Here is a 121,896-nt window from a genome sequence, read left to right on the forward strand (position 1 = left end):
GGTTGACATAGCATCTTGTTGTTATGTCATCTTAAATTGCTCATGTGATTGGTTTACCGTGACTACTTTATTCTTCCTCAGCCAATCAGCAACGCTCTTGCGATTGTGAACTTGTCTGCAACAGATCACTACCATATGATCGGCTGATAAGATATTTGCATTAACGCTCAGTTGAACAGGTGTACCTAATGAAGAGGCCAGTGAGTGTATATCAGGTTGAGTTATATTTGTAATTTATAGTTCATTTAAAATATTTTCTAGAACTAGTGTTTATCAGAAGCATTTTGTGCAGAATTTCGTGTTTATTTAAAATAAATATCTAATACCACAGCTTTGATTTTGCATTAATGGGCCTGCCTGTGCTATAAGAGACCACTTGATGGTAAAAGACTAAAAGTGAAACGTTGGCTCTCAGTTAGCAAAAGCAGGTAGATTATTGGCAGGAGCCTCAAAGACGTGTTGTGGAGACTTTATAAAGGTCTTTCAAATCTTTTTTTTGAGTCATTTTCTGACTTACCTTGCCAAAGGACTAAGAATGCAAATGAGTAGTTTTGCAACAATCTGGGATGTTTGCATCATTTTTTTCCTCGTTATTTCCATTAATATGCAGTGTTCCTATTAAATAAATGAATAAAAATTACAAAGGCATTTAAACTTAGTCAGCTCTTAAATTCAAGCTACATATGCAAAGAATCTCATGCACTAATAGCTGCTTCTATTAAAAAAAAATAAACCATAACGTCATTCAATCAGTATTAAAATATATTTAATTTTAAATGTCAGCTCACGGGAGAAATAAAAAAAACAACACGAGACTGAAAATGCATAAGAGATAGTTAGAGCTCACCCACACGGTTACCACCCATATCATTTACAACCAGCAGAGAAAAAGATGAGAGAAGGAGAGAGGGAGAGACAGCGGGAGAGAATAAGTGACAGATGAATGAATGACGCTGTAAAGCCCTCTGTGTTGCTTTAATTGGATTTGAATGGGCTGTCATTGTGTGGAAAAATACTGTCGAGTGAAGGGACTGTTGCACATGAGCGTGCATACATATAAACCAACACACACACATGTACGACCACAATCAAATCCCACAGCAAAATGTGTAATTTCACAAGATTAATATGGACCATGAACAGGTGTTAATACAACTCATTCACTGCAAAACAAGCTGCTCTTTCTTGTTTTGTGTAGCAGAAGCCTGCAATATAAAGAAATATTCCTGAAACAGATGAGGCTTGAGTCCAATTACTCTCAAAGCTTACATATGAAATAAGAACAAACCTTACTTTATATGCCTTACGGACACATTTTTTATCATACAATCTTTTAGGTGACAGCTATAATCCATCCATGATTTCCACTATAAAACGTGGTTCATTCTATGGGAAAAAAGTAATTAGAAGTCACAAGCCATTTTATAATTCATATCTCCCAAGGCAACTGGTGGCAGTTCCTCTTGGGCTTCAGTCCATCATTTTCGACTGTCAAGTGACACGTTGGCATTTACATCAATTTGATATGCACTTGCCTATTTTTGTGCCATGAATGCCTGGCATGGCACAAAGGTGGGAGTGAACGCAGCAAGATGCAAAGCAATGACTTGCATGTAAATGAGGTATCGCAAGGCAAGGTATTTATTTGTGAATTAAGTCAAAATGGCCCCAAAAGGCTGCACTGATTCTCGCATGAAAAAACAGGACCAACAGTGTCTGGGCTAAAAAATTGAACCAAAAACAATGAAAAGCAATTAAAACAAACTTGTATATAAAAATATGTGCTTAGCCAATTTTGAAATCTCAAGTTTGGGATTGTGGTAGCTACATCTTCTTCTTTTTTTCTACTGTTTTTTTATGCTGGATGTGTCCATATTTGGTTGAAATGTAGACCTGAGGATGCTAGCAAAATACAAAAGCAGGGTTACTGCAGTTAGCACAGATCAAAACCATTTTTAGATTACATCATATTAGGTGTTTTAAGTTCACAACTCGGCAGCACGGTGGCATGGTGGTTAGCACTGTTGCCGCACAGCAAGAAGGTCCTGAGTTCAATTCCACCATCAGGCTGGGGTCTTTCTGTGTGGAGTTTGCATGTTCTCCCCGTGTTTGTGTGGGTTCCCTCCGGGTACTCCGGCTTCCTCCCACCGTCCAAAGACATGCAGCTTGTGGGGATAGGTTAATTGGATAATCCAAATTGCCACTAGGTGTGAATGTGAGTGCGAATGGTTGTCTGTCCCTGTGTGTTGGCCCTGCGACAGACTGGCGACCTGTCCAGGGTGTACCCCGCCTCTCGCCCTATGACAGCTGGGATAGGCTCCAGCACCCCCCGCGACCCTGAAAAAGGAGAAGCGGAAGTGGATGGATGGATGGATGGATGGATGGAAGTTCACAACTGCTTTACTTTTTTCTTAGATTATTATTTTGTACTAAATAGGTAAATACTACACTGTATGGACACAATGAACAACTATCAGGGTAGAAGTTTCAGAATCATAATCCACCCAAAGATATTGGATGCCATCCATCCATCCATGGAAGCTATTCAAGACCACTCCAAGCGCAAAGTGTGCTGTAATATTGGAAGTAATAAACTCCATGTGATAAACTCCAAGTCCACATGGGAGTACAGCCACTGCTCTCTAAAACCAGCCACGACAGATGGCTGATCTCCTGGCTCTGCCAAAGTTTCTTCCTGCTATAAGGGAGTTCTTTCTTCCCACTGTCACCAAGTGCTTGCTCATAGGAGGTCATCTGATTGTTGGCCTTTTCTCTCTATTATTGTAGAGTTGTTACCTTGCAATTTAAAGCACCTTGAGGCAACTGTAATGATTTGTAAAGCTGAACTGGACTGAAATCAAACAAATCTGCAATTCACGGGCATCTGAAGTTTACGGACATCTTGCATACAGAGGGTTATCCAGAAAGACAACAACTCACAGTAACACCATGTATAACATTACCAAGAATAAGCTTTTAGTATAAATGGTAGCATGTGCATCATTGTGTGTATTGCATCCTTACAGCTAAATAAAACTAGGAAGATCGCTCAATCTGCCCTCATCCATGAGACAAAGCTCAGGATCATGTGAGACAAAAAAGCATAAGTCTTTAAAGCAGACTGTGTGACAGGCAAAGGGTAAAGAACAAGTGCATGAGAAGAAAAAAATAAATCACAGACAGAAAAGAGCAAAAGTGATCCAGGAAGGTACGGAGGCAGGCACTGATGGAGATACAGGTGATCTATACAGCCGATAAGAGTAAGAGATCAAAGGAGAGAGAGGCAGTATGACAGAGTTAAAGGAATGAGCTAGAGTTGTCTTCCGGATGAAGCATTTTTCTCCCGACACAATGTTCCAGTGGCTGTTAAGCATCATGGGAAAGAGCTGACAGAGTAATGGATCACCACTAGGAAGAAAAATATTGCATGTGCATTCACACATATGTTAAAGTACACGTGTTACGCACACACAGATATATTCTTGCACACAGCAAAATTAGAAAGGGTTAATTAATAAAAAACAACAACAACACACATATTCAGTCTCCATCCTACAGGCTTTAGCCTGGACTCATTTGTGCCTCTCAAACTCTGCTCACAGGAGTGTTTGTGAGTAATCACGTTGCACTTATGAGGCAAATTACTCCTAATGATTGCAGGCTGGATTTCATATTCCAGCATCTGTTGAATTGGATGGATAAGCTAGAGAATTAAATACACTAACACATGCACCCACGAGTGCTCGCTGGTGCATGCGAGTGCATAAACTGTGTGTTAAAAGTTATTTCAGTTGGAGCTGTGTTCTGTTTGACGTCTGTGTTGTTGTTGGCTAGCCTCAAGCAGAGCTGTCCTTACCTATAGGCTGAGTTCTGCTTGAGGAGTCATCCAGATTATAGGATTTTTAGTTCTTTGCATTGTTGTCTTAGTGGTTGCTCTACAGGGTTCAGCCTCCTGGTTCATCTTAAGACAGGTTTATTGTATAGGTAAAGCTTTACTGGGTTAACTGTCTTTAAGGTGTTTCACAATATATGTTTTCTTAAGATATGTTTATTTATCTAAATTAGTCTGAGAGCACCTTAAACAATGGCGTCAGACACCCGATGTACACCCTGAGGAGTACCAGTCAGTGCAGACATGTAGCCTCTTGCTGTGCTGATGTAATATAAGTTGTCTTTAAAGAAGGGATTATGTGTACCCTGGCACAATGTCTTCATGGTTAATTGGCTGTGAACAAGATTTGAATCTTAGTCTTGCTTTCTTTAATGAGGTTTCACCTTCTTCTTGTGTTTGTGAACTGAAGATACAAAATTGGCCTTAGGTTTGAATATGAGTACTTATTTATTTATTTTTGTTATGTTTATGCATTAGCCTGCAGAGCACAAGCAACCTGTCCAAGATGTTTTCCTGACTTCCTTAGAGCAGCTCAAACACCCCAGTGACCCTGACAATGAGTAAGTGGGTATGAAAAATGAATTAATTCTCCCTTATTTTGATACTGCACCTTCTCAATGAGCTGCTCTGAGTTATTATTGTTTCTATGCTGTGCTGCAGTACTCAAATATTTTTGACCCACATACACAACATGTAACTTTACAAACAACACCATGAGCTCAGGACATATTTTTTGTTTCCACATTTAAATGTAAGCTCAGTTTCTCTCAGTGAATACTGGAGCTTGTTGGTCTTTTTTTCTCTAATCAGGTTCCTTAACATTGCTATCAAGGAAATTGGGAAGTGTAACAGTCCCGAAGCATGAAGTGCTTACCCAAACCATTTACCTGACTCCGTCAAGCTTGTCTGCTTCGCCTGAACATTCACCTAGCCTACCCACCTGCCTGCTCACCTCCTCACCTGTGGAAAAACAAACCAGTGGTCTTTCCCTCAACAAAGCCACTGTATGCTCACACACACTCACTAACTGGACTTTCAGTTCAATTCAACTCAGTTTTATTTACATATTGTCAAATCTCAACAGCAGCCGACCTCAATGCACACGATTATGCAGAAAAACAAACAAACAATCAAAACAACACCCTATGAGCACGCACTTGGACAGTGGAAAGGAAAAACGTCCTTTTAACAGGATGAAACCACCTGCAGAGTTCTTTCTCTCAACTGTTGCCAAGTGTTTGCTCGTAGGAGGTCAGGGGACTATTTTATTGTTGAATTCTATGTGTGTGCACTTAAATCTATTTGTTCGTCTGCATGACTCTGTACAGGTTTTGCATCTTATTTTCAATTCAACTTTGGAATTTAATAAACTGTCAGTTTCCACATTTTCTAATTTAGGATAGGAGTGCCTTATCATGGTGGTACAGTAGTTATCTATGAGGGGCTGTTAAGGCATGAGAGTGTTTCTGTGTGGAGTTTGCATCTTCTCCTCATGTCTGAGTGGAACTTTTCCAACAGTCAAAAGATGAGCATGGAGTTAGTTTAACCAGTGACTGTAAAATTTACTGTGAGTGTGAATAGTTGTCTGTCTCTAAATGTTAGTCCTACACTAGTAGATTTGAAACCTGTTCAGGGTGTACCCTGCTTCTCGCCCTGTGACAGCTGGGATAGATTCCCTGGTGGTCAGCGTGGTCATCCATGATGGATAACAGTTTGTTCGGTGACCTCCTCTCCACCCCAATTTCAAAAGTGTCCAGTTTGCAGCCAATCACAGAGCTAGCCTTCCTAATCAGTTTATTCAATCTGTTGGTGTCACCAGCTCCAATGCTTCCCCAGCAGACAAAGGACACTGAGCTTGTCACAACTGAGCTATAAAATCTCCATCATTTTGCTGCACATGTTGATTGAAGGCTCTCAGCCCGCTTAGGAGACACAGTCTGCTCATCTTCTTGTATACAGCTTAAGTCAACCAGTGTTTTTTTTAAAGCCATGGGTGGAAATAAATACATGAATGAATATTTTGTGATGAATCAAGTACATAAAAATAATGGAATATTTTTTTTCTGTCATGAAGAGTACAGAAATGTGTGATAAATGTTGGTGCAGGTGTGTCTAGCACTCTCTCCAGCCTTAGGAAACTCCCTTCTGTACAGCTATAAGATCAGAGTACTTAAGTCCAGAGAGGAGAGGTCCAGTGTTATAGTCTTTGTGTGTGTGTGTGTGTGTGTGTGTGTGTGTGTGTGTGTGTGTGTGTGTGTGTGTGTGTGTGTGTGTGTGTGTGTGTGTGTGTGTGTACTGTGGCTGCTTACTCCTGCTCTGTGGGCAGAACGGTGTTGGTGGTGATTTAACCTTTCCAGGTTACTCTCTTGTTTAGCGACCAGCTTCTGGGTTTTGTTGTGTTTCCTTGTCAGTCTCTTTCAGTTTTAATTATTAACACAACCCTTTTCTTTACTGACAGTTTTGTCTCCTTGTCACATTTTTTCCCAACCCAGACACTTTTTGTTACTTCATTACATCCCCCACTGGCCTTTAAGAGGAACATAACAGTTATGAAAGGTGATGCATTTTTAAAATGTCCAACTATTTCATGATGAACATGAAGGGCATCTTTCACAATACACCAAAAATGTCACCAACTTAGCAGCTGCGGTGTTGGAGTTAGTCACTTCAGCAACTTTATTTTGAAAATGTTAAACTTGTTGACTTTTGGAAAGACATCAGCTAAACTTCCTTGAGTAGAGTTACTTCTACAGGCTGGTGAATCCGTTTCCCCTCACTGTGGCTGCAGGCTGACAGCTGCGTTTGCTGAGTGGGAGAGAACAGCAACAACAATCAACCGGATAGCAGCCAGACGGAGATTGGTAAGAGATTGCACAGTACCTGTGGCTGTATGTGGAAAATATGTTTACTTTTCGCGGTCACTCGGTGTTCCACTCGCTGGCTAAAGCAGAGCTCCCAAACCTGGATTTTCCTCTGCTTTTTAAGCTTTTAGCCACTCTGCTGTTTAAATCAACTTTGTAATCAGCAATGTCAGGGACACAAATTTACATTACTAATACATTTTGTCTAAATTGCATATCTTTATATAATGTTAACAGATTAGTAACATGAATCTCGATACTTTCAATAAAGTGCTTCTTTCTGTTTCATGATGTTAACTGTTAATGAATCACAACAGGGCATCTACTTAAAAAATCTAACAGAGAGCCAGTGATGCATGTTTTAAAAATGCTGCTCTTACATCTTGAACCACAAACGAACTACAAACTGCGTTTATGTACACTCGGCTGTTTGTTGTCAATATATATCTTTTTATTAAGAATATATAACGTGTCCATATTCTGTGAATGCAAAAAACTAAAATTCCTGAGTTGTCCTGTTTCATCTAATTTTTAGATAAATAAAACTAATATAATATTTTATAGATTTTTTAGGCACCCATACATCCAACCATATTAGGCATTCAGCAAGTAATGACCTGCTTTCTGCACAGCAACTACTGACAAAATAAAAATGCTTTATTGACGTTCTGCAAATTATGATGCTTTCTTATACGGGGTTGCAAAAAACACATTTCGGTACCGCTCGTGCCCACAGACACACAAGCAGATGAACAGATTGATGGCAGACAATCAGGCGGATGGACTATCTGGTAAATTAAAAGGAAGATTTATGGCTAGGAAGAGAAAGACAGGAAAACGAACAGGAAAGAGAGGACAAAGAGAGACTGGCATGGGCAGACAGACAGATGGACAGACAGTTTGAACAGACAGACAGATGGTGATTCTATTAGGAAATAGCGGGCTTTGATGAGATGGACAAACAGGCTATCAGACTAGCGGACGGACATACCAACAGACAGGAACTCTACTGGGACGCAATAAATGGACGGACAAAAAAAATGAACAGGCTTGACATTCTGATACAGAAATGGGGCTGGGATGTCTGGGGCCAGGCGAAGAGAGGACGCTGTATCTCTGTAGACCATCAACATGAGGAAGGACTCAGCTTTAAAGCGTGTATGCAGATGTGTGTGTGTGCGTTTGTGAATGTGTGTATTTAATACCCCACCCTGGCCATTACTGAGGTACTAGATAAAAGTAGTGAACATGCTGCCAAAACAAGGTGCTAAAAGACTAAAGATACAAATGGCAAAGGGTTCGTACACTCGCACACACTCCACTCGCACGGCACAAACACAGCAAGCACACAAATGCTTATACGTGCAGGCACGCACACACACACACACACAGGACAGAAGGACAACCGGGACATCTGGTCAACAGTTCTATCTCCTTTCTAGCAGAGAATGTTATAAAAGCACACAGTGATGCATGAAAACAGCAAAATCATTGCAATATAATGTTGAACGCGAAAAAAATGTCACATCCCACTCCCCAAAGCCTACTTTGAATGACAGATTTCACTCATTTTGTTAATCAGAGTCTCACATGAATACAGTATGAAGTAGTTAAGGTAAGAAATATGAAACGTGTTAGGGAGGTGAAATGTATTTCTGCTCAGCACAAACTTTTGTTTGTTTTTTTTCAACTCTGCAGAATTTTGAAGTCTGTTCCTGTTAAGCAAAAGCATAAACATCCACTGAAGGCTTAATAGAGAGATGTGAAAATGCTGCTTGTGGGGTGCCCGTCTTTGTGTGTGCCCGAGAACTGTATGTGTGTACCGAGTCCCCCACAGGCCCTTAAGTGGTGTGTATTTATAGAGAGTGTGTCTCTCTGAAGCCCAGAGGCTGGTTATATGAGCCCCTTCTAATGGTTAGGAGGAGAGGAAACATTCCCAGTCATGTACCCACAAAACAGACACATATGGATTGACGTACACAAGCATACACACACACTTACTCAGGCATTTGATAAGGCAGTTAGAAATGTTGTTGTCCTGTCCTCTGTTGGATAAACTCAGGCCTTTGAGGCCACAGCTATGACCTTTTTTACATTGGAAAAAGGATTCCGGACAGGATGAGTCTATTAAAAAATGCATCTGCAGCTCAGTGTAGCACTGATAAGATTCAAAATTTTATTTCATCTCATAATTTAATTGTGTCTATTTCTACAGTCAGTGGTAGAGCAAAGGTGGCTCTGGCAGCACCTCTCTGTTCTTCAGTTTCACAGCCTGCAGAGATAGGTGTTGCTGGTTCCTCTGGTCTCTCATCTGCACCAGGGTTACATGGAGTAAATGAGGAAAGAGGAGGCCCATATGGCTTTGTTTGGATCTGTACACAGGCAGCCAGAAAATGCACGTGTGAATGCATGTGTGTGTGTGTGTGAGAGAGTGTTTGATCTGTACGCAGGCCATGCAGTGCTGAAACAGCAGCAATTTAACTGATGCTCCCACCATATGGTAAGAGTGATAGCATTAGAGAACCTGCATTGAACCTGAAAAGGAGTGAGGGAGAAAGAGGGGGCAGGGTGGACCAGAGCTTGAGGCGAGGATTTGTAGAGTAGCCCCATTATGGTACACTAGTATGCAAATCACACAACAAGGAGACACACACACACAGGAGTGCATGTGAACACACAGGCTGCATAAAGTGTGCGGGCATGTGAATGCAAATGAACGTGTGTGATCCTCATAGTGGCCAAAATGTGCTAGTAGGAAAATACAAACTCGTGCAAAAGTGTGTGCGTGTGTGTGTATGTGAGTGTATGTGCGGAGGTGCATGTGCATGCAAACGCACTCATGGATGCATAAACACAAGTGCAGAGATATCCTGTGTGTTTCAGCAATCTGGGTGATTTATGCCTTGAATACTGCAGTGTTTTAGGTGGGATCTCAGGGAATACACAGCCATATGTCCCAATTTTCTGAGGCTTTCTACACACACACACTCAAGCACGCACACACACACTTTCACTTTTAAATACATACTCATATCACACACTGTATGCACACACACACTCATACATATATATATTTTCCCACACTATTTTCAGCTTAAAGGGCAAGGGCAAAAGACGAGTGTGTTCAGGTTTGAGAGTGTGAGGTTGCAGGGGGATGAGGGCTATAAGGCAGACAGTCGGAATTTTCTGCTCCAGTTAAAGGGAAATTTTTTGCTCCTGCTTTGGGAGTCAATGGACAAGTGGGATGAAAGGACGAAAGAGGACAAGATGATAGCTTGATGGCGTAAATAGGAGATTTTTGTTTTTATTATTTTTTTAAAAACCAGTAAAACAACTGAAAATAAGTGAATTGTTTTTATTATTGTGAAACAACTGGTAACACTGTGGGAATTTAAATGGGTGGCCCAAAGCTAAATGCTGTGGGTGGGGGTGGGGTAGGTAAAATAATTTGCTGCGAAAAGGTCAAGGTCAAGTTTATTTAAAAGAAAGTTTAAATAAATTTCAACAGCGGCTCCTGCCTCCAGATTGTCTCAAAAAAGCAGAAAAAGTTTCTTGTCCATATCAAACAAATCTACAAAAAGAATGTTTGAAGTTTAAATTATTTATATATTTTCCAAAATTTCAATTTTGGTGTAAAGCAGCAAGTACAGTATTTACTAGGGGTGCAACGATACAGAAAATTCACGGTTCGGTTCGGTTCGATACTTTGGTGTCACGGTTCGATATTTTTTCGATACAAAAAAAAAAGTTCATGCCTTTTTAATTTGTCATTTATTAAATTTTCACGGCACATTCTGCACCACCTCTCTGTGCGTTCATCATTTGTTTGAAGCCAGCTCACCTCCTGCAACCACTTTTCCGAGAATACGCGCTTCTTTTGTGGTTCGGACTCCTTCTGACATTTCTTTGGAGGTGGAGGAACATCACAGTAATTGCTTAAAGGAGCTTCTTCGACATCTTTAAGAGTTCTAAACAAATGTCTGTCCTCCTCCTGAAAATCTTATGTACGCAAACACGCGTTGCAACTTCTTATCTTGTGTAAAGCTGCACTTTCTTTTTGCCTTATAGTCTGATTTGTCATAACTTTTCCGTTTTGTAGTAAGCTTTTCTTTGGCTGTCACTTCTTCACCCTGACCTGTCTTATTTGGCTCAGCAGAACTAAAATATATATCCTGCTGCTTTTACACACGCACTCACATAACGCTCAGCGATTCTCTGCGCGATCAACCTCTCACATGTTTAAGCTGCGGGAGATTTCACTTGTCATGTTTGCATAGTAAGCTAACGATTGATAAGATGATGTCAGAGGAATTGGTGCGCAAATTATCGTCACTCACCAATCAGTGCTGTCGCTCTCTATACACAGTTGCGCGATTGCAAAGTGAAAGTAAAAAACAAGCGCAAATTCAAACGCGATTTCAATATGTCACATATTGACAGTGGCTCACCGATGCCAATGACATAATTACCCAGCTACATTTCCGAAAGAATGCAAAAGGATTGACATAGATTTTTCCTTCCTACGATAGCCCGACAGGCAGGGCAGAGATAGATTTTGGTAGCCCGACTGGAAAAATCGCTAGCGATTTTGCGAGCCCTGTATCTGATTGAGGAATCACTCATCTTTGGAAAAGAGAGTTTATTACAGAGAAATGTCTCTTTCCAAAATAAAAGCTATACTATATGCTTCTTCTGGGCTATATTCTCAGCAGCATATTAAACATATCAGGTCCCCATAAGGAGAATCATGTGCTAAATGACTCGGGTAAAGTTTGTAGCATGCGTGCTTGTTGTTTTTCTCTGCTTCCACTTGTCTTTGCACTAGGATGCTGTTGGAGTAAATGTGCAGTCATATTTGTTGTGTTCCCACTAGTGTTGTCAGCGTTAATCTTGTTGAAATTACGTTAACGCCACAACACGGCAAATCTCCGTTAACGAGCTACCGCGGATCGCCCCGTGCGTGGGGCTGGACAGCCAACACGTTAACGAGCTAACTGCGCTAACACACTAGTTCCCACCCATGTAATTGAGCATTGCGTGGCACATCCAACATACTGTTTTACTTTAGTCCATGACGCGCTTACCTTCAGGGTCATACTTCACATGAAAACCAAAATAGTTCCAAACGCCACATCTGAATGAGGGTGGGGGAGGTTCAATTTGCCATGTTGCAAGGAGAGCTTAACTTCTGTCTCGCTAGCTTGCCCTGCGCCCAGTGAATCTGTGTTCGACTACTCCGCCTAGGCTGCACTGTCGAGCGCAGATCCACTGAGCGCTCAACACAGACAGCACCGTCAGAAGGAAAGTTGATAAAATAAATAAAAAATTTTGTATTCTTCGATACATATGCGTACCGAACCGAAAGCACTGTATCGAACGGTTCAATATCGATACGAGTATCGTTGCACCCCTAGTATTTACCTTCTTTTAATTCACCTGTTCTCCCTCAATCTTCCTTCTTTAGCTATTCAGGCCAGTCTGTCAGACATGACTCACAGCAGAATGTGCCTCCAGCTGATTGAGTCATTTTAAACAAGGACCAAATGTACATACATTACAGAACAGCAGTAATTTATAACATTGTACATTTTTTGGTGTTCAGACTATTTTAAAACATTCATTTTCAATCACAATAGGAGATTTCACCTGCTTTCAAAGTGAACTGCCCATGAAATTGATTACATATGGCCAGCAGGTGCTATCCTTCACCTCCATTTAGGTTTGGTAGCCTGTTGCCATATCTTATATTAAAATCCAGATATGGAGGTGGTGTGGGTAGTGGTGTCAGTAGTCATTGGCTGTTCTGTCTTTAACCCAGGGAGACCTGGTTTCATCACCTCTCAGGGACCAGCCACTTAAATTTCAGAATTTTTTTTTTTTAGTTATTTTTTGGTTAGGTATAAGAACCAGTCATTGCTCAGGTTTAAATTTTTTCAGACGTAGTGCCAATTTTTGCATGATCTGACTAGGTATCCTAGTGGACCAGCGAATCTATTACATGCACCATTGGACATTTCACTTCCAATTAAAGCAAGAGACAACCTGTAAAAATGTAGTATCTAGCTACCAAAGATTTAAATGGATCCAAATAGTAGGTAGAATCTGTTTGATTGGCTCAAATGTTGGCGTGATAACGAATAACAGGCATTTAATCTGCTTTTAACACTCAAAGTGCTTGATGAAAGTATCAGCTGTCCGATTTAGTATTTTTACATCAGTAGTGAAAGAACTTAATGGCGAATATAAAACTGTTAGTGCAAAGTAAACAAATCCAAAGGACCAAAAAAGTCATTTGAAAAAATAACTATTCAAGATATAAATGCAATATAAAATATGAGTAGATGGAGAAAACCTGCAGTCAAGATTACATCAGGATACAGTCATGACTGAAAAGTTAAGGACACTGTTACTGCTTCTATAGGAATTATGACGGTATGTAGCATCCAGGTTCTGCTCATCAAATGAACGTGATTAACTGATCATCAGCAAGTTTGAGCACCTCTATAAAGCAGGTGTGTGTTAAAACGATGTTACAATCTGCCCAGGAATGAACATGCTAGTAAATTCACCCAAAGGTCAGACCCCACAAAAGCTATATCTCAGAATCTACAGGCCTCTCCTCTCTAAAAAAAACCCATCGCAGCTTGTCTTAAGTTTGCACTGTTGCATCGAAACAAACCACAAGACTTCAGAAAGACTTCAGGCCTTGAGACAGATGAGAAAACAGGGAAATGAAACACAAAACTTCACCATAAACACGCCACACCAGCTGTCAAACTATGATCAAAAAACGGGTCATTCAGCTGAACAATGATCTCAAGCACAGAAGCAAATCTATAACAGAATAGCTGAAAAAAGAAAGAATGAAGGTGCTGCAATGGCTCAAAGTCCAGAATTCAGCCTGTTTGAAGTGTTGTGGCAGGACTTAAGAGAGAGCTGTGCATGAACCATGAACTGAAGCAACTTTGTAAAGAACAGCAGGCTAAAATTCCTCCACAATGTTTTGACAGACTGATAAAGTTGTACAGCAAACAGTTACTTCACGTTATCGCCGACAAAAGTGGTTCCACAAGCGACCGAATTATGGGGCATACTGAAACGTATGGAACAAAATTCTAGGTGTGATGAAAACAGTCAACTTCTATCAAAATGATAGAGTGGGGAGAAAACAAACCACATACCACCACATTTGTCAAAATAACAGTTCTGTTATGACTAAACGACTAAAGACTGAGCAGTGGCATTTACTGATAATTTCTCTGATAAAAGAAACAATCAATATTTCCCAATTCAGCAAAACATTAATTTTAAACATATGGCAAAAGCAACGAAAGAGCATTTCATGTTGAACTGGTGAGTTACCCTGGACTGGCTGAGAAAGCATATCCTCCTCACTGAGGTTATTTACCAGCAAAATATGCTATATTTATTTTTATATTGACCGCGTATTCTAAAGACACAAACATGCAAACATTGGCAGTCTTGGTTGTTCGGTATACATCACATTACAAAATCCTGATTAAAAAGTGTAATCAGCTGTCACCGTATCCTCTGACAATCCGTCTTCAAGTTCAACTTCAAATTTAAACCTGATGGATAAGAAGGCTCGTGCTACAAATGTTTGGACAGTTGGATTTTATTTTCCTGTGTGTGATAAATACATGCATAGTTATTTCCTTAACCGTGAATAGGATGTCAAAATTTATTTAACTAATTTAACTGAAAAAAGACCTGAAGTTACCTTTATGCAAAAAAAAAACCCCAAACCACTCCACGATGTGGAGTCCTGTTTAGCAGAAATAACTTGAGGTAACTGTCATTATTGGGTGTCATTAAGTTGGCTATGGTCTCCTCTATATATCAAAATATTCTCTATCAGTGTTAAACACTGTTGTGGAGGAATTTTGTCCCACTCTTCTTTCAATCAGGTTGAGGTCTGGGCCACTGCAGCACCTTGCTGCTTGGGATCATTATTCTGTTGCATCAGAGGCTGTAGCTGAAACCTAAGCTGTGCTGTCATATTCCTTGTAAAGAGAAGAGGCTTTTTCCTGGAAACCCTTCCAAACAAGCCAGATGTGTTTGTTCTTTTTTCTAATTATATTATCATGAACTTTAACATTTAATATGCTAACTGCAGCTTGTGGAGTGTGAGATGCAGCTCTTGTGTTTTTTGCAGTTTCTCTGAGCATTGCACGCTCTGACCTTAGCATGGATTTACCGGGACGTACACTCCTGGGAAAACTTTGGCGTTCTGTTAAGACACACCTGAATGCTCCAGACCAACAATCTGCCAAAACCTCTGCTTTTACAGAGGTGTTTACACTTACTCGTGATTAATTAATAAAGTGCATTTGACTATCATTGGCTGGCTGGTGCTTAATTTCTATGGAAGCAGTAAAGCTGTACTTGGTTTGTCAAGTTTTAAGCCGATGTGCCATCTATTTTGGTTTGTCACTTTCTCAACTACACACTTTAAAGTGGTCTCAGCTTTCTGTTACATTAGTGTCAGAGTGTCCCTGCAGATGAGTTGTGTAACACATCTGGCCCATGGAAAATAGAGACTACTGAACAGAACTGGAAACTGGGTTGAAACATGCATGAAAAGAAGCGCTATGTCATACAGTGATGGAGCGAGTTCATTATGTGTTTAGCCTGTTTTAGGTGGTGTAAGTCACCTTGAACGCGAGTGCACAAAGATAAGCAACAGCTTTTATAGAATTTTCAAAGTTGTCTTCATCTGAATTTCCAAGTGTTTTAGAAGCTACACAATGGCAGATTATGTTGTTTGTGTGTGTCCTCAGAGGAGTAAGATGGATTAGACCCCAGTTTAGCCCATCCCGACGAAAACACAACCTGACAGCACTGCTCCCCAAGAGGAAGGAAGAGAAGAAGCAAGCTGGGGTTGAGCTGCATTATTGAAATCATATCTCATCTTAATATTGAAATTGTATCTACATTCTGAAAGCCATCATCTTCCATCTCTTCCCTCTTTGTCTCCTTCCCCCCTTTTCACCTTTTGGTTTCCCCAAAAACAGACTCAACAGACGAGCTAGAGCAGACGGTAAAGCATTTAGCGTTATGGTGGACGAGTCAAAGAAGTTAAGATGGAATGTAGAGAAAAAACTAGAGGGGGGTGGAAGTGAAAATAAAATGAAATGAAGACCGAAATATGAAGAGCGAGGAGGAAAATCGCGCAAGTCTTTCTGCTCATCAGTCTCTGTGTATTCCACTCCTCGCCGCCCTCACGCCTCCCTCTTCGGTCCCTTTATTCTTCCCTTCCTTCTGAAGTGAGAAATCTCTAAGGAAGCTTGCTCATAAGGCCTAATTTATTTACCACTGCCACCCTAGCTCCATCACTTTGTCATTAATTTACCAGAGTCATATTTATGTGAGCAGTTGGACACCAGTCCATGCCATGCTGCAGCTACACAGAGCATACAGCACATGCAGAAAACCTCATCCATAAACATGCACTGTATTATTACTATTCCCTGCAGAGTTAAGGCACTTGGAATGAACCACTAATGAGCCCCGATCTGACCTATATATTTAAATCATTGATGTACTTCTACTATCAGCCATTTTAATGAATCTGTCTTGTTTTGCTTTTACACCCCTGCATGGGACAAATATTTTTTTCCCCCCCATTTGTTCAGCAGCTAACTAAGAACACTTTCCAGGGAATTTAAAAAACTAAAAATATAATCCTTGATGTGCTAGACTTGTTACAGTTTAAGTTTGCATTCTAAAAATGTACACAACTGCGAAGACCGGATTCAATCGCAGCGACCTCTGTGTCCTTAAAGTTATGTATGGAGACTGTGACAGCAACTGTGAGTGTAGGAGAGAGGGAAATGGAAAATGGGTATTTGAGAGGGTGGTTTTTAAATCTTCACAGCTCACGTTCCTGCTCAATATTCAGACTAGTATTACATTGATTTTGCATCACTTGAATATAGAAGTAAATTCTAATTAATTAAGCTACATCAAACACACAGATTTATGGTGAAAAAATGTATTAAAAACGTGATGGAAATGTTTCAATAATACAATGGCATAATGAAGCAATAGTTTTAAAGTCAGAAGGGCCCTCTACAGAATGTCAGAAGAACTTAATTTATTAATCAATAACCATGCAAAATTCATTCCTGGCTCCTTGCCTTGTTTTTGTCGAAGCAGAGGAGGAACACTCTGCCTGATTCTTAAAGAGGATTATGGAAGGGAGGAAAGTCACAGGGAAAAAGAACACAAAATGTGGCCGTGTAAGCGTAGTCAACAGGGATTAATGAGGTGAAACTGAAATAGCTTGTTGGCCCATTTCTGATGTAATAAGATATGCCTTGTGGACATTTGATATCTTAAAGTTGGACATGCATTTGATCTGCAGAAGTCAGTTTATGTTGTCTTATCAGGCTTGGTGAGCTCATATGGTCTACTGATTATTTATTTTATCTATTTTTTATTTACATGCTGTACGTACTTGTAACATATTTATTAGACTGCTACCCAGTGTAAGGTTTATGCGACAGCTGCCCTAAATGAACAATACTGGTAATTACCAAAATCTTTTTTTAATGTTTCTGTAATGGTTAACACACCAGTATGCAAGTTGTTTCATTTAAAGTATAATTTTAATGCTTCTATATAATTATTGTTATTATCCATGCATTTTAAAATGTACTGTTTTACAAGAAGTAGAAAAAACAGTAAAGCACCTTATTATTTTGTGAGTAGTAGTCACTGACTTGCATTTCTGAACCGAAGAAATAGTTTTAGTTGCAGAATTCAGTTTTTTTCATTTTAATATTTCTGTTTCTTGGTTTTCTGACAGCTGTTCAAATAAATTTGTTTAGGCTGTTTCTTTTTGTGCTTTTTACTTTTCTTTAAAAAAAAGTCTCATTGGTTGGTTGGTACAGATGCCCTCTCTCTCTCTCTATATATATATATATATATATACTGTGTATTGTGTATTTTGTTGTACAGTTATTTTATTTTCAACTTTAATTTTTATATTTTATCTTATTCTTTCCCAGTTAAATTTACCCTTCATTCTAATTTGTGTTGTACAGTTATTTCATTTTTAACTTTAATTTTTATATTTTATTTTATTTTATTCCTTCCTAGTTAAATTTACCCTTTTTAATTTTCATATTTATTTCCTATCTTATTCATAGGTCACGAGCAGTTGTCTAAGCATTTCACTGCATATCGTACTGTGTATGACTGTGTATGTGACAAATAAAATTTGAATTTGAATTTGATTTAAGCTTGGCTCCTCTGCAGAGGCTTGTTAGCTGGTCCCAGGACTGCACTCATCTGGAGAGAGGTCTTGGATTAGCTTCTATTAATACTCAGTCCACATCTGTTCTGGTTGCCAGCTGCTGGTATTTGTCAGTCTTCTTTTGCTCCTTCTGTCTGATTTCACTGTCAGCTCTGATTGCCACATCTATTGCAACTGCCATCTTCTGCTCCTTGTCAACCAGCATTGTGTCTGATAGGTTAGCCAGAAGCTGTCTGTCTGTGCGCATCTTCAAGTCCCACAGTGTTTTATCCTGTTTGTTCTCAACAATTTTCAGTGATCTACCATCAGGACTTCTAATCCATACATAGTACAGTTCCTGTATTCCTTTCAGTGTATAGCGCCCCAACTTCTTATATCTATGTACCATGCAGTGGACTGTCTCAGGGGCACCTTTGTACAGCCTGTACCTTGGATCCTGTCTTCTGTGGTAGACTCCTGACTTTATGAATCTTAGGTGCTTTGTGCCACCATGATCAGAACATCTGTGCTGTTCTTCAGGGGGAGGAATACTTGATATCTCCTCTGCCAGCTGATGACACATCCTATAGAGGGGCTTGGTCTTCCACAATACTTCCTTCTCTACACCATCTGTTTAAAACTGCCTAAGGCATGAAACAGTTGATCCCTGGTGTCCATTTCACTGATGTATTCATGGATCCTCCTTGTTTCCTGGATGTTTCTGTTGCTCATAGAGTTTCAGGATGCTAGACTATGGGTCAAACCTTTAATGCCATCTATCTACTCCTAAACCACCAGGGTATATGAGCACTGTCAGGTTAACCATTTTGATGGTTTAGTACTTATTCCTACCTCTGGCTTCTCAGCACCTGTCTTATGATCTATGGCAACATACGGCCAGACTTATCAAGTCTGAACAACTTTCAGATGGCCTGTGCAGAAAAGTAGTGGCACAGTCCATCACCTTGGCATTTGCTGCACTTGATGGTAACTAGTGTGGAGACCTTGAAATTGGCTTCCAGTGTCGTTTCCCATTGCTGGACCGAGTTCTTGTTGCAGGTAACCATTGCATTGTTAGCCCTGTACAGTGTCAGGAAACCCAGTATTCTTGTGTAGTGAAATGAAAGCCTTAAAACTTTGGTCATTGACCCTAGAGGCTAAGTCATCAGACGATAGATCAATGGAGTGTCACCTAATTAAGTTTGACATTATAAGCCAAATCCTCCTTAAGTTCTTGGGGGGGAAAACAAGTATGCAAACCAGAGCATGGTTAATGTTACTTCATTGTAAGGTTACAATGAAGTGCAGCATCCAGGCACCGAAGTCAAAGACGATTAGTAACCTAGCTAGCTGGCATCTGAAAACAATTTGCAATGCTATGACTAAAGTAGCACAAAAAAGATGAAATGAAGATAAAATTGAAACTGAAAAAGGTTTAACCCTGTAAAGCCTGGAACATGAAAAATAATATTTTTATAATATAGTGTTTATTGAACCTTCTTACAAATTAAAAATAAATATATTAGATATATGTGTCTTTTAATTTATATCAAATATGCTACATCTAACACTTAAAGGGCCCTTCTGACTACATCTATTATTTTCTGTGCCTACAGTCTTTCAGGGAAGATCACAGCGATGATGTACAAGTCCCATAAATTAATGTGTCATACATGACACACACAGGGTTAACATACTCAGATCAGTTGATGAGGGATGCCACTCTGCATGACATCACATCTCTTTTTAGTTTTAGATCAACTGATACTTGTCAGTTCGCGACGCCCTTGGAGGTCCAAGTTAACTATTCAGTTACCGGTAGCTTTGTGCATAGCAGCAATCACAGTAACAAGCACGACTGAGGACACTGATTTTGGAATACTTGAGCTTATGCAAGGTAGACTTTAGGAAATACCCCTTGTGTCATTCGTGAGCTGCATGAATGGAAATGTGTTGAAGATATTCTTCACTAACAGTCAATGACCCCACTGTCCTAGTGTGGCGAGTTTGTCAATCCACTTGTCTCTAATGCTTTGTACACGCCACAATCTAAGACACATATTTTTACACCTTTATAAGTGTGGATACATTTTTTGGTGAACATACTTTGGGTGTGTGGTTGTAATTATGCAAATTATGATGTTTTAAAGTATGTTGTTAAAGAGTGAATGTGTAGTGTATAGATGTATTACTTTATAGGAATGCCTTCACCGGCTTTACTCTTGGAAATGTAAAGGTAACAGGGCTTATGATGCAATTTAGCTTATAATGTGGTCATAGCATGTCTGAGTGGAAGCACAACGACATTTAATCGACATGCAAATGCTCTCTTCTTTTCGTCTTTTTTTGTTGCTGTCTGGCAGCTCATGCTGGGATGGTGATCCTGTTGTCAGTATTTATTTCTCAGTGTGTTATGTCTTAAAAATATATAAAAATTAAAGTAAATTTTGTGTATATATATATATATATATATATATATATATATGTATATATATATATATATATATATGTGTGTGTATGTATATATGTGTGTGTGTGTGTGTGTGTGTGTGTGTGTGTGTGTGTGTGTGTGTGTATAAAGGTGAGGTATCACTTTGATATTCCATTACAAAATTACTTGGATTATTGCATTTTCTTCACTTTAATGAGCTCACAACTGGGACCAGTGGAATTTATGAAGTAATAGCTGTGCAGCTTATTACATTAAAACAGAAAAGTGGCTTAGAGCGGACTTAGATGTTTAGTGGGTGCTTTTTAAAGAAAGGGGAAGAAAATGTGCTTTTGAGAGCAAGATGGGAGGGGTTAAATATTTCATTATTCTTACTATCCCCTGCAGTGAAGACCCTCTATTATGCATTACACTAGACGTTTGCAGTTTGTGCATGTTCATGTGTGAGGGTGGTATAAAGAAATATACCTGCTTATATTTTTTGCACTTGATTCTTGTATTAAATAAGCCAAAAAAATAAAAATACACACTCTGTTTTGTGTAGAGTGCCTAAAGGTATTTGATGTGTGAGGACAAAAAAACCTCTCTTTGCTTTCCTGGATATCCTCATGCATGCCACACCTTTTAAGACTCCGTGCTAGTGTAGTCTAAGACTAATTAGACCACTGCAAAGGCACAGGTTTCATTCAGATGCCTGCGTGTTACTTGGATAGTCACAAATACAGTATGACAGTTTATTTGAAAGTTTATGCGCCTTTATTCCCAAGTGTATTAGAGGTCGCAAATGTTTTTGTGCTACAGTGGTTCTGTATTAAAAGCTCAACTGTAAAGTGAATGCTATCACTTCAGCCTGTTGTATTCACATCGTTTCGTATGCCTGTGGTGGTTCTCCTTGTCTTCGAGAACACTTTTTTTCCTGTTTTTTTTTTTTTTTTCTTTCTGTCTAATCTCAGGACAGTTCCCTTTCATTTGCCACTGTTAATTAATTCATCGTATCACTGTCCAAAGTAGACATTATAAATTGCCAGAGAGAATTTCCTGAAATACAACCCACTCAACTGCCTCAGGCTTTCCAAGTAAGACACCAGTCAATACAGCTGAGCGAGTGTTTGTGTGTCACTGAGGTGAAAATCTACATTTATACCAGAGAACAGTTTTTAAGTGATGGTGAAGAAATGCCAAAAGCATTAACGCTGACAGTACACATGTATAAACAGAGAGCAAGTTTAAGCGCGCACACAACAAAACACGTTTTATATTAAAATGATGCATTAAATTCGACCGGCAAATTCTTGCTTTCACCTTAGTAAAGTGTACACAGTGTTACTTAAGCTGGTTTAGTGTGAGTAATGCAGTGTGCCTGCTGACTTTTTTTGTTTGTGTATGTGTGTCTGTATATGTGTGGGCACCGATGTCACAGCAGCAGGCGGGGAGGTGTTGATAACTTATTTGGCATTTTGACAGCGATAAAGGACATTTGTTGCCCTTAGCAATGCAGAAAAAACACACACAGACATGCAAATACACATTCATGGCTAAATTTATGGCAGCCAGTTTTTAGAAAAAGTAGAGTAATACAAAAATATGTGAATAGTAACAAAAAGACAGTTTCTACCTCGCCCACGTCTCCGTGGTATATAATTTCAATGGACACATAGCTCCATGACAGGCAGCAGCTACAGTTTGGACAATGAAGTAAAAACCCCCAAAAGCAACATTTTTTTCTCAGACTTGACTTTTTGGACTACAATAGCTTTTCTCTCTTCTTAGACGGGCTCATTTTGTACAAATACACCCATCCCCACAAATATTGACATGCACAAAGATAACCACTTAGGCATGTTGTAGCATGCATTATTACATCCTCGAGCCAACGCAACGATTAGACAGAAGGAAACGCTTCATAGATCACAGTTGTTCCTGTAGGGCTAAAAGATGGATGCAAATGAAGCTTTCCGGCATTGGGACGACATTTGTGTACATATTTGGGTGTCACTGTGAGCAAAAAGAAGGAATTAAAGTCTGTAGCTTCAAAGCATTAGGCGGCATGAAAAGCTGCACACCCAGATGAAAGTGACATTGGTGACAATTGCACCACGGGGCACACAAATACACTATCTCACAGCCCACACAAAAACTGTACGTGTAACCTGGCACATGTAATAAGAGATTTTCATAGGCGGGGAGGAAATGTCTAAAACGCAAAGGAAATGTGGGACTGAGTATTAAAGGAAAGGTAAATGTTAAATGCCACTCAAGAGCATGCAAAGAAATAGATATCAAAAGCAGTGGGAGTATTAAAACACCAGTCCCAAAATATTTACCCTCATCTCGGCGTTGGCCTGTTCCAGCAAAAACTGGTTCATTTCATTCTTGTTTGTTTTTATCGGGGTGAGCATTTCTCATTTCAGGCATTTCGGTGGGTTTGCTGTCCCACTTGTAGAGAATTATCACAGAGGGGGGACTGCTTAGTCAGATGCACACACACGAAGGCTCATTTTGTCCTTATCTGAAATGTCATACACAGGGTAAGCCCCCTCACGTTGAGTGTATTTTAGAAAAAGTCAAACGAATTATTCACTTACCATACGACAAGCAACATCAGCTTTGTTTTTTGTTTGGTTTTTGTCGCAGTCCTTGTGCACACATTTTTCGTGTTCTTGTTTTTTTGTCTATTTCTTCTCCATCTTGCTTTTGATGGTTGGCTGTGAGCACGGTCCCTTATCCACACCCCTGTTGATTCTGATCTAAGATGAACCTTTATCCAATTGGATCTTTCTTGCTCCCAGGGGGAGGGTCTGGAAATAGGCTTATCCTCTGATTGGATCGTTAGCCCTGAGGCAAGGGTACAAGAGAGGTCAAAAAGGAGGCATGTTATCTTTTGGCTAGGCCACACAGGGGCTCTGCATTAATGCACACACTTTCTTACACACACATTAAACACTTCAAATGTCCAGGAAGATTACTGTGACATTTGGTGACCCCAAAGAGAGTATTGGAAAGACATAAGAGTGTAGCCCTCCACAGACACACCAAACCCGTTGACCTCAACATGCTACCAGAAAAAAGTAACTAGCCAGGACTTATGAAGATCACTGAGCACCGTTCTGTATCAGAGACACTAAAGAAAGATACAGGACCTGTGACCCAGTATATGTTTTTTTGTTTGGTTTTATTTTGGTCACTTACACTTTCTAGGATTTTGCTTTTTTTTTCTCTCAAAAGCAGCAACAGTGATGTTAAACCTAGTTTCATGGTCATGTTAGGAACTGGGGATCACATAAATGGCCAGATGTGTACATTTTGTTATCAGGTTTTAGTTTAATCCTTCATGTAACCCTGTTCACATTCAGCTGTGGCTGGATGCTCTGGATTTCCCCACAATGCCTTGACTATATGTCGTTGTGGACAACGACAGCCTAAGATCTGACAACCTGTTTTACTTCTTTAAACTCATCTTGAACTCTGGAGAGATTTCCCAGTTGATGCATTGTAATGTAAATTCTGTGGACAAAATGTTTGTCACTGTCACTAGTGGACAGTTTAAATGGGAAATTACAGTTAAGCAGGGGTAGTGTGTAGGCAGTCCATGGGCAGCTTTGGACCACTCATCTTTCTGCAGAGATCATCTGTTGTCAGATGGGGGCAGTGTCAAAAATATGTGCTGAATCCGGCCTGTTGGCTACTGTTGCTGGTACTATTGTTGTGCTTCTCATGCTGTAGTTCTGATGTTTGATTGAGCTTTTTTTCCTCACCCATTCCTGGTGAACTCCGCTGTTGCTTTCTTTCCTGTTCCGGCACACTTGGCAACCAATCATCATTTGACTGACGGTATCATTCATGTTCAGCACTATGCAGTTGGGATTGGAGGACTGCCTGGGAGCATGTTTGCAGTGGTTGAAAATGCCTCCCCATAGGCCTCTGCACACAGACACAACCACAGTAGCATTAATTATGCATAATTGACACATAATGGCCGTGGACGACTGGGAAGTTTCTACTATTGTTAATGAAAAAAACAAAACATATTTCCTCCCTATATTTTAATGAATTTGAATCATATCAACACGTGGCAAGAAATAACAAATAAGGACCTGTCAATTAAATATTTTAAGATATTTTGCCTTTTTTACCTCAGCTGTTGTGTGAAAGGAGTTCAATGTGGCTTGATGAGTCAGTGAAGCTCACTTCAGGTGAGTTGTTGAGAATATCCTGAACTAAGGTGTTAGCTGCTGTTTGCTGGTGTTACTGAAATTGGATCTAACATCGTTAGAGTTGGCAATTAGCGAATTAACTCTCTTACAGCGTGATAATGTGATCAAACGTCCTCAGAGGGAAAGTGTAATATGTAGGACACTTGGTCCTAAAATTATTTGGCAACATTAGCATACAAATACGTATAGAGAGAGAGCAAGACAAAGAGAGAGAGAGTAGGTCATCTATTAATTAGAAGATGTCTGATTCCATCCATGGCTCCTCCAACCTGCATGTTAAAGTATCCTTGGCTAAGAACACTGAGTTGCATCCATCAGTGTGTGACCGTTAGACTCAAGGCCTTTACACACCAAGCGCGTTGCTTCGTCCTCAAGAAACACACAGTGAAAGCACTCAAGTTGGCATGAAGTGACAATGAGCTAGTGCTGATGTTTCTAAACAAGAAAAGGAACAAACAGAGAAAAAGCAGCAGCAGAGAGAATTTCATGGTTTGATCCAGGACTTGAAGCTGTATCATGACTACTTTCGTACATATTTCAGGAAGTCAGTGGAGCAGTGTGAGTTCCTCTTGGCAAAACATCTGAGGAGGCAGAGAAACATTTTCAGACAGTTGATTGACCTGGAGCCGGTGAATGTTTTGAGCTACGACCACACTGGTAGATAAATGCAGCGGTATGATTGGTCGATCTGATCTAAAAAAAAAACAAACAAAAAAAATGCTTGATCTGAAAACTTATACGGGGTTAATGGACAAGCAGATTTCAGTCCACAAAAACAATATATTCTAATTTCAGTTCTATATACTGAACATGAAAGATGCTGGTAATAGGGAACATCTGATGTAAGAGCAATCAATCTTAAATAACATTTTTTAAAAAAAACCCCACAAACTTCTGTGATAATTTTCGTTTTTTCATGATAACCTTTTACAATATACTGAACACAGTCACTTGGTACATTAAAATAAAGATTAAAGCATCTCTAAAGCAGCAGGGCTGTATAATATAAGTCTTGGAAATTGCTCATTTGATAATAAGAGAGTAATGGTTGCTTTTGCTATAATAAAATATACTTACAGACTCGCTGGTAAGAAAACAAAAGTAGCAGGCTGGGGAATACATGCAGACACGATGCGCTTCCAGCAGCTCAGATGGATACTTGTTAAAGCCATAGGTCAGTCTTCCTCCAACTAAGTATAGTTCTCACAATCATTAACAACAGGTCGCAAAAATACCTGAGGAACTTTATCTGCAGGACTCATGAATATTGGAGAGGAGCTGCAATTGCTGACCCCTCTCTTGCCCACACTGAAGGCCAGTATGGATAAACACGATGGGCTACTCTGGAGCTAAACTCTAGGGAAAAAACACAAGCCTTCTGAGTATCAAAGGGTTATATAATCATAGTCTTAAATAATCTTAAATAGTTATTAAGTAGGGTTTTTTCCTAATTTACATCTGATGGTGTCAGATGTGTCAGTTGTATGCATTGTTTTTTATCTTGTGGCTTCATCTTCATATCAAAAATCTAAAATTAAACGAAATCTAAAATTTCAGTAAATTTTATAGAAACTAGCAATTCCTAACAGTCAGCTCAAGCCAGTGTAATGTGAAATGTTGGGCTATGTTAATTTGAACACTGTTGGTCAAGTTTAGACTAACCAGCTGTTGAGCACCAGCACATCTGCACAAATATCTCTTTTTTTTTCCACACACATGTACAACTGGTGTATATGTAACACATGTTCACGAGGGGATAGAAATAGATCAAGCCATGGCTTGTCATAGTGGCAGTTATTCTTAATGATAAGAGGTGTTAGAGCTGGAAGAGACAGCAGGTGTAGAAGAGAGGCGAATACAGGAGAGGTATAAAAAACGCATAAGGGTTGTGACAGAGCACGTGGGAGGAACACGTTAAAAGATAAAGTCAAGAAACTCGGAGAAGAACTCGTTTGGCTCTGAGCGGGAAAATGAACTGAAGAACAGACAGCACTGAGCAGGAGAGAATTAATGTATATGATATATTTTTGTACGGCTTGAAAAGTGATAGATAATTGGTAGTTAAAATAAAATAAAATAAATTAATAAACAGATCATGCACATGCATGCATATTTGGAAAGGGTTTATATTTATTTGTTGGTTTGTTTCTCATTTATAATGATAGCGGAGTACCTGCAGAGGTTGGACTGAATCTATGGACCCATCTATCTAGAGCAGGGGTGGGTAATTCATTTTCCCAATGGGGCCACATGAGACACTGGGACTGTTGTGGAGGACCGCAGCAGTAAGTTGAACTCAATTCTGCTCTATATTAATTTTACCTCTTTATAAGCTTGTGGCCCCTTGGGAAAATTAGCTGCCCACTACAATCTACAGAGATAGACAGACAGTGTAGCTGCTGATGCTTCAGACCAGTGCTGGATTCAGATGTTCTGGTTTGGTGGCAGTTTATAGATATGTTCTGCTAATTAAGACTGGAGTTAAAGTGCTAAAACTAGCATGAGTGCCCTAATCCTAAGTTATGTTACCGCCGCCACGCAAGTCATATAATTAAAATGAAGGAACACCTGGGCATGTAGAACATAACCTGACACATCTTCTTCCAAGGTTTCTTTTAAATGCAAGAAAGAAAAAAATGGCATGCATGCTTGTTAGCTAGTAAAGCTAGTAGTATTTTTTTAATGATTTAGATTTTTTAAAAAACAGTGAATTTATTGCCACAGAGCTTTAAGTTTTAACCCAATTTTTTTAAATGAAAAAACTTCATCCCCAAACCCAGTAGACAACTTTTCAAGCTGATTTGCCTAGTCAGTTTGTTTACTTTGGGCTTTCTGTTCTCTTGCAAAATGTCTGCAGAGGATGTGTCAAGAAAGCCCCGGGCAGGCTGCCAGCTTACCTGCAGAAACTGTCTTCTTTTCCATAGAAATAAAAATAAATAGCCACCATGTCCACGTAAATGCATTGGTTTTGTGATGGATATCTCCCCCAGCTCCACTCTGTCGACCTTCGCACTTAACCTTAGCTTCTTCTGCTTTTTAGCAGCCCAGCAAGAAAACTCATGCCAAGCTCAGCCATGCATATCAGCAACATTACAAACACACAGGCAAGGTGAACACACATGCACACTGTGGAAGCGCACGGGCATAAGACACACAGGAAACAAAGGTAGCCAAGCATGACAGATGCGCGACGACGGGTCTGACTTGATTTCTCTCTCTTGGACATGAAGCACTATATGGCACTGAAAAAAGAAACAGATACATGAATGTATTTAATAAGTTACACAGCCTTGTCTGACAACATCACGGCTGAAGGGAGGCAAAGAGGAACCACAACTGTTAAATATTTCACAAAGTAAAGTGTAAAAGTCAAAAAAGATAAAGACACGCCCAGCGAAGATTGGCATGACAGCAGAGTCTTGTATTTTTGAAATCGGTTAACTAAGCAAAATAGGGAGAGCAAATGAAAGACAGAGGGATGGGAGGCAGAGGGAGAGAGAGCTAGCACACGCTATTTGCTAACTTGGTGAAACAAAAGTCCACTTTTCAGGCCGATGACAGGAAATCGAAGAGGAGAACAGGAGAAAATATGATAACATGACAGAACACAAGAGAGCACATACTGAGGCTGGACACAGAGGTAATGAAATATACACACACACACACAAACACTTACATGGACACACAAACAGGCGCAGGTACACACAAACACAGATTTTAAAGGTCATCAGCAAGTCTGACTACCCAGAAGACAGCTGACAATCAATAAAAGAAAAAAAGACAATGAAGCAATAAGCAAGAAGGCTGTTATTTGAATTTTTTTCCCCTTTTTTTGGAGTATTTTGTTCCCTTAGAGACGAGAAAACTTGGTGGTTTCAGCTGACCTTCAAATGGCATCGACAGTACAAGTAAAATTGGATTGGAGGACATTTCATTACACTTTTTTCATCTTTTGGTGCAAGCATGAAAGGATTGTCACAATGACATTAAAAGTATAAACTATCAGCACGGGAATCATCATTTTTTGCTTTGGTTTTTACAATTTTGCACACTCCCCCCCCAGATAAAGTCAAAATCTTGTAAAAATTGCATTTGGCATTATCTCCCGCTTCCCGTCGTCTGATCTAAGATTTTATCCCGAGTCCTGCAGCTGTGCTGACTTCTGAAGAACATTTAAATCTATTTGTCCTGAAGAAGATGTATCTCTCTCCACCGACGCTACTGTCAGCCTGAGAAATACCCTGAGTGTTTGTGCACGTGTGTGCTACTCTCCATGTTAAAGAGGCATTCATATCAAGTCTGGCAGCGCTCCGTGAAATGAGAGCTCTCATCCATTCTGAGTGATACTTAATGAAAGTAAAATGGGTTTACACAAGTGTGTGTTTTCCCATGAAAGTGTCTCTGTATGGGATTATGTACATGCGGGGATCAGCTGCTGTCACTAAACCCTAAACAGTGTATGTTCCCGTCGAATTAATGGGGTTTGCAGTTTGTAGTGTTTTGATGTGGTAATTTTGCTGGGCTGAACACACCTTTAATGCTTCCAAGATACAAAAAGGCAAAGAGGTATCCTGGGGAGTCTCTCAAGGACGCATCTCAAGGAAGCAGCACAGAAATATTATTAGTATGTAGCTGATATTTCACCCTGAGCGGCGAGGATAATGTAGGTATCTCCGAGGGATTAGAACCTTCTGCTACAGCTGGTGGCAAAATCTTTTCTACCTCAGGGCGAGAGGAAGACGACTGTGCAGGTGCCGGCAACGTCTTGTGCGTTTGGGGAATAAACGTGGCGAATGCTCGAAAGCGTGGTTTTATCTAATTGTATTCACACAGTTTACACAAACGCATACGCGTGTGTACGCGTAAAGAAAATAATAAATGAGTGTGCTTAACCTCTGCATCTCTGGGAACACATCCTCAGCCTCCTCATCGAGGGTAGGCAACACAAACGATGGTGGCTCTAGTAGTCAAGCAGAAAATCACGCCGTTACTGTGGTGTCATAGTTACGTGCACGCACACACACACGCAGAGGAAGCAGGCTTTCTCTAGGGACAGTCACGTCTCTCGGCTTGTTAATCTATCTCCATTAGCCACAAGTGATAGGTTCTGATTAATAGGGCCACAGTCTATAAACGCACACACAAACAAACACTTGGAAATACTGACATAAAGTCTTATTAGCTCAGCGATGCCATCAACATTACAATCACGATGATGTATTATTGTTCTGTGACAAACTAAAATACTGTGTGTACAATATAGGTATGCGCTCATTATTATCATTACTACCTTTTTATCCCTGCAGTCGCGTTTCGGTTGAGTGAGAAGAAAAGTGAATTTACTGTAATTTTTTAAGGCATTTTATTCATTTTTTAATTTCTTTAATAATTACATTCATTTTCCTGGAGCATTAAATAAATACAATTTATAAGTGGTGTGTAGATGCTTTTTGTGATTTTTTTAAACATTTTTTACTTTTACTGAGCTCGTGTCTTACTGTTGCAGTCGATATACTATCATGAGCCCTTTTTTTTTTATAACAAATAAGTAAATAAAAGTAAATGAATGACCAGGTGTGTAACACTATGTGATGGAACTCTATGAGACAGCAATTTTAAGGTTGTTTACAACCCACAGGATTGCTTGAAAAGAAACTCAAAACCCCTGATTGACTGCAAAAGACCTTCAGGAAGATATATCAGACTCTGAAGAGACGGTGTGCTGTTCTTCTGTGCTGCAGCACTTGCACAAGCATAACCTTCAGGGGAGAATCATTAGAAGAAAACTTCACTGTGTCCTCAACACAAAATTCAGCCTTAGAGCAAATGAACATCTAAAATCACCCAATGCAACACAGAAACAAGCTCTGTGAATGGATTAAAAGAAAACTAAAGTAAAAGAAAAACAAACTTTTGGTTTTTTGGTCACATTTAGCAAAGGCACAGTAGGTTTGGAGTAAAAAAAAAGGGTGCAGATTTTAATAAAAGAACACTTGTCCATCTGTTAAGCATGGGGGTGGATCGACCGTGGCTCGGACTTGCTTTGCAGCCAACGGCTCAGAGAACATTGCAGTGGTGGAGGAAATATTTAATTCAGTTAAATAGCACCAGATTTTTCAAGCAAACATCATGTCAAAGATAAAAAAAATAAATAAAAGAAGAAGAAGCGGAGAGGCTTCTTCAGCAGGATAAAGATCCAAAACACAAGAATCTCAGAGAACTAGAAACCTTGTGGAGGAGGAAAAATTGGTGAAAATCACCCAAATGAGAACTCAAAGACTCTTAGATGGCTACAAAAAATGTTTACAAGCTGTGATAGCTGTCAAATGCAGCGCTGACTTTTTTTTTGCTGAGAGCACTTTCCTGTCTTTTTTTTATTATTATTTTGAAACTGTAAAAGATGTACATTTTTAAAAAAGGAGTCTTGCTTAAAATATTAAAGCAATGTGTCATCTTTAACATTTTGCCTTTTGGAAATCAGGTCATCTGTTACACGCTTACCTATTCAGATTTTTCCATCTGGGACACCGTTGTGTACAGTGCGTGCATTTAAAAAAAGTCACTTATAAATAATTACAAATCTTCTACATCAGGTTATGAGTTATGTTGACATAAGCAGGCCATGTGCTGTGACTGATACAATACTTGCTAACCTAAAGGAAAAGCACTGAAAAGTGGGGATTTTTATCAAACTGTAGTACAAATAATTTGGTATTATTTGATTGGCATTATCAGTGATCTATCTATCTATCTATCTATCTATCTATCTATTTTCCCCATCTCTCTCTTGCCCATATACTCAACAGCAGATCCAGCTAAGCCTGTCTCAGTCCACCTTTCATTATACAACCAGAAATAGATTTGAGTCAAGAGGTTTTCACTCAGAGAGCCCACAAACCGAGCTTCTCCACTCACTGTGACACAGCCTCAAGAAACAGCAATTTCCTTTCTGCTCATGTCCAGTTCCATTTAATCCACATTTGTTCCCCCAGTTGACTTGCATGTGCTTTCCTATATGTGGCATGTGTTCGCACACGCGCTCAAGGACACAGATGGATGCGCAGGGACAAGCGCACCTACATGAGACATCAGCGTATCATTTCCCTCATGATTTTGAATGGCAGGGTTGAGTAGGAACATTGAACCAGATGCTCTTTAATCCTGTAATGAGAAAACCAGCCAACCACACATGCAGCAGGCATACACACGCACGCGCAGAGTCAATAATCTGTTAGACACAATGCTGCTCTTTTAATCCCGATCCCTCTTTCCCGCATAACGATGATACCGAGACTCCCTCTCCTCTGTTGCATCTAATCATTTATCTGTTTATCTGACTACGCACACTGAGAAACACAGATTGCTTTGTGTAGCCGTCTGTTCGTTCTAACAGGCCGAGAGCAGCACTGACAGGCTGGCGAGCAGAGAGACAGACAGATGTGCAGAAAGATGGAAGCGCACCAATCGGTGAGTCCAGTCATACTTAGCAGACAGGATTAAGTTTGGTTGAGGACAAGGGGCGTATTTTACATTATGTGCATGTTTTTTTTTAATTAAAAAAAATAAAACACATGTACATCCTTACATGTATGGGTGTGTCTGCAACTGTAACCAAGAAAACTGCAACCTGACAAACAAACAGACTCTGGTAACCAGGCAACTGATTCCCTTCTAAATCTTTTAAAACCTCAGACACCATTGTCGTTGTTTTAGAAAGTGCACACACACAAACACACACACACACACACACGTGTGGATGCACACTGACACACACACACACACACACACACACATACAAAGTGTGCGGTATACTTAGAATATAAACACACGTTTTCTGAGCCGCACAAACTTTGAAACGTATTCTTCCGAGATGTGCTGGCATCCAGAAATAGATGACAGCGAGAGCACATCACACGCTTTGTTTAGGCCTAACGATTGAGACGGGTGAGGCAGTGGAAGGATAGATAGATGGATAGACAGATACCGTGTATATTCTAAGCAAATGGGGGACAGGGGGACAGAGGAAGGGGGTGAGAAAAGGGAGGTAATCACAGTTCCACCCAAACAGATCTTTTCTGTAGCTATGCCTCGGCTAAAAATCGATAGCTCTTCTGCTTCTCTCTCGCTCTCTGTCACCAGAGCTGCCCAGAACAAACTTCAACACGCATATACTTGCAAATTGTTGACAGAGACGGATAAGGCACACACACACATGCGTACACTGTCTGCAGATGATGCACAGATCACATTAACATGCTCACAGACAGTCATGCCTGTGGGCCAGCCAACTGCCACCAGATAATATTAATAATAATAGTGTTTAAACCCACCACACACTATCTTCTGGTTTCTTTTTTGTTTCCCCATCTTTTCCCCATCCTAAACACACACACATAAACATTTATCATACATGTCTAAGGCTCACACATGCTTAGTTGGCCCATTTGCACATGAATGCTTCACATCCAGAGGCAGTGGAGGGAGCCACTATGAAAATGAGTCATTTTGTTTTATGTTTCCCTTAACATCCATTTTTTTTATACACGTTTATCAAAAAGCAAACAAAAAAATGCACCTCTGTCTGTCTCTAGCTATTCCTTTGGACATACTCCAATGTGTATGTGTTGTGTATATGCGACAGGATAATGGCTTGTTTGTTTATTTGCCGTTTGACACCGGTCCGCCCTCTCCTATTGATTAGTGCTCCTGCCTCTCTCTTTAGATCTCCTCCCAGTTGGCTGGTTATGAAAACACTATTGTTGGAGAGACAAGTACTTTGCCTAAAGGCTTCAGATGCTCTGTGCTGTGATTTCACAGGTGGACATAGCAAGGCATATCCTATATCCACGGGTGGAATCGACCACTAAGCACCAATTGTGCCTCCGCTGAACCAGTGGTTAATGCCTCTTTTTCGCTAACATTAGCGAGCACTTTTTTAGTCTTTTATTGACGTGTCCGTTTCATTTTTATTCCCTTTATGTACGCATTCCCATGTACATCCTGACAACCACTCAGAGAGATGTGGTGTTAAGTCTGATGTCTGTAGCCTGGTTGAGTAAGTGATATATTGCAACTTGTCTCATGAGTCTAAAACAAAGTACCCCCAGCGCTGCCAATAAATCTATGGAAACCATTAGCTGGTGGCTTGGGACTCAACCTCATCATTTTGAGACGTGCATACACTCTCTTTCTTCACGCGCTTTCTCCACACGCACACACACAAACACACACTTTCAACCCTGTACCGATTCCAGATTCTTCCATTGTACCTTATGTTACTCAAAGCCCTTGCTTTCAGCAATAGATTCTGGCTAATCTCTTTACAGCCTTAACTCTTTTTATCTGTGCCCACCATATAAACCCAGGTATTCACACAGTGGAGCAGGTGAATCACAAATTTGGGAGATATTTATCCACCTTGTGTGTTACTTATTACTTCTATCTAGATGAAGATTTAAATGTAAATCTAATGAGAAATGCTGGATAAACAAGTCTTTACTTTCCTGTTTCATCCATTCACTCCTCCTTAATTCTATTTGCCCTCCACCCAAGCCTCTTCCAGTCTATAGCTGTTCTTGTTCTCTCACTCCTATCAGACATCCTTCCATCTATTTCCTCACAGCCCTTACCTCTCTAGTCCTGCTGCCTCCCTTCATCCCTTGAGGAGAAAGATCCTATCTGTTCACCTCACCCCACCCCCTGCATCCCTGTCCTCTTGACCCACGTGAAGGACAAAGCAGGCCAAGCCAGCAAACTTGGCTAAGGCCTAAACGCTTAAAAATAATCCCCTTTTGTTCTTTGTCCTTCCTTGAAACATGCCTGCACTAGACATTTTTTCCTGTCGCCTAAACTCTTTGTGCACCTCTGGGGTCTCATTTTTGCGAGTCATTAACATGTATTACTGTCTCCTTTGCCTCTAGCTTCTAGTCAAACTCATCTCCTGAACTCTATATCTATCTATCACAGCTCCATAAAAAAAAAAAAAACAGCATCGTCAAACACTCTGCAGAGGGTCACTTTAACATAAAATGAGAGGGCAAAAATAAGTCCAAAGCTCACTAATTTTTGTGAGAGGAATAGGAAAAGGGATGAGGTAATGGGTGGAACAAGAGCAGTCATGACTGCAATTGGTGGAAACCAGCACTGATTGCATAGCTGGTAATGTTTTTACCTTGTGAATCTGTCTGTCTGTGTCACTGTGGAAAAATGTGTTGCACAAATCTACTATAGTTAGAAGTGCAGCAAAGGCAGTTTTGAGTAGTTTGGCACAAATGTATCTATCTGTCATTGTCTGGATGGATTTTGCCAAGAGAACTGCATGACCACCGTGCAAGATTACAGTAATCATGTAGACCATTAAAAAGGCTAAATTCAAACATGCATGTGGCTAAATCAAGTGGAAATCCTTGGGGCTGAAAAATTGAGCTAATGAGCAAGTTTCAAAAACTGCAGTTCCTCAAGTGGCCACTTGAGGCTGGCTCTAAAAGCGACCAAGTCCCCACAGAAACCCCATGCAGAGCAGAAATGAACAGCTTATCAAGCCGGGACAAAATGTGTTTCGGTCTCTGTGGTAAATGGTTTCCTTTGCAACAACTGTACAGAGGTTTAAACTTTTTAGATCTAAATTATTTAGATTTCAAGACTTCTTAACATCTGCATCAGTGTGTGGTTGCCAGGTGAGTACAACTAGGCCAGTGGTTATCTGGGCACCTCAACTAATTCAAGTCAGTGAAGCAGAACTCTTGACTTAGTTTTGGAAGTTTGTGCAGTTTAATGAAATTATCTGATGAAAAATTTGGCTCGCATTGAGGTTAATTGTAATCATAAATGAAACAATAGGTTTGTGCTCCATTTTTGTTTTTATTATTTGAATCTAAAGTACTGCAAAAAGTCTTGAGCCATGCGTCATGTTTTATTTCTGAGCTATCAGATAGTCTTGTAAATGTTTAAAATGATCTTAAGCAATACTTCTCCAGGATTTTTGGAGATTTCTTTGGGCACTGGCTGCTTTTTCACTCTTTCTACTGTACTTGAGCATTTACAGAGGAAACTTTTGTGTTTGTTTGTAAAGCCACTGATTTATGAATCATTCAAGCATAAAAAAGGCAGATAACTCAAGGGATGAACCAATGTTGTGTCAACACATAACAAACAACGCAGCAAATAAACAGTTTTGTCTTTAGGCACTTTGTTCTTTAGTTGGATCTAAAAAGTTTTTTTTTCCATTAACAAGGCTCTGAAACCTTGGCACACACCAGTGTGGTGTCCAGAATGTGCTTAGAAAAATGGCATTAAACTGGAAAAATGGAGGAGAAAGGAAGCTTTCTACCGCAGTTTAATGAGGAGAAATTACTTGGAAGAATTTGAATATGATTTATTGAGGTGGACAAATTTATGTATTTAGAGATTAGATGGCAGAATCCCAGAGGTGAATGAATTTAGGGCAGGACCCCCTTGAGTCTAGACACTGGTAGTGGTGAAGATGAAGACTGAGGTTTGGATGGAGCTCTGACTGAGGTGTCTTTGAGGTGGAGATGCAGAGGAGGTGGGGAGTCTGAAAGGGAGAATGATGTGGAGGCTTATTGGCCCAAAGAAAGCAGGCAATAAGATGACTGGACTAGAGTAATGTTGACAGTATTGAGATTGACAGCGTGGGAAAGAGGTAGTGATGTAGAGAACAGAAAAGCAGACTAGCACTCAAGAAAGCAGGCAGATGAGTGATTACAGAGCTCCCTTACTGAACTTGCGCATAAGCTTGATATGAACAGTATCTGAAAGCTCTGATACAGGACCCGAGAGATGCATCTAGCCCTTCAGTTTATCCATGTGTTGCTCACTGAAGTTGCATCAGAAATGGGTGGCTGTCAAGAAGCCATTTTTAAGGAAGGGAAACAGTGAGAAAGGGCTGATTATTCCAAATTACTCAAGAACTGGACTGAAAATAAGTGGCAACAGGTCTGATGGAATGAAGAATCCAAATTTGAACATTTTTGGTTCAAATTGTTGTCAGTATATCATGAGAGGATGGCTTCCGGTTGACGGCATGTCGGAATAGTCGCTCTTCGCAGGGCTCCTACTTTTATCACAACTACTTAATAATTGTCTCACTACCCGCTACAAAGTGGGGACTTATATTGGTGGTATTGTTTGTCTGGTGTCATAATCTGCCAAGATGATCAGTAGAAACACCAGGAACCAGGAGCAAAAAAAGAGGAGATGAGCTCGGTGCGGCTAATGAGGCTATCATGGCTATGCTAAATAGTGATGGGATTTCCGGCTCTTTTTAGAGATCCGGCTCTTTCAGTTCGGCTCACTAAAAAGAGCCGGCTCTTTCGGCTCCGAACCGGCTCTTCAGGTTGTTTTGTTGCTTTAATTAATTTATTATTAACAATAATATAAAATTATGCACAAAAGGAATTAGTAACGTAAAAAAAATGGTTTTATTTATATATGTTTATATATAAATATATGCGGTGGCCCCTAGAGACAAAATACGTACAAACTCCAAAACACATTTCTAGCATGAACTGAACTTCAAAACAGAGTTACCTAGATCACTTAAATTACACAATTGAAAACATGTGTGTATTGTTCGTGTATTTATACACAGACACTCATATATATTCAAATAATTTAAAAAAAAGTTCATTTACCTGTTACTACCACACACCAAATCTGGTCGTTGGTACTTGCTGGCTTGTGTAGCCACTAGGTAACAAAAGCTCAACACTGCGCCTAGCATCCTGGAGCACTCCTGTTGTCTTTTGTACGTGTTTTGAGTTTTTATGTGCTTCTGAGTTTTTACGTGCTTCAGAGTTTTTACGCGTTTTTACGTGTTTTGGAGTTTGTACGTGTTTTGGAGTTTGTACGTGCTTCAGAGTTCGTAAGTGATTTGAAGTTTGTACATGCTTTGTCTTTAGGGGCCACCGTAAATATACTTTTATTTATTCACTCCACATAAAATGTAATAAATAAATCATATAATACAAAAATCAACTATTCACATTTCAACTTTTAACTATTTAAATTTTCAGCTTTTTCCTTTTACAAATTTAAAGTGAAACAACACAAAACACTGCAAACCACAACACAATTAAATATAAATTAAAATATGAAAACAAAAAGAAGATGCATATTCTCTGTCATATGGACCTGCATGAATAAACTTTCTGAATCCTTTATCATCTGCAACTGAAAATAGTTGTGGATGATTACTATACCTTTCTAATGTGACGTTGTTGTCCCTGGCTCTCTTTCTCTCTCTCTCCCTCTGGCTCTGTTCCTGTGCTACTACTGAGTGTAACTACCGCCCCTCCCCCCTCTGCCCAGCGTAAAGCACAAGGCTCGCGTGCAGAGTGTAGCGGAAAAAAAGTGCGAAAGAGAGGCTGAGAGAAAGAAAAAAAAAACCAAACAAACACGTGACGGCTCGCGATAAGGAGCTGGCTCGCGTCGTTCACGTCAAAGACCCGGCTCTAAGAGCCATTTCGTTCGCGAACGACCCATCACTAATGCTAAAGACCACGCTGGATGAGCACAAAGCCTCGCTTTCGGCAGAATTCAAGACATCCGTTCAGCGACTTGAAAACAGCATCCAAACGACTCTCAACAGCCATGACCAACGGATTACGGCTTTGGAAACCACGGCCACAGCTACATATGCGGAGCTCCAGGACGTGGTGGCTAAGTTAGCGGTAGTGGTAGAGGATAACGATAAGCTGAGAGCTAGGCTAATCGACATTGAAAGCAGAAGCCGCCGCAACAACATTCAACAACTTGGGGGTCCCTGAAAATATTGAGTGGCCCAGGCCAACTGTGTTCTTTTCTCAGATGCTTTCGGACATATTTGGAGTGGACGTTTTGAAAACGGCCCCAGAGTTGGATCAAGCCCACCAGGCGCTGGTAGCAAGACCAGGCCCCAACGCGAAACCCCGAGCGGTTGTTGACTATTTCCATAGCTACCAGACCCGTGAGCTCGTTGTGCGCAAAGCTCGGGAAATGCGGGGTAAACTGAAATATAAGGACACCCCCATCCATATTGTCGAGGACTATTGCCCTGAGGTGCTGGAACAACGGAGTTATGAAGGAGTTGTATGATCTTGGACTCAAGCCTCAGCTTTGCTACCCGGCCAAAATGTTCATTATGACTGACGAAGGGAACCGGAAGCGACTGGCGTCACCAGGCGACGCTCGGAGCTACATTGCCTCACACCGTCCCCTGAGTTCTAACATTCTGGAGACCTGATCTGAAAACATGGTCATGGTTGGGTCCTGCCACTTCCGTAGAAGGGCTCATGACATTTTAGTTTGATGTTTGGTATCTAGAAGACAGCATGGTATGAGTAATTCTAACCTCATTGTTTTTCACTGTTCTTCTCTCATTTTCGTTTACAATACCCCTGTTTATACTATTGTTCTAATGCCACTGTTGGCATGCTCACTAGTCTGCTACGTACACATATATGTATATACTGTTTTACTTTATATAAACATATATTCTTTTATTATTATTACCTCTCCTACAGTTTGATTCCTGCCATGTACAAATGGAGGACAACAATACCTCAGCCTGCCCTTTTTTGTGCTTTTCTTCTGTCCATTTTTGTATAGTAAGATACATCCTAGTTCCTCAATTTTTCTAGCAGAATATAGACAAGGTATATTTTCATAGTGAGACCTTGTCGCCAAAGGGAAGCCATTTGATAGAGTTGTGATGGCGAAGTCTTCGCAGGGGAATGTTTATACCCTGCTGTGCAATGGACACTTGCAAGTTTTGTTTTCAGGAGTTTCCAGGTCCAATTTATGTCGTTTGACGTGTATGTATGTATTGTCCTGTTTTATGTTTTTTCTGTTTTTTTTTTTTTTTCCCCCTTTCCTGTTCACAGTCTATTACCTCAAGTACAGACACCAGTCTTCCCCTGGCCACTGTCAACTTGTCAAATCAAAGACCTGTCTGAATACAGTAAGGTATGTCGAACACAATCAATGGTCTTAGAATTGTCTCCTGGAATGTGAGAGGTGTGAGGAATGCAACCAAAATTAACCAAGTTATGGCGCATTTACAGCAGCTTAAAAGAGATGTGTTTTTTCTTTAAGAGACGCATCTCTGCAACAAAGAAGTGAGGCGACTCAAGAGAAACTGGATCGGCAATATATATCATTCCAAATTTAACGCCAAGGCTAGAGGGACAGCCATACTTATTCATAATAATATTCTGTTTGAGCAACATAAAGTTATTGCTGATCCAGATGGCCGTTTCACATTTGTGTCAGGAAACTTGCAGGGCTCACTTGTGATACTGGCTAGCGTGTACGGGCCGAACTGGTACGATGACTCTTTTATAGCTACACTTTTCTCTTCACTTCCAAATTTGGAAAACTATCATCTTATTATTGGAGGTGACTTTAACTTGGTTCAGGACACTCTGCTGGATAGATTGTCAACTAAGGCCTGTTCCTTGAGTAAATCTGCTAAAACCCTAGAATTTTTCAAAACTCAGCTGGGGATTGTGGCTTCATGGCGACATGCGAATCCTACTACTAAGGCATTTTCCTTTTTCTCTCATCCCCACCATACATATACACATATAGACTTTTTTCTTATCGATATTAGGTTTCTGTAAAATTAGCCATTGTGAGTATCATGATATCGCCATTTCAGATCACTCACCAGTTTCTTTTGATGTGGTATGAGCGACCACATCTCGACCCATTAAACATTGGAGATTTAACTCTAGCCTGTTGATAATGGATGACTACACAAAATTTTTGGGATCACAGTTCTCACTTTTCCTTGAATTGAATGACTCTACTGAAGTGTCAAGAGGTGTACTATGGGAAACGTCGAACGCCTACATGAGAGGCCAGCTTATAGGCTTTGTGTCAAATTTAAAGAAGGAAGAGCTATCTTACACGACCAGTTTATTGAATAAGATCAAAGATCTAGATGGCAGATATGCATCAAACCCAGATAACCTCTATACAGAACGTGTGAAAGTTCAAGCAAGTCTCAATTAACCACCACCGCAACAGCTATGGTTCAATTAATTGAGACAAAGCAATGCTTTTTTGAATCCGGTGATAAGGCAGGGAAACTTCTGGCCTATCAAGCCCGTGCCGGAGCAACCTCCAAACTAATTCCAAAGGTCAAGTCTGCCGCTGGTGACATAATATCGGACCCAGAGGGAATTAATGAAGTATTTGTTCGTTTCTATTCCAATCTGTACACTTCAAGTTCTCCCCCTCTATCAGAAGAAACTCTCCAAAATATACATTTTCCAAGAATAGATAGAGATCTGACGAAGGGATTAGGGGGACCAATTACTGTAGTAGAGGTACAAGAAGCCATTAAATCCTTAAACACAGGTAAATCGCCGGGCCCTGGCGGTTACTCTGCAGAATACTATAAAGCCAATTCTGATCTTATGGCACCATTGTTGAAAGATATGTATAATGAAGCCTTTTCAAAATGTCAATTACCCAAGACTTTGTCCGAAGCTACTATTTGTTTAATCTTGAAAAAAGACAAGGATTCTCTGTTCTGCAGCAGTTACAGACCAATTTCTCTTTTAAATATTGATTTTAAAATACTATCTAAAATTCTCGCACTTAGGCTACAACGTGTTCTGCGACAAATTATTGCTTCTGATCTGACAGGGTGTTAATGGCTGGCAGGCACTCATATGACAATTCAAGAGGCCTCTTGAATATTATCCACACATCGTGCAACTCAATTCCAGAGGTTGTGGTATCTCTTGACGCGGAGAAAGCCTTCGACCGTGTCGAGTGGAGCTTCCTCTATGAGGTGATGGATAGTTTTGGCTTAGGGGTTGACTTTATTCTCTGGGTTAAGCTACTATCTTCTTCGCCATCCACCTGTATTCGTCCTAACAACAACTTGTCTTCGCCTTTTCCACTTGAGAGGGGCACTAGGCAAGGGCATCCTCTCTCACCCCTCCTATTTGCCATTGCTATCGAGCCTCTTGCAATATGGCTGCGTTCAGAGGATAGATTTAAAGGCATTACAAGGTTCGGTGTGACCCACAAACTCTCCCTTTATGCAGACGACTCCTGTACATTTCTGACCCTCTAAACTCATTCCCGGTGCTTTTTAACATACTGGACCAATATGGTACACTGTCAGGATATAAGCTCAATTATCAAAAAAGCGAGTTGCAACCCCTCAACTCCCTGGCGAGAGCTCTTTCCCACTCAGTAGTGCCCTTTAAGTGGACAGAAACTGGATTTAGATATCTGGGGGTTTTTATTTCCTCTTCTATACCTAAAATGATGAGGGAGAATTTTCTTTTTTTTTGACAACTTTATTTATAATTTTCCAATATGACAAAAGTACAGAAAAATATAACTTGAATTGCGATTACAAACACTGCCATTGTGAAACTGGTTACGCCACGCAGTGGCAAACCAGTTGGATGCAGAAAAATGTGTAATCTATGGGCACATACAAAAAAAAGTACTATCACGTGAACAAGGCAAAAAACAAACAAACAAACAAACAAATAGAAAAAAAACAAAAAACAAAACCCACCAAAGAAAACAAAACAAACAAAAATAGAATAAAATAAATACATAAATAAAAGGGGGGGCTGCATTGTGCGCAGTTCTTTTTGGCTTGCTACAGATAGTAGGTGGCTTTAAAGAAAGAAAGAGAAAAAAAACCCAAACACAGATCAAAGCAGTATTACATCATACTTCAGTAAATGACAACTTCTCCACATATTCAACAAAGAATGACCAGGTTTTGTAGTATTTACTTTGAGACCCTCTCAAACTGTATCTCAAATGCTCTATCTGCAAACACCTCATCACCTCTCTCACCCACTGAACAAACACTGGCGGACCTGAATCCTTCCATTTAAGAAGAATTAGCCTGCGTGCCAGGAGAGATGAGAAAGCCACTGCATTCATTTGATAAGAAGTTATCCCGTGTTGGTTTGGGAGTACACCAAAGACTGCTGTCATCGGATTAGGATCAATTGTTTTCCCACACACATATGAAAGAGCTTTAAAAACTAATTCCCAGAACCGGTTCAAATCAGAGCAGGTCCAGAACATATGGCTCATAGTGGCGGGTGATTGCTTGCACCTTGGACATCTATCATCAGAGGTACTGTATATTTTGGCTAGTTTAGCTTTGGTTAGGTACGCCCGGTGAAGAATTTTAAACTGTATTATACAATGCCGTATACAGATTGAGGATTCATGGATCCTGCTAACACTAAGGTCCCATAGGTCGTCTGGGATCTGGAGGTTTAAGTCCAGCTCCCAGGCATTTCTAGCTTTGGACACAGAGTCTGCCTTTATATGCTGCAATGTGCTATATATTTGAGAGTTGTGGCCTCTAGCCATAGATCGAAATTGCAGACAGTCCTCAAGTGGACAGTCATTAGGTAGACTTGGATAAGAAGTAAAGTGTTTAACTGCAAAGCTACGCGCTTGTAAGTATCTAAAGAAGTGGTTCTTCGGGATTCCAAAATCTTTAGATAATGTTTCAAAGGATAAAAATGACCCTTTAACAAACAGATCAGAGAAGCAGATAATTCCTCTGCTGTACCAAACCTTGAACCCTGCATCGCTCTGAGCTGGTAAAAAAAAGATGATTTGACGCAATAGAGGAGCAGACAAGTGACCGCCTCAGCCCGAAATGTCGTCGACACTGAAACCAGACATTGAGAGAGTTTAACCGCAGGATTTTTAAAATTAACATTGCGACTGACTGGTAGACCTGAACACATTATTGCAACAGGAGATATGGTGAGATTACCGTCTAGCTCCATAGTGGAGAGGGAGAATTTTCTATCCCTACTAGACAATGTTGGGAAAGATTGTGACCGTTGGACTTCACTACCATTGTCAGTGGCAGGGAGAGTTAACCTGATAAAGATGAGTGTCCTCCCCAAATTCTTGTATCTTTTTCAACATGTCCCAATTCTTCTTACTAAGGCATTCTTCGACAAGTTAGAAAAGATTGTCACATTTTATATGGGGAGGGAAACAAGCTAGAATTCACAAGTCTATTCTTCAGTCCTCTAAAACTGACGGTGGTCTTGGTCTGCCCAATTTTAGACATTACTATTGGGCAGCTAACATACAAAAACTCTTACATTAGGTTCACAACAACCCCCCTGTACCAGCCTGGGTACAAATGGAAACTAGCAAGTTTACAAAGCTCAAGGATTCGAGGCAGAGGTTCACTGACGTGTCTAGCATAATCATCCAGCGGTGAGGCTGTCTGCGTCCCGGCCTTAAGAGTACAACCTGTAATCAGAGCCTGATGAGATGCAGGTGTGCGCCAAGGGTGGGAGCCTGCAGTGAGCTCCGCCCTGGCGAGGAGGAGAGAGGAGAATGTACACCAAACACATGTGGCCTTATGGAGCTGGCCGGGCAGACACGGGGACTATGACAGTGGGATTCTGCTTTGAAATTGATTCACTCGTCCTCAATTTGTGCCCATCATGCTTTGATTCAGTGCAAGGTGGTCTATAAAGTACATTATACAAACGCAAAATTACCTAAAATCGATCCAACCATTAGTGATGCCTGTAGCAGATGCGGACTATCACCTGTGAACCATGTCCACATGTTTTGGTCTTGTTCGAAACTGAGTGCATTTTGGAGGGATATATTCGACACACTTAGCCAAGCATATGGCCAGACTGTCCCTCCTAACCCACTCTCCGCAATTTTTGGCATTCCTCCCAACTTGAACTTATCTGCCCCCCTCAAACAGGCCCTAGCCTTTACCACTTTACTAGCTCGGAGGCTTATTCTGTTGAAGTGGAAGCTTCCCCACCCCCCAACTCATGATCATTGGGTGAAAGATGTACTCTTTAACTTAAAGTTGGAAAAACTTAGATTCTCTCTAAAAGGTTCTATTAGGAAATTTAACATAATCTGGAAATCATTTCTCTTACTGGTGGAGTCTGAAGTGAACTGAGTGAAGCTACAATATAAAGTTTGGATTTTTTTTAATTTTATTTTATCTTATTTTTACTTTATTTATTTGTTTTTCCTTTGGTTTTGTTTGGTCCCTTTTTTGTTTTTGTTTCTGTTTCTGTTTTTTGTTTTATTTTGTTTTTTGTTGGGGGGGGGGGGGGGGGGGGTTTGTTGTTGTTTTTTTGGGTTGTGCTTGTTATGTGTATGGGTCTTGAGATGTTTTTTTTGTGTGTGTGGGCAGAGACTGGCTCTCTGCAGTGTCTTGTCTAGTGTGGACCTGGTAGGGGGAGAATTCGGGATGGGGGGGTTGGGGGGGTTGGAGGGTACAATGGACCATACAACTGTTCTGAAATCAAGATCGACTTTGCTGTTGCTAACTTTGTATGTCATCGTTGAAATCAATAAAACAAAGTTGGAGTATATCACGAGAGAGGCACAACAGTGAATATCTACAGCCATCTACAGGCCCTGCCATGATCTGGAGCTGCACTTCAGTCAGTGGTGTTGATTCATTCCATCAAAATTGATGGCATGACAATAATCTCAAACACACTGTCAGTGCAGTATAAACACACACACAATGGAACATTAGCAGTCATGGATCGGCCTTTCTCCCACATAGCAAGGAGGTCTGGCCCAGATCTGGTATCAAGGCGGCACTGCTGGCTGACTTCTAGCGTGATAAGATGTATGTCATCCAGATATGGGCCAGGCCTGGCATAGATGGCACTGTCCACAGTTGACCACAAAGTAAAGCTAGTTTTCGGCTACGAGCCCGACACGGACCACGCCGTATTAGTCAGAGGTCCCTTTACTACGGTTCGGAGCCGCGGACCTTCAGTAACAGTAATAAATCACAGCAATAGTACATTTACGTAGTTGTAAACAGCACGATAATATATTAAGTAATCCAAAGTATTCAGAATACGTTACTCTCATTGAGTAACGTAACGGAATACGTTACAGAATACATTTTGGGTCATGTATTCTGTATTCTGTAATGGAATACATTTTAAAAGTAACCTTCCCAACACTGGTGAATAAAGGCGGTCATGCCAAACACTGACTTTCAGGTTCATTAGAATTATATTACAGCACTTGAAATCATGACGATAATAATAATAATATATGAAGCATGGAATAATATATGCTATTATCTGGCAGATCGTGGTCTGACAAACATAATATTGTATTAAAGGAATTTTTTTCATATGGTACTATATGAAAAATTTAATATGATATTAGGAGTGATATTAGAAGTGTGGCCTGTTACCACCCTATCGTCTTTACTTCAAACAACTCTTCACAAACCGGCGGTTGACATGTCAACCTTTTACACATATACTGTATACATGTATCTGCTGAGAAGCCATGGGCAGAATATCATGATGGGCTATGCTATCCTCCCAAGATGCTCTCTAATTTCTATACTGCAAGAAAACAAGTATGCGTATTTGAATTCAACTGATGAAACACAAAGTGATGGCTCATCAATTTTTTATATAATAATGGACAAAGACAAAGAAAATGGACACAGCCATCCAGTGTAAAAGAAACAAGTAAAGAAGTCAAAAAAAACCAAACAAACTACCCTTTTACTCACTGCTTTGGCTGTTATTGTTCCACATTGCTACTCCAATAATCCTTTTAGCCATTGTAGAGGTGCACCAAGATTTACACTAACTACTCACACTCCTCAGCACCAAATTAGACTCACGCGGAGGCAGATTTCAAAGCAAGCAGGTTGTTTTGGCAAAAGCTGCAGCATAGACAGGTTGCTACTTTGTCAGCTGAGTAACAATCTGTGGGCAGTGTAGTTGTTAAACGAATAAACACATCACTGGCTGAATTACCTCAGCACAACTCGCTCTCATTCATACATGCATGTCTCAAAGGTCAGCCAAGCATTTGTCGCAGTCTCACAAAGCCTCGTCCCTCTCGCACTTGAACACAAAGGAAGGTAAACGAACATCAAAAGCACCTCCATGAACATTTGGAGGTATGCACGCACACCCTTATAAACCATAAGAACAGATATTAGGGCCGTACCTCAACCTCTGACTACTGTAGGTCAACTGCATCTTTATTCCAGAAATCAGTCCTATTAATAATTCATGCAAAGCCATCAATATTTCAGTCATAAGAAGTCATATTTCTGTTCTGCCTGTAAAAATAAATCATTAATGGCCAGCAGAACTCTTAAAAACAACAGAGCAGAGAGGTGGTGTGCATTTACGTATGTGCGTGTGCGCACGCGCCTGTGTGTCCACCTAGACATGCGAGCTGCTGACCCCCGAGCACATCAGCGCGTTCATCATTTTATCTGACTCCTATCCTCGATGATTTGTGTGCAGCCATCCTCAAATCACTTCTGAAACAGTGATTTAACACTCTGTGTGGCACGGTCTATGCTCCTGATTAAAAGGAAATTAGTCTTTATTTTTAAACCGCATCATCAGTTGAGACTTATCTCCAGGCCCTCACTGGGAAGTACCATGATCCCATGCTGAAATTGCTTCTTTTTTGTGTGTGGAAGCATCAACTATTCAAAGCAATTTTCTGAAAGTGTAATGGCTTTCACATTGTTGTGGAGTCCATAAAGAATGCCAGGCTTGACTTAAGGCTGCAGTGACTAGGTGGGTTTGAAACAATAAACAACAAGCTGTTTCTAAGATGACTGTTCTTCTTGTATTTGAATATGTGCACAAAAGCAACTTCCAAAAAAGAGTGAGTGCCTTGTGCAGCAAAAGTTTGAAACAAAAAAAAGGGCGAGGACGTCACATATCGTTAAAAAACACCTTCAGAGGTGAAAGTGGCAGAGAGCGCCGACACGCGAAAGTCATACCAGCGTCACTAACGCGAGAGCTTGCAAAATTTCTTCACAGCTCCCTGGTTTCACTGTCATCAGTATTCACTGACCAGAATGGATGAGAGTAATAGCTGGTAAAATGGCCTGACTGTCACAAAGCAAATTACTTTCATTTCAACGCAGCACCATCAAGTAGGGAAAGCCACTGACATGTAAATAGCAGACAAAAAAAAAGAGAGAGAAAAAGAAACGAGAAAGGCACTTACGCAAAAGTCATTGACATGTAAATACCAACAGAGGGAGATGAAAGAGGAAAGATGATAAGGGAGGGGTAAGGAAACAGAGCGGGTGAAAGAGGGAGAAAGACAGACTCGAAGCAACGTCAAGCTTTTGAGTTTCTGAAGAGCCGTAATGGTCCTCATTCTCATTCAGGTGTAATTTAAATGAATAGGTTGGCAATTTGATTGATAGAATCTTGGATGAGGCTTTCAGCTCTGAATGTAACCTATGAAGAAGGTAAATAACACTCTGCTCTTTCAAGTATCCCTCTCCCTCGCACTATCTCTCCTTTCCAGCCAAGTGCAGTGCCACCCATGTGAGACAGAGTTGTACATGAGTCACATAATATCCTCTCTTTTGCACCGAAATGGCTTCCTCAGTGTGTCAAGCGCTGTGCTCCGGTGGCTGTCGCAGTTGCATCCCGGGCCCGTGCTGTATGAATGATGACAAGGAGCAACTGGCTTCCATTGGGATCTAATCAAATGTGAGGGCCCATGCGGCTGCAGCCTGATAGAGAGGCGCTTTAACAGAGCTGCTCAAGGGAGACTCATCCATCAACCTGCAACCAACCAAAGAGCACTGGGCTACCGCTGGCAGTGATGGAGAACTCAGTGACTGACTCAATGGAGGTGTGCAAGCGTCTGCCTGCACATGCGCATATATGCGTCGACGCATAGGGGGAACAGAATATGAGGGAACATAACCTCGTTATCCCCGGCTTTAACGCAGACTTTAAAACGAGTTATGTTTGAGAGCACGGATATGTGATATCTGATAGATCTGCTAACAGAGTTACATGACATCAGATGAGGCCTTCTTGAAAACGGCAGGCGGAAGAACCATTAAATTTCGTGTCAGTATCAGTCTTCTCAGCGCACGAATGTTATCAGTCATGACCTTGTGAAGATATGGATCCGCTGCTGTCTACTGTAAGCTACACCTTGTGAACCAAGTGCTTTTTAAAATCTATAATCGGCTAACAAGCAGCAGCAATGTCTTTTTAGAAAACCAGCTAAAGAAATGTCTGAGATTAGTGGAGTCGTGCAAGTTTACCCTGTTTGAACTTTTTTTTTTTATCTTAAAGAAAACATTCTCAGCTGAGCAAATAAAAAAAGGCTAACTGTGTGAAGAGCACATTTGGAAAACAGATCATAACACCATTATCTCCTCCCTTAGGTTTCGAGAGAACAGACGGAAAAGCGACAAGAGAAATGAAGTGAATGAACGCCGATAAGGATCGAATGATTCGCCGATTTCAAAATAAGGGATGGGTTAGCGTGTGTGCAGGTGGGTGCTTATGTGTGTGTTTGTCTTCCTTTATCAGTACAGACAGCAGGCCTGTGAGGTCAGTACCTAATCACAGTGGAGGTTAGATTTCAATCTTACCATTTTCCAAGTCCCTATCTTTCCATCTCACTACTGGCCTCTCTCTAATCTACTGCCAGAGATCCACAGCAGGGCAAAGGATTCAGATAATATTAGTGAAATGTTTCCAGGTATTAACGCACACAAACAGCTACAGGCAATGTGGTGTGTGTTTGCGGCGGGGTGAAAGTAAGCAAGCATGGGAGGTTTAGCAAGAGCAGCAGTAGGTGTTATATATCTAATCAAGCATGGTATTGACTTTATGTTTATTTTGTGCTTATTTATTGTTTTCTTAGTCACATTACCTCTGCGCTGTGTCCCCGCAGTGACACAGCTGTAATTTACTCCCATAATTAAATATCTGGCTGAAAACTCAAAAGCCTGATTTTCTCCAATTGAATTCCCAATTCCTCACAGATACGCTGCATCAGCTTACAGACTCACTGAGGCTCCGGGTTTGGACGATGTTTGGAGATGTGTAAACACAAAGAGAGAGAGAAAGAAAGAAAGAGATGCTGGAAAATATGGTGAGATGATATTGTAGAAGCAACGAGGGGAAAAAAGATGAAGAGAAGTTTGAGAGGAGGAATAGAAATTGAGAGTAGAAGGAGCTGGAGAGGATCAGTGAATAAATTAGACAGAGAGAGATTAGATCTGCGACAAGCTGAAAGATGTAGATTTTTTCGGTGCCAGGACAGCATTTGGCCAACCCTCTCCTTTTGGGCGTCATCCAGGCACTTAGAGATGGGTGACACACACTGGCATCTGTTTGTTTGTGTGTCAGAGCAGTGTGTGTGTGTGTGTGAGAGAGAGAGAGTTTACATGTAGCCACTGGAGTTTAGAGATTACAGCGAGAGGTGAGGCCAAACTGACAACAGCTGCTGACATATAAACCACATGACATTGATTTATTTCTGATTCCCTTAATACCCCTTCCTTACCCCTTAGCGTACAGACACTCGTAACACATACACACACGCAGTTATAAGTCAGTGTGATTGATATAAAAGCTGTCATGCTCTCTCCTGTGCTGTCAGGCTTCTCTTATCTCCATGGTGACACGGTGACAGGGCTCCATCTATCCCAAACCCTGTGACACACACATACACAAAGGCATGTGCACAAATGGAACCTATATAAAAACACATGTACATATATAAGGTCTGCATACACAAATATGGCATTTTGGGATTTGTATTATAAAACCACTGATGAGTGAATGATTAGAAATCCTTGGTGTTAATGTAGATCTAACTCTGACACAAACCACCCACCTAAACGTTGCTGAAAACCAACCGACCAACCCCACTCCCGTTTCTCCGCATGGATCATTAAACTTTCATTTGAAATTGAGCACACACAGCATGCGAAGGCTTCTGATGCTAAAAGCTTCTTCTAACCTACTGGTGGCCAGACCTGTCATGCAGAGTTTAGGTCCAGATATTTTCAAAGGGGGACATTCAAAAGAACTAGAAGCTGTCAATATATATAAACTGAACCCGTGTTTCAATGTCAACCGGAAAAAAACAATAAATAAATTACAGATGCACGCAGCAGCTATTGCAAGATCAGAAACCCAAAGCTGAAAACTTCTGTCAACAGGTTGCTCAGCTGTTGGACAAAGCAGAGGAACTGCAAAACAAAAAGACTGACAGGCAGAGAGGAAAAGAGAAGCACAAGCCGACTACAGTAGTTAGTTATGATATACTACTACCCTCTACTGGACGTGAGGGTAACCTGCAGGATATTATCTTCTTTAATTCTCTCCTTTTTTAACACTCAAATACTCATTATGCTAGTTACATTGATCTTTTTTTATTTTTTAATCTAGCAGACAAAGTCCTTGGATGTATTGACTTTCACCTTTAAATACATGAAACACCAGACTAATTCAGCTTGTCTACCTCTCTCTGGAATAAAAAATGACAAAGAAGATTAATAAAAAAAAAAAAAAAAAGGAGTATAAAAGAGAGCTTGAGAAAAGTATTGACTTATTGGATGTATGCTAAAGTGAGCCAAATACATTTCGTTTTAAGAGATGAATCAATCACTGACAGCTTTCTTGGTAGCTATGGGCCTTTAGCAAGAGGATTGCATTAACTGTTAGTAGCTGTTGTGTTGCATCAGTTTTGTGGTTCTTGCGTCTGGGAATAATTTTCCTAAATCTGTATGATTTTATGATTTAGCTCATTCAAACTCAGTGTGAAGAAAACCTTAAAGCCTTCTATGAATGATCACGTCACTGCAGCTGGTTAAGGACCAGCTTTTAAAGTTAGTTTCACTGAGGACCACACTGTAAAATGAAGATAATAGCAAGAGCCCAAAAACCAGTATAAATACTGACAATATGGAATATTTAGTAAAATTAAATACATGCTTATGTAAAACCAAAGTAATTGCATATAGTTCCATAAGTCCTACAAGTCTTAACATAACAACTCAGTAGCTATCGAACCCAGTCATTCAGTTTTGTCTCTACAACGCAGACTAATCTTCTGCCATGGAGCTGCCTGCACATAAAAATGTACAAATACACTGTATCTCAGTGCTTTTAAGATTTGGCTGAGAAAACATTATCTGCTGTAGCCACGTCTCTTTTTAGCAGCAGCTACCCATTTATCTTTTCTGGTATGTGGACCCAAACATCAAACTGACACCTCAAATTATCTTCTTTGCAAAAGAAAAATATAAATGGTTATAAAGTTGTCTCATGGCAAAGAGATCCATGGATTGATTACACTTCAAGACATATACAGCCTTTCTATTCTGTTTGATTGTCCTCCTTTTGCATCATCTTTGCTTGCTGTGCTATTCTCTGTTAGCTAGCTTGCTAGTTTGAAGCTGCAGTAGAGATTTGCCATCACGAGCGTAGCTTCAGCGGGGCATTGTATGGCCCCATTTCATCCACCAAACACTTCAAATGAGATAATGACCATCTGCTTTGTATGCAAAATCACATTTTGTAGGAAAACATAATTTTTCTTTTGTTTTGAAGGCAACTGCTATTTTTTAAAACTTACATATGTACATGTGTGCAAGCAGATGAGTTTTCATTGTAAATGTTTTGGTGCTGATGTTTATGAGAGATGTGTGCTGTGTTTTTGAAAGATGAATATAGACCGTTTTGTGGGTCTACAGGTTGAATTGCCATTACATAACTAAACAGGGAAAGGACCTGCAAACCTTTGCTAACAAAGCTGCAAAGGCAGCAACTTACTCCCACAGTACCCTTGAGTGATGGTGGAATCGAACCGTGGATTTGGACCGTTTTACTGTGAGACAACAGTGGTAATTGCCACTCAATGAAAGGGGGGGGGGGGGGGGGGGAGTCACAGAGGTAACAGCATGCCTGGATAGGCTTAGGCCGAAATGGGCCAAAATGTGAATGCTGTTTCTATAGCAATAATTGTTGGTAGTTGTCCTGTCTGCAACATCTAATTTTATCAGTATCACTTGATGAAGAGTGCACACTTTTCTGTTGTAAAATAGGATAATGACAGCAAACACAATAACCAAATATTATACGTACAGAATAAAATATATACAGTATGTGCAGAAGATTAATATCGGGGAGAAGTGAGTTAAAGTTATTGTTGCAGCCCTCCATAACAGCCCCAGTTTCTTTACAGTATCCATGGACATGTGGTTGTGCCAATTAGAGATAAAACTGGGTGTGTAAAAATTTGAAAACAGCCTTAAATGACAGGTAGACTGAAAAATATTTGAGTGGGCCCTTTGCAAAATGCTTTCCCAGGAGTCTATCCCACCTCTCTTATTGAAATCATTGAATTAGATCTCTCATTCATGTTTGGTGTCTTTTGAAGCTTTAGGTTTTCATACTTTCATATGAATAAATAAGATGGCTATCTTGCAGTTAACTGCAAAAACAGCCTTTCCAAGAAGTGTGGTTTCCATTACTGGTAAGTGAAACATTAGTAATTTATCACTTAACGCTAATTAGCTGGTATGTGTGTCTGTGCAGTCCACCAGAATTCACACCAAGCTTTCTGTCCTCAGCTGATAACTTAACTCTGCACTGTCGAGAAAGTCGACATGGAGGGAGAGTATGACATCACTGTCTTCCACGTGCTCCATCTGTGGTGTCGGCCATTAAAGGGATAAAATGAACCTCATTTCTGATGTGCAAAGGTCTCCAGCTTAATTCTTTTCATTGAAATAATTCATCTTAATTACCTACTTTATATTATGTCAAGGTCAGTTTAGCTGTTGGTAGTGGAAAAGTCTTTCAATCCTGTTAAATCATTTACAAAGAAATACTAATTGCTTCTTGGGCAGATCCATAGGGAGAGCTCTCGGATAGGCTGTGACAAAGATGAATATACAGTGACGGAAGGCCATCTTTCATTTACGCTCATACAAGCTAAGTCAACAATTTCCAAAAAGACACCCTTAACAGACTAATGCACACAGGAGAAGTCCAACATCTTCTTTCAGGTGCATCTCAGGTAAAGACTTCAGTGGACGTAAGATCACAGCACACCCTGTTCTCATACTATTGACAAATCCATCACACAGATATTGTGCAGAGAGGGAGGACTTTGCACTCAATATGGTGAGCCCACTTAGTCCATCACAAAGTGTTCAGTAGCTCCTGATGATTTCCCTTGGAGGCAAGATAATAGGCACTAGCAAGGTATAAAGAAGGAAATGTGGCTAAGAATGACTGGAGGGTGTCATGAATGATGCCCACTGTGTTTTCTGCAACATCAGATTTCTGATCAGCACCCCCCCCACCTCATATGTCTCAGTTAACAGAAGAGCGCCCACACAGGGCCACCAGCAACAACAAAACAACTTGAAGAATGTAAATTAAACATACCTGCAGATGCTTTTTAAAAAAAAAACAAAAAAACTGTGAGTCACTGTGTCTGTGTGTGTCTGTGTGTGTCTGTGTGTGTGTGTGTGTGTGGGGGGGGGGGGGGGGGGGGTGCATGCGGGGGGAGAGGTGGGGGTTGGTTGGTCTGCAGGCCCCAGCAGGCAGAGTGAATAATTAAGTAAGCGAAGCAGAGTACCAAGCTGGGTGTTTTGTTACCCCCACTCTCACTCAGCACAAGCATACAGCATTAGATAACCCCATCTATCCACGTGTGTGTGCGTGCATGTGCAGTTGGCTACTTTAGATGATTCAACCATTTGATACCTACAAAAGCCTCTTGCTGCTTGGTAACAATTCCAGACAGAAAGCCTATACATCCCCTATCACACTGAGACTGGCTGCATCAACTGCTGCAATCAGCATCGGCCTCGTCTGGGCTCAAAAACATGAATCGCATGCGCTCCTCTGTTCAATACTGCTGCACAGTGGCATCGAGCGCATGTAACAGTTTATAACGATATGATTTTGTTTTTCTTATTCTTGTATATTTTAGTTTGGCGAGAAATTATATGCGACACTATAGGAAGCGTGGAAAAAAAGTTTCAGTCATCTCTGCAAACAAAATATGCTTTTTTTATTCAGCATTAGCATTTTGTTTACAATCTATGTACAACATGGACACACATGACAGAACAAGTGAGGACTTTTTTTTTTTTTTTGCCTAGATTTAAAATGAAAGTAAAATAATGTCGAACTAACTACAGTGAAGTGAGGACAGGTAAGGACGGCGCAAAAGACGGCAAAATACACAAGGAATTAAAGAGAAAGACAAAGATGTGGACAAAGGGAACAAGCTAGTACACTACAGAAAACAGAGCAATGATCAGTTATTCAAGCAGGTAAAATATAGACATCACAAGAACAGATACACTCGACTTTATATTTACTGAAACATAAAGTTGGGACATTTAAGTATGTAGGGTACAACATTATTAATACTGAAAAACTAAAAAAAAAACAAAAAAAACAACCATCTTTACAAACATTTTCTCTTCAGATCCTGTTCATAGCTTGCGTAGCACCAGCAGGCCCATCAGCCATACCCATCATGGGCTGGGTTGGGCTGTGCAAGTGATGTTATAGCTCACAGAGAAAGGAAGGTCATAAAACTTCTCTGAAATATAGTATTTGTGAACATTTTGGTTGGATGTTAAGTTCTTAACAACGTTGACTAGGTTAAATGTTCCGTTGCCATTACATTAAGGTTGTTGTTGTTGGTAAACAGTCCCTCTGCTATGATTCCATCCATAAAAAAAGGTAGAAGAACAAGAAGAAGCACAGTATGTGTAGCATGGTAGTTTGATAAATCAACTAAAGATCCCACGTTCATGATTTTTTTTCTGCTCCTATGCCTACGAGCACCTTCTAAAATACAAATTAGAAGGATAATGAAACCCTGCAGACTCTAAAGATGATCTTCGACTGGCCTTGTACTTTGAACTCAGCAAAAGAGAATTTCCCCACAGGGACAGTTATCACTTTGACACATCATTATTCATTGTAAATGAGGGGTTTATTTCTATAGTTTGAACTATGTCAATCCTTTTTTCCCTTTTAAATACCTCTCTGTTACCTGCATTTACAATTAGCAGGCACAGTGGCAAAAATTAAAAGAGTAGAAATAGTGACAATAGTTAAGTCATATACAGTCATGGCCAGAGTTTTGGATAGTTTTGACTTGACTCTTCAAGATTCAGCTCAAGTGCAGTTATTGAATCATCAAAGGGTTAAACAAAAATACTGCATGAACAACTAAAGAATTAAAACCTTTTTTCAATGCAGTTTCTTATTTTCAAGATCTCAGATATAATTGAAAAGGATGGGTGTGAGGTATTTTTTTTGTTCCTCTTCCCATAAATTTAGCAGGTAAAAATAGATTTCAAGCATGGAATTTGCATTTGGAAACCATAGCTGTGAAATGAGGTCAAAAGGAATCTCAATAAAACTGAAACAGGCCTCATTCAAGGTCCCAAAACAAAGCAAATTCATTAGATACACAAAGAAAAACCAGGGTTTTGGTGAAGAGGAAAATAAGCCTGGATGCTAAATGAAGGCAACAGGTGTATGATCCCAGGATCCTTTATACAATAAAAACACCAAAACCAGAAGAAACCAACCAAACTTCATAAAAACTATTAGAAAAGTCAGACCACTTCTGGAATTGCACTCTTCAACAGGTTGGAACTTAGAGCGGACCATGTCCAGAATGATGAAAAGACAAAAAAAAAGATACACGATATTTGGGACAACTCACAACAAATAACATAACATGGTAAGGCCAATATAATGAATGGGCTTGAGTGGTTTCAAGTGGCTCTGGGTCACTAGTATTTACTGATGATGGGACAGTCTAAAGTCAACAGATCGATACTTTCTGCTCATATTTAGCCAAATGCAGCAAAGCTGACTGGACAGCAAGGGTAACTGTTCAGACGGACAATGACCGAAAGCATGTTGTGAAATGAACCCAGTTTTTGAAGTTAATGACCTGGAATATTGTGCAATCACTGAAGCGGCCCTCTGATCTCAACCTGATTAAGCTGCATTTCACTTCCAAAGCAAACCTAAAGACTGAAGACAATAACTGAAAAAAACCTTAGACATGTCCATGGGTTCTAGGCATCAGTAGAGTGCAAGTCATTTTTAACCGTTTATTAAAAGAATGACTATTTTATTTTACTAATTATATTTGAGCCCTAGAAAACAGGCTAAAACTGTTGTACTTTGACAGTTAATGCAGCATTTTTGTTCAGACCCCTGAATTAAAACAAAGCCTCCACTTGAACTGATATTGTTATTTTGCTATTGTGAGTGCCACTGTTCAAACACCACACGTGAACCACATCTGTTGTGCTTCATTCATACACCCATCCTAGTCCAGAACAACCACACACACGTATTCAAGCACACTGCGTACCCATAAATCTGTGTAACTGTGTGCAGAATGTGAATAACTTGCACTCAGAATTAATATAATTACAGAAGGTAAGTTTGCACATAAACCTCAACAGTATTTCTAAAAGATTTACAGAAGTGAAGCGCTGAATGGAAATCTACCTGAACGGAATAATTTAAAAACATCTGTAACACATTAGAATTAAAACATTTATTAACAAATCATTAACAGCTGAATCATAGTTGAATGATGTACAAAGTGAAGTGTAGCACTGGAAATGACAAGTAATAAATGTGTATCAAAAAAGAGGAGAGAGAGATGAGGGCTGCAGAATTAAAATATGGGGCTGATGATGCAACTAATCATGAGTGCAACTAATGCCCAGACTCCTCCCCTCACTACATGAGCTTAAGTAGCTTTCTGATCTTGCTTTGCCTGTTCATAATATTGTAATATCGTTACTGCAGAAAAAAAAAACATGATCACCTTTTCACAAGGACAAGCCACATAGAGTTCGGCAGAGTCGCTCTCTACCACAACAAAAGTCAGTCAAGAGATAATGCAAAGACCGCACAGCTAAGTGCAGTCACAAGTTGGCACCACCTTGTGAAAAGGGAAAACAGTGCATGAACAAACTGGCCAGCCTGAAGACAACAGTACATTCTGTGGATAATGCAATTAAAGAACACGCAGACTGGGCCATACTCACGCTGACTGCTGCCATCAGCTGTTTCTTTGTTTGTTTGTTTCACGAGTATGAAGGACAAGGGTGGAGTGCAGATGTGGGCTAAGGATTCGGAGTGTACATGGTGCTGTCACACCGACCGAGATATGAAATAAATTAAAAATAAGACGCGTTAAAAAGTCTGATCATTAAAATGCATTTGTACAGTAATAAATAGTTTTACCCTCTATTTACAGTTCACCAAACACTTGGAGTTTGCAGTTAAAAACATTTAATGCTAAATCTTTCAAAAGCCATCTTAATTTGTTTTGTTTTGATTTTTCGAGGATGAGAGGGTTGGCGCTCAAGATTCCCCCTCTTCATCATCCTTCCACTGGTAAGGAAGGCAGGAAGACAGAGAACAGGCAGGAAAGAAGACGCACGGGTAGAAATGATGTCCCCAAATATGTCTTTCCTGTGTTTCATCCTCAAAGAATTCCCAAATTTAATGATGTATTGCTGCACCTGCTGTTGTGGTTGTTAAAGTTTTTGTTAAATATACCTCATTACACACACACACACAGACACACATTCACCCATATTCAGACACACACACAGATTTTGAGCACCCGATGTCTTGCTCTGTCCTCACACAACGCATTGTGTATCCTTTCCACAGCCTCTTGCTTGTTCTGAGTAGCAGTTGCCACTAGACGCAGACCTAAGAACAGCCTTCTTTCCAAACTTTCATAAAACCAGTGAACCAAAAGCTAGAGCTGAGTCCGTAGGGCAACTTCTTCCTCATCCCTCCTAACCTTTCGAAGCATCAATTGATCTTCTTTTCATTTTTCAAGGAGCCGTTGCGTTTGTGTTTCCCATTGGCCATGTTCTCATTATGGCAATGTCCATTGGCCATGCTGCCATCATCTCTGACGTTATCTCCTCTGCTGTGGTCCCTGGACCTACCCCTCAGCAATCGTGCCAACCGGCGTAGGGCAAAGACCGCTAGAGCCATGGCAGCCCCTACAGTAATGACCACATCCAGCAGGAAATACTGGTAGAGGGACACCTCGTATACAGCTGAGCGCAGGTGGCTCGCACCGTTGTGACGGAGAATATAGCCGATCCAGTAAACAGCTCTGCTCACAGGGTGGCCTGGTTGATCTTTGTGAATATTGGAGAGATAACGGGCTTGCTGGCGGTACCTAGGTTGGTAGGTAGAGGAAAAGTGAGATGGCATAAAAAATGAGGAAGGAGATTTGTTGAACAAACACTGCAGTCACAACCAAATCAACATATAGCTTAAAATATGAAATATTATAGACACCCTAAATCACAATGACCTGATATCATGAAAGGTCACCAGGGGGTGTGCTACGACGCTAGGAAAAGCTCGAAGTCAGAGTTTCCTGTGTGGCTTTCTTTATCTTGCTAAATCACCATAGTAACTACTGTTGAACACATAACCTAGTCAGGAGGTTATGTTCACTGAGAGAATCGCCAATTCTCTCTTTTAATGCATGTTTTAAGAGCAATGTAAACTCTCTGCAGGGAGAATACGTGTGCAGGTTGTTAAAACATACTTTATTAAAAACACTAAATGAAGCACAAACTGCAGGTAGCAATGCCAGAATGTGCATGTGCAGAAAATATATAAATGTTTTTGTATTTTAGCTATTTTTGAATTGCAGTCACTAAAATACACACCAAGAATATCTGTTCAATCAATAAAGTTAACTGGCAACTAACTAAAGTGATTTCCACGCCTCCGATATTAGGCTATGGGACAGTAACATTTAATGTTTAAACGTATCCAATTAAAAGTTTCAGAGCTCTAATGTGTGGCTGTCATCTTAAAAATAAACAGCAAATGTTTAAAATGTTTATTTGACCACAGTGCGTTAAATCACCAGATTAACTGTTTTCTTCAGCATTAATCTCGTCTTAAATCGCAACAATTGCATTTTACTGTTATTTTTTTAATGTCAATTAAAAAATTTTGTCAGGTTTTTTTAATCATCATCGGCACCATCAGATAACATTCACTCAGAGGGATCATTTTGTGCAGAACAGCAGTCACATGATCTGTGAAAAACACCTTTTTATGTGAATGGAGTCTCAAGCATAGAACCCAGCCTAACAGAGAAAGTTGATAACCAACTTCATAATACCCGTTATCTCTGACTTGGGTTTTAGGTTTTAGGTAAGCTAAAACCTAAAACCCTTTTATCAGATCTCACTGATAAAAGCAATAATACACAAAGCAGTACAAGACAAACTAACCTGGTGTCTGTGATGACGCTGCTCAGGGCTGTAAAGAGGTCTTCCTCTGTCATGTATTTCCAGTGCAACATGATTCCCATTCCTTTGGCTGCTACGCGCGTCATAGTATCATAATGGTCTCCAAAAAGAGGTACACCCACCACCGGCACACCATGATACATGGCCTCATAGATGCTATTCAAGCCCCCATGGCTCAGGAACGCTCTTGTGTTAGCGTGACCTAGATGACAAGAAACAACAGGTGATTTTTTTTGTATGTTAGGCATAACATTTTTGACGGGGCTGTTTTGCTAAGGTTAGAAACAGTTTAGAGAAACTGAAACAGCAGCACATCAGGCATCATTCAAAAAGAAAACCAAAAAAAGAAAAACATTTTATGACAGTGGGTAACCATAACACCACAGAAAAACATACATTGTTATTTTTAATTTTATAATGCTTCTCACTGTCCTAGTGTGTGTCCTGCAGGTAAAATGGCATTACATCATCACATAATAAAGTCCTTGCTGTCAGTCATTGAATGTGGCATATTCCTCATCCCTGTCAGGCACAATGAACCTGTGTGTACTCTTTCTGGTGAGGTTAATAAGTATGTGAAGAAGGGATCCATACTACACAAAACCTAGTGAGCTGTACCCACAGGGTGAAACCAACAACTCCTGAGGGATGTGTAAAAATTGTCATCAAGCAGTAGTACAAAAAATTAACGTTCTTGAGAAGACTTTTTTCAAGGTAAATATAATAACAGAAGAGTTCCTACAGTTTTTTAAAATCTTGTTTTTATTTTATTTGAGTTTAGTTTCATTTAGTTTTCAGTGTGAGTTTACATCTTTCAGACTTTTTTGTAATTGTAAAATTTTATATTTGATATTGTGAATTATTGTAATGGGGGCTCTTCATCAGATTAGAATTTAAGAAGGCCTGAACGGGTATTATAACACAAACACCCCTTTGTGGAAACGGTTAACTCACATACATGTTGGTGTTACCGTTTCTAAGAAATGCACCGAGGTCTGCTCATATTTGTTAAATTTGACTAATCTTGCAAAGACAAGATCAAAATTACATGTTCTATATATTTTTAATTTATTTCTCGATGAACATGAACAATGATTTGCAGTTTTAGTTAACTAGAATCACCTCGATCTGATTCACAAACAACATATGTTGATAAAAGAACTGGATGCTACGTTTTTTTTAATGATCTCATGTCCTTACCTAATAAGTCATTCTGAGGCATCCAATCAACAAGCTTGGTGTTGTTGCCAAGGTTACTGGGTGGCACGCCAGAGAATCTGAGGAGGAGGAAACAATGCAGAGGACAAACACTGAAACAATTTATTTTAGTTTTGAGAAGAAAATCTTAAATTTAAGCCAATTGAAAAACAAAAAAAAAACTTCAGGTGCTTTAAGTAAAGTAACAATTTATTAGATTGAATAACGCACTTGCTAACACCTTAATAATGCCTAAAAGTGTGACATTATTTTAAAGTGCTCAGTAAAAATCAAGTAAGAAAGTCCAAGTTTCTTCATACTACACAATGATACATTTATAAAAACAGAACAATCTATATTTTTGGCTTTTGTCACATTTTGATGCAAGTTTTTTAATTTCTTTTTATTTGTTATAGTAGTTTCTTAAAAAGTGTTTGCATGTCACACTGTCTCTTGATTGCAGTTTTCAAATGCTAAATGAGGTCAGTAATATAGAGCACGGTTGGTAGAGCGTGCTGCCAGAAATAGTCTGTTTCCAACCACAGTGACTAACTCCGCACTGTGGTGCAGTGGCAAACAGTGTCGGTGATGTAGCTCAAGCAGTCTAGTGCCATATCTACTAATTACGATTCTTTCTGCTACAATGTATAATTTCTTAACACTTCTCAGACACGGGGGGAGGGGGACAATTTAAATTGTGAAAATATAAAAGAACAAAAGGGGACTACTGAGTGTACAATGACACTCACTGCACAGGTTTTCACCTTGATTACTAATGAACACTTAATGATTAGTGTGAATTTCCACAATAATGTGCTCAGTCAAATTCTTTTCTTTTTTTTTTAACAATGTAGTGTTTTGACACAAAAATTTGGATGTTTAGTCCTAAGAGATCAGAAGTTATCCATAAAGATTATGCGAGTTGTGTTCATCCCTCACATTATTGCAAGGATTAGCCAGACAAATTAGACAAATCCCAGTGACTAACTTTAAAAACAATATAACCGACAGACTAAAGAGACAGTCTAGTCAATGCATTAGTTTAGAAAAAAAAGAGCTGTAATATATGTAAATGAGGATAATAGTAAATGCCAGACAGACAAGGTCATTTCGAAACTGTAAGAAAACGTATACACAAAATGAATCATGCACAAAATATAGAAAATCTTATCTTTTGAAAAATGAGACCGATACTATGGCAACAGTGAATCTACACTGACCTATATTAACAAATTTAGTTGTTACAATCCACCTGCCAACACCTTTAGCAGCACATAGTAACATTATCTTATTTCTATTTTTTTCCCACCCCTTTTGTCCAGCCTCAAAAACCTTTTTGTTTACTTCGTCTCGGTTTACATTCTTTTACTGATAATCTTTTTCTCTTTGGCTTAATGTGTAACTTCCCCTGGATAATGAGACGGCCCAGTCTTTGTTAATTTTGTTAAATGGTGCGAGTCCTATCGTCAGTTAACCATATCTAAGACAGAAGTACGCATACACAAGAGGTCACATTGTCTAAGGGTCAGATAGTGGAATGTATTTGTTCTCAAAAATATCTCGTAACAGTCACTGACTCTAAACTGAACTTTGAAGCAAACTGTGAAGCTGTGTGCAAAATAAGAGGCTATCATGTTTGAGGAAGCTCTGTCATCTCCACATTGATAAAACCCACTGATGATTTTATCATGCTTCTTTTGAATGTCTTTTGTCCTTTTCCTTGGTATCATATCTGTAATGAACAGAAACTCACTCAATCAAATTGTTAAATGGTCTAACACTCTGATCTGTGAGCCACAGCTGAGCCCAGCACCCCTCTATACCCTGCATTTCCTCAGTATTTTGTATTATGCTTATCTGTTAGCTATGGTCCATGTTTGTATTGAAAAATGGAGAAGAGAATACAAACACACACCTTAATATCACAAAAAACTCTAGGACTGACTCTCAGGTAATAAATCTACATCATTTACCTTTATGCACGTTTCTGTGTGCAAAGTGTAGAAGTAAATTACTGGTCACTAAAACACTTGTCAAGTGGTTTCTGGCTCTCTGTGATATCGCTCTCTGTGAATTATTACTGTAATTATACAACTTAAACACAAATCTGCAAACCATATCTCCAGGGGACTTTAAGCCATTACATAAACTTAATCAATGTTTACATTAGCAAAACAATATTTCTTGATTCAATGATAAAAACTAGCTTTATGGACTACACCAGCTCGCAGTGGTTTTAAATCAGTGCCCCCCAAATCTGCAGTTGTCACAGAGATGTTGACTGGGCTTTTTTGTTCTGCACATTGTGCAACTTAAAAAGTAAATGTTTAAAAAAACCCACAATGTCCAGTTGTGCTTACTCTTGATCTATTGTTTTATGTAAAGCATTTAGAATTACCTTGAGGTTGAAAGCACCTGGACAAATGAACTTGATTTGCATCAACAAAAGCTGAAAAGCAAAAGTGCTTTTGTACTCACAGGTGTTTAGGTTCTTCTAAGTGCTTGTGTATGTCTGCATGTAAGCATCAACAGAAAAATTTTTATATACTTTTTTTATGTCTTTGACATTGAAAATGTTAAGTGGTGGAAGCAAAACATTAAAATTAATTACATATTTTTTCTGACTGACATTTCTGGCAAGAATCCCTTTGACTGTCTACAGCGCCCGAGACATAAAACAGAGATACATACATTTTTTGTTGCAAAATTACATAAGCATAGCAAGTACCTATAGAGCTTCAAACAACATCACCATCATTGATCAGGTGGAATTCCTTGCGGTTGTGCCACGTGACTTACTGCTTGGAACAGTATGTTTACTTAAATAACAAAAGTCTTTCCAATAAGCTGACATTTTTCTAGAGCCACCAGACATGCAAAGTTTACCGAGCCAGCCTACCTGAATTTTGCCACCACTTTATATGTACACAGCACATTTTAAAGGTAGTGTTTACAAACTAAAAACTAAAGCAAAACTCATGAACTTAATCATCATAGGTCTCATGTTTATTTCTGGGGCACCCTGACCTCCAAGACAGAAAAAAAAACAATACTTATAATTTCTTGGTTCATTTTAAATATATCAAAAATAAAACAATTCCATTGTATTTTACTTTGAATTTAATATTCATTACTTAAATACCATTTTCAATTCTCTTCTTAGTCTGCTCATTCAAATGGATGATTGTGCCATGTGGCAATTTTGAGTTTTAGGTGAAAAAACATAAAACAATATGTATAATTTGAAATGTACTGATAAAATGTATTTTTACTAAACAGATTCAACTCCACAAACCACTTCCTACATTTAAACTGATCACTTTTTTAAAAAGAAAATAATGCACTCGACTCAAAAATATGCAGATCATGCCACTGACTAAATACTCCTGTGTTTTTTGTGTGGGGAGGCATTTCCGCACATTCAGCATATGCATGCTACATTATGACTCCCATCTGTCCATCTCTGTCTGCTTCCCTCCCCAGCCCAAACTCTTTCATCTGTCTTTAACAAAGCACCAATTCACTGTCCTGCCCATCAAAGCCTACATTCATGGAGCCAATTATCAATGACACGATTCATTTGGCTGGCTCCCTGATGCTGTCATCAGCCTTCTTCCTTTTTAACCTCTTAGTTTAGAAGGGACACTAAAAGCTGCATTACCATACAATATCACATAACTGTTGCCCTTTAAAAGAGGATCTTGCCTGTTTGCAATCTTTGTTTGTTCTCTCCTGTGATGAGATTTCTGTATAAAAAGCCTGATTATCATACCATGAAAAATTAGGGAAGTGAAAATAGGGAATGTGTTTCATTTTACTATACACAAGAAAAGAGATGATTCTGTATCATAAAATGTTGCACACATAAACACAACCCGCATTACAACAAAAACAGTGCTTTTTTTTGTTTTGTCATCAAGGTGATATTGCAACCATAATGGAATCATCTGAGGTCCCTCCACCCAGTTTTTACAACAGTCAATTCTTGCAGTTTAACATAGCAACTTGCCTTACCCATGCAAAGTTCACTTGTTCCTCTTTACCACCTCTCTCACCAAAACTAAATAAAAGACGTCACGCATATGTACGATGGCCTCATTTTACTAAGGCACAGAAGGTCAGTAAGCTAACACGAATAAACTGGCACACGAAAAGAACAAAGCAGTCCTATTTAGCCTTGAGCTTTAGCGATCTGTTTAATCTGTATTTTCCAAAAGAAAAGAAAACAATCCCAATAAGATAATCAGTAAAGTCAGCACAGAGGCCTTTTTATTATTTATTTATTAGTGACTCTGAAATTTATCCTTGCACTTCTTGCCTTTTCTTTTTCACCACGTGTGGGATCTAAATGTGTGATGATACAAAGGCCAACTCGAGAGAAAAGGCACAATGTGGAATTATCTTTTTTTAAGACTTAAGTGTTACAATAAAATGAAGACCAATCACTAAAATATCTGTACTTGCAGTCCGAACACAAAAAACATGACAAGAAAACCCAAATCTCTGACCTAAAACCTAATAAAGACAGCATGCAGTGACATACCTGTATTTACACAGAGGAAAACATAATGGAAGGTTAACAGTTCACTTGTATGACATCACTGGAAACTGTGTAGTCAGGCCTCTACAGACTAGCTGCCAACCCTCTACATGCAGGTGCCTGTTCTGCATTATATACCCATCAGTATAATGTTAAGTGTATCTACTGCAAATCAGTACTTTGCTCCTGGATTCACATTACAAAAAAAAGTATTATTATGTGATAAAATGTATACATCCTTAAACCAAATAGTTATCCTTTATCCCATATTTAGTTAAAATATCCATAAAAATGTGGGTCAATGTGGTAAATGAATGGCAAGCTTTTCAAATATACCTGTTAATGATTAAAAGGTTGATGGGTGGTTTTAATGTAATATTAAACTACCACCTCTCGTTATTAATTAATCCTGAAAGCAGTATACAGAACTGAATATGCTGCAAATGCAGTTCTGCGGCTAAAAGTGAAGTAGCACCTGTCGTGTCACATGGTCATATATTGTCTGCACCTCATTCACATATGCAAAAGTGGGTTTATCAGAGCAGTACTTGGGCTGAATTACTTATCCTTGTGATGTGACTAAATTTAGAAAGAAATAAAAATGCAAAGCTACTTAAACTATAAAGTCACTGTCAACTGATCAAGCTTTACTGTGGCACGAACAAGTTTCAGCATTCATGACGCAATTTTATTTGATCTACCAGATGACCTCTAGTAAAAAATGTTATGTCTCTTTCTTATGGTGGAGTAATGACCACTGACCTTAACAGAGGCAAGTGAGGCCTAAAGTTCTTTGGATGTTGTTCTGGGGTCTTTTGTGACCTCTTAGATGAGTCGTTGCTCTGTTCTTGTAATCTTGGTTGGCCTGAGAAGGTTCACCATTGTTCCATGTTTCCAACGTTTGTGGATAATGGCTCTCACTGGGGTTTGCTGGAGTCCCACAGCTTTAGAAATGGCTTCATAACCTTTTCCAGACTGAGAGATCCCAATTACTTTGTTTCTCGTTTGTTCCTGAATTAACCTTTGAGAATGTTTTGGTCTACTCCACTTTATCAGGCAGGTTTTATTTAAATCATTTCGAGATGATCGAGAACAGGTGTGGCTTTCCAAACATGTGATACACAGCAGTTAATTTATATCATAACACCTTCATTTAGAAACTACGTTAATTTGCGTTATCTGTGTCTAATATTTAAATTTGGTTGATAATCTGAAGTATTTAAGTGAGACAAACATACAGAAACATAGAAAATCAGGAAGAGGGCATAGACGTTTTACCACCACTGCAGGTTTCTCCATAAAACACAACAAACAACCAAAAGAAGAGACAGAAAAGAAAAAAATGCCTAGTGGAAGACTGTTGTTAATTTTAGGTTTTAGAAAGTTCTATTCACATCTTTTAAATTGAAAGTAGATTCTTTACCTCCAGATGACACGTTGGGGCAGTCTGGCAAGGGCACCTGCTAGTTTGTGAGCAATGTCACTGGAAAGGTACTTTACACCGGCTCCAAATGACACAACTACAAAGCCGTGCTCTTCTGTGTCTTTCACCCAGTCTTCAAAATCCTGTAGGAACATGAGAAAAAAAGACCAGGGAGGGATAAAGTACAGCTTTAAAAAAAACAAAAAAAACCAAAAACATGTATTTCATATTTGAAAGTGCTTCAATTTACAATTTAACTCAGGATTTTTTTTTAGAGCCTTAAGAACAAATACATGACATCAGCATCAATAAGGCATGACTAAGTCACATGAACTTTAAACACTGTTTTAGTTATCTGCTAAGGTTTGCAGTCACGCCTATGTGACGATAGCATTTATTGTACTGATATAGCAGAGTTTATTGTGCACATCCATTTTGACAGGTTTGCATAAAAATGTAGGATGACGGTATAAAACTGAATAAATGCTACAATCTAACTTGAATATGAAAACGCAGTACACTAAACTACTTTTTTAATAATGTTAGAACAACCGGTAATTATGTCTGAAGGCTGATAAGTACAGAGACTCTAAAACCCAATAACATATTCCAGCCTGAAAACTCTGTAGAGATACATCTAAGCTCAAATCCTTTGATTTTTAGAATGAAATTATATGTTAATTAACAAAAAACTTAATACTCTACAACCTCAACCATTTAGTATCAACTTTGTACTACTCTCAGATTTTTCTGTGTATGAGCTGTTGATATAGGTGCAATCAAAAAACATTAGTCATTCCTGATCATCAGCAACCAAGCCAGAAAAACTGACGCTAAATAACATTCAATATGTACACAAGTCTTTTATAGCACATTTTCACCTATTCAAAATATAAACTCACATAGATGGTAATATACGTAAGGCTCCAGTCGCACAGGCCTAAGGCCAGTTAGCAACCACAGGCAATCACCAATTGCAAGAAACAAATGTATATTCCTAAATGGTCAGGAGGGTTGCTGCCTGTCACGGTGAAAATGATAACTGCTAAAGCTCCAAAGAGACAGAATCAGTTACCACCTGACAACCACGGGTCAGTGGGAGAAAAAAAAAAAAAGTGGATTCTCCAACTGGTTGGCAAGTAGATGCTAAAGCATTTTTGAAGATAGCTTGTCAGGCTTACATTTTAGTTTGAAATTCTAAGGTTTGATATATTTAAAGTTTCTAAGAAAAACAGGACTTCTTGTTGCTCGAAGAAAACTCAGCAGAGACCTCTATCAAGAAGCAATGTCACAGATCCCTTTCAAGAGATCCCTTCATTTGAATTTGCTTTACTGGAAGCAACCCTGGTGCCTACAGTTGGCCATGTAGGAGAGTGAAATCACCAGGGTAACAATAAATTTGAGTATAGTTATCCATAATGGTGGACTGGAGCAGACGTCATTAACCCATGAATGTTTGTTTTTGAGCACTTCTGTATTATTTAAAGCCAAGTTGGGTATTTCTGTGCTCCAAGTTATAATTACTAATTGAATGTTTAACAGTCTTTGCAAGTTTGAGGCTGGCAAAGTATAGTATTATCTCTATGAGTTACAACAAGGTTAAAACATTACCTTTTATGGTATCATTTTCCAAGTAAAGCCTTTTTACAAAAAAAAAAACCCTTTTGAGTGCTATTGATATGTTGAACCTAAGATTCTAGCTATCCTAATTAGAGACTATCCAATACCCTAAATGCTCGCTCTATTCAAATAAAAGATGTAAAACTATCAGCACTACAACTGAAATAACAGAACTCACGGGTTCCTACAAACTACACTAAGCAAATTCTAACCACAAATCTACGTATAAATCCAATACCATATGCTTTTAAAGCATTCTTCCTGTAAAAAAAGGAGTCGTCGTCCATGAGCAAACCTGCAACATGGAACACTCTGCCATGTGGTGCTGTTTTTTGGGGGGTGTTTTTCTTTTTCTTTTTTTAGTAACAGCCTGCCATTACTTGGACTACAGTGCTTCTCAACAGGCACTTGAAAGAAGAAATCATGACAAACAGTCATTTGAGTTTGGGCTTGCTAGGGTTGGATGACTGGACTAATCTATGTTGGCTGTTTGCAGTTGCTTTTATTTTGCTAATTTAGTTGTGTGAGAATTTCATTTGGTAGGTAATTAATTTTAAAAAGATGTGCCATCTCCTTTTAGGTTGTGTTGAGCTAGAGCTGAGAGTTGACAGTTATTGAGATTCTTAGCAATATTATAAGGGAAAGTCATACAAGAAGACCTTAAATGTCAACAAGTCTGTGTACTTTAGCATCATTTAGCATCATATGTTATGCCCAGCTTTTTATTAATTTACAGGCATTTACACATCTCTAAAAATATATTTGCTCTTACAGGTTGTTGAAAGGACAACAGGCAGTTGGATATTAACCCAACCCTGGGGCATGTCCCGATGTGCACTTAAGAAACTCTTAAGTTTGTCCAATAGTAAAATATATTTTTGTAAAAGTGAGGATGGACTGACTAACAGTGGTTGGGGACTGATCAGGGAGCAGCCATGTTGGAGAGACAGGATTGCCGGACAAGTAGGGAGAGAGGGAGGCTAACGGTCCAGCTGCAGGAGCTAAGGCTGCCCTGGCACAGAGCAGCTTCACGGGCACACTGGGCTCTGTGTCCCAGCAGCATACCCCCTACTGTCCCTACAACACGGCCTTAGTGACCCCATAAAAGAGTCTCAGTGTCCCCAGAGTTAGGGTTAGAACAATGACCTCGTTCTCTCTCCACTTCCATTATAACCCTCCACACAACACTGCACAATACTCCCTATTGGCTGGTGTGGCATTCCTAAAACCCTCCGCAGCAGATACCGGCAGCCCGCGCTCGCAATGTCCAAACGCTGGACTAACCCCCCCCCCCCCCCCCCCCATCACTACCCGCCTCTCCTCAACACCCTTCCCCCTTTTGCTCAAAATCTGCCGTGTACATTGAACCTAAACCAATCATTGCACCAGACCTTTCTCGAAAGGGTCACTTTGTAGCACATTGTGACTAGAAAATATCACAAGTGATAAAAAAAAAATAGATAATGGAAACAAGCTAGTGTGAATAACAGCAAACTGTGAAGACATAAAGAGGAAGTCGTTTCAAGAGATAAAAGTGCAGAAAAACAATTCATTAGCTAGAGATGTGTGAATTTGATTGAAATTCAAGAGGAACGTTGCAGCCAAGCCTTTGCAAGTTCCCAAAGGGTTGTTTTTCAACAAGTGGTTAATTACTCGGCAACTATTTTGGAAAAAAATAAAAAGCCAAAATTTTATTGGCTCCAAATTCTCATGTGACGATTTCATTTTCATTTTTATGGCTATAAGAAACATGGATTAGCCATTATTTTCTACTTAATGATACTGCAGTTTAATAGATTAAGGCCTTTTCTGAAAAAGGGCTGTGTCTTTGATTAACTCTGAATAATTCAGTGACAAAAGAGAAACAGTTTGCAGAATGGATTTAGGAGTATGTCCTTTCTCATGCCTTTATAATACCTCTCATGACTCTTCAGGGTTGTCAAACACAGACCACACCCATAACAAAACTTACTGTATTAATGTTTGTAAGTAGCATTAGTTTGAATGCTATGCACACAGAAAAAATACATATATAATTTATTTCCCCCTACCAAGTATCAGTACAAAAACCTAAATATTAGTATAATACTTAGAAAAACAATGCAGCTTCCCATTCTGACCAACAAAGCCACATATTTGCATAATGACCTGTTTCAACTCTGTTCCCATGAGCCAGCTGTACTACAGTGCTTCTGTCACCAGTGCATAAGAGCGCTCATTTTATGCTCGGGCTCCTATAGAGGCCTCTGTGAGCACTAGATGCAGATGCATTCATGAAATGTAGGCTCCATTGTTCAGATCTTGAAATGAATAAGCCTATCTCAAATACAAGTTTAGCATTGGGCCTGAGTACAAGAGAATAGGACATGTAAAGGTGTGAGGTGACACACCTGAAAATTTGAATGCAATAACTGTTGTATTTTTAACATTTGCTGCTTTCTTATGATACTGTCAGCAGTGTTTCATATGAAGGATAAGGACTGATTCAAGACTATGGTCACATTTGTGTCAATGTATTAAATTACCTTGCTGTGCGAGCTGTTTAAATGCTGCATTAGCCAAAAGGAGACTGCACAAGTTCTCTTGGACATGACAAAATAGAACAACCCTCATAATAAGCTCGTCAGCTTTGTGTCCCTTTTGGTACTGACCTGTGGCAGTGGGCTGGGAGGCTTGGTGAGGATGCCACCTATGTACACCACATGTGGAAGGGTGGGTCTGGGGAATTCCAGAGCCATGTCAGTGCACAGCATCCACAGCCGGCTTCCCTGCACCAAGTCAGCCATGGCCACTTGAGGCTTCACTCCGTGCTTCTTCATAATCCGGTCATACTTGGGCAGTGCGATGTAATGGACTCCAAAGCGCTGTACGAGGTAAACAGCTGTGTTTGCAATCCTCTGCATCAAGGACATGCGGTCGGTCAGCAGCGAGTTGAATTCCGGTACGTATGATAACGGGGCCGGGGCTCCAACCTCTGCAGGGTACCACAGGCCGGTGCTGAAAACAGCATATTGCACACCCAGGATATGAGCAATCACAAAACCGCACATTTCATTGGGGTCCACTAGCAGCAGGTCAAACTTGGCCTCTTTCAGCCGGTTCATTACTTCAGTATTGCCAACGACAGCATCGCAGTTCTGAGAGTAGTGGTCAAGAATGTCAAACAGTTCGAGAAATGTCAGGCGGCCTGAGAAGATGTTGGTGACTTTGGATTGGAGAAAATTGTCAGCTGTGGTGCTGTTAAAGATCCCTTGATAGCGCTGTAAATGGTAGTGAGGAGAGGGCGGGACCTCACGACCCTCTGAAACTAGAAAATGGGTCTCGTGGCCCTCCTTGTGTAGAGCTGTTGCCAGCGTTTTGAAGATGTAGAGGTGCGATTCAAACATGATGGGTGGGACCACAATCACTTTAGCTGCTCTTGTCGTACTGGGACTCCATGTGAGGAGGCCCAGGAGGAGTAGGAGTGATGAGGGTAGTAGCATGGCTGAAACAATAATAATAATAAAAAGAGCAATATTAGGATTACAGCTACAAAATACACAGTACAGACATTCCAATGCAATATTATAATACAGATACAGATCACTGTTTATCCATGAGCAATGCATCATAAAACTTTATGTTTACTAGGAGTTATTTGTCTGTGTGCTTTGCACCTTCAAGGAGGAGGCTGATGGAAAATTACTAATTAGAAAGAAGCCCGACCAATACCAAGAGAAGAAACGGCCAATTAGACGAGTTTATTTAGTCGAGATAAACCTTCATCTGTATCAGCAGAGCATGATTCAGAGAGTTGAAAATCTTATTTCCTGTTCATTGAACTTCAAGCCTGGAAATGAATTCAGCTGTATAAATTTTCTTTCAGTTCTCTCATACATACAAATCCATATTAAGAAATTACAAGGTCTCAACTTTTGTGCCGTTTCATTTTTCTGGCATCAAAACATTACATTTCCTTATCAACTTCTTCTTTCTTCTGACGTACTTCGATTCCACCGCTCCATGTCTAATCACCCTGTGCGCAACTGTCGCTGACATGGTGTGGGTAGCACCAACGTCATTGTGAACCTCCAGCCGCCCTATTCACAAATACAAACACAAAGAACTATTATTGAGCCTCCATTTCATAGCCTGTGCCCTATATGCCTACACTCATTCTCTCGCTCTCTCTCTCGGCCCCTCTCACTTGGATTAATGATTAACAGTGGGAGCTTTTTTATGGAGGGTCATCCACTATGCAGGTTACATTTATCTACAGTGGCTAAACCATAAGTTGCTACAGGTTGCTGTGTGGTGATGACATCCAAGGGAAATTTATGGGTGCTATTTAAATACCTATAGATGAATATAGAAAGTTGTATGTTGGTCTGGAAGCCTTTCAAGGGTGAGCCATTTATGATATCCTCTCTGCCCCACAATACATCTCCTACATTTTGTTTTGTTATGGCACAAGTAATATCTCCTGATTGTATTACAATTGCACCTGTTGATTCTGCTTGCCTTGTAGCATTCAATCATAATAGGAAGACACTTGTTTAATCACAATATGGAGTTTCTCTTTTCAAAGCGAGGTATGAAAAGGACTAAAGGGTGTCACCATTTTGCATTAAAATAGCCTCAGCATGTTGTTACAGACACTTCTCAGCACAGACTGTTGATGGTAACTATAGAAACCAGCCAATGTCTACTGAGGACTAAGATGCGTCATGACTTAGGTTACCAACAATGGAGTCTGGTTACCGTGTGTGCAGGGACAGCTGAGGAAGTGATCTGGATTCAGAGAATTGAAGGATATAATATTATGGGATTATATGGATGGAGACAAAATGAGATGGGGAAGATTAGAGCAAACTAGGAACTTATTTTAAAATTAATGAAACCTTGGGAAGACAGCTATTGTAGTTTGTAAGATAATAGTCAGCAGGGGAATGCTGGGAGATAAATCAGTGTAATGTTGATACTTTTGATATTGTGCGATTCATCTTACGAGCTAAGCCGCTGTTAAAATATACAAAGGTAATCAGACAAATGTGATGTAGGCAGTAATGGCTGCAAAAATCTACAATTAACATCTTAGTCTGCCCATGCAGGATACTGATTTCCTTTAGATTTACATGATAATTAACAATGATTAATAAACTATTAATCTTAACGAGATAAACTTTGTACAGTGCTTATTAGTCCACCACCCATTGTAAGACTTATGCCACAGCTGCTCTAAATTAACAGTATTGGTCATTTAAAGAAAAATCTAAATTTAATGTATCTGCAACAGTTAATCTTCCAGAACGCACCACCTCTTTAATCAAAAAGATAGAGACTCCGTTTTTTCTTTCGATGAAGATGCTAAATTACAGTTATTTAACAGAAAAAAAAATGGTTTCAGTCGTTGAATATGATGCATGATCAATATCTGACAGCTCAGACGTGTCCAGACTAAAATTTGGTTGCCCAATAAAAAAAACCAATATAATCTTTAGTTTTAAACAAGTTTTTGGCAGATTTCTAAAATTGTTGTTTTTTTATGACAGGTGATCTAACAAATTAGTTAGGCAGTGTATGTAAGAAAAAAATATTATTAATGTCTTATTAATGAACAGAAAATGCTCTGGACCCACTCTGCTTTCCATCAGTCCACAATTCTATCCAGTTAAACAATAAAAAAAAACACAAAATGTCTTTTAAAGTTATGCTGTAATGTATAACTGTCTATAACTTACATCCAAAACTAAAACTTAAACTGATGTGCAATACATTGTTAGTGCTAGATTTTTAAGTGCATCGTACAATACCATACAAAATATTTCTAAAAAAACAACAACAAAAAAAACTAAGCATAACAACTCTTCTGCACAATAATTTGTATTTTTTTATTCAAAATCGACACAAAAGTAACTGAGAAAGAAACTATTTAATAGTTTTTGAGGGGGGGGACTTTAACTATGTCATTATCTTAAAATTAGTCTTCCATTCAGGTTCTCTGTTTTCTAGCATTTTCTGCACACACAATCTCTTATGCATTACTAAAAATCAAACCAAGTATAGTTTTGGCAGGAAGCACTTTTATCCAATCAGTGCCACAATGTGGTAATTATACCGTGATTAACACTCTCTAATGCAGACTAACGTTTTCGGGATGTAACACAGCAGGAGGCCCCTTGCTGTTTCCACAGAGGGGGTTCATTAGTTCAATTCACCCTGGTGAGAGCGGAGAAGTGACGTCCAAGAACTGATATTAAGTCAAACACAAGTCAGCCTTTAGCTATTTATTTTTGGCTCATATCTCTCAAGTGAAGCAAGATAAACTGGTCTTAGGTTTATTTGCTGCAAAAAAAATAAGAACCCAGCTGAGGACCTTGAAGGGCAAGACTGGCTAGCCTGAGGTAATAACGCTTGAATTTTAGAAAAATCAAAGAAAAAACACTCTAAAAGATTAAATGGACTCAGACATCCAGATGATGGTAGCTTTGAAGTCCTATTGCTCAGCTAGCTGGTGACTACTGGCGGAAGACGGCTTCGTAACCTGCTGAAAGGTGTTAAGGGTGATGCAATCCTTTTATTTTAAATCATGCCTGAGGTTAAACCCTCATAATGAAATTTGACATAGCAACACGTATCTGGGCCTAGTGGCTGCATACAAGTGTCATCAACAAAAAAATGCAAGTGCACATATGTGTGAAAAGTTATAACAGGTCAAGTATATAAAAGGTTAGTTGAAATTCTGTGATATCTGGAAACATAATACTTTGTACTGTTAACTCTAAGATGGAAGGTGATGCAAGAGCACTTCACAGATAAGTAAAGGTCAAGAGCCTTTAGATCTTGAATTTTGGTGAAAACAAGCTGAAAAGTGGGGGGGTAAAAAAAAAAAGACAACTTGGCTTTCCCAGGCCAAAACATGTGAAACGCTGTTTGTAATAGCAACAGGGCTTTTTCTTCTGCACGCCCTTATCTCTTAAAAGCTTCATCAGCATTTTAAGGAAAAGGTAATAAGCACAATGGCTACAGGTATCTGCTCAGACACAACGTGTTCTCTCCTGACAAAGGGAAAAATTACAGCTTTTTGTCCAGTATAAGGTATTTTCCAATCACCTTTACCTTGATTCTGAACACGTGACTACCCTTACTGCTCCCTCCCTTTCATCATGATTATGACACTGCTACATAAGAACAGGTCGGACAGGCTCCATCTTTTACAACATTGTGTCAGCAAATAAACAAAGAACTAGACTGCGACAGAGCGAATGAGTTTACAGTGATGGTATCTCATTAATGTGAACTACAGATAAGGAAGCACCAATCAATGTGGACAGACATGGTCTGTCTTTTTCAAGAGATAAACATTGTGTCAGGAAATAAAGAAGGATAAAATAAAAAGGAGACTAGGATAAAGGCAATGTGTTCCAGCAACCAATGTGAACCAGAAATAAGAAAGAAGTGATGGATGTGATAGTGATGGTATTAAATTCCCCTATTTGCTTAAAAATATTATCAATGGGGAAACAAAATAGGTTAAGTAAGTGGGAACACAATCTGTTAAGTAAGGCAGGCTGTCACAGTCTAGGAGGGTTATCCTTTTATCCCTTATAATAAGGGTAAGACTTGAGCAAAGGCACACGTCATAACACAAACCAGCAGTCTGACTGTTAAATCAATACCGCAAAGAATTTCTGAGGACGAAATTCATCCCAATCGAAATTCAAGTTGGACTTACGTTGGTCTGTTTAGCAGTGACTGTCACACACGCAAGAGTGACATAACTACCTCTGGCCTGACAGAGACTGAGCAGTCAAGAAAAAGAAAAATGTCAGGTGATCACTTTGCGTCGGAGGAACAGGACTGGCTTAACAGGTGCTCTGATGTTAACCCTCCCACAAGGAAAAAAAGTCACAGAGAATCGCCGTCTTTACGCTTGGTATTGAAATACCTTAGCTTAAGGTCATATAGGACAGTCCACTGGACACGTGATATTAAACTGTAAACTCTCAACATCTGTAATGGAACATCAAAGTCCGGCCAACAGATTTGATATCATGTGTGATAAGTAAGCTAACTCAAAAAAAACAAACAAAAAAACCCACCAATGTAGTAGTGGTCGTGTTTGCCTATTTCTACAGGTCTTTATATGTTTTATAGCTCTCTCTATATATATCGATCATAGCTTAAGTCGTGGGTGAAAAGGTTAATCCTTCAAGTCCAGAAGCGCAAAAATCCAGGGACCAAAAATTATATTTTTATGAGGAAAAATGTATGAATAAAGCTGCCCACCACGCACACACACATATATATATCCAACTCTGCAAAATGGATCAGCTTTTGAATTTAAGGAAAAAATGCGAAACAATGATTCTCGGCTAAAGAGAGACATTTTCGGCGTGGATATTTCGCCAGGGACGTGAACACAGCATAAGATAGCAACCCGACTACACCTGCACCTTGAGGGGGATGGGGACAGCCGGCTGAGCTTTAAAAGAAAAGGTAAGAAAGTAGCCTGTAACCTGTCATCTTCATCAATATCAGCCACCTGTATGAAAAAATAAAACTGCCAAGTTTTATGGGCGAACCAGGTAAAAGCACCTGTTGACTAAAAGTTCGCCTGGGTTGGCCTTACCTGGGGACTTCAGTGTAGTTCGGGAGAAATTAAAGGTGAAACTGCAGCAGTCTCGATTTTCCTGAAGAGAATTTTACGCGTCGTGTAGAAACAACGCAAAAGGTAGTCAGTAAAACACGTCCCCCGGCAACCGAGAAGGAGCGGAGGGAGCATTAAACTCAGAATCCCACACAGGAGTGGCCGAAAGGCGGGGCTATCTGTGTTGCAGGATGGAAGTGAAGGGAGTGGCAGAGAGAAGGGAAAAAACACGACGGAGCGGTGGAGTATAACAGCCCATACAGGTAAGCCTACATACTAGTTGTAGGTGACTCAGTTTGCGTTGACACAATCGGTTTTGGTTTTGTTTTGTTTTTTGTTTTTTTTTAATGAGCGTAGCGATCGAAGGTAAGGTAGAAAATGAGGCGCCATGTTAAGTCTTTTAAATTCAAATCGATTAAATCAAGCAGAAAATTAAATTATATTCACTTTTATTTACTGTTATTTGTAGCCACTATCAGTGAGTTTGGACTTGTGTAATGACCGGATATTATGAGGTCTCGTAGTATCACTTCATAAGGCACCCTTTACAAAAGATTTCTTTATTTCTCTCACCTTTTATGTGGGTGTGCTTCTAATTAGTTCCTGATGGTGCCGGTATTCAACACTCGGCCCACCGAAACTCATAAACGCTTCTAAATGCTGGGTGTGAACAACTTTAATACGCCGTCTGTTCCATTTCTTTGTAAGTTTGTTTTAACAGTAAGAAGAATTATAATGGATAATCAAACGATATCAGCTGATGACAGTGTGAATAAAATATATATTTTCCCAGATCATCCATTTACAGGAATACAGCACTATATGCACACTATACCGGATATTAGCTGCTTTGTTGTTATTGCTTTTGGGAAAGTGGGCTTGCTTAACTCCCCACCTACAAAAAGGTATGAATAAGGGAGAGATTCTTATCAGACAGCAAAGAGGTAGGAATAAAGAATTTAAAGGGGGTGATTGCAATAAATGCTGACGGTGTAAGTTGTAACTGGTGTCACACAAAGAAGCAGGTCTGTTTACACAGCAAACACAGAAAAATAGGTGGGAATGCAACGTAATTTGGATGGTGGGGTTGGGCAGGGTGGGGTTGGGGGATACTGGAGAGCAGGACCATAATGTGTGTTGCTAAAGACAAATGGATGGTTCTTCTCTAACTCACAGTGATTCATTTGTTTATAAGCCTGCCCTCCACACAAAGACACCCCCGCCCCCCTACATTCAGTGCCCTCTCCATCCCATTTCCTCAGCTATGCCCTGAGTCATCACAATATGCAATTCAACTACTGGCTGCTGGGCCTGAGCATCCACTCAGTCCACCAATCCAAAGGGAGGCCTGTATGTGGATTTAGAGCGTATGCAACCATGTACTTGTTATTTGTCTGTGAGCTGGCCTTCAGCCTTCACTCTCCCATTATTATATGTCTCTATCCTACTCTACCCCTGGACACTATTTCTCTCTGTTTCACTCTCTCTTTTCCACCCCCCTCACTCTTCCGATGCTATTGTCTTTCTCCCCCACCCCCCAGATATCAGGTGCGTTACCTGAGCCCCATATCAATAGTTAATCACCCTGGGACACTCAATCTACAGCTCGCTGGCGAGGTCTCCCATTGAGAGTGGCGGCATTCGTGGTGTGCATCTTCATCTGTGTTTGAGAACAGAAAGCCTGCAAAGACTTTTATATTGTAACAGAAGCTGCTGTGTGTGCTGGGAAGGAGAATGGGCAAGGAAACAAGAAAACTAGAAGAGAGCGAGAGAGATCAGTAAAAGAAGTGTAGACACAGAGGGAATGGGGTAATAAAGATCACACTGCACATGTGTGCATGTACCGGAAATGAGCAAATCTGACAAATAAGTGCTTGTGTGGAATTTTAGTTTGCGCGTCTTTGTGTATTCAGGGAATTTAAAACTGACATGGTCGGGGAGCAGTCCTCGTCAAAAAAATGACTGGGCAGTAGTTGGAGGACAAAGAATGCTGAAATGTTTGATTCATTTGTGTTTGTCTTGTAAACTGGACCAAAATAAAAATTTTAAATGGGGCACTGTGCTTCATGTCCTGTGCTATCCCCTAGTGGAGAAACAATAGTATTACAATTTAGTGTGAAGCTGCCTGTGCTAACATGTTTAAAATAAAGGTGTGTTGTTGAAACAAGGGCACTGATGACCTTTTAAAGAAAGTTCCCAGTTCAATTTCTGTAATTAAAATGGATAGAATAGCCTTTATTGTCATAGTACATGTACAACGAAATTGTGGGTGCTCCACACCAACTGTGCTGGAATAAAATATAAGTAGTAGACAGCAGGAATAAAGAGCAAACAAGTGAAACGTGCAAAAATAAGAGAAAGGAACACATTAGAGAACAAGTTGCAAAGTGGTTGGAAGTATTGCAAAGAAAAGACTTGGTCTGAACAGAGTCCGTGTGTGAGTGGCCTGAGTGATGAGCGTTACTAAGTCCATGATACTCAGTTCAGATTAGTGAGGTGGGTGGTCATCAGTGGGGTGTAGGGGGATAGTGTTTATTAACAGTCCAAATGGGCCCACGGGAAGAAGCTGTTTGTGAGTCTGGAGGTGTGGGACCTAACTGACCTAGGGGGCAGCAGGTCAAACAGGTGGTCATTTGTGATGGCCCAGGTTTTCCTGAGACAGGAGGATCAGGCGATGGCCTCTAGGAGTGGCAGAGGGCAGCCAATTATTTTTCTGGGCAGTGTTAATTACCCTGTGCACAGCCTTCCTGTTCACAGTTGTGGCCCCTGCGTACCAAACACCCAGGCAGTAAGAGAGTGCGCTCTCCACTGAGGAGTGGTAGAAGGCCAGCAGTAGCTTCTGGTCCAGGTTATTTCTTCTCAGGACATGGAGGAAGTGCATCCACTGCTGGGCCTTCTTTACTAGGGTGACGGTGTTGTGGCTCCAGGTCAGACCAGCAAAGCTATGGGTGCCCAGATGGATGGATGGGATGTTGACCAGTTACTCAATTCATTAGACAGGCTGGCTTTGTAAGAAGTTGAATAAACCAAGGAAGCCAGTTCATTGGTTACAAATAGGTCAAATTTAAATGTTTTGCAGGATTCTGCTGTAATACAATCATATATATTTTGAAGAATGAAAAGAATTATGACCAGAAAGGCTGTTTTTATGAAGACCGACACTATGTTCTGCTCGAAGTATATTTCAGTAACTAATTAGCTGATTCCGGTTGATTAGTTGGCTTACACCTCTTTTTTTGATGTCATGTAATATGTAATGATCACCACAAGGGGGAGAACAAATACCATGACCAAAAAGCCTGTATTAAGCTCTGTAAGTTGGCCACTAAGTGATAAGTTAATCAGCCTTTCTGTCAGCAACCTTTCTCCTTTACATTTTAAAGCTTATTTCTCACGCTAAGTAGGAATATATACACATATACCTGTCTTTTCTTTACATTTTGCTTCCAAGGAACCAGACTTTCTTATCCCATGATTAAGACCAAGTGGTATTACGCAATAGTTCTGAGAGTTTTCCTTTGCACATTGGCTATTTAAAAAAAAAAAAAATCATTTTCAGTCCAGTCTATTTTTAGAAGAAGGGTTGTTTTCGGAGGGGTGATTCTTGCTTAGCAGAAAACAAATTCAAAACTGGTTCTCTGCCTTAGGTTACATAATTTGTTCCAATTTCTTTAATTTGACAGTTTAACAGGTATAAAATAGTATTTTGCAACAACACAATGATTTCCAAGCTGTTATCGGACAACCTGGCATATCTCACCATGATGCGCAGTGTGGTGTTCAAGTAAATTTGAAGAACCTGGAGGACAAAAGAAGAAGTGGAAGGTACAGGAGGTACAGGAGAGAGATACAACAGTGAGTGTTTACAGCCATCTGTGAAACATGGTGGAGTCTCTGCCATGAATTGGAGCGGTTGGGAATCATGTAAAAATGAATGGAAATATAAATGCAGACAAGCAGCATCAGATTTTAACCACCATGCCATACCATTGAGAAAGCAACCAACTGGTAACATTGTCCTCTTTTTTTTTTCTTCTTCTTCTTCTTTCAGCATGCAAATGATCCCAAACACACTGCTAGTGCAGCACAAGCGCATACTTGGTTAGAAAAACACAAAATAAAATACTATCAGTCATGGAATAACCTCCCCAGAGCCTGGATTGTTACATTATTAAAGCACGGGATCATCCTGACAGAAAATAAAACAAACAGCAGTCAGGATCCATAAAAGAGCTTTGTAGGAACTCTGTTTTTGCCTTTTATGTATCTATAGTTTCAGGCATGTTTGCATGTTCATACTATAATGACTGTAGCTTCTGTTTGTATGTTCCTCTTAGAGGAAGAGTTCTTCCTCCTAGACAAGTGCATCAATCTTGACGAAATTTTGCAAAAACATTGCCTAGGGTACTGTAAATCCAACATCTATGTAAATATTTTATACAAACTACACTGTCATATATAATTGTACATGCGATGGCTCAGTTTAACTAAATAATAACCTTACAAGGCATTCACTGTGTGCTACGCACAGGTCTTTGTATTTATAAAAAATGCAATTTTTTATACATCCAAGTTTACTGTGTTTCATGTGACTTATGTCATTTTTAGATCAGCGATCTCCTGTCAAATCTCCCAACTTGAAAACTGAGTGGACCGATAGTGGGACAGGGATGCAATAGTATATGGAAACACTGCAGGTGGATTCACTTGATTCATTTGGATAGTCAAAAAAGTGTGTTTCTTTATGTCATTCATGGCCCATACGACTGAATATAAGAGACAAAGTGATAGATGCTGAATTTTGTCCTTTGTAAGTCATAGATGTTAAACGATTACCTTGTCAGATAGTCATTCAATCATTTTAATGTGAGTCACAGAAATACAGCAGAAAAAGCACCCATAATTGTTTTTTAATATCCCTAACGTTGTTCTTTCTGTCTCCTCCTCAGTTTTCTCTCTTCCTCTTTCTAATGCTAGCACAGTAGCTCTTCAATCAGCCTTCTCAGCGATCAGCATTTTGTTTTCGTCCACCTTATCTCCTGTTTGCAGTTCCCTCTCTGTCATTATTTTGCTATTAGTTTTTTATCCTGAGGCTAAAACATTGACCTTAAAGTCACTGCTATGCTCAAAACATGGTTTGCAAGATAGCTTTTTCCTCACCCCACATCTGAGAGTTGTCCCTATATCTTTCTCTCTCAATACATGAACACACACACACACACACACACGTACATATACAGTTCCAGTTTAAATTCACTGTATGTATGTATATACTTGCGAAGACAAAGTTATGCACATTCATTTGGATCCAGTTCTAAACTCTGCTCATAAACACAACATCACTGTTTCCTCTTTGAATAAATGGCATGAGAGTGTCGCAGAACTAAAAACCCATTTGTTTTATTACACTAAAGAAACTAAAGGAGATTGTGTGGAATCCAATTAAAGATTTCAGCACACCTGAGTCTCACTCACGACCTTTTTATTTTCCTGTCCTGTCATGGTGGAAGAAGACCGAGGGAGAGTGTTATTTTTATATCATTGTATTATTTCAATCATGATGATTTCATTCTTTTCAATCATCATTCAAAACAGAGGAGATGCTGTGTAAAATGTAAATAACAACATTATTGTTTTAAATATTTATGTTGTATTTTTAAGTTAAACTTGTGCAAAAACATCAAATGTTAATATTTGTTTTAGTCCAGCATTTTAAAGAAAAAGTCAATTCAGTGCTCTGTAATAGACTGCAACAATTTAAAGATAAAATCTCTCACCATAAAAACTGCAAAGATTCAGAGAATCCAGAGAAATCTTTGTATGTGATAGTGCAATAATGCTGTTAATAATCACTTCAACCCACACTGGAATAATAAAGCTAAAGCAGTTTTGTGCTGAAGTGTCAATTCTTGGGCTCAGAAGCACTTACCACTGTATCTTACCATGCATTTTAAAATCATGAACTTTAGCATTAAAAATGAAGGGAACTACTGGATTGTTGTGAGCACAGAGTTCAAAATTCATAATTGGTGTGCGTTAGTGCACATGCATCATTAATGATGAACAATGTATACGAGCATGGTGCCATTCTCAATATATTCTATTTTAGTACTGGTCTGTCTGCAGCATCCAGTCCTGTCAATCATTGTAAACAAATTGATTTTATGGAGCAAATAATGTAACAATGGAGGACCGAAACTGAGAAGGTGAAACCCAATAATAAGCAAAAAAAAACCTTTGCATTTGGTATCTAAGGTTCACTAAGTGGTCATCTCATTAGATACCTCATAACACAGTTATATGTTACATTCTTGCCTAGACTTTATTTTTTATTTTGCTGGCTCCAAATTTAACTCACTTCAACTGGATCCTGTACCAGCTGCCATAGGATGAGAGGCAGGGTGCACCCTGGACAAGTATTCAGTCTGTCACAGACAACTATTCGGACCCACACTGACACATAAGTCAAAGGGGAGTGGGAAAGAACCCACACAGGCGTGGAGAGAACAGGCATACGCCACACAGAAAGGCCCTAGTTGGCTGGTGGATTTCAATTCATGACCCTCTTGCTGTGAGGCAATAGGACTAACCACTGTACAACTGTGCAGAGTCCTTTTACTTTTCCTAATGCGGTATTTGGCACAAAGGACTCATAAATCATTGTAATATACAGCTTTACTAAAAGTATTGTGTGACACATATAAAAATAGAGTATATAAAGTTGCATTGGTGTAGCACGCAAAAGATGCTATCTTATGTGTGCAACTGCATACACAGATTAACCTCTGTGCATTTCTAGTTTGGGGATGTTTTCCATGACTTTGACCAGTTAAGAGAACTAATGATCTACTGGTATTGTTACTAATAAATTAAATGTGAGCATTATTTTATTAGAAATGGTTGCAATTGCTTTTTATATACAACACAGTGTGACAGTGGGAAGCTTGCAAAATACCAGAAAAAAGTGGAGCATTTAGAGCGCTGTCAGTGCTTGGAGGATGACTTGGGATTCATGGTTCAACCCTCTGGTGGCTGAAAGTGGGAAAATCCCTCCAGGTAGATTTGGGAAGGTTTTCCACAATATTCAAGAGAGTCGGGGCTATAGTAATTCACAGTAATACTTCACAGCATGCCAATGTGCACTTTTTAAAAAAATAATAATAATAATACCGTATACACTAAACTCCATGATGTGCTTAGCCTGGCTCTCTCAATAAAATTCAACTCTCTTTTACCTCAAACCTCCTCACCTCGCCACTTTTTTTCCTTCTCATTTTCTCCCTCCCACCGTCTCAGCGAGCAGGTGCACAGTGACAGAGTCACTGAGCTGTGAAATCTCTGCTCCTTGAGACACATTTCATGCCCCTCCCATCCAAATGCACACAGAGCCCCGCACACTCACACATTATGTTGTTTTTGTCCTATTTTCCAGCCCATCCTTTTCTCCATCTCTCCTCTCACGTGTTTCTCTCACTGCCTGCGCAAAGACTGAGGCAACAATGTGAGATCTTTATTAATTTTACTCTGTGGACAAAAAGAGGAATCAAACTGCAGAGCAGTGAAAAATGTTTGCAGAGTTTCAATTAGGCAGCAACATATTTGCGTGCATTGCTATGCTTGTCTGTGTGCGAGTGTTCCCTGTGTCTCTCCTGCATATGTCTCTGACCACATCTACATCTTTAATGTCTGAGACTGAATAATGTATGAACCTCCTGGCCTTTGAAACACACACACACACACACACACACACACCTCTTTTGCAGCTTCCTATTGCACAAATTTCTATACAAAATAAAATACAAATAAAATAAAATGTCATAACCAAGATTAAATCACTTTTTGTTGATCAACAGTTCAGAGTAGACCAACACTTCCTGCTCCTACAACCACCATGGTTTTTTCTACTATCGGCTTCCTGTTTACATGTTGCAAACTTCCTGTTGGAACAAACACAGAGTGCACTTCAAACATTTTCTTTGGGTTGTCTACATCTAGTTGTACGTATGCGGTTGACCATTTATCTTCCAAGTTGTGCACGCCCGCATGGTGCACTCTTGTGTGTCTTTCCGATGCAGTCATGCATGCCTCATAGTTCTAATTTGACTTTCAGATGTCGGTACTCTGTCATCCTTTTCACATGCCCACACACACTCTCCTGTAGATGTGAAGCTTAGGTCAAGGTTGGTTTCTACAGCAACTGTGCATTATAATGCCATGACCCACCTGACCACCAGGACTCTCTCCTCTCAGACTGGTAATAATAGGTTTTAACTTGGTCATCCATAACCGAGTGGTTACAAGGCTTTTGCTCTTTTTCTTTTTAAATCATCATCTTTTGCATCGGGTTGACAAATTAAAGGTAATATCTGGATAAACACATCCTCACTGTGTCACTGGACGGTATATGGAGGAAGAAAATGACATGATATTCTTAATTAAACTTTCTGGCATCATCTTTAAAACAGCAGACGAGGACTTTAGAAAAACTGTGTTTCATTTTCCAGAATGTGGGAGGGCATGGTGTTGGAGTGGTTAACGGGGTTTTCTCACCTCAAGAAGAGTTTGAAGCTGCTGGTCAGCTGAAGCCTCTCAGCGTGACATTTGGGTGTGTGTGTGTGTCCCGTGGTTTAGATAAATAGGTTGATTGGGTTTTCTAAATTGGCTACTTTTGTAGATATATGAGTGTTTGGTTGCGCGTCTCTCTGTGTTGCCATTATGATGGACTGGCAATGAGCCAAAGGTAACACTGGAATAACTGTCAGTTAAATAATGTATATATTAGAAACAATATTGCTTCAGTCATTTCAGTCACATGGAGCATTTCTCAAAGAGCCACCCTGAAGAGGATAGTTAACTCAACAACTGTATAGTTTGTTGCTGGTTCCTTTTGTTCCTTTAAATGTGCCACCCATCAGGCTACTTTCAGCTGCTCCCGTGTCACAAAGGTTCACCACAGCAGGATGCCCCTCCTCACACAATCCCTGGAAGTTCACCAGCAACCTTTCTCTTGTCAAGCTAATGTGTTAACCACTACACTATGGAGGCAAGGTATGAGCCATCATATAGCTGTAAACCATAACAATAAAGCCACAATGTGGTTCCTGAGATGTTCTTTGAAAACCAAAAGTACTGCCCCACACAGAGAGCCACTGTGAGGAAGATCTTGGACTTTGCATGTTCAAAATAGGGCTGACCTAACAGAGAGTGGCTCCACCCATACCCACAGATTATGCAGAGTGGTTCATTTGGGGGAATTTCTGACCTTTCAGCTGACCTTGGAGTGAAACTCTCTCACACACACAAAAAAACAACACTTTTCTCTTTTTCTTTGAATTCATTTTTGATCATATTTTTAATTCTAATAATTACTTTTATTATCATTTTTACAAAATATAAAATGTCTCTGCAACCTTCCTCCCTTTATGATTAGACTACTTAACGCACACTGTAAATGAAATCTGTATTTTAACAGGATTTTAATAAAAAAAAAATTACAGAATGTTCCCATTATTTTAAATACATGGAATATCAATATAATTACCAAAATTAGTCTGTGAGTTAACTTGTCTTATGTAAATTAACATGAAACACGTGCCTAATAAACATGATTTTTGCATATTTTTTAAAAGACAATTTATTTATTTTTACAACCAAAAAAACACAGAAACAATTTTACTATAATTTCACATATATTACATTTAAAAAAAAAGAAGATTGTTGTTAAATTCTCATTTTATCTCGTGCTATTAGCCTAATATTAATCCCATTAATATACAGCACAAGATAGAGTTTACGCTCATACACGACATTTTCTGAAAAATACAGTTTTACTTTATTAAATTCGGTTTTTTTAAAGATATGTTTGGGATTTCATTTTTAAAACTCTTTGTGGGAACAACTGAATATGAGGTATTATAATCTATATTTTTAAAAGCCATCATTACCCTTTAAAAACATGCAAAGCCAAGTTTGCGGTAGGCCTTATTTGACTGCTGGAACAGTCCAAATCAGAACTGCACATGAACTGCTCTTCCCAAGAGATATTTTTTTTAAAAATGTGTTTGCTTTTACCTCTGTTTGTGTATTTAATTGAAAAAGTATACAAGAAAATGTACATCATAGATACTGACAGTAATTTCTTGTTGGAGTGCGAATTACAATAGATTCTTGCACAAAACTGCACATACTGAAGACCAGCGCTACAGTTTTCGTAAGCGGTAATCACTGGAAATCGCTTTAGCTGATAGCAGCACCACATCCAACAATCAGGAGCGTCTCCTACGCGCGGATACAAAAAAAAGAAAAAAAGAAAAAGACACAGAGCTCGTGCACGCATTCGAGCGCGTTCCCGTTTTCTGCTGCGCACAGACAGCCGGTGCGGAGAGACGGTGAGGGAGGAGAGGCTGCTATTACTAGTGACAGGAACGGCAGCGAGCACATACAGTCTGGAGAGCAGCTGATGCGACAAGGTAGGAAAAAAACACCAGAAAGCTCCGTGTTGATATTTATCGAGCTGACGCTCAGCGTTCGTCGCAGATGCGACGCAGATTGAACTGCTTCTGTTTCACCGCGATTGCGGTGTCCTACAGCCGGATCCAGTGTCCTCTCTCTATCTGTGTGTGCTGTTGTGTGTCCGCAGATGCTGAGCGTCGCCTTGCTGTGTGTGTGCGCCGTCGCCTTTGGACACGTCTCCGCTCGCTCCGAGAGCGGCAATTTTCTGGATGATAAGTGGCTCACGGGGAAATGGGATAAATTCAGAGATGTAAGTAACATTTCAGGCTTATATTATTATCGCCCCCACCACCCCAACTCCACATTATCTCATTTACGCCCCGCTCCAGCCCCCCTCTTTTCTCTCCCTCTAGCCACCCTCATTGGTTTGTGATCACGCGCTCCTCGTTTTGTCATTGTGTCCAAGCGCCGCGTCACGGGGCCCGTTGTGCCGTTTGTCACACGTTCATCAGCCGCTCCGCTGAGACAGTAAATACACTAATAGCGATGCTGGGATGATCCTTGCCTGTGAGTGTGTTTCCGCGATAGCAGTCCCTGCTTAGCAGAGATAGCCGAGGCCTGTGCGAATCACAAAGGCGCAGAGCAGTCTGTGAGGCACCACAGAGTCCCCCCAAAAGGGGGCCTAATTATAATAAGCAGGTATGAGGAGAGAGTCAGCAGCAGCGAGGCCTAGATGAACAATGTAGAGCGAGTCCACTTTAAACCCACACACCGTGGGTCCCTGTGGGAATATTAAAGGAATATAACGCGATGTGTTGTGCGCCTTTTGGTCTCCTCTTTTAACAGCTTCTTAACTAGCTGACTTCAAGAAGGTGCTGTCAGCCACGATTATCCTGACGTGGGTATTTAGGGCCACTTAGGGAAGTTAATGCCGCCACTGATTGTCATGGCACATACCAGTAGCCTCTGACCATGTGGTCCTGCTGCCAGACTGCATGCATATGTCCCATAAACAACTGTCATTCTTTACAGTAATGGAAATACTTCTTCTTCTTTTTTTTTTTTTTTTTTACCTTGAGCAATACTTAAAGATTTTTTTAGCTTGTAATTAAAGGCCTAACATCTGTATTATACAGATAAAAAACTGGAAATTGTCCAATAGAGTTTAGGTGGTGTGTATTTGCTAAAAAAAAAACATGTCTTCCCTCTAGGCACAGATTAAATGGCTCCACACCAGGACTGATTTGTGCAGGCTTGAACTTGTTCTCACACACAAGATGGGATATATGAAAAGAAGCATGTCTGCACATAACAGTCTTTATGTACTGTACCTCAGTGACTGAAAAACAAACAGATTTAACATGATAGAAAAAATGTACTCCAGCTCTGAGTGGTTTTACCACACTGCTGAACAAATGCACTGGGAATTGTTACCTGAAGGTCCCTGACGTGTTTGATATCCGACAGAGAGGCAGAGCAACAAAAGCACAAGTGAAATTAATTAATTAATTAATTTTTTAAAGCTAAGAGAAAGTGCTGTTTTTTATGCATGGCTTTCTATGTAACTTGTACTTATTTGTCTCACTTTCTCTGCCAGTCACACTTAAGTGTGTGATTCCATCAGCTCAGGTGGAACCATGTGATACATTCAGGTCCAACTATTGAACAGGATTTGGATTATCCAAATAGAGTGTCAGAACCAAGAAGAGAGGAAATGTGATTAACTGCGCACCGTGTGCTATTTAGGATGATCTGACGTCTTGAGCTACAAGAAGGCGGTAGAAAGAAAGTTAGCAGAGCTTTGTTACTGTGTTAATGCATAAGAATTGATAGATAGATGGACAGATAGACAGGTGAGAAGAAGCGGCAGAGTAATGAGAGTGGAAAGGAAACATGAAAGCATGTAGAATGATTGTCGGTGAGCTGAAAGCTTCGTGTGCATTCACATCTGTGTGATTTAACCTTGAGGCTCAGCAGGCATTAGAGAGGTGGAGTGCAAAAGTACTGAATGCTCTGTATATACATGTGTGCCTTTCATTTCCCGTTTTAAGGTTGTGTCCCAAATTGTCTGTCTGTGTGGTTTTGTTGTTTGTTTGTTTTTCTTTTTTGCACTGTTGCACGCAGTAATGTATCTGTACATTTTATAAAGCAGCTAAGTTCAATCTATTCATCTTTCTTTCGGATATTTCGTATGCATTTCAACACTGTGGTTGAAATCCAACAATCCAAATATAGGTCCATTAAAATCTAAGTTTTTAAAAAAGAAATAAAATCATATTCAGTGCACCTTCTCTCTGGAACTAGATGAAACACATCTGTTGTTAGGCTTGCTGTGTTTGTAGATCATTAACACCTGTGCAATGCTTCTGGAGTCTAATTTCCGATTCTGTGCTAATGATGATGCACTATAGTTAGAGGTGATGGCAATTTGACTGATACAGTCGTGCATTAAGGAACACAATCACTTCAACAGTGTCACGCTGCTGTCACATACTGTGTGCACTCGCTGTACAGAGGTTAGAGCTCGAGGGGCCAGCAAGCAGCACAGGAAAGCTGCAACCGACTGTCACAAGACATCGAGCACAACTTGTGAATACATATGAACTTTGTTTTGGAGACATGGCCTACATAACGTTTCTATACAGGAAGTGGTTAGATCAGCTTTTTTTAAAGTTGGGGTTTCCCCTGCAGGGATTTAAACACTATTTAATTAAAGTCATGTGATTGAAATGCATGAAGTTGTCTTTTAACTGTTCCATAGCTGTCAAAGATTCACAAAGGACCACAAATTAAAAAATATTCCCATAAGACTGTATCAAATTACCAAATAGCAGGCTAGGTCATCTTAAACATTTCCTCTAACTTTAAATGTTGTGAGTGTTACAAATCCTTGTGTGCATCTGCAGTTATGCAAAAGCCACCCCTCGTTTCTTTACATTGTGCTACCAAGGATCCAGGCTTTCTTGTTTTTTTTGTTTTTTTATGGTCTTGACTAATAGTTCTTCAGTCTTTCTGGTCTTTCAAAGTTTTTCATTGGACATTGGCTGCTTTTTCACTCATTTTCAACCTAGTCCCTGTAACTGTAAAATGTTTATATTTTATTTGTTAGTTTGTTTGTTAACACTGACCTATGAGTCAATCAAGCACAAAAAAGCACCTAACTCGAGGTTTGAGCCAGTTGTATCTACAAAGCAGATGACTTAGCAAAGAACCAAGTTTCAATTGTAAGATAAGATAAGATAAGATAAGACTTTATTGATCCCACAACGGGGAAAGTTTTGCGTCACCTCAGCTCAGGTACAGATATCAGAAGGAAATACAAAAATACAATGAGTACAATCAATGAAAAAAAGTAAGATAATACACTATATATAATGGTAGCATACACAGTATAATGTGTAAAGTATGTTTAAGCACTTTGTTACTAGCAGCCTGTCGTAAAAACAGAGAATTTGCTCCTGTTTCTTTAGTTGAATTTATGAAAAATACCAAAGATAACTTAATTTGACAGATATAAAATTGTATTTTTGCACCAACAAGGTGAATTCCAAAGAGACACTAGCCGACAACTTGGTGTGTCACAACAGGTGTGCAGTGTGTACTTAAATAAATTTGAGGAAACTGTGGAAGACAAATGAAGACGTGGGAAGCCTTAAAAAGAATCTACAGCAGATGAACAGTATCTAAAAGTTATGAGAGATACATCTGGCCCTGCAGTTGATCCATCTGTGTGGGATCATCTTGAAAAATAAAGCTGGTCATACCACACAATGACTTTCAAGCACGTTAGAATTGTACAAATTATCTTTCCTTTTCACTTGTAAGTTTACCTATTTCAGTAAATCTCTGCATCAATTTCCATAAAAATGAAAAGTGATAACAGGTGGCTTAAGACTCGTTAATAGCAATAAAAACAAATGGAACAAAGTTGAAAACAGTTTAAAGCAAATTAAAAGCTAAAAAGGATTTTTTAAAAATAGTGAAACATACACAGTTCTTCCACCAGTGCAATGGGATTCTGTGCACAACCTTTTTCCTGTGATTTTCATTTTATATGTCAGGCCTGTATTTTTTTTTTTTTTTTTACATTTTTCAGCAAGAGCCATAGGTGGGTTTCATGCTAAGTGCACTATATGGGATCTTGGCCACTGGTTAACTGTTAAGTCCTGTTAGGGTGGCTGTGGAGGCCTAGGGCTGTCTTATTCAGCACTGGTGCCATCTCAGTTTTTAGACATTCTGCTTCTCTTGCTGGACCTTGGCCTGCTTGCAGCACTGGCACAGAGCGAAGAGACTGTTAACAATTGGAGGAAAAGCATGATGAGTGATGCGTGATGACATTCACGCCAATTTATTGTGTGGTATATTATAGGAGGAAAATAACATCCTGTGTAGGCCACTCTCATAAGAGCAGATTATACCTTTTTGTAGTCGCTCCTGTCTCTGTGTTTTCTCTGTATATGTGTGTGTGTGTGTGTGTGAGAGTCCTACACTGTTTGTGTTGTGGAGTGTGAATGATGTAGGAAAGGTACAGAGCTTCAGGCGTTTTCCGCTTCAAAGCACCTCAGTGTAGATTTGTATGTGTTTGCGAGTGCATGCATGCGACAAGCTTGAGCAAGACGAGCAGAGCTGGCACAGTGAAAAAAATGTACATATTTCTCCTGTTGGACATCAGAAGGAAGGTAACAAGGACAGGAAAGGAGGTCATTAGGATGCGATTAGAAGCACTGAAATCAGATCTGTGAAAATGTGAAGTAAAGGTGAGAAAAGCGGTTGTCGGAAGCAAGATAGTCACTAGGAAATGTTTCTACAGGCATCCGGATAAAACCGCATCAAATCGATACCCACAGCAGCAAATTAGGGTATTAGCCACACACTGTTGTGTTTGCATGATTTGGTGCACATGAGGGAAAAAAAGCTGTTAGAACCATGAGGGAGAGCGAAGAGTAGAGGTGGAAACAAATGGAGAGATAAATTGAAAAGTTGCTATTTTCGAGCACACTCAGGAGACCTTTAGGTCTATTGTTGAATTTTAGGTTTTCTGTGTTTTTTAGGAAAGTGGGTGGCGGGTTGCATGTGCACTGAAGTGCATTCTTCCAGTTATTTGATGTTTTGTAGTGCTGACAGATTCTGGCACTGCAGTCAGGGCTGTGGTGATAAGTATGTTTGTTTGCAGAGCTGTCTGTGCATGGACGTGTGCTCATGTGTGCGTGTGTGTGAGTCCGTGCTTGCGTGCGTGCATCTGTTGATTCCATTAAGGAATCAGACCGCAAGCACTTTTGTTGTCTTGACTGGTCCAGAGGGCCTGGCCCTATAATGCAATGTTCTCATTATTCAGTCTCCACAGTTTGCACTGCTAGAAGGGGCACATCCTGAACAGAAACAAATACCTCACTATATGGCTTCATCTCTGCTCTGTGTGTTTTCCTACTGCTAAGGAAGACCTCAGATTGTGTGTGTAACTCTAAGCAAGAGAAGCAGATGCTCACCTTTACCACAGTGTTTTTTTTATCATTTGAAGCTAGAGAGACACGATGTGAAGAGTACCAAAGAGTCTGTAGTGAAGGTCAGAAGGATTAACATTAAAGGACAAGATGGAAAAAATTATTTATAGAGCTAAGAAAGAGCAAGAGTTGACCCTATTCCTCCACACAGCAGGCAAGGAAGCGAGACACGTGTTTTTTTCATAATGGGGATGTTGGGGTAAACAGCTTCAGTTTACCAGTGTAAATCATTGTACATCACTGTCACTTATAGACTACAAAAAAAAGTAAAATAGAAGCATTTGCTTTGCCTTCATACATTTATTATAATTGGTTTAAGTCAAGATAGTCATATATTGCAGGTCAGCAACTCTGTCGCTGTGAGCAGTTCTTTCATTGGTCCAAATACAAGACGTCTGCAGTACTGTGTGCTATGATTGCTAAAAATCTTAAACTAAATTTAAGATAATCTTAAGTGAATCTATACAAGTGAACTGGAGTAAGATGTTAAAAAAACAGTGCAAACTTGTCAAGCACATCCAAAGTAGATAATTTGGAATAGCACACTGCAGTACTTCATATTTGTAAAAGTACACTCATATTCCCAAACGTCCTGCCATGCCAGAGCTGTAAAGCTCAACTAGGCTGTCTTCTTCTTCTTCTTCTTCTTCTTGTTCTTCTTCTTCTTTTTAAACTTCCTTTCATCTTCATTTAAGTTTTTAACGTGTGTTTGGTGGAGCACATTTGTCTTTGCTGTTGTGTAGTTTCTCACTGTGGCCCAAGCAATAACTGCTTCTTAACTGTAGTTACTCTGGCCTTCCGCTGTCACTGCTTTTTCACAACTCAACTCTCTCCCACTGCAGCACATCGCATTTCTCCATGTACAAAGTGATGTATGGCCAAAATATATCACAGCAGCACAATTAATCTGCTCTGTACGAGGGAGAACGAGAGGAAACTGTGTCCATAGAAATCAGAGGCCACCAAAAAAAATGTTTCTTTGAAGCCATACACTCATACCTAAACGTATTTATGAATTCTAAGTGAAATTATGAGTAATAGAAGTAAAGACACATGGCTTGTTATTTTTGTTTTCATTCATGTATTAATGTGCAGCAAACTGATGCGCGAGCTAGTTCACATTCATAACGTCTAATACTGCAAACGTCATGCTGTAACTTCTTCTAGAGAGACACTTAGCAAACCCATTTCAGCAAAGTGGCCTCCAATCACAGTCACATGCTGAAGAGTACTGCACAAAGCAAGCACGGCTTCACTGTTTTGCATTTGAGTACGCAGAGGAAGGTCATCATTAAGGAAGGCATCTCCATCAGTACTGTGGGAGTTTTTCACTTTGTGCTTTTAGACTTCAGCTTTTGAAATCTGTGGGATGTTTTTTTTCTGTTTGTCTAGCTGTGGCCACAACAGCAGAGGGTCAGGGTTTTTTCCAGAAGCAACTTCTGTTTTCCAAGTTAAGAATTTGACATTATGGGGGTTTTGGGGGGGCAGAGGTTTTTCCTACTTTGGAAGTCAAGTTGAGCCCATTGATGTATGAGGCGCTCTCATAGGTCCTGGGACAGTTTCTGATGTATTCACAGGTGGTTTTGTCATTCTTGTGTTGTGGTTCTGCTTTAAATGACTTCAGTCATAAATAGAACATGAACGACTTCCTAATCATTCCTCATCCCATATTTAGAGAAGAAGAAGAGCCTAAGTAAAAGGAACGCCACAGAACTGAACCATCAGTGCGTGATTTATGAATTTCCAACTACAATTTATCACTAAATTCACAAGGAGAGTTTTTGGTCTTTGTGCATTGTAGTTGCGCTGAAATGAGTCGTTCTTATAAGATCTTTAAAATATCTTTCTGATCTGTGGCATGGAGGTCAGTGGTTGCTTTTTAGACTTTAGAGTCATTTGAAAAAAGGACTTGGGTGAATAATTGGATTTGAAATTGTCTCTTTGTGTTTTCAGCTGCATTGCCATTATGTTTAAAACACAAATCCCTTGTCATAATTGTATTTTGTCCATAAAACTCTGAAATTAGCTCTAACTGCTAACAGTAAATTTAGTTTCATTTGTTGCTTTTTTTCTTTCTGGAAAGTTTGTAGTTTGTAGTGATTGCACTGAAAACTCTAAATATGACAGTTTTATAAATTAGTTGTGTTTTCTGATTACTGTATGCAAACATCATGTATGACTAAAAGGTTCAGTGCTAGTACACACATATGAGAAAAAACATTAATCTTTTGGATTTTGCGTTTATTCCTTGTAACGGATGTAATCTCCAGTAATGTGTGTGAGTGTGACTGAACGTGGATGATAAACACAACAGAAAGCAGGCAGGTGAGACGACAACAACGGGTTACCATTGTGACAGAATCCGAGAGATTGCGGTGCAGTGTTGGGTTTGAATGGATGCCCAGAGACAGAGGGAGAGACCAGACAGTGAGATCTTTGACCTCAGCAAAACAACACAGAGCTCACAAGTTCTTAAGCTCCTTTTACATTTACATCATAAGCCAGCGCCCGCTGGGTGTGTCTCCATCTTGGCCTTCTATTAAAAGCTGGCAAATTGCTCACCTCTGCGGATTCCTTTTTTAGACTGTGGGAACATTTTCACAGGCAATGAACCGACTCATTCAACTACACCGAGGAAGATTTTAATAGAGCAGAACATTTTGTAGGATGTTAAATATAAAAATGAATCACAAATAACTTATATTTTCGGGTTATATATTTTTATCTCTGTAAGGCTTCTTCTTATGCAGAGACCATAAAAAAGATCTCTTAGTTTGCAAATTTTTATAGAGGTGCTCTTATGATACCACAATTTAGCTTATCTGTTAATTATCCTTCTTATTTCTATCATATCCAGTTAGTAACAGCAATTTTACACACCTTAAATGGTGCAAAGCTTCACCAGCTGCACCACTATTGCACTGTCATGTATAAGCATGTGTTGCATGAAACAAATTTCTCTTTTCAGTGATATGAAGAAGTATGATAAACAGCACATGCACTGACACACAGTGAGACAAGGACATCTTTTATCCACGGAGAGATACTTTCATAACATCAACATTATCTTGACAAAATCAAAGCATGCTCAATGATACCGGATGACACTGTATGCTTGTGTGTGTGTGTCTCCAAGTGCTAAACCTAATCAGAATTAATTCCTGCCTCTCTGTTTCCGTAATGCTTTCTCATAAAGGAAGTTGAGGTTTGTATGACTCTTTAATTTGTAGTCTGTGTACGGTGATCATGTGTAGTGTATTTGCTTAATATGTGATCTGAGCAGTATTTTCATGATATGTTTCAGGAGCCTGGAACATGGACTCCATCCAAGCCCTTTGATCAAGGTGGGTATGATTGAGAAAGAGTCAGACCTGAAGTGGCTGTGTTAGTCCTAAAATAATCAAAATAAGAGGACGGAATAGTCATAGTTATATATTTACAACTTGGCCCATGTGTTCTTTGTGATTAGGAATTATAGAAGGTAATGTTAGGCAGGTTAAGCTTGCAGAGACTCATTTGATGAACATTTAGCATCTTCATCAGTCTGCAGATTTGCTAAATGTGGTCAAAATAACACGTGAGTGCAATCCCAAATACAAAAGTTGTGCTGTTTCCTAAACACAGGCATATGAAGTGCAAAAAATAACATACGAATAAAAACATTCCACATTAAATGTTGATGCAATTAGCAGTAAATTGTGTGTCACAAAAGTTAGTAAATCAGGTTTTGTACTTGATTTAAAATATCTTCCTATATTTTTGCACCTTGAGAAAAGAACTTCTAGAAACACATATGCAACACAGACAGTCGCAAAGAGTTCCCACGTCTAACACACACGGTCATGTCACTGCACCTTCTTTGTAAAGTGCATTAGTAAGTCGGACCCTTGGTGTATGCATCAATCTGCAGACATAGTGTAATATGAACTGGTCAAAGCAGGAAAAAAAAAAGATGAATACACTTTTAACAGTTTCCTGTTCTTATAGAAGTTATCACTCTGTTTGGCATCCACCAGCTTGTTGAGCAGGTTGATACAAGCCATGCTCATATCCGGTGTATAAATATCATCATGGTGGCTCTTTCTTATAAAACAAGATTTTGAAGGTTTTACTTGTAAGCCATCCCCAATTATTTTAACTACAGCACCCAGCTGAAAAAAACAGGATGATTTCCTGTTCTTTTATCTTCTAATGTCCCATTGTATTACTGACAGTGCTAAGCTCTTGCACACATCGAGGCACGTCAGGACATGAACTCTCACTTATCGCTGTATCCTCAAACGCATCCACACACACAGACATGTCAGGCAAACAATAGCATTAGATAGTGTGTTGGTGGGTGGAGGCAGGATAATCTTCCAAAGCTGCTCAGGGATTACAGTAAGTTTCTTTAGAGCAAAGGTCATTCACAGACTGTTCTGGGAACAGCTAAGGGCCTTAGGTTTTGCTCATAGGTGACTCACTGAAAGCTGACACAGGGTCAGAAGCAGCTAGCTTGTCTTTACTGGCAGGGATCATACCGTCTGCTTCAGATTCAGATCCAAAATCAGCCCCCACCTTTAGTGCCATATGCCTCTCTGCCTGTGTGATCTGACAGTAAATCAGTTTGAGGATCTCCACAAGAGCACACATGTAAATGACACTCAACGGATGCTGATGTAAGATCAGAAGTAGCTTCTAAAACCATTTCCATCTGTTTTTAGCTGCAAGGATACTTAACGGCATTATGGCTCTGAGTTTAGTGTGGGAGACACGTGGCCAGTGTACTCTGTGAATAAATACTGACTCAAATAAACACACACAAATGCACTTCAGCTTTAAACAACTTTTCACGTCACTGAGATGTGAAAGTGAAAAGAAGCACATCGTTTAACTATGAACCATTGATCTAGATTTTGAAACAACAAAAAGGAAAAGCTAACCATTGCTCGTAGTATTACGAATTATTGGAAACTGTAAATAGAGAGGCTATAAATGTTGCATACACATGTTAAAAAGCACATTTGTGTATGTCTCTTCTGTATTTTTAGGCCTTGATCCAGCCAAAGACCCTTGTCTGAAAATCAAATGCAGTCGCCACAAGGTGTGTGTGGCTGAGGATTATAAGACTGCCACTTGTGTCAGCCAGAGGCGAGTTAGGTAAGAGTGCACACACACACACACGCTTGATATTTTAACAAGCCTGTGTGTCCAGCTGCCCCTTATTTTTCTTTTCAGATGTTTCCGTGATGAAGTGGAACATGAATGAGAGAGAATTTTGGAAAAAAATAAAATCAGAGTTTTGTGTTTTGCTTTTCTTTTTTTTTTTTTAATGTATGGGGCATAATAAGTAGCAGCACCAGAGGGGCTGCTGTTCTCCTTCTCTTCCAGCTGGTTTACTGGTTTTTCAGTCTCTCTTGCGACTGTTGTGTGACATTACAGTTTGGTCCAATTACCCGCGGCACTGGTGCTTTCTTACAATGGACCCAAAGTCCTGCCAAGTGATATGAATGGGCTTTGTACGTGTGTGTGTTTTTCTGTCTAGGACACTGCAGACTGGACAGAGGACAGTAACACCATACTGACCCCATTTCCCATTCTTAGCAACAACACAATTCCCACTACAGTGTGCAAGCAAATCAGAAAATAATCACACACAAATCCTAAATCCTCGTCTCATTTTTTTGAACGTAGGAACAAGACAATCCAGCACAGATCCAAAATGCTTAGAAAAGATTTAGATTTAAAGGAAACTGGGAGGGCGGGCCCGACGAGGCATTGTGATGAAGGCATCATTGTCAAATGGGACTTCATTTGACATGTTTCAACACTCAGATATTCAGTGGTTGTGAAAAACAACAAGTCTTTTCAATCTTCTCTCCAGCTTTAAAGATGCCAATCTGTACCAGAGTCCAGGGTCAAAGTGCACACCGTGCCCCGTGGTTCACCCCTCGCCCGTATGTGGAAGTGATGGCCACACCTACTCCACCAAGGTGCCTGCACACACAAACACATAATCTAATCACCTCTCACCCATAAGTCACACTTTTTTCATTTCCCCCTGATGAGACATGCATCCTGATTCTGCTTCCTCTTCTGCCTCATCCCTTCTGTCTCTGTCGCTCTCAATCAGTGTAAGTTAGACTACCAGGCATGCATCACGGGAAAGAAGATTACTGTGAAGTGCCCTGGCATGTGTCCTTGTCCCTCTCAGCTTGAACAGAGCTCCGCAGAGAAGAAAGGTACACAGTTTTGCACACTTGAATGCACACGCTGCAAGCCTGGGTGGGGTTTGCCACGGTGTTCAGCCCCATCTTTATTATAAAACTCCTGCCCTGGTGAAGGGTCGTTGCGATAGCAAATTGCTTAAAGTTTCTCTGCCATAGCTGACTCTTAACTCCTGGTGTCCGTGAGGAGGCAGGAGGACATTAAAGTGTCACTTTCCTGTCATTAATCTTTAGTGTCACTATTCTGCAGTGTGCAGCGAGTCGGAGCTGAAGGAGGTGGTGAGCCGCCTGAGAGACTGGTTCAGAGTGCTGCATGAGAACGGCAACCACAAGAGGGTCAAGATCCAGAAGCCAGAGAAGAACAGTGAGTAGGGTGGCTTTAGTGACACACTCAGTCATAAACAAAAACTCTTAATATAGCCACCCACTCTCTTTGATCTCCCCCCACCCACAGAGTTTGAAGTTGGGACATCACCTATTTGTAAGGACCCTCTGGGTTGGATGTTCTCCCGGCTGGACACTAACTTTGACCTACAGCTGGACCAATCAGAGATCAGGAGCCTCTATCTGGACAGGAATGAGCCCTGCTCAGATGCTTTCTTCAAATCTTGCGATATAAACGCAGACAAATTTATAACCAGCTCTGAGTGGTGCACAGGTTTCCAGAGGTACACAGGTAAGGACACACCTGTTTTTTTACTGTAACACTGTTTGCACTGAATAATGTGCTGAGATCTTAGTGGAAGAAACACAAGGACCCAGTTATATTAGTTTGCCGAGCTTTATTTGGAAAAGACATTTACATTAAATTAGTAAAATGATGACCTCAGCTGTCCACTATTGCAAACATGGTAAAGATTCAATTTAACTTTGGTGTTCATGCTCACTTTTTCTTTACAGAGACAAATTATTAGCAACCTTTGAAATGCATTTTAAATTTTACCACCTAAATAAAGTGGTTTATATTATTTAACCTAGCCGTTTGCTTATGAACTTGCCTGATGGACTGATTTGTGATGTCTGTCCTGCTGCATCTTTATCGCTTTAATGTAGCAGTTTTACTTTGCTGTGCAGTCTCTTCTGTCACTTTAGCAAGCCATAATCAACTGAAATTGTGCAAAGGTTTGAAAACAAGATCTAAGTTTTCAGTCTCAAACTTCTACAGATATAATAATAAGAGAGACTTTGTATTCAGTTGCAGCAGTCTTTTTTCTCAGCACTGGATATTATTGTAGTCTGTACAGCACAATAAAATGCAAAACAGTGTCAAATAAAAAAATGCATGAAAAACACATTTGTATGAAACCAGGGATGAAAACTTGTTTTGGGGTAATAAAGGGAGACTATTTACCCACGAGTCACAGGAGGTACACAAACAAGCATCGATATGAAAGCACAAAAGCAGACAAAGGAAGATTTACGCATACAGATGCATTCCCAGAAAAGCAGACTTCTGCAGTCTGTCAACAGTGTGTCCCTTGTCGTTCTCTTTCAGATTCCCCATGCAAAGCAGAGCTGTCCATTATCAACAAAAAGCAAGCAGGCAAGAAGTTACTCGGTGAGACGCACGCAGAATCACAAATACGCGCACAAACGCTGTGCGGCCTGAACTCATGGTGTGTGTTTTGGCTCGCTCCTGTAGGTCAGTATTTGCCATCTTGTGATGAGGAAGGTTACTATCGGACCCACCAGTGTCACAGCAGCAGCGGCCAGTGCTGGTGTGTGGATCGCTATGGCAACGAGGTGGCTGGCTCACGCACTCATGGCCCTGCAGACTGCGGTAGGCAAGACATCCAAGCGTGTCAAGTGTGTGTGTTTAAGAAAATGAGAGACACACAGCATGATGGGAAAAAATAAGGGAGAGGAAATCAATCACAGATATCAATGTAAGCTCATGAAGCCTGTCATCTTTTTCTGTTCATCAATTTGCTGGAGGCTGGATAAGAAGATCGTTGCCACTGCCATAGTATTTAACTACATCCACCAGCTAGGTAGTTTAGCTTAGCACAGCAACTGAAAAGAGGGGAAACCTAGCGAGTGCAGCTCTTTCAAAGGCAACAAAATGCTCATGCTGTTTGTCCCGAAGCTCGATTTTTCTCACCTAAGCTTATCTCCACACTATTGCTTTAAGTGTAAGGCCAAATGAAATCTGTTTTGGGCAGTCATGGTGATATCTTTGGCTTTGACTCCAAAGGTGTGGCTGCATCACACAGGGAGAGAGGTTCTGGTCCATATCATTATTGTGCAGGCAAAGATAGTCCACTGAACCAAATTTCTATCAGAGTCAGTGGAATACATTCACTATGTGACTGTAAATAACAGACAGAAGTAGCCATAGTGAGGTCACACATTGGTTAATGAGTGTTTTTGCTCTCACAGTCATAGCTTTTTGAAGCCAGACAACTCGAGCACAGGGCAGCTCTGTCTGCAGCTAATCAGATTAATTGTGAACATGTCAGTCACACAATTGGGTATAAAAAGAGGATCTTAAAGAGGCGTAGTTTCTTGGAAGTAAACATAGGCAGATGTTCACTCAAAAAATGCCTAAGAACTGATGCAGCATTGCAAAGAATAGTGGTATAAAATTCTTCCACAAAGATGTGAGAGACAAAGTCATACAGAAAGCATTTACTTTAAGTTACTGTTGCTACAGGTAGTTCTACAAGCTGCTGAATCACTGGATGTACTTTGTTTTTCTCAGGGGTGCGTAGAGTCCTAGGAAAGCTTTCATTTTCATGACTGTATAGATTACATTTTCCTATAAAAGTATCAGACTTTATTAGATACAAAACTGGGTTTCCTTCCTGTTTCCAGGTGTGATTTTGGAATCTTCCGGAGACCTTGGCAGTGGAGACTCGCTGTTCACTGATGACGATGAAGACTCGTTTGTCCTCAATGACCAGACCGGTATGGATGATGAGGACATTGAAGATGAGGATGATGATGACGACGACGAATACCTGTCATAAATTTAAAAAAAAAAGAAAAAAAAAAGAAAAAAAAAAAAAAGAGAAAACTGTTTGTTTGGTCAAACTGCACGTTTCTAGGTGACTCCCCGGGCAGATACTTAATCGTAATAACAGCCTATGGACTACTCTCTGTGTATTGTTTGTTCATAAGTTAGAAAAAAAATCTGTATTCCTGGAAAAAAGTTTATGATTTCTGTTCCTGTTTAAGTATAAAATATGAGTGGTTCATGGCACTTGTTCACTTGTGTGTCAGCCAACCAGAGAATATTATAAGGACTAATCGATAACCAATCCACTGCGTTGGATTTGGTCACATGTGCAAAGACCTTTCCCTTCATTGGACAGTCCGTGTCCTCCAGTCTGTGTCCTGTCTTTGTGCACCACTCCGATGCCCGAGTGTGTTGATGCCAAAGGCACAATGTTAAAGAGATTTCCCCCCCTTCTTCATTCCTCCATCTTCTCCCCCGCACCCACCTCTTTAATCCTTATCAAATGTTCCTGTTGTATAGGTGGGATGTTGATGATGTAGATAAGAGAATATTGCACTCTTTAGGTTTCTTTTGATCTTGATTTGTAACTGTGACTGTAACTGTGTGGAAAAACAAGATAAGAGTTAGACATGCTTCATTAGGAGAATTAAGGCAAAAAATAAAACCAACAAAAAATGCCAGTTGGATAACAATCAGAAGCGACGTGCTAGCTGTTTTCAATGAGACACAAATCAAATGCTCAGCAACAAGGAAAGACAAATTACTATATGGCCGGTGGTGGTGTTGGTGGGGTATTACTGTTATCTGGTTTCTGATCCACTTTAGGATGAATACAGAAGATGAAACAGATTTGTCTTAGCATGTCCAATACTGCGTGATGTTGTTTTTATTGAACCCGAGGCCAAACCTTTGAGGAACTCAAAAAAAATTGTAAAGTGGCTCAGCCACAAATCCATGTGATTAAAACATGTTTATTGACCTTTAATGGGTTGATGAGCACAAAGAAAACCGCTGAAAAATTGTTTAAAAGATAGCGTGCAGTTGATGTTTTTGCATTTTCAGATACGAGTCTCTGACTTAACGTGTTAGCACACAGAGTAACAGAACAAGTCTCCTGCACAGCAGTAACAACATAGATCCATGCAGGTCTGATGACATGATATGTTGGGCGAAGGTTAAAAGGGAAAGGTGTGCCTTGTAGTGGTGGTCGAAGTCGGGGAAGCATGCTTTCTGGACTGACTTAAACGCACCGTTACACTGCATAAGAGCGGCTTCACTGTTAAGCCTGTATACTACTTGGACTTTGGTCTGGCATGTGTTTTGGGTCTCTCTTATGATGGTGTTGCTTAGGCCATACTTCAGATTTTCTGATTTGTTACATAGGATAGCTAGAATGTAGATAAGCACAGAGATGCTTAGCAGTTAAGGCGTAAAAACACTTAGATTCTGCTGGATTTGAAAATGTTTTATATATTATACACTGGCTAGAGGAAGCTTTGGTTTAGACAGCTTTATATGAGAAGACAATGTTCATCTTACAGTGTTTGCTTTTACTTTGTTTCAAAAGCTTAATTTGTATCTGATCTGCTCTAAACTACTTATTGTGTGTCAGGGTTGAAAACTGAATCTGATCCCAGATGTGTATTGTCGATAAGTCACGTGACTGTCTATGCAGACCCGGGATCACCTAAGCTCCTATGTTAATTTTCATTGATTAATCTGCCATTTGGCTTCATTTTGGATCAAATATCTGTTGAAATTCCATGTTAACACATTAAAAGTGCCATGTAACTGTTTTTTTTTCTCCATCTCTAACTTTTGTTTTTTGCTCTCCTCGTTCGCTCTAACATGGAATTTCAATTCACTTTATGAACCTGGAAAGCATTTCGGTCTTAAAGTGTGCCGTTTCATGAGTGTAACAACGTGCAAATCATTTTGATGACCTCAGACACTGTAGACACTCTCAACCAATCACACACTGTCATCACAGCTCTGATAGTGTTTAAAGGTTATGATACAGATGCATTTTTTTACAGTCTATGTATGATTTGCTGAAATAAAAACTATATTGACCAATTTTGTCATCATCACACATGTTGCAGGACAAGAATTTGCGCAGGAAAAGCTGTTGTTTCTTTGTGAGAGTGTTTCTGTTCTCTATTTCTGTTCTCTATTTCTGTTCTCATATTTGGGAAAAGAACGATAGTGCTGAGGCATTTATGTGTGCAGGAGGACTGGGGCCATTAAAAAAAGGGTAGCATAAGAACTGAAACAGAGAACAGAAACATTGTCAGGAATAAAGAAGTTGTGGTGGGGTTTTGTTTTGTTTGTTTGCTTATTTGTTTTTACAGTTCTGAAATCATCTTAGCTTCTGTAGCACACTCACAGAATTCTGGAAAACAGACCATAGGATAAGGTTTGGGAAAAGCCCGAATATATTGAATCAACCTCAAATATATTGAATCAACCTCAAATATATGAAATAAAAGTCTGAATATATTTTCTGTCCTGCGACAAAGAAATGGTTCTATACCGAAATTACTTTGGTGTGACTCCCCATCATGCATCAGGTTTTTTGACCTTTTCCTTGGATTAAAAAAACACAAAACCCAAAAAAAGTAAAAAAAAAAAAAAAAAAATTCAGAAAAAACTGGACGAGGGCATTTTCAAACTGAAAGAACATACCATATCTTCATTATTTCTAACAATGTTTCTGTTCCCCATTTCTGTTCTTAAATTTAGGAAAAGAAATGTGTTGCTGAAGATTGTGTGATGTTGGCGCAAGTCAAGTGAAACACCCAGTTGTTGAGCAATCTTTTCTGCAAAATATGTCCTTTTCTGCATTTTTCCTCATCATTATTCAGAGAAAAACTCCTTTTAAATTACTGTATGACTTCAGCTCAGTACATGGACACTAGGGAACACGCAACACACTGGAGTTGGTCTTCCTGTTAATTTAGTCAAGGTTGTAAGGATCTAGAAAGAAAACAAAATTAAAAAGCAAAAAAAAGAGATCCATTACCCATTTAATACAAAATACTGGCTGCGCGTCACACACACACACACACACACACACACACATATGTACATTGATCAGGGTGCCCATGCTGACTCGTGTCTACCACTAAAAGCACCAACAATGGGCTTGTCAGTATCAAAACTGGACCACGGATCAATGGCAGGTGACCTGGTCTGATGAATAACGTTCATCGTAACATGATTTACCTGGGGAACACCTGGTACCAGGATGCACTATGGGAAGAAGGCTAGTCAGCAGAGGCAGTATGATGCCTTGGGCAATGATCTTCAAGGGAACCTTGGGTCCTTTACTTTGACACGTACCGCCTACCTAAGTATTGATGCAGACTATGTTCACCTTTTTATGGAAATGGTTATCGATCGATCGATCGGTCGATTGAGAGGGTTCATGTTTTTAAAGGGGAGATTATGCTCAAGGATTTTTTGAGAATTTGGTCTTTTTTCTCAGAATTCTGATATTAAATTCAGAATTGTGCCGTATAATTATTTTTTCTCGGTAAGCTACGACCACGGCGAGCTACAACTTTTCTCAGAGTTATGAAAAAAAAAAAAGCCTGAACCAAATTGTTTTTTGTCCCCCCAGTAGCTTTAATCCTCCCTCGTACGTGTGGTAAAACACACACCGCATTCATTCATTCACCAGTTCATTATTTCTCCACATTCTAAGCAGTACAGCTACTTTTGGATGGTGTCATAAACAATTAAAGGACACAACATGTGCCATAAAGTGTTTATCCAGGACATGAGAGAGAGCCAACAGCTGTCAAGAGTGACACACACAATGCATTACTGCATTATGTAGGAGAGAAACAGGTGAATGTTTCATGAGTCACATCACACCCACATTATGTACACATGCATACATGCAGGACATAAAACAAATAAACATGTAGAGAGGAGTGTGTAGAATGAATGGAACTGAAATTTGAAACTATTGATCTGTAATAGTTAGTTTCACTGGTTGTGCTCTGAGAATAATTGTCCATGTTTTATTCAATGCAGCTCAGTGTACACAGGCCGGAGTAACTTACGATGGGTAATAGTGTGCGTGTGTGTGTGTGTGTGCGTGTGTGTGTTGGCACAGGGCCTGTCAGCAGCTCCAGACAGGAAAGTCACTGGGTAAATATCAAATGTTCATTTTCACACACTCTCCGTGCTTTTATGTGCTGACCATAGAAATGCGGCGAGATACCATCTCTGTGGTCCACTTCCTTACACTAGAGTCTGTGGTTGGAGAAGGTCCAACAATAAAAAGTGGACTGCCTGTGTGTGGGGAGACAGGATGACTGAGAGCTGACGGGAAAAGCCTCAAATTGCAGGAAGCACTTTTGATGTTCGGAAATCAGGTTTCTTGGATAAGTAATACTCTGTAACATTTTTTTTATCGCTTCCACACTTGTGATGAGCTATTGTTATTGTGCAAATTATAATCACCCACCAGGGTTATATTGGCTATATCTCAATTTTATAACCATTTTAGGTTATGTGGAGGTCTTTTAACCCATCAGTTGAGCAAGTTGCAAAATCCTGTAAATTTCTTAGACTAAGGAATGAGTTCTCTTTATTACTGTAAATGAATGATTTGCAGGGTTTGCTTTATTTTACAGTCTCTCTGTGGCTTGAATGAAATCACACCTCCAGGATCTAAAGTTACCTCTTTTTCCAAGTTGGAAACTCAAATGGGATTAATTTTTGAAGAGGACATTGTGCTCATCTCCATATTGCATGATTCGCAGCCTTACCTTGTAAGTGTTTATTTTAGGTAACCATATAAGGCATTGCCTCTCACTGACATCACACATAGCCAAGAGTGGAAAAAATGCTCTGAAACTGAGAGAGCAGTCTGAAAGCAGGGCTTTTGGTTCATAGCAATTATGTAAAGCTCCTGCATAAAACTACATATATGAATAAATTCAAATAAATAATAAGGTAGTTAAGTGTGATATGTCAATGATGGTTATGATCTTTTGCTCTCTGTATGTTTTTTAACCTCTTAAGCCCCAAGCCTACCTGATCTCCTGCTTTTTGCCCCCGTATCAGGGGGCGTTGGGGCTTAAGAGGTTAATAGTCCTACTCAGTGTTCATTTCTACAGTGGTATTGTAGGGTACTCTTCTTTGTTTGCATACGAAATGGGATCAACTGGAAATACCTGACTTGAGCTTTCAGGGCAAGCTGCTGAGGAGGCAGTATAGCTCAGCTTAATGGTTAAATCACTGTTGTTCATCACATACTCTGGAAGACACACACACACACACATATATACTGTGCCTGAGTCAGTGAAAAATAACAGATGTCCACATTAGAGAGGAGCAATACAAGTTTAATGATTATAAACCATTCACTTTAGGTTTTGAATCAAGATCAAGAGGCAAGTAATTATTTCTTGCACTCAATACTGCAGTCAATACTGGGAGCACTGCAGTTTCTTTACAGTAAGCACCTTTTTATTCATGGTGAGTAAAAGTGAAAAACACAAAAAAATAATGTGTGTAAATCATATCAGTCATCATATCATTGTATCAGTAAAACCTATCTTCTTAGATCAAGTGAAAAGCGACTGATTTGGATCAATGAACAGAATGACAATTATTTGATAATTCCAAACCAGAAACATCAATAATAATAAGAAAATCTATCCAAGCTTTTTTCTATCCTGCAACAAAAAGCTTCTGGGAATGGCTCTATACAGAAATCACTTCAGTGTGACTCACCACCATGCATTGAGCTGTTTTCCTCTGGATTCCTGCATTTTATAGAGGTGGACAGCAATGCGCAGAAAGAGCTTTCCCATCAATAACTTCTAACTGCTTAGTGGTTTGATTCTTGGCTGTTCGGCACTCAATTGGAGGAGATGTAATCTATACATCAATAGACCGAGGAGACTAATAAGCAGATTTATGGCAGGATAGTGTGCTTCCATGGTGATCACAAATATTTCTAACAAACTAAGTGTCATAATTTACCTGCAAAGTTAAAAATCTGAGGTAAAAAAAATCTATTGGCTACTCATTTTAAACTACATTTTGATACATGAACATGTAGAAATACATAACTTATAATACAAAATACAATAAATAGTGACACATGATTAGTTACAGATTAGTAACAAATTAAATATGTTTAATTTAAAGTTACTAAATATTTTATCAGGTTATGAGAAATGAAAATATTAATGTTTTTTTCTCTAAGTGGATCTGAGGACACCTAACACTGACCAATAAATCATTCAAGCAAACAAGGTCCCCTAACACAAGGTATCAACCAGTGATGAAAACGTGTCATATCTCTGTATGGTACGCAGTGTCGTCAAAAAAATGAGGAAACTGAACAAGTGGAGGCCAAAGAAGCAGCAGGCCTGAAAACAAATACCTAGAGCAGACGAACAGTATCTGAAAGTCATGTCCTTAAGAAAGTGGGGGCTGACAGCAAAGACCTGACACAGGACCTGATGTATCAGGTCAGATGTATCTGACCCTTTAGTTGATCCATCTGCTTGGTTGGTCTCAGTGGAAGCATGGCTGTCAAGAAACTGATCTTACGAAGTAAAACAAGGAGAAAAGACTCAGGTGTGCCAAATTACACAAGTCTTATGGAGTGATCAATCCAGACTTGATTTGATTGATGACTGATTTGATTCCGTCTGTAGAGACAAAGTCAGGACAGAGGTGAAACAGTGAGTGTGTACTATCTGTAAAACCTGGTGGAGGCTCTGTCATGGTTTGGATTTCAGCCAGGGGTGTTGGGGATTTTGTCAAAATCCATTGATTTATGAACACAGAAAAGATAGTCAGGGTTTGATCCACACTTTAATACCATCTGGATTGGCAATGGCTTCATTTTCAGCACCACAATCCCCAACACATTGTTAAAAAAAAAAAAAAAGCTCACAGTGGGCCACTATCTTTCTTGTATCTATCTTACTTGCCTCCTCACAGCCTGGATCTAAAAACTACTGAAGCAGCGTGAGCAGCATCCTAAGAAGAATCCTTCAAGTAACCTGGAGAACTATTCCTGAAGACATGAGATGAAATGACAAGAAGCTTGCCTGAGAGTTAAAGGCTATGTTACAGAATAGTCATACAAATACTGACGTTCAATTTTTTTAGAACTGTACAAACCATTTTCCCCTCATATACTGTATTTCTGTGTATATTTGTATAATTGCTTCAATAAACTGCTGCACCTAATTTACATTTTCCTTGTAAAATATGAAAAAATAAGGGGTAGTTCAAGAATTTTTTCTCAGTAGTGTAATTTCCCTATATTAGGAGGGTTATGGTAGCATCTTACACTGTATTTACAACTGAGATGCAATCATTCTAAGAAATTTGCTGCCCTCTGGTGATGAAAGTTAGAAACTACAGCTGATTGTTTGGCCCAAATATACCCCTTTGTTAGCGGTTCGTTACTGTTTTATAGAATACTCTTTAATTGTTGGAACTGCAAATGTTGACAACAGAAGGTAAATGAGTAAAACTGTATAAATTGTGTTTTCTTTTAAAGCCCAAATATAAAATTAATACAAATAAGAAATCACTTATTTAACACTTGAAGGAACTTGTCACCTTTTTTTTTGTCCGTCTGGAACATTCTTGTACATGAACAGCCAACACCAGGAGTGTTCAAGATTTGGGAACATGAACGTGATAGTCTGACATGATTTTTAAACACGGATCGACGCTAACTATTCCATAGTACAGAATTTGGACTTACTGTGACAGCTCCCGATATCTATGAGCATTATTAAGTGCTATTTCCTAAATGTTTCCCATGATGCCATCTATTGATAACACTCATTTACAACCACAACAAATGAGCTTTCCTCTAAAGGACACGTTTAAAATTGATCATCTTCATTTGTTACTTCTCTTCACTTGAACTCACTGATTAAGCTGACAATCACAAAGGTTGCCTGCAAGTGATTGTGGCTGAAGAGCTGATCAACATTTGATTTAGTCCTGTGGTTGTACAGATGTGGTCAACAAAAAAAACAACTAAATAAATAAACACATAAAATAGATAAATAAAACTCTGTTGTGTTATTTTGGTATAAAATTTAATAAGTCACAAACATCATGGACAGTTTATGCATTGTAACATAGTTAGCCACCAGTTTAAAAAGGTACACTCAAACATCCAAATGGTAGCTGTTTTTTTATCAAACACGTTAAACCATCATATTACTTAAAATTCCACTAGGGAAACCCACATATGTGAGGGAAAAAAGCCATCCTATTATTAATAACAAAAACATAAACCCAAATAAACCTGTTACATTAGAGGCAAACTTTACATTTTCATACAATCTTTTTGAAAAATAAACATTAAGAAACATCTTCTGCAAAACTATGTAAAACTTCTGTACAAAGTCAGTTGTTATCCTATCTAGTGGATGTCCCTGCAGTGTGACGCTGGCAACCTCTGAGTTAAAAATTGGAGATGTGGTTTTAGATGTTTGACACATTATCAAGCTGAAGTCCCACGTGCCTGCAAGAAAAGCAAACAAAAACACTCCACTTTTACATCATCTGGCATGCAAAACCCAAACCTACAGCAGTGGTTAGCTTATTTACTTATTGGATCTTTTGTTCCAGGATTGTAAACAAATTTTCAGCTCACCATGGGCTTCATCTCACGACCATCTCCATCATCTGGCTTTTTCCAACCCATTTTTTTACTGTTTTCAACAAATTCCTGAAAAGGGGAACAAAGAGTTATACAAAAATGATTTAACTCTTAGTTCAAAATGATCTTCTTGCAAGGTTAAAAAGCAAATGAGAAAACATTTGAGCAAACACTGAGACTCAAAGCCAAAAAGTTATAAATTTAAAAGAAAATGTCTAAGAAATCAATATTAGTAATTAGAAGTTTTTCATCTTATTCACATATTCAAGTAAAACAATATAGTAATTTTTACAAAACGCCGTGTAGGGTTAGAGGGATTAATTGGCAGGAGAAATGTCTTTCCATGGAGTCCAGGAGTAGAAGGCCAGTTTTGTTTGGGGGGTTGTTAAGTGTTTTGGGTAAACAGTATCTGAACTGCCAATATCAATCAAAGAGACATTAAAAGCTTCTTTTTTTCTTTTTTAGAAAAGTTATTTTGTGGATTGCATGTTCTCCCCATGCCTTGGTTCTCTCTGGACACTCCAGCTTCCTCCCACAGTCCAAAGACAAACATGTTGGTTTAACTGGTTGGTCTAAATTGGTCGTAGGTGTGAATATAAGCATGATTGGCTACCTGTCTATTTTAGAGAGACAGAACAATTGCAACGGTTTGCTATACACCTTAACCTCCTGCCTATTTTGACATGAGCACAGAATGTCTCCAGTCTTCTGTTACTTCATATTCTCAAACAAAATAAAAAAAGGACCTCAGATAAAGGACAATCCCTCATCTCACCATTAACGCCTTGTCCATGTAGTACTCTCGCCCAGGGCTGCCATCATTATACTTTGTGTCCACAGCGAAGCACAGAAATAGGACATCGACCACATTTTCAAACACAGAAAGGAAGCAATGGGCCACCAGGAAGGCAAAGACACAGACGATGAGAAGAGGCAGCACCCACACCGTGTAGTCCCTCTGGTAGTTCAGAGCCAGAACGCCGGCAAAAGCTGTGCAGGAGACGATAAGAATCTGAGAATGAAGACACACAGCTGGTTAGAAAACACACCTCAACAAGTATTAATGTGGGCCAAAAATGTACGTCTAGGCAACGTGGGGGCAGAGCAAACAAGTTATGAAAACACAGACATGTTGACATGTGTTGATAACGTCAGCTTTCAAACTTTATTTTCAAACGTTATTTGACACATTTGGTACCTTTCCCAAGAAGAGGACAAAGTCGCCGACAGTGTTAATGGCGGCTACTCTGAGCGCGTTCTCCACCAGGATAAGGAAAGCTTCACGAGCTGAGGTGCAAAAACTTGTGCTGTTGATGGCTGTGGCTGTGTAAGCGTTCTGAAATCATTTGACATTGAAATGCAGACTGTAAATACTTGGGATAATCTACACACAACATACAGTTCATTAAAATGTGAGTTCTTACTTGATTCAAGTATGCTAAACACTTCTCAAGGCACCACAGACAGCAGACACAGGCTTTTACCATGCAACGGGCACAGGCATTTTCCTATTAACAAACAGACAAAAACAAAATGCAATGCATGTACAAAGAGGAATATGTATTATAATATAATTTAAGAGCTTTGAACATGACTTTTAAAGCTCACCTTTCCTTTGAGCTGACTGTGGATGTATGTCAGGATTAGACGAGGGATCTTAACAAGTGTGATGATGAAGGAGCCTTTGGCCAAAGTACCCAGGTGGTAGCGGATAGTACGTACCATAGAGGAAATGATAGGAGTTGCTGGCATCTTAGACTTGTTCCTTAAGTTAAACAAATACAGAAGAACCTTACAATCAGCTCATGCAGCATTAAGCATCTGGTGAGATTGAACCCGAAGTGCTGTCTGTTACTTCTTTTGTACCTTGTGAAATAGTAGGTGACCACAGCTCCAGCAATAGTCATCTGCTGGAAGGCAAGGATGAACTCACTGATCCAGATGAGACCCACGACGTGATACCACACCAGGAACTGAAGAGGCCCTTGCATTTCATACCCAACCACACCTGTAGAGTTGTTTTTTACTGGTGTTCCTATGAGGGGAAAACAAAAACCCAGCATGACTTTCAGTTGCTTCAATATGAATGTTGCAGTTTTTTCATTCATTTGGCTGCCAGCAAATCACTGGAGTTTATCTCATAAGACGCAGGTTTGATTCAATAATATGCATATGAAATGCTAGTAACTACAACAGAAATGAAAGCCACACAGTGATGTCATGAATGTAACAGCCTACTTTACTGTAAAAGACACAAAGCCACTGAGCAGCTGCAATTACAATCACAGGAATTAGATTTTAGCATTAAGAATTTAATTTTGATAAAAGAGCTTGAGCCTATAATTTAGGCTAGGCAATAATTTAGGTAATTGCCAAATAAAACAAATAAACAATTCAAGACTTCATCATTTTACCGCACAGCTACGTTCTTACTTGCTTGTCAAGTGTCACATCATTCTTTCCCTAATATTCCTTACTTCCAGAGCTCTATTTTCTAGATTTTGTTTCTAGAAGATTTAGGAGTCCTAAATTATAAAACTGCTTCCCTCTGATTTATTAAAAACACATTCCACTTAAAAGTTACAAGCAGTATTTAAAATACTTTGTAACCACTTTTAAAACATCATTCATAGAGATGTGTCTCATTTCTGCTGGACAGCTATGAACCCCCGTGTACCAACTAATGCCCCTTTTTTTTAATGTACACTTACTGAGGATCATTCACAAAACTTTTGTACTCCTAGTTTGACATTACTAGGAGTACAAAAGACGTTCAGATAAAGCCACTGGATTATTTTATTATTCCTTCACAGTATGTTGTTTGTCTTGTGTGTGTGTACTTTTAAATTGTGCAAACTGAAATCAACTGAATTGCTGCTCTTGTGCCGAACTTTCATTTAAATACTATTTAAAATCCGCTGTGAAAAAGAGAATGAGGAGAAGGAAGAAGTGGTTCTTTCTTCGTCCGTTCTCCTACATCACGAGATTTGCACAAGACTCCGAATGTGGGAGTGCAGTCATGCCACAAAACAAAGACATAATGTCACAAAGCGACAATTAATATTCCGCTTGCTTGAACTCATCTGACGCTAGAAAAAAAAACTGGTGCATTGCAATGTCAATACACAAACTGAAGCAAACAGCAACTCAAAGAATTCTCAATAATGACCAACAGACACATAAAAAAGAAACTAAAACTGTGGTCTCCGATAGGCCTTTCTTCTAACCTGTTGTCCCGAGGAAGAGAAGCACACCAATCCAGTAGATCCAGAAGAGTATGAGGCAAAGGAAAGTCCAGAAAGGCTGCAGGACCAGGAGGGGAAGATGGATGAACACCTTACCCGCCACATGGAACAGGGAGATGGTGAGAGCCACACGCTTCCTCATGAAGAACATCACCAGCAGGAGAACAACCTGAAGCGTTTCACAAGTTCAGTGGAGGTGTTCAGTTTGATGATAATTATGATTTTTTTCTCTCTAATACCAGCAGAAACATGTTACAATGTTACATGTATATATTTCATTCTTCTGAATCACTGCATTTCTTTAACTGTAAGTATATAGCAAAGCATCCACGTATGTGTACATACCGTGAAAATAGTAGCACCAATGGCATAGAAAAGCAAAGCCTTAACATTATCCGATGCCACTTCTTTTCCAAACACTGATGTGGTGTTACTGTTGAGAGCCTTTCTGTGGTCTACGTAGAACCACCACAGAACGCCCGTCCCACCTGTAAAAGATCACACCCACGTAAATGTTGCTTTTTTTAAAAGCAGATAAACTATAATGTTTTGCTGCTGTGACTCAGAGCGTCGGATTAAAAGATGTTACCTGTGGAGCCGATGATCACCAGAACTGTGAGAATCCACACCAGCACTTGGGAGATGTAACGAATGACGACCATCATGATCAAAGAGAGAACTGCATCAGAGAAATAACAGACGACGTCACGTGAGTACAGAAAACAATGTTACAAGAGAAATGCCTAAATATCTGCAGCCTAACTAAGTTTTATAATACAAGAAACTTTTTTTTTTTAGTTGTTTGAGATATTGCTGGTCACGGTTCAGACACATGGCATATCAAAAACATTTTTTCCCTCCATGTTATAAACCATAAACCAAGCATGAGAAAATTAAGTTGAACAAAAACAAACATTTTGTATTTTATCTCTTCTGAAAAAAGACATGAAATAATTTTAAAAAAAGCTATTTAACCTAACTAATGAAAACTAATAATTTTAAAACACAAACCAAACTGAAAGTTAAACTAAATGTAAAACAACATAAACATAGGTTTCGGAGAGTAACGTGAATGAGCTACTGGCTATAGAGGAATAAGGAGCACTGTGATAGACAGCAGAGGCACGGTTATCAGGAGCATCACAGGCAAAAGTGAATAGTTCTCCAGGGTTCTTAGAGGATATTCAAAGCTGTTCCTTTGAATGTTGGCTGCTTTTTGCTCCCTTTTCTTTCTATACTATTTTATATCTGTCAGACGTTGTTATATTTGCCATTTTTCTTTGATTCAACTAAAGAAACAGGAACAAATTGCGTATTTCTGCAACAAGCACCTGTGGCTCATGGGACAGACAGGGTCATCCACAAATCAGAAGGTCAGTGGTTTTAAAGCTACAGTTAGAAAATTGTTTTTGTATGTGTAGACACAACACTGGAAATCCCTTGAGTTAGGTGCTGTTTTTGCACTGGAATGATTTGTAGGTCCGTTTTAAGCAGCTCACCAAAATAAAAATATTACTGAAAATGGTCAGGTACAAGAGCTGGAGTGAAAATGTGGGAAAAAGCAGCCAATGTCCAAAGAAAAGCTTTGAAAAAAACCCTCCAGAAAGCCTGGAGAACCACTGCTCAAGATCACTTAAAGAAATACAAGGAGGTCTGGAAGCAAAATATAAAGAAATTGGGCTTAAGACTCAAATGTTAATCACAGCCTTAGCAATGTGGCTACATCCACTCTACATACTATTGCAAATCACTGTTTTTCCTTCTGTATCTGTTGTTTTTTTTTTTAAATCTGTAAGTTTCAAACATTTGTCCAACTGTTACAAAACAATTTGAGGGCTATTTGTCAGGAATCATTATTATTATTATTATCGTCATTATTATTGTGGAGAAAGTCGCTCTGAATCTGAATCACATGAAAAAGTCTGTCCTGTAGCACTGAAAACCAAAACCCCAGAACGAGGCAGATCAAATAACTGAGATGAAAGACGTCTGAAGCTGACATGAGATCAGCTCTGTCTCATGGGGATGAATTAAAGCAGACCTTAAATTAAAGCTTGCGGGCAGAACTTGAGTGGATACGACGACTGTAACCGCTCAAACATTTCCTGTTTTTTCAGGACAAAAATAGCTTCCCTTCCAATGGTTTCCTTCATACTGAATCCTCGTGAGAAATTCGAGCTGTGCAAGAGGGGCAGCAGAAATCATAAAAGCAAATCTCATACTGCAAGCTGGAGTTATACCTAAAGCCAGAATGCAAAGTCCTATGATGATCTCTTTGCTGGCCATCACCCCAGAGATGACACGCTGCAACACAGTGTTGTCGCTGACAAATGTCATAAAAGCTTTGGCGAACTGAGTGTAGCAGCTGATATCCGTAGGAATACAGCGCCGGAAAAGCAGGACAGATTTACTGCAACGAACAAAAAGACACAGAACACAGTTTTTTATTCATTTCTAGTGACTAGGTCTCCAAGAAATAAATGATAGATTGTGGAAAACCATTTTTCTGTTGGTCCTGGAATGTATTCAAGCTAATAAGAGTACAGGAGAATTAATTAATTAATTTAAAACTAATGAAAGAACTATATATCTATATAGATAGATAACCTTGGTGGAACAGGCAGCTTTGGACACTTGGTTGATTTTTCTGATGAATAGCTTGTGTATCTTGTAGGAGTAAGATCATAGGAGCAGAGATTCGAGCCTAACAGAAAGAAAAAAATCACATGTTCAACTTGGCAAAATGCTTCAACATACAATTATAAGGATGTTGGTGAGCAATCTTTTCTGTAAAATACTTGCACTTCTCAATTTTCTCACCATTATTCAACGCAAACTGCTTTAAATCAGAGTATGTCGTCAGCTCAGTAGATGGGCACTTGGAAACACACAAAGCAATGGACTTGATCTTCCTGTTTATTAAGTCAATGTTGCAAGGATCGAGAAAGAAAACAAACCTAAAAAAGGAAGAAAATTTTGATTTATTGCCCATCTGATACCAAATACTTTCTGCCCTCTACTTCAAAATGACAAAAAAATATCACCCTATCTGTTAAGATGAGGACAGAAATATTAGCCCCACTATGAAATTTTCATTTTTAAAACATTTCCCATGAGCCGTTGAACAGAGCAAGGAATTTTTAAACTACTTTTCTGAACATCCTACTTTCATTTTAGATGTTTAGATTATTTTTGCTTTACACATAGGAACACAATTATTTCACAAAAATGAAAGTAACTAACTAAGAGTCAAAAATGCTAATAGATGCTAATAGTCCGTTGTGTGTCCTTTCCTGCAGATGCTTGTCAGTTTTCAACATTTTCACACGTCTCCTGAGCAATCCCAGCCCATTCTTCTTTGGCAAATCTCTCAATCCCTCCAGATTTGATGGAGGTAGGACTTCAGTTCATTCCACTGACTTGGAATGGGATTAAAGTCAGAGCTTTGTACAGCTAGTCCATAACTTTCACTTTCGTCTGGAGGTAGTTCTTCATCAGGAGCAACATACGTTTTGGGTTGTTGTTGTTGTGCTGAAAGACATAGCAACAAACCAGACCCAGTTTTTCCATTTAACGCTTGGGGTTTTCTTTCAAAATCTTCACATATCCTTCTTTCCTCATGACTCATTCCAGTTTGACGAGAGTCCCATTCCAGACGCACTGAAAGCATCCCACAGCATTTGGGTTTAATGGCTCTTCCTCCTTTCTCCAAACATAAGCAGAGTTTTTATAACCAAAGAGCTCTAGTTTCATCTCATCTGACCAAAGGACCCACTTCTAGTATGCATAATCTTTCACCGGTTTGTCTTTAATGTGCTTCAATCTGGCTTAAAGGCGTCTCTTCTGCAGACATTTTTCTTGGTCTGCAGCCTTGCAGGCCAAAGTTCTGGAGATTGTCTTCTTTGAGACTACGATTCCCAACTTGGCCAAGTCATTCAGTGTCTTGGCAGTTGTTCTGGGGTCTTTAGACACAGCTCTCATTGGTTTTCTTTCCAGAGTCTTTGAAAGCTTTTGTTTTCTTACCTTTGCCAGGTTTGTTCAGTACTGTGTGGCTCTCTCTCAATTTCTTGATGATCCTTTTCACTCCAGTTCTTTACACTTGGAAAAACTGTGATAACTTCGTATATCCATCTCCTGCTCCTTTAGTATCAATTCTTCTTCTACAGTCTAAACTGATTTTATTTGTTTTTAGCATATTTTCTCAAGTGCCAGCTCAAATCCTTGGTTAGGTTGTGTACTGTGCATAAATCATGATTTTCTCTTAGAACTTGATTTTACAAGTTTGCACTTTATAAAGTTAAAGCACATCATTGCACAGCAATAGTTTGTTCTATACGTCAATAAATAGATGGAGGACTAAATATTGACCGTGGTCATTTTTGGGTTTTTCCTGGCATAACTCTGTTATTTTGTGCAAATACAGATCATTAATGCATTCTAAATAAAACTAGTATGTTTAGAAACGCTATGTTGAAAATCCCTTGGTCTGTTTAAAAAACAGGGACTTGGAAAATCTTGAGGCAGGCTAGTAATTTTGTCCTCATCTGTATATCATGTTTGGTTATTACTATGCCAGTTGGGAGTTCTCTGTCTGGTGAGAAAATGAAAGATGGTGACATTTGCTACTCTGTCAGACAGATCCTTCTTTGTAGCAGAAACGCCTTTTATTCAAAGCTTTCATGGGCAATCAGCCCATCAATAAAGCATGACCCATTGTTTCAGTAAAATGTGGCCCACAGGCTGCATGCTGATGGAAAGCTACACCCCAAAACACAAAATATAATCAAAGACTTCAAAGACAAATGGTGATTTTAAAAAAATCTCATTAACTAAGACTTTCTTTGGGCAAATTATACAAAAAGAAGGTATGCTAATAAATTACACTATTCATCAAGGAATGCAAAGAGCTTAAGAACTAGACTGTTGCAACAAAGGGTCTGCATAGCTGAAAATGATGAGTACAGTGTAAAAACACTCTACACCTATGCCGCATGCAAAGTCATATGTAACCAATCAGACTCACTTGTTTTCCGTCATGTCCCGGCCACTAAGAGGAACTCCCTCAATTTTGGTGTTATTCTTACCACAGGTATTGCCATAGCTGTCATATCCGAAAACAAGTCTGGCGGCACCTCCGGTGGCAATAGGATAGCCACAAATACATGCCTGCAGGTGACACGGATCAAAGATGATATCATCATAAGATTAGTATAGAATTTATTAATGGTACGCCCACATTAAATAAAATTAATCTAATCTGTAATAAATGCTAATGATGGCAAAACGTTATGTTTTTTATTGAAGAATACAAAATCTGACCAACATAGCCACAAAATTTATACCAGTGTGTGTTTATTAATTGTTAAAAATCCCTCTTACGGCACAGTTCAACAACACCACAAACCTCAGCCTCAAAAGCCATCATTGTACCACTGAATCTCAAGCTCGCAAAAACTGTTTTTCAGTAGTGCTGTTACTGCAAAGGTTAGCAGCTATTTGATGAAAGGCAGCAACTTCACTTCTGTCTAACTCACTAACTGGCCAGCACAACAAAGAAGGGACTCCGTTGTTAAATGCAGAAGACCTGCAATGAACCCTGCACTCATTAAGTTTCTTACTGATGTTGCTGTTAGATGAGTTGCTGCTGACCTGTTAAGTATTGGAGAAGTACAATTACACAGCTACACAGCAGGCTCCATAAAGGACCGCGAAGTGTGATCAACACCTCATAAAATAGTTTTAGATTAAAAAAAACAAGGAGATATCACAACTTTCTCAAAGGTAGCATTGGCGTGTGGCTAAAATATCAGCAGAATCAGCCACACGTCTATGCTCTCATTCACCTAAAGACTTACCATGCCAATGCAAAAGAGTGTAAATATGATGAGCCATGGGATATCCGTGCAGCTGTGCTCCTCCAGCGGTTTCCATTCACGTTTACTCTGCCAAGGCATAAATAACAGTTATCCTTAAACTCCGTTTCTGTGGAGAGCGCCCAGAAGTACCTGCCTCACTGCCCTCCCAAAAATCTGCAAACTAGCGACTTCGTTGGTACCAGACGAAGTAACAAAAACAAAGAGCTGCTTCTGCTGCTCAAAGAGTGACGTTAACGCTGCGCACGAGCTGTAAACGAGCTTTGCTGTTCGGCTTTTCAAACTAAAAGCGGCCATAGCGCCCTTAGGTTTAGCTTAACTTACCTCTGTGCTCCCGCAACACCCCATCGTCGAACTACGAGTACACAACTTTAACAGAAAAAACTTTTAAGTGCCTAAACTTTATTAAATTTCTTAACTCCTTCGGCTCATCTTCAGTTCTCTTTAAACACTAATTCGCTCTAACCACCTCAATGAAGCAAATTCACAAATTTGTTTGCACAATTTTCCTTCCTTTGGCTAACACCCACTTACGCCCTTCCACTTACAGGTAAACACGGAAGAAGACAACTTTTTGTATGCGACGTTTAGGGGCTACTGTAAATACTCCAAATACTGAGCTATCAATGCAGCAACAATGAAAGGTTGTCCTTGACGCTTTTGAGCTTTTGCACGACATTTTTGTCGACGAGTCACTACACTTGAACTTGTCCAAGCCTGAATTTTCAATTTCTATTTTTTTTTTTTTGCGCCGTTGACCAAACATTCACAGCCATGAAACATGAATCACCACCAAGCACACTTTCCTGAAAGACCTCTGACTATATCCAGGAACACTTTAAGCTGGGAACCCCCGAACCTTGTAAAATATTAGCCACAACACATCGATCTAGTAAAACTAGCGAATGCTAAATAGGTATTTTATTAACAAAAAATCTAAATATTTGTCGCATTGTGCCTGAACGCAGCACATCGGCTTGCACGCCAGCGGCTTGTGTGGAATTTGGCGCCGTTTGCTGGAGTAAAGACGTAACTGCTGTTTGTGGTCGTGGTTAATAGTGGATGAAAGTAGCTTAATAGCAGCAAATAACGCGTGCTTCCTAGTGGTACAAAAATATATCTTTGAAATGAGTGCTGAGGCTTAATGAAGAATAAAATGAAGCTTACACGGGTGTGTTTCCGGTCTGGTAAGTGTGCCACCTCTGTGGTTGGTATTTAGCCTCCAAAGGTAGTTAATGTTCAGGTGATAAAAATAAGTGATTTACTGATAAAGCTGTTCTTTGACTGTACAAAAATGAGTGAGCTTGTATAGCACTTGAAACGTTTACTTATCCCACTGCACGTCGTGAGCGCACAGTTTCACTCTGACGGGAAGGGAGGGCGTGTCTGTGCAGCTGGCGAATGGACCTCACAATCTCGCTCGGCTCGGTAATTTCGCTCACTTTTGTGCTCTGAATCAAGCAGCATGTGTATGTAACATATTGAGGAAATGCAAAGGTCAGCCCATTAAGACCATCAACTTGTATTTACCTGATTAATTACAGGCAAACACCTGCAGTCCTTCTGTTTGAGTACTCCAGCGCTTGAATTTTGGCCTCAGCTTAAATGTGAGGATAGGGTGTTTGTAGACCTTCTAGCTCATGACTACTCAGATTGAATCAGTGTACACTGTACTGGGTTAGCCAAACCCTTACCCTAACCCTTGGACTAAATTAGCATCCCAGAGGCACGCTAATTTAGTCCAAG

General features: G+C 39.6%; 3 protein-coding genes across 3 annotated transcripts; 1 reads left to right on the top strand and 2 right to left on the bottom strand.

Moving 5' to 3' along the window:
• Positions 1 to 54,599: 54,599 nt before the first annotated feature.
• ugt8 (UDP glycosyltransferase 8) lies at positions 54,600 to 77,423 on the bottom strand. Its single transcript, XM_006787185.3, has 6 exons — positions 77,232 to 77,423; positions 71,272 to 72,104; positions 67,001 to 67,143; positions 61,041 to 61,117; positions 59,823 to 60,042; positions 54,600 to 58,744 (listed from the first exon to the last, which is right to left on the bottom strand). The coding sequence occupies exons 2-6, from the start codon at positions 72,100 to 72,102 to the stop codon at positions 58,366 to 58,368; spliced, it is 1,650 nt and encodes a 549-aa protein (XP_006787248.1). The 5' UTR covers positions 72,103 to 72,104; positions 77,232 to 77,423; the 3' UTR covers positions 54,600 to 58,365.
• A 10,163-nt stretch (positions 77,424 to 87,586) lies between these two features.
• Positions 87,587 to 104,443, top strand: spock3 (SPARC (osteonectin), cwcv and kazal like domains proteoglycan 3). The gene is made up of 11 exons (XM_006787187.2): positions 87,587 to 87,718; positions 87,889 to 88,011; positions 96,507 to 96,546; positions 98,233 to 98,341; positions 99,066 to 99,174; positions 99,315 to 99,423; positions 99,659 to 99,772; positions 99,863 to 100,084; positions 100,904 to 100,966; positions 101,051 to 101,188; positions 102,223 to 104,443. The coding sequence occupies exons 2-11, from the start codon at positions 87,889 to 87,891 to the stop codon at positions 102,375 to 102,377; spliced, it is 1,182 nt and encodes a 393-aa protein (XP_006787250.1). The 5' UTR covers positions 87,587 to 87,718; the 3' UTR covers positions 102,378 to 104,443.
• Positions 104,444 to 110,441: 5,998 nt separating this feature from the next.
• LOC102796149 (choline transporter-like protein 1) lies at positions 110,442 to 120,706 on the bottom strand. The gene is made up of 16 exons (XM_006787188.3): positions 120,475 to 120,706; positions 120,133 to 120,219; positions 119,301 to 119,443; positions 117,098 to 117,234; positions 116,885 to 116,981; positions 116,518 to 116,687; positions 114,867 to 114,956; positions 114,623 to 114,765; positions 114,260 to 114,446; positions 112,899 to 113,067; positions 112,641 to 112,797; positions 112,457 to 112,540; positions 112,231 to 112,368; positions 111,808 to 112,044; positions 111,027 to 111,101; positions 110,442 to 110,894 (listed from the first exon to the last, which is right to left on the bottom strand). Exons 1-16 carry the CDS (start codon positions 120,496 to 120,498, stop codon positions 110,874 to 110,876), a joined length of 1,959 nt encoding a protein of 652 aa, XP_006787251.1. The 5' UTR covers positions 120,499 to 120,706; the 3' UTR covers positions 110,442 to 110,873.
• Between the last annotated feature and the right edge of the window lie 1,190 nt (positions 120,707 to 121,896).

This window comes from Neolamprologus brichardi, chromosome 6 (genome assembly GCF_056152115.1).
Source record: "Neolamprologus brichardi isolate AB-2024 chromosome 6, ASM5615211v1, whole genome shotgun sequence".
Classification (NCBI taxonomy): Eukaryota; Metazoa; Chordata; class Actinopteri; order Cichliformes; family Cichlidae; genus Neolamprologus; species Neolamprologus brichardi.

Coding starts and splice junctions, on each gene's coding strand:
- ugt8 (XM_006787185.3), bottom strand. CDS start 72,102: ATGCTACTACCCTCATCACTCCTACTCCTCCTGGGCCTCCTCACATGG. Junction 61,118..67,000: donor CCCCAACGTGTCATCTGGAG/GTAAAGAATCTA, acceptor CCTCCTCCTCAG/ATTCTCTGGCGTGCCACCCA. Junction 58,745..59,822: donor AGCGTCATCACAGACACCAG/GTTAGTTTGTCT, acceptor CTACCAACCTAG/GTACCGCCAGCAAGCCCGTT.
- spock3 (XM_006787187.2), top strand. CDS start 87,889: ATGCTGAGCGTCGCCTTGCTGTGTGTGTGCGCCGTCGCCTTTGGACAC. Junction 98,342..99,065: donor GTCAGCCAGAGGCGAGTTAG/GTAAGAGTGCAC, acceptor TCTTCTCTCCAG/CTTTAAAGATGCCAATCTGT. Junction 99,773..99,862: donor CCAGAAGCCAGAGAAGAACA/GTGAGTAGGGTG, acceptor CCCCACCCACAG/AGTTTGAAGTTGGGACATCA.
- LOC102796149 (XM_006787188.3), bottom strand. CDS start 120,498: ATGGGGTGTTGCGGGAGCACAGAG. Junction 114,447..114,622: donor TTGGTGCTACTATTTTCACG/GTATGTACACAT, acceptor GAAACGCTTCAG/GTTGTTCTCCTGCTGGTGAT. Junction 112,045..112,230: donor TTGTCCTCTTCTTGGGAAAG/GTACCAAATGTG, acceptor CTTCATTCTCAG/ATTCTTATCGTCTCCTGCAC.